Consider the following 137,279-nt stretch of genomic DNA (forward strand, 5'->3'; position numbering starts at 1 on the left):
TTGTATTCTTATGAGCTCAGTTTTCATTGGTTTCTCTAATAATAAATCCTACTCGAGAAAAAAGCGTATTTGGACTCTGTAGTGTACAAAGAAACTTGTGAAAGATGCTAGTTTCCTCAAATTGTTGCAAGTAGAGAACGTGCAGGAAAAAGATATGTAATCAAATATACATTTACTGCATATATGGCTTATCTTTATATATGCTCAAATGCATAGGGTACAGCTGCTGGTATTCTAACATATTTCAAAAATTTTCTTTTAAGACTGCTCTAGTTGCACTTTCCATTATAGCCTTCTTCTGTAGATCAAATTTTAAAGAATCCGGATAGTCTCTCTTATTTTCTTTTGACATTATACGCTGCAGCATGGTGTCCTGCTAGTCTGCTTTGCTCTGTTCTGTCAGAAGTCCTGCTGTTGTCACAAAGTGTCTCCTTGGTTTTATCACCATGACCGTTTCCTCTGTGTCTTGTTATTGATTTTGCTCCCTCTAAAGACAGAACAGACTCTGTCCATGCTGGTCTCCAGGTACATTTCTGCCTTTGATGTGAAGCATCTTGCATCTCTTGGCCAGTTCAAAGAGATTTTGCTATTTTTCTAAACTCCTATTTATCAGACCCCTTTGTCACAGATAGGTTTGGGAAAATAATGACAGAAAAAGAATTCTGGGGGGGTGAAGCGAAGGAACAACTACTGCATTATTTTTATTTGAAAACATTTCACTTTTCTCATTGCTCTTCTGACAGCTACTACATTAAAGGTAAAGAAGTTTGCCAAATATCTAGATGGAATCTACACTGAAAGTTCCAAATAAAGCCCAAGAGGTAAAAGAAAAAAAATACAGTTCTTCAGATGATGGTGTTTATTTGTTCGAATTGGATGAATCTCCCATAAAGTGCTTCAAATAAGCAGTTAAATCCTGTAGTTTCTGATTTAAAATAAAGCTGTATTCAAAGATAGTAAAACCTGATGCATAAAAATATTTATGGTTCCTGGAAATTAAAAAGATTGTCTTTGCTGCTTTGGCAGTGCCCTTTATTGTTGTGTCTAACATTACAGACAGACAGATAAATTGAGAAAGACCGTAGTGATACAAAAAGCTTGACTGAAGAAGTACTTGCTCCTTCAGCTAATGAGAATATATAATTTCATTACAAATATTAATGTTAGCACAGCTGTTGTTTCCTTCTGGCATTATTTTTGGAACTATAAACAAAATATTTGATGTTACAGAGAAAGTAATTTATTTATATTATGGTAGTGCCCAAAATGGAAAAAGGCATAAAAAACAGATCCTTGCCTTAAATATCTTGCATTAAAACAAAAAAACAACAACAAAAATGCCTTCCAGGTTGCAGAAAGGAGAATAACTTGAGAAGATAAATGCTCCTGTGCAAAATGGCCTATGTCACGACTTTTCACTGGAGGAGTGTGGACGGAGGCAAAAAGGTTGTGATTAAAGAACATATGCACAGTTCAAAGCCCCTGGCAGGCACTATACCTCAGTACAGCTCACAAACATGTAACTGCAAAAATAGTTCAATTGTAGCTCATTTGCAGATTCATAAGACATGCAGGCAATGTAGTTTCTGTATTTATCTTAGCGACATGAGCCATAAGCTAGCAACGTGCTCTTGTGGTTTAGAAGGCCAATAGCATCCTGGGCTGCATTAGCAAAGCACTGCCAGCAGGTCGAGGGAGGTGATCCTCCCCCTCCGCTCTGTCCCGGTGAGGCTGCAGCTACAGTGCTGTGTCCAGTTCTGGGCTCCCCAGGGCGAGAGAGACATGGAGATAGTCCAGCGGAGGGCGACTAAGCTCAATAAGGGACTAGAGCATCTCTTATATGAGGAAAGGCTGACAGAGCTGGGACTCTTCATCCTAGAGAAGACTGAGGAGGGATCTTATCAACATGTGTAAGTATCTGAAGGGAGAGTGGAAGGAGGATGGGCCAGACTCTTCCCAGTGGTACCCAATACAAAAGGCAACAGGTACAAACTGAAACACAAGGAGGTCAGTCTGAACGTATGATAAATCCTCTTTGCTATGAGGATGACTGAGGTAGTCAACAGGTTGCCCAAGAGGTTGTGGAGTCTCCATCTTTTAAGATATTCAAAATAACGCAATCCTAGCAACGTGCACTAGCTGACCCTGCTTGAGCAGGGGGGTTGGATTAGACAATCTCCAGAGGTCCCTTCCAACCTTAACCGTTCTGTGATTCTGTATAATATAGCAAATAAGCTGCTCCTTGACTTGGATCCGTACGTGTGACGTAACTTTTCCTGATAAGTAAACCACTGTGAGTTCCTCTGAGGCCAGAATGCTGTTGGTAACCTGAAATCTGAGAGCTTGGCAAACAACTAGGTTTTGAATGGAGAGTTGCTGCTAACGAACTGGGATTCAGCAGTGCCGAAATAAGCCACTTCCACTGAGCTAGAGATTCAAGCTCAAAAATGTTGAAATCCTGTAAAGCCTTATAAATGACAAGGTGCCAATTTGACAGATTTTACTCTATGCTTTCATTGTCAGCAAATTGTCTCGCCTTATAAGGCTCTAAATAGGCAATTCCTACTCCTCATCAATTGCAAAGTAATCTTAAAAGATAATTGCTACAATAGTTGTATGATCCCTAGCACAACTCAGTGGCCTACATGCTTTCAGGGTTTACAAGCTCATCCTGTGTCTCCAGCACCAGGACTACTCCTAGGTGCAGATTTTGTCTGGCTTCCGTCTTTCCTGGGTGAGGCCTTGTCACTCCATAGACCTCAACAGGGAAAAGAGAGAAGGTCAAGGCAGGAATTACATTTCATGCAAATCAACAGGAGTTGAAGAGCAGAAAGATAAAGTCGGTGACTCTTACAACGTTACAGTAATGTGAAATGTCTGGGTTATGTACATTCATGACTGCGAAAGGAAGCCAGACTGGCGGGTGTTAAAGCAAGTATTTTGTTCTGTTTGTTGTCACCGTGTTTTACAACTGAATGTGAAACTCTGGGGCAAGGCTGCTTCTACCAAACAACACTGCTTGAGCTCTAGTCCACCATGAACAGCAGTGTTGCCTCAAGAAGCCTTCTGAGTGGCCACTTTCCCTTTCGTTCCTGAACTTTAGGATCACCATTTTTTCCTGTTAGTAGTGTGATTTGATAGATTTAAGACTTAGCAACAAAGCATTACCAGATGCTGCAAGTTCAACAACTTCCACTGAAGCTAATGGGCATTATAAGCTGTTCATTGCTGTTGAAAAATCAAGGTTGCATGTTGGAACCCAAGTTTAGAATATTCCATCTTGAAAATGCTTTGTAAATGGCACAGCTATACTCCCGTATCCCTCCCACAAGTACAAACGCGAGCCCACATCCATGCCTTGCCACAATGTCTCAGCTTTTATATTCTGAGGTAGAAGAACGTGGAATAAAATATGGCTTCAAATAATAGTTTGACAGTTAGGAGAAGCAAACAGATCTGCTTTTGGTAAAACTGAATGCAGTCAATGACCTCCAGTAGAAGCAGAAGTGTTGTGTACAAAGTGTCTGCCGTAACTGAGCACAACACTGTAATTTTGCTGTCTCATATCCAGGTATGAGCAATTATTATTAAGACAAAGATCCTTCAGAATGCCCTGTAATGAAAGGGTTTAGCTGACAAACTTCAGTGCTTGCATTGAGGACATCAGAAATTAAGCAGCAGAGAAGAGCTTCTTTTGCTTTCCCTTCCTCTCACTGCGCACAAAAAAATCAACAAAAATAAGCTAAAGAAAATTAATCAACACAGTCACAAGTATTCCTGCAGTGAAAACATTGCCATCTCTCCCTTCCAATAACATAATTGAGGCTCAATTTTTAAAGTAATTCTATAGGGTTCTTCATAAGCATTAATACTAGAAGTAGAACCTGATCATTTTAAATGCTTCCTTTATAAAAAATTTCTAAGATTGCTCAAGATATCTAATTAATAAAAATCAATTTGCATAATATTTGCATTAATTGATTTGCAAAGTGAGTTAAAGCAGCATGTTAACTGGAGCAGCATGTTAACTGTCCTACAATAGCTGATCATATTAATTATTGCCATTCTGTCAGCACCACATAAACATAGCTGAGTTTTGTATCTTCCTGCAAGTATTTTTTTCTTTTGAACTATTTTCTGTGAATAGTCAATGTTTAAATGTGCAAATGACTAAAAGTCACATATCATATTTCCTGACTGACTTACAAAGCTATAAATTAAAAAAAAAAAACTTTTGTAATTAAGTTTTGGAAGCAAGTCAAAAATTCACCAACAAAATTTGCTGCTAAGTATGTGCAAATACACCAGAATTGAAAATAATTCTAGAATGAAAAACCGAGTAGAGTCTTCTTGCTTTCTCACTGGTGCAAACTCTGCATTTCTTAACATATCTGAAGAAAGTTAAAACAGCAAATCACGATTTGTTTTGAAGCTAGATAATCTAAGGTTTTTTCATACTATATTGCAGCACATAGTCTAAACCCACCCTAAACTGGCCCAGGTATGTCTGCAAGAAGGCTGAAAGCCTATCACTTAAGATTCTGGACTCTTCTCCAGATTACTTCCTTTGTTTTTTGCTTTTATATATTCATTAAAAAAAAAGGACATAATAATATAATTATTCAAAAGACTACATGTGAGAAGCTCACTCAGCGAATGGATAGAAGTAAGTATGATTCATGAGGCCAGATTCTAGACTTTGTTAGGGAAGCTTAGTGCTTTTTCACTGGAAGAGGAACATCTCCAATCCATATCCACGCAGTTTAATGGGGGGACAAGAACACACCACACGCACTGCATGGTATTTCTTCTGCTCCGTAATCATACCTGTCCAGCTGCAATACAGTCAAGAGAGGGTCTGGCTTATCAAAGCCATATTGCCAAGCCAGAGAGAAGGTGTACACAGTACTCCCAGCCTGTTCTCCTCTGCTAGGGAAGATGTAATAAATTCCATCTGTTGAGTTCATTTGTGCCAAAATATCACACATATTGAAAGGCAGAGACATAGATTTTAACCAAGCTGTTATCTAACAAATGCATTCATTTTATTTTACTATTAAAGACAAAATTTCTGTTTTAACTGTACACAAAGTTTTCAGGAGCCTCCTCTTTCCAAAGACTGCAAGTTTTCTAGATACTCAGTGAGAGCCTCTACTTCCGCAAACTCCAGTAGTCTGTTGATTAGCTTATCCAGTGCTTCTTTCCCACTTAGAATTTCCTATGACAAAATAAAAACAGATAAAAGCATTACTGAGTGTACACTTATATAGTTTTGAAATGCTGACTACTCAAAAGAAGAGTTCCTGGAACACTCTTTGCCTGGAGCCTTATCTTAACTCATCCACTTGCCAGTCTGTGCAGCTTCCCCACATGAAAGAAACACGGCATGGTGCACAACAGCAAGACTTTTGCTAGCTGCCTCTGAAAAGCACATTGATCCTGGCACCAACAAAAGGAGCTATTGGTGCCTCCTTGCCATGTTTTCGTAACCTATGCATTTACACGAATTCTCCCTTGGCAAGAACAACAAGGGATTGAAGGACCTAGTTCCAATATTGTTGCCCATGCTAAGAACTGGTTTCTTTTACAAGCAAAGCTTAACTAACTTTTGATGGACATTTTTTCGCTTCAAAGTTTTATTCAACAATAAGAAATTCCACGGGTTTCCAGCACTAAGTAAAAAGTTGGACTAACAAGAGTAGTTTTTTAATGCAATCACAGAACTTTTTCCCATTCTCCTCCATTATGATATTAGTATACCTATATTCTGCTTCATCAAATATGAACCATTCCATATTCAGCATGCTCTGTATTCTCTGAAGGTACAGTAAGATTACAGTAAATCTGGAACTTAAGCCAAAAAAAAAGAGGGGGCATCCTAAATTTTGGCCTAAAGTTTAAAACATTGTCCATAAACTTAATACACAAAAATGCATTATTAGATTTTGTTTCCTTCTAGAAAATATGGAAAATCGTATGTAGAATTTTACTCAAAATGTCAGGTAATCTTAAAATGAAAGCACTCAGTTTTCTTTAGCTGCGGCTTGCAAGACAACCATAAAGGAAAGTTTTTTTTCTTTCTTCCCTCTAACATTAAAGGGAGGAGGAGACAGTGGCTTAACAAAAGAAAGACAGACAGACAGACAGACAGACAGAAAGACAGAAAGAAAGAAAGAAAGAAAAAAAACCCTTCTTGTCAGGTTTTTTCCTGGCTGCACTAAGCTCCAGGTATGTCAAATTCTACTTGGCCAGTTTGGCTAAGGGACTCTCAGAGTTCACAAGCAAGGACTACATGTTTGATCACTTTTCATTCACAGTAGGAGAAAAATATACAGAGAACTAGGCCAGTTGCTGGATTTCTTTTGCAGGTTACCTTTAAGAGCATATCACATCTCCAAGACAGAAAAAAAAGTTCAAGCTTTCTAAGTCCATGATGTTCTGTCAGTGCACGGCTTGTCACCTAACTTCTTGGTACATTTTGAACTGTTTTTACAAGGTTAAATTTTTCTGCTATGGTACATACAAGTCTCTATCTTTTAAAGCTCTCATGAACAACTGTTACCTTGATATTGCGTGCATCATACGAGATCCGGTGGTCAGTGACTCTGTCTTGAGTGAAGTTATAAGTACGAATTCTCTCTGACTGTGCTCTTGTTCCCAACTGTAGAGCAGCACCAAAAAAAAAAAATCTATTTTGTTGTGGTTTTTAAAATTAAAAGAATCTCTTATAAAGCAGTATGTCTCAAATAAACATTAATGGATCAAACTGTTCTACCTACAAACCTAGTAGTCACTGACTTCAGATTTTGTTCTGATAATTGTACTCTCATTAAACTAACTGTGTTATTCGCTATTCTGTATCATAGATCAACATCCTCCAGTGCACTTTTTCTTTTCTAGCTCTGTAGCTGGAAGAATTACTTAAGTCTGAATGGTCATGTAAGGCAAGAGATACATACATCTATACGTGCAATTAGTTCAAACATGTAAGATGGTTCTTTTCTTTTTGGGGGTGTTGCAATGCCTACGAGAGTAGGCATCACTAATAACAGAAGCAGCACAGTCAAAAGGTACTACATAGAAGGGTGGCAAAGCAGCTATACTAGTATCTAGCTGGAATTAACACCAAATTAATACCGGAAATTAACAGGAGCAAACTAAGAATATGAATAGTAGTCCTCTAGTGGTCAAGTGCAGGAGTGCAATCAAATGTAAAAGTTTTAAAAGAGAATTCCAAATATAGCTTTGTTGTCTAATCGATTGCTTTATTAAAATTGAGAATTAAATGTTGAAAACTCTTGAAGAAATGGGTGTCTGATTCAACACACTTTCTCATCTGCACCCACATTTATATTTCAAAACAAGGAATATCTTATTCTGGAACATTATGAAAAATAATTTACTTTCCCCTAATTTTCTATAGTATTAATATAAATGCACACCCAGATCCTTTATGCAGCTTTGAAGACTCTCAAATTATTAACAAAAGATAAATGGCTCACAGATTACAATGACAAAGTTAGTCTGCAAGAACAATACACTTGAACACAGACTGAACAATACAATCTGAAATTAGTGATTAAACAGCTGTGCCGGACAAATTCTACTATTTAAAAGTATTCTTATTTTTTTATCACTGTAGAAATTTACACTGCAAACAGCAAAATGTTCAAAGGATAGGAAAAGAATGATAGCACATTTTCAAAGAAAAATACAGTCTGCAATGTAACTTCACGTAACTTTTATGGGTTGTTTCTTCCTTAAAAGGTTACTTAAACAATAGAAAACAACAAACTTAAGTAACTGTGAAGTGAAAAGATTGTTTACATACTCTTATTTCTGTGTGATCTTATCAAAAACTGTTTTAGATTAAAATACAGCTCTGAGGACATCTTATCCTAATTTTCATTGGAAAAAAACCCTCCTTACTACTGCTCCGATTGTATAAATGTGACCTTAATAGAGACATTCCTTACAACACAGAATGCTTGAGGTTAGAAGGAACCTCTGGAGATCATTTAGTCCAGCCCCCCAGCTCAAGCAGGGTCACATAGAGCACATTGCCCAGAATCCTGTTGTTAGCCCATGATGTTGTGTGTTAGTTTTTTAATAATTACAGTCTCACTAAAAACTCTTTTTCTATTTACTGAGAAGTATACACTAGGGTTAACAGGAGTAAGTAAGAAACATACTTACTGTTTTAAAGCAGACTTGCATCCTAACACGGAAGATTCTCCTTTGTAAGCACACTTGGTTTGACACACACACTCGCACGCTCTGCCACTGTCTTTCAAAGCGATCAGCAACAAAACTACAATATAGCACCTCCCTTACATGCCATTAATCATATGTTCTCACCTGCAGTTTTCTGGCACTCTGCTCTTTGCTTATTTGTTTTTCAATGATCTGCTGGTACAGCTTAGCTCTCAGTGTCCGCAGAGCTATTTCTCTGTTCATTTGCTGTGATCGCTCCTGCTGGCACTCAACTGTTAGTCCTTCATAGAAGAATTTAAGAGAGCACAGATCAAAGGTCCATTATAACAAAAAACAAACAAAATTAATTCTAACACATTAGGCAAATGAAACTTTCTAAAGTGCTTGCCTGTAGGCTTGCCAGCTGCAAAATAAAAAGCCACTTGAACTCACTGACAAAAAACATTAGTACATTTTTTAACTCTTCTCAGCTGCACCAGGGGTTTCTGAGTTCAGAGCTACAGAAAACCCTGGAAGACTTCACAATTTCATGAAGCACATTAGTTTCTGACATTGCCTCCAGAAAACAGAGGTTCACTGCAATTATCTATTTCATGTTAAAAATATAATTTGCATAGTCCACAGAAGTATGTTTAAAAGAGTGGAACACTGGAAAACTCATTATACTAGCTGAGAAGGGTGTCAAAGCAATACAGAACAAACTTAAAATGAAATAAAGCAATAAAAAAGGCCTTAAAGAGATAATTATTGTTTGTTTTTATTTCACATTTCTGAAATAAAAAGTCATATAGCAAACAACAATTTTCACATCAGCACCGGAATCTCTTGTACCTAAAAGATTCTGCACCCAAATGGAAGCTCAGTGAATTTCATTAAAAGCAAATCCTGAGAAAGACAGAGTGGCCCAGCACAGACATTATCTTCCCATTAGCACACCTTCACTTTCCCACTCAAAATAGGATAGTTTCATCTACTACTGAATGAAAATCATCACGTCTCCTTTCTTCTCAGTATTGTGATCACCCAGATTCCAGGTAGGCAACATGAACCCTCAGTTGCCATTGATCCTTACTGCTGAAAGTACAGAGCACTTAGCAGGAAGTATTTACACATCCATCCTGTCCCTGTCACCCTCCTTTTTGTCTTTCATTCCTTGAAGACATTCTGTTTGTTAAACAGATACTCTGAAGATAAAACTGGCCTGAGAGCAGCATATTAACTGTCATGCTGCAGGTACATACTCCTCACTCATTGCCTTGCTAAAATATGGGCAGAAGGGGACACTGCCTTTTTCAGTATCAAGCCCAACCCCACAACTCCCTCTAAGAGACAGCTTGCAGTACAAAATACAACCTGACTTACCTGTAGGGAGGTGTACAATTCTCACAGCACTGTCAGTTTTGTTAACATGTTGCCCTCCTGCTCCTTTGGCCCTGAATGTATCTATACGCAAATCTTTGGGATCCACTTTAATATCGACCTAGAATCAAAGCGAATCATTACCTTCTGCTCACCCTAATATGTTTTTGAGTGTCTTTTCAATTATACTCTCAGTTCTCTCCCAAAATTTCTCCTCTACAATTGTAATTATTATACTTAAAAGAAATGCAACAGCAAACATCTCTGTCTGCTAAGCATATAATACTTTTAAGTATTTCACTTTTTTTGACCTGTACTACAGGTGCTTCACAAAACCAGGGGAGGGGACATTAAAAATATGTTTTTGTAAAACCAGCTTTGGCAAGGAAAGTGAAAACTAAACAAATCATCAAACACTACTACTAACCAGCAGTGTGAGGATCTTGTTCAATGCGTCAAGCCTGAATGATTTTTACAGCAGTGCTTAAAACATCAAACTGAGGAAAATTGGATATATTCAGATCCAAGAAAGGATTGCAGCACTAGAAATATGAGTCTGTGATGACCTGGACCACAGTTTGAGCTCCATGGATGGGAAAGGAACATTCAGAACTGAACAATGTTGCAAGGAAAGCATTACACAGAAGCAGAAAAACTTGCTGGGAAAGCCTACCAGATCTGGTTTTGGTTATTTTGTGTTTAAGTTGCTGGTTGATTATCTGTGAGATCTCAGAAAGTCTTGCCAACATACCCATTCAAAGGCGAAGCATACTGTCCTTGATTTAGCAGAGGACACTAATAACTTAAATGAAAAAAAAAGGAAAAAAATCCAAAAGGACCTGCTGAATCGTATTACTATGCAACATCAAATATTTCTTTGGATATATCCCCTATCTCAATACATTATAAAATTTAAAATTGTGTTACTCTTAGCAAGTCAGTTTTATAAGTGTTGGGGCTGGAACGCCTAATGAAATGATCATTGATTTACTCTCCACTTCAGGTAAGAGTAAATCTCTGCAAAGTTGCTTCTGATGATCCATTTGAACATACTAGGAACCATTTAGCTAGACACAGAGCCAAGGACTATTGCCTGAGCTTGTGGTTTACTTGCTCAAACTTGCACAAACCACTTGGGTACCAATAAAATCTGAAAACAGTAACACTAACATGGTTTTAAATAACACCTACTCCAATGCCAAAATGGATGGATGAGCAGGGAAATACCTCCTTATTACCCTGATTAACACTTACCTCCTCTGGCTGAGGGAGGACAATGACTGACATTGTCCCAGTGTGAATACGCTGCATTCTTGATGATAGGCCTGTCTCAGGGATTCGCTGGACTCGATGCGTCCCTCCTTCATATTTCAGATGCCTGTAGACGTCATCTCCTGAAATCTGAGCAGCTGCATGATGCAACCCACCTATAGATACAAATAATGTGCGATAAATATAGCACAAAAACACAGCTTTTAATTTAGTTGTCTTGGAGGAATATTTGAAGAATTACTGTACCTATCTCAGCCGCTGTATAGTTCAGAATGTCAAAGGTCCAACGTTTATAGTCCGCATAGTTCTGGTACATCTCAAACATTTCTTTAGTGAACTGTTGGCAGATGTCACCTAAAAATATAAAGGCGTTACAACATAAATAGCAAATCATAAAATAGCAGCCATCACTTTTCAGATTTAGTTGCAACTCTAACCATGGTCATTAGATAAGATTAATACTCTTCTTCAGACAGTGCTATTTTATATAATTAAAGTGTAAAAATACGTTAAGAATAACCCATAAGAGCCTTAAAAAGTTGGATGAAGGTTAGAAGTAATCTTTACAGTGGGGACTTTCTGACCTCCAGTTGTTCTGCCAGCTGTCACTTCTAATATGACATGACTTCCATCATGCTTTTCTTTCGGCACTAGAATCTGGGAGAGCTGAAAGGGAGGGAAAAAAAGTCACTATCTCTTTCATGAATCTGTATCTCCATCTAACCAAATTTATAGCCAGCCTTTAAATACCACAGCTTGAACGCACACAACCACAAATTTTCATTGGTAAATGAGTAATTAGGAGTAAAAACTGTCTAATGGCTATAGCAGCTCGGTGCAGTCAGCATGGATATGGGAGATGTTGGTGCATTTACAGGAAAGCTAGCTGAAAATTTAATCCCAGAAAACCATATATCAGGTCACCCACTCCAGCCTGACTACCTATGAACATGAAGTTATTAGCTATAAACCAGCCATTTTTTAATACAAACACTGATCTTATTTTTCAAAAGATTCTGTTTACTATTATCTTAATCTGAACATAGAAATGAGCCCAAACACAGAGCTTTCCACTCAATGTTTTCAACTTGCTTAACCAATCTGATAGCCTTCCATGATGGAATGACTGGCTGGGTAGATGAGGGAAGAGCAGTGGATGTTGTCTACTTGACTTCAGCAAGGCTTTTGACACTGTCTCCCATAACATCCTCCTAGGCAAGCTCAGAAAGTGCGGGTTAGATGAGTGGGAGTGGACAGTCAGGTGGATTGAGAACTGGCTGAAAGGCAGAGCTCAGAGCGTTGTCATTAGTGGCGTGGGGTCTAGTTGGAGGCCTGTGGCTAGTGTGTCCCCCAGGGCTCAGGACTGGGTCCCATCCTGTTCAACTTCTTCATCAGTGACCTGGGTGAGGGGACAGAGTGCCTCCTCAGCAAGTTTGCTGATGATCCCAAGCTGGGAGGAGTGGCTGATACAGCTGAGAGCTGTGCTGCCATTCAGAGAGACCTGGACAGGCTGGAGAGCTGGGCAGAGAGGAACCTCCTGAGGTTCAACAAGGGCAAGTGCAGAGTCCTTAGAGTTATCTAGGGAGAAATAACCCTAGGCACCAGTACAGGCTGGGGACTGACCTGATGGAGAGCAGCTCTGCAGAAAAGGACCTGGGAGTGCTGGTGGATGACAAGTTGACCATGAGCCAGCAATGTGCCCTTGTGGCCAAGAAGGCCAATGGTATCTTGGGGTGCATGAGGAGGAGTGTTGCCAGCTGGTGGAGGGAGGTGATCCTGCCCCTCTACTCAGCCCTGCTGAGGCCTCATCTCGAGTACTGTGTCCAGTTCTGGGCTACCCAGGACAAGAGAGACATGGAGCTACTGGGGAGAGTCCAGCGGAGGGCTACGAGGATGATTAGAGAGCTGGAGCACCTGCCCTGTGAGGAACGGCTGCGAGAGCTGGGCCTCTTCAGCCTGGGGAAGAGAAGACTGAGGGGGGATCTGATCAATGTGTGCAAGTACCTGAAGGGAGGGTGTCGAGCGGACGGGGACAAACTCTTTTCAGTTGTCCCGTGTGACAGGACAAGAGGCAATGGGCAGAAATTGAAGCACAGGAAGTTCTGCCTGAGCGTGAGGGGGAATTTCTTCCCTGTGAGAGTGACGGAGCACTGGCACAGGTTGCCCAGAGAGGTTGTGGAGTCTCCTTCTCTGGAGATCTTCAAGGGCCACCTGGACGCAACCCTGTCTAACATGCTCTAGGTGACCCTGCTTGAGCAGAGGGATTGGACTAGATGATCTCCAGAGGTCCCTTCCAACCTTACCAATTCTGTGATTCTCTGTTTATAATTAATTGTCCCACTTAAAGGGTGCTGTCAACTGAAAAGGAAATGAAAGACTTAAAGTTTCGATCAGAAACCTTTTCAAGAACATACACTCTATTGCCATGAACAGTTACTAGGATGTCACGCTAGGTCTGAATAGCACAGGTTCACAGTTTTGTTTTTATTTTTATCCTCTTCAGCATCGGGAGACAGACAAGCAATCAAACAAAAATGACTAAAATACTGGGCTTTTAAAAAGGCATTTGTCAGTAAGAGGTTTACCAATAATTAATGTTGCCACAATATAAGAAGCTGGACTTCTGATTCATTAAACGTACATGTCATAGGTTGTTGTTAAGATCACAAATGAGCATTTTTTGATGTTTTTATTTACAAAGTTGTATAATTTCACCTCAAGCTCACCTTTCTGCACAATGTGTTGATTTTTTTATCAAGGGTTTCCTTCTCTTCTAAGGCAAGCTCTAGAAGTTGTTTCTCATCTCTGCTGTCTAGCTCTGAATTCCAACAACAGGAACAGACATTAGCCAATCTCACTTTGCTTAGAGCAAACTCCAGTACAGCTGTCAAAAGACATGCATTACAGCATATAAAAGCTGGCAGTGCATGCAGTTCATCTTCCCAGCATGAATGTCACATAAGAGAAGCCCAAGCCAGGATGCATATTTCTAACTGATCATATTTTCAGAGGTGGAAGTAGCAGCAGACTATAAGTGGGGCACAAAATCTCTTACCTCTGAATCTCTAGCTGAAGGCTCAAAGTCTGCAGCAAACAGTAGTCAGTCCCAATCAAGAGTTATAACATACTGACAATTATGTGACACATACTGACAGTCCAGCGCTAAATCCGCACATGGATTTAACAAAATACATCAAAAATATGCCTGGGAAAAACAACTGCCTCAGTTCCCCTTAGCACAATTTCTCAGGCAATGAACATTTTGGTTTCTGAATGTGTGCAGAAACATTAATATGTTGAACAATTTGCAGTCAGCTCATTAAGGCAAACACAAATACTACAAGCGTAGTTTTAACAGTGTGGTTTCTAGCCCTTTGTCCCCTGCTATCAGTGAGATATAGGGGGTCTGAATTCAAGTCACCAGGATGTGGGAGACTTCACTTCAACTCTTTGCTCTGCGTAAGGAAGTTCCCTTCCTTCTGCTTGGCACCTGTGAGACCACATCTGGAGTACCATGTCCAGTTTGGGGCTCCCCAGCACAAGAAAGGCAGGAACATACTGAAGTGAATCTAAATACAAGATGGCAGATCAAAGCTGAGCCTGGCATCCTCTGTACACACCGCAAGAAGAGTACAAGATGATAATAAATCAAAGACTTTTGGATACTTCATAAAGCATCTCTAATGATTAGTTAAACAGTAACAAACTAAATAATGTAAGCAGAGATGGAAGCATGGTCTGGTAGGGACCAACCAGTTTTGAGGTTCAATGGATCTGTGTCCCATGCCTACCTCTCCGCAGACATCATTTTTCAGAATTCACCTAATCTGCCCCATGACCTCTCACTTAATCTACCCCAACACCAGTGACAAACTGGGGGACAATACTTCCTGCTTCACTGAGTGTGGCTAGAATTAAATCCAAAAGCAATTGTGGGGAATTCAGGTATGGAGAAGAAGAGGTTCAGTTAGGGGTCTAAACAGAAAACAAAGAACAGACAAATGAAGAGGACATCTGTGTTTTAAGTGGGCCACATAACAGAAAGTACATATACTATAATTGGGTCCTATTTAATTAACTTCTTGGCTGTATTTTTTCTTCCATTTATTTTCTTTTTCTTTCTTTCAACTCTAACTGACCTCATCCATTCATATCATGATTTATGGAACTGGACAAAAGTCTTCATTACCTTTTTTGATCCAAAAATAACCTTTTTAAACTGAAGTATGCATTTTCCAGAGTTTTTTTTTTTTTTTTTTTTAATACTTCCTGATTCTTCCAAGAACATTTCTTTCCAGTTTTCAGTTTTTGTCCCTCCTCATCTTCACTCCTTTTCCTCTTTCTCCAGTGGAGAAAAGTGAGAGAGTTGGGGGGGGGATGAGATATTTTTTAAACTATATTTTTTTTCAAAAATATCAACATCTCCTTTTATTTCTAAAACTAAAGAATATAATTTTCTACTTTTCTAAAGGAGATGCATTTTTACCAGCTTTATTTCAATATAACTTTTACCATTTTATTGGTATGCCTTGGTCTTTTCTCTGAGATGCAGTGTGGTCTTTCATCTTCTTCCATTTACAGATATTGGCTATCCATTTCTCCTTTGCTTTGGTTTTCCCTTGCTTTGCTTCTTTAATGTAAGCCCCTTTTCTCCAGGCTGCTATCTCTCTGTATTAATTTTGCATCTATTGATATGGGAGAATGGCCAAAATATTTTCTCTCCTATTGTCTGCACTACCTCACACTTGTAACTGAATCACTTTTGTGAAAACATTGCACTTTTATTTATTTTGTAAGTTAGTTTACTCCCCATGTACTTTCTCATTTTTGACCAGAATCAAAACCAGACAGCTAACAGACAACTTTTTTTTTTTAATTTTCACTCCAACTTCTACTGTAACACACTGTATTGAAAAGCACTAGACATGCTTCTTATATAACCATCAATTTTTATTCCATGAAGGCTTCTCAAATATCTCCAAAGAAGTATTAGTTTTTGCCATTTACATTTAAAATTTGATAAATCAGGATCTAATGTTAAAAGTCCACTTAATTTGCTTGATAAGTATCAATGAACTCACTAGACAGAATCCTATTTTAAATGACACAAATAAAGTCTGCACTTGTCAAATATACTGGACTCAGTTCATGCTATTGTTGGTTCCACCAAAAAATAATCTCAAAACAGAAACACTTCCAAACTATTTCTGCTAGACACACAGCTGTGAGTCCAGATGGTCCCTATTCTCCCAGGATGGCTGTATTAAGACCTCAAACTGAGGTGAGCTGAGGTATAAATGAAAGGAAATGGTTGGATCAAGAAAACCTTAGCAGCATGTAAGCTCCCAGGAACAGATACGACTACAGAGAGTTCCATGGCCAGCTTAACTCTTACTTAGAAGCTTTTCTTAAGGGCCAGGTTTACTTATCAAGTAAAGCCAGTATTTTGGAGGGAAAAAAAGACAATTAAAGAAAAGCAAACACATTATCCTTACCTTTGCACATGGCTTCTAGCTCTTGAACCTCTTTTTCTGCCTCTTTGATTTCTTGAAATACAGCTGCAATTGGAGATAGATCAGCGTGTCTTCTCTTCAGGGATTTTTCCTCAAAGTCATTTATTGAGCCAGCATTTAGCAGATGACTAACCTGCTGGTATTCCTTGCTTAGAGACTCTAGATACTTCTGCATAGCCTCATGCTTCCACAATGCATGAGAATCCTGATGCTTTTTCCTAAGCCGACTGCTAAACACCAGTGTGAATCTATCTGTGTCCAACAAAGATTTTGGTCTCCAGTTGTGCAGTCCCATCACATAACCCATCTGCTTAGCGACAGAAGGAAGAGGACAACCATGAAGCTTACCATGAGAGCAGCACTTGGTAAGTAGGCTCCTGAAAAGCCACACATTTTGAAGAGGTTTCATTTTGTTTCTTATTTTTCCACAACCTGAAATTAGAAGTAGATAGTACATGGACTATTTTTTATTATCTAGTGAAAGGGAGCATTCTATTTTCAAACGCTGTATCAAGCTCAATACACAGTCCCACTGTCATGGACAAAACTCTTCCTGCTTTAGCCCTGATTTAAATTGGCAAACATTGTCAACAGAGTTGTACTGACTAGGAGTTGGAAAAATTCTCCTCCCTCACCTCATCGAACTATTTATTTATGCTATGAAAGCTCTACAGTAGATGCTGCTTTACAGACAGCAGCTTCATTTTACCATACATCTCACTGGAAAAAGCCAACCATTTCATATGCTACTGGCAAAAGTACAATGTTGCCAAGAGAAGACAAATCTATCCTAAAGAGGCAAAATTCTATGTAGAGAATATAGAGAGATTTTTTGTGCAAAATTCTACCCACTACTGTAACAGGGTATAACTTGGGCACTTGGGCATTAGTAGTATCAGGCTGACCTTGCATCAGGTTAGTCAATGGACTATTCATGTGCATGAAATTACTCACATATGCATCAGTGCTGTGTAAGACTCGGGAGCAGTACTTTATGTTCCCTGCGTACTCCTTTCCATGACATAAAAATAAGAGACATAAATATTTTCATTAGGAAAAGTGAATAAGAAGCAGCTCCTCTGAAATACAATCCCTTTGTTCTTCTGACAAACTTAGCCTACAAGTTTATAGGACACAGCCTTCACTTATGACTACTGCTCTAGGACAGGTCTTTTTTCTCCATTGCACATTACAGCATTGCACATCATCAGCATCATGGCATCGTACATCATCAACATCACAAACTATACTTTGAATTCTTATTAGATTGTAAAAATTGATATTGATGCCCGGGGTCTACCAAGAGGTCTAAATCTGCTTGCTGTATCTATGCAAGTCATTCTCATTCTAAGACTATTCATGTAGAAAAGGTTTAACGAATAAGGAAGTACTCCTTAATATCTCTGCCAGTACCACAATCCCATCTGTCTACTGCCTTCTACAACAAAAAAAATCAGTTCTGAAAATATTAAACTTTTGCAACAGGGTCTCCTTAAGCACACATTTCAATTCCCTGACACAATGACTTTTTTAGTCATTAGTGACAAGAGTTTTTATACATCTTCAGGCATTTTACTAACACATTACTGTGACATTCTAATTCATCCCACCAGTTATCCTGACAATGAAAGAATAGCGATATGCAGCAAAAAATAAAGTATTTCAAATTGCTTGCTCGGCTATTTGTTCTGCCGCCTGCTGGAACTGAAAGAGTTAGGGAGGGAAGGAAGGGCTTTTATTTTACTTCTGTGCCTTCCCCAGACTGCCTGGGCTAGTAAGGGCTACCAGACCCACAGCGACAACCTCAGGACTACTCTGATTTACAGAAAGCCAATAGTCCCCTCCGTGGACAGTCTAGTGACTAAAACCAACTGCAGTGCAGGGGTCACGCTTCCCCCACCAGCAACACAGCAGGAGGCACAAATCGGTTCGTCGTCCGCAGCCCTGGACTTCGTTCTGCGTGTCGGCCTAATTCAAAAAAAAGCCCAAAACTGCTCGTATCAATGGAGTTGCTCCTACAGATTTCATGCCAGCGGGGCCCATCATCTTGTGCCCAAGCGTCAAGCATCGTTAACAGAACTACTGGTTTATGTAAAAAGCCATATACTTAACTAACTTAACTTGCAGTAGAATTCTGCCCAAGCTCTCACAAATACAACTTTTGTTTTTAATTGACCCTACGCAATTGTGTGACCCAGACCTTCCAGGGCATCCAAAACTTCAGCACAGCTTTGTTTTGTTCGATTTTAAAAAGTCAGCTCCTCCTTAAAAGAGATTTTTGTCCCCGTGTATGTATCTGTGCAGAAACAGAGACACATAGACCCTTCAGGGAGCTGTGAACAGTGCACTATCTGTACAGGGTTTTCAAATTTAACTTTTTAATGTGACACAGTTACCTGGTGGGCAGCTTAACTACGTCGCGAACCGAACACTAGTGAGCGAGAAACGACAATTGCGGTTGTCCTAGGAGCTCAGTAACCAACGTCTAAACTGCTAATTAACTTACTATTCACTGAAAGTTAATTTGCAGGCACCGCTTCTCAACGCCACGACTGCTTCGAGAGGCTCCTTAATGAGCAACAACGGCCAAAGACGCTGCTACCTCCGCGCAGGCGAGGTCCGCGGTGCGCCCGGGCACAAGGGAGGCGCAGCGCGCCCCGCCGCACCCGCCGGCAGCCCCGCGCAGCGGCCTCCGAGCCGCGGAGCCGCGGAGGAGCCGCGGCCGCGGCCCGGCACCAGCACCGCGCCGCAGCGGGCAGGAAGTGCGGCGGAAACCGCCGCTCCCGGCATGCCCGCCGCCGCCCGGCCCGGCCCGGCCCGGCCCGAGCTTCCCCCGGCCCCGGCCCCGGCCCCGGCCCGGCCCGGCCCGGCCCGGCCCGGCCCGAGCTTCCCCCGGCCCCGGCCCCGGCGCGGCCCGGCCCGGCCCGAGCTTCCCCCGGCCCCGGCCCCGGCCCGGCCCGGCCCGGCCCGGCCCGGCCCGGCCCGAGCTTCCCCCGGCCCCGGCCCCGGCCCGGCCCGGCCCGGCCCGAGCTTCCCCCGGCCCCGGCCCCGGCCCCGGCCCGGCCCGGCCCGGCCCGAGCTTCCCCCGGCCCCGGCCCCGGCCCGGCCCGGCCCGGCCCGGCCCGGCCCGAGCTTCCCCCGGCCCCGGCCCCGGCCCGGCCCGGCCCGGCCCGGCCCGGCCCGGCCCGGCCCGGCCCGAGCTTCCCCCGGCCCCGGCCCCGGCCCGGCCCGGCCCGGCCCGGCCCGAGCTTCCCCCGGCCCCGGCCCCGGCCCGGCCCGGCCCGGCCCGAGCTTCCCCCGGCCCCGGCCCCGGCCCGGCCCGGCCCGGCCCGGCCCGGCCCGGCCCGGCCCGAGCTTCCCCCGGCCCCGGCCCCGGCCCCGGCCCGAGCTTCCCCCGGCCCCGGCCCGGCCCGAGCTTCCCCCGGCCCCGGCCCCAGCCCCGGCCCGGCCCGAGCTTCCCCCGGCCCCGTCCCACCCCGAGCTTCCTCCGGCCCCGGCCCCGGCCCCGGCCCGGCCCGAATTTTCCCCGGCCCCGCGCTTCCCCCGGCCCCGGCTCCAGCCCGGCCCCCAGCTTCCCCCGAGCCGGGCTCCTGGCACGTTTGCAGCATCGCTCCAACACCAGTCTGAGCACCTGCAAGCTTCCATTCATCCCCTGCAATCCTAACCCCCAGATTTATATATAACACACACATTATATCTAATATTATTTTTGACTATCTGCTGTGTTTTTATTTATATGACTTTCTAATCTAATCCTTGTCTTTTTTTTTTCTTCATAGCAGCAAACATAAGGCGCTTTGATTTTTCAGTGAATGCTTTGCATAAAATGGCAAGAGTAACAAGCAATGGGATGCTGCACTCCTGCTTCCAAGCGCTAACCTGTTACGCAAGTAACTCAGTTCAATTCTGTCTTGAAAGCATTACTGCTAGGCTACAAAAGACAAACATCAGTTACACAATATGAATAAACATAACCATCTGCATTATTATTAAGCTAATAGGTAACAGCTTCCTAATAAAAGTATATTTTACAACACTGTATATGCGTATTTCAATAGAAGATATTAAACAGATCATACAACTGTAGCTAGAATTGTATTCCCATTTTAAAAAGCTTTAAGTAACGTTAGTTTTTATAGCTACAATTACCCAATTACTTATTCTTTGCTATGTATGTTATTGGAGAAAAATACATTTTTTCAAAACTGAGATGAAAACTGCTGCTGCTTGACTTTTAGCTTTCCCTTAGGTGCATCACTTGCACTGAAAAGTCCTCCTTCTTCTGAAGTTTGCTTTATTTCAGGAAATTCTCCCATCAGCAGACTAAATTTACAACTTAAGGCCTCCTAGCAAATAGCATCCCCGGGGACCAGAGCCTGCTGTGCTGTACTGTGAGAGATGCAATACAGGCTCCATCCCCACCAAACCCCCCTCTTCAAACATGACTTACTCCCCAGTGAAGTTAAATAATAAAATTATCCTTTCACTGAGACTCTAAATATACAATCTAATAGTCTTAGAAAGGTAAACTACGGGAGGACAACAAGGAGCTAATAAGAACATGAAAATCATAAGCAGACCATGCACTCAGAATTAACAAATGGATTTAAGAAGTAGAGAGTAGGCCAAGAAAAATCGCATCTGCTTCAACTGCAGCCGGTAATAATTATTACATTAAAGCCTCTGATTAAAAGTGAATATGATTCAGTTTTTATTATGCCTTCTTGGCAAGTTCTTTAACTTAAGTCCAAAAATAAGACTGTAACTAATTCTCTGTGCTCCCTACCAGCCAGCAGACCAGGCAGCACCCACATGGCTAAGACATAGGCTGGACTCAATATTGTCAGTAGGGTTGCCAGACACACCATCAACTACAGGACACATGCCAGGTATCTCATACTGAAAGCATATGAGATATTCTTTTTCCCTTTATTTCCTCTATTATTATGGAATATGGGATTTGAATATGAAGGATGGGAAATCTCACTGCTGTCTGTGGTTTTCCCCAACCCTCTTCTTACGGTTTGCTTTGATGCCTTATACCATATATTATATAAATAATATACCATGGCCACAGCAGCTGACTATGGAGATGGAGAGGACCAAGGGGCATGGGGTACAGCATGCTTGGGGAAGGGTGCTCTGTGACCAGGGCAGCCACATCAGGCTGTAAGGAGCAGAAGGAGCGACAGCAGTAGGACAGCAGGGTTTTGGAGGTGGGATGAATACCAGTGACAGGCCTGTATTTTTAAATCCCAAGTCTGGTGATCCTGAGCTGCCCATTAGCTTAGAAACCAGAGGTAAAGAAATAGCTAATCAAACAGAACAGGCTGCAGGCCCTGCGAAGGCATGAAGGCAGGCCTATGCCTGCACAGAGGCCTTTTCTGTTCAAGTGGGCCAAAACCAGGGTTAGCAATTTGCAAGCGTCATGCCACAAGTTTTACAGAAACCTTGATGTTAATAAGTCTTGGAGTAAGGCGATACACATGACAAAATCACAAGCTTATTATAATGTACGTATCACTTTGATATTGCTTCCCTCTTTTGACTCAAACAATTTGTTAACTTTCAGACTTTCTCAACTGTTTGAAGGAAAAACTGGTGACAGAATCACATGCATCTTGAATACAGACCTACTTATTAAGAAAGACTGTAGAAAGAGCTTGGTTGTGCCCAGCACAGTGGGATTAAACGACAAGAGAAAGGTCTCTTGACTGCATTCCCAAACCTCACTTTCAACCAGTTCTCTGCCCCCCAAAGCTCTTGTTTCTTCATTTATTCTCCGTCTGAGCCAGTTTACAAATGATTCTTTTATTGCATCCTTGTTTTCATTTTCTTGGTGCTTTTAACACAGACCTTTAATAGAGACACATGTCTAACCCAAATTGAACCCTTGCCTCAGTCTTGCAATCAGTCTGTTTTCAGACAGCGTTCTTTCCAGTATTTGGAGTAGCAGGAAACAAAGAGACATTTAGCTGTTAAGAACAGACTATTGCTTCAGACCAAAGGTCCACCTGGCACAATATTAGTCCGACTGTCTCAGAGATGCATCTTTTTATCATTCAACCTGACAGAAGGCATAACATGCCTTTTGCTAAGATAACAGAAGACTAGAGTTCATAAAGTCAAGGCTTCAGCAGGTTATAAAACGTGATAAAATACATGCTGTGCTACAAGTAGACTCTGAAAATGATCCAGCGGGGCAAAGTCAAGCTGGTCATCCTTGTCAACAGTACTTTTGCTTTGAAAAAAAACCAGATACTGAATGCCATGTTATATGGAAAGGACTACATCATTACAGCAGAAAGAACACAGAATTGGCTATAGCATGTTGGAAATACTATAGTCTTGTTGTTCTCTCATTTAGCCTGAAAGGAAAGCACCTACCATGACCATCAGCTTCAGCAGTAAGGCTCGTGACTGCCTACAAGTCAAAGATGACCCGCTTGGGATCCTGCCAGAGTCACATAGTTACCTCCTTTATGTCTAACTAAATAAAATATATAGCTTTTCTAATTGGTACTTATTATATACTATTTTCCACACACTTGCTTTACTGTGGATATCTACCTTGTTAATCATCTGAGACAGTAGGTGGGTAACTATTATTAATACAAAATTAATATCTTTTAAACATACCAAAACATAATTAATATTTTAAAACAGTAATTACATAAACAGAGATTCTAATTGAGGCTGCCTAATACTTTCCCCTGTAAGAGTCTTTTTAATTGGTTATAACTTTGATTAATTTAACCAGTTGCCTTCTAAGTAAATGCCCTAGGCTAAGCAGCTTTAGTTGGGGGGGGGGGAGGGTTGGTTTATTTTTTGTTTTTATTCTCACACGGATTCATTTATCATAGTAAGAAGGGAATTTTAACTTTCAGAGGACCTCAAACTTCCTCCGGCAAAGGGGCCAAACCACGAATTAATACCTCCCGGCGCGCACGCCAGCGCTGGGAAGCTCTGCGAAACCCACCGCCGAGAGACGGGCTAGCGCAGCTGCACACACGGGCGCTCGCCGAAACGGGCTTAAGCGCCCGCCCGACCAGGCCAAGCGCTCGGCCCCGGCCAGGGCAGCTCGCAGGCCCCTCGCTCCCCTCCAGCAGCCTCTTCCAGCCCTTCCGACCCCCAGCCGCTTCCCGAGGCCGCCCCGCGCGGCGCCCGGCCGCTTTTCGCGGCCTCCCCACGCTCAGGGGCGGCCCGCCGCCGCCCAGCCCCGCGCTACGGCCCCCGCTGCGGGCCGCGGGCAGCAAGGGGGGCTTTTTAGGGCGAAACAGCTAGCGAACAGCCCAAGCTGCGCCCCCACACGCGCGGCCGCCCCAGCGCGGCGCGGCGCGGCGCGGCGCGGCGCGGTGCGGCTCGGCGCCCGCCCCCGCCCCGGCGCGCATGCGCGCAGGGGGCCCCGGCTGCCATTTTGCAGCGTCAGCCGGGCAGCGCGGCCGCCCCGGCAGCTGCGCGCAGCGGCTGAAGGCGCCGGCGGGGAGGGCGGCGCAGGCCAATGAGTTGAAGAGTCGCCGCCGCCGGGGCAGGAACCGCGCTGTCGCCCCGCCGAGCCCGGGCCCTCGCTTCCCGCCGGCTCCCGCTGTGCCCCCTCCCTCGCATCAGCGCCCCCCGGCCCCGGCCGCCCTCGCCTGCCGCTAGCCGAGGCCGCGGAGGCGCTGCCCGCCGCGGGCCGCCCGCGCCATGCCGTCCGTGCCGCTGCCGCCCAAGGAGAGCAACCTCTTCAAGCGGATCCTGGTGAGCCACCGGCCGCGGGCCGCCGCCGCCGCCCTTCTCGCTCCTTCCCGCCTCGCTCGGCGCCCTCCGCCCCGCCGCGGGGCCGCTTCGCCCGTTGCCGGAGCGGCGGAGGATGCGGCGCTCGCTGCGGGCTGGGGGGAGGAGCCGCCGCCGCGCTGCCTCGGCGGGCTCGTTCCCGTTTCCTTCCTTTGTGCGGGCCCCGCCGAGCAGGCCGGGCCGGGAGCCCCCGGCTGGGCGAGGGCGGGCGGGGAGCGAGGGCGCCGCCGCGGCTCGCCGCCGCCGCCCGGCGCAGCCGCTCCGGAGCTCCGCGTGGCCCTCGCCGTCCCTCTCCGCTGCGCGGCGGCGGCGGCCGCGCTGGGAGGCGGGTTGGGGACCGCGCCGGTGCCGGCCTTGCGGGCTGGCGGGGGGAGCTGCCTTCCCGCTGGCAGCACCCGCCTCGTGCCCCTGCTCAGGACGGTTGGAGCAGACCTCGGAGCACGGTGCGGGCACGGCAGAAACAGCCTCCCGATAACTTGCGCTCCGTAGGTGCTCCCTCGCCAGTAGGGATGTCCCCTTTCCTGGAGGGGCTAGATTAGAGCTCTTTCGCTACAAAGCCTTAGGTATAGCTGAAGATGTCTGGCAGTTTAACTTACCCTGGCTCGCTAAGTCCTTTGACAAAGTTTTCTTAACTCTTGCGTGCCGAACTGCAGCAGCCCAGCTCTGTGGTTGGCACAGGGTGCTTCACTTCTCAGGCTTCATGCCGCAAGGATGTATACCGTTGATGAGGTAATTTTAAAGAAAGAACTCATTTTAACTATAACTTTCCACTTAATCATTGTTTTAATGCTACTTATTTTTTAAGGAAATCTGAAAGGGGAGGGTGGGGGAAAAACTTCTTGTGAGTGTCTGAGTGATACTAATGGAGTCTCAACCTCAACAAACTTAAGGACTTTTATGCCAGTTTGCCTTTCCAGGGGCAGAGGAGTTCTGTGCAGTACACAGGTTAAATGTTGGCCTACCCTAATTCCTTTACTTACATTAAAACTTGTTAGGTTAGTTTCAGTAATTTTGTAGATAAGAGATGAACATTTTAACTTCAGGAAGCTGAACTCAAAACAGAGTATATGTAACCTTCAGTATTCTGTGGCTGGTGCACTTCAGGTGCCTTGGAGTGCTTTTCTTCTGATGACTTTGGGTAGTATGTAGACTTTAAAACTTACTAGTGTTTAATGGTGGTTTGTTGCTTACTGCATGCTTATGGTATGCATCTTCGTAAGTCATTCTAGCACTCCCCTTTCTCTCCGCTAAAAATAAACGACTAATTTTAGAACAGTTAAGTGATTATTCTTACTAGTAGCAAACAAATTCATAGTAGCAATCATGTTTAATTTTTTAAATTAAAAATATAAGAGGTTTTAGGAAAAATCATATTCTAGACAACCTGTTCTTTCTGCATTGCACAGTGAACCAAGCATAGCTGCTTAGGTGAGAAAAATAAGGTAAACAAAACTTCACTGAAACTCATATGGAAATGTACTTGCTTTCTAAAGCCTTCTAAGTGTTAACTGTTGTGCTGTGGCAAGTAAAGTTTAAACTAGTAAAGTTTTAAGCTTTAGCTTGTTCATATACTTCTTGAAACTTAGCTTCTTACTACTTACTAGCTTTAACTTTTTCATGGTTATGTCTTCCTGGAATAGTAGTGTCTATCTAGTTCAAATTGAACCTTTGGGTTGGTTGACATATTTAAGAACATTATAGCATAGTAATGCAGCATGTAGTGCTAAACACTATTCTGTGATCAAAGCAGCTTTTGCCTGCTTTAGCACTGCCAAAATACTTGAAATGACTGGAAATGCAATTGGCATTTTAGAAATCAACAAAAATATTGTAAATGTGGGAGGCTGTATAATAGGACTTTGCAAGCATGTAATGATTTAATCGCTTGGAACAGATGTGAGGTAACTGTAACATATTAACTCTAAGTATTTTTATAAACACTTTGCAGAGAATTAGCAGTTATGAAATGGGAAACCCAAAGGTTCAGAGATCATGAGAATTTCTTGGGAGTCACTCATTGTGTGTGTATGTGTGTATATTACCCATATGAAATAGGTCACTAACAGTCTAAACAAGATGCCTAAATAATAGTGAACCTAACTTACACTAGCATGGCCTCATGAAGTTTAGTGTGATCTGTGAAATCTCAAGAAGCTGAGTGAATGGTCTTTAATGTTAGTTTGCATGCCTGCACGCTTGGCAGAACTTGGACAAGCTGACTTAAAACTAGCTGTGATGTGATTACATAAGTAGTGCCATTGCAGCATAGGTGCATGTAGGTAACAGTTCTTGTTTCTGTGTGTGGCTGTAAGAGGTAATGCTAGAGCTCTTCTCTGTTACTGTCGTAACTTCCAGATCTCTGTGTCTTTTAAGCCTTACTTCCACTCTTCTGTGGGTGTTTTTCTTAGTAGGCTAAGTGCTCTCACACTGTATGCAAGATAACATCCAGGTGTGACATTGCTTGGAAGGGAGAGGCTGAACAACTTCAAGCTCCCTTCTGCTTCGCTTCCCAGCCTTGTAAAAGGCATGGAGGGAAGCGTTCAGAAACTTCCTGGCTCTCTCTTTTATGGGAAGAGAGAGAGGCATCCAAAAGGGCTTAATACAGGAATGTTTCCTCCCCCACCCCATAAACACATACTTAAAAAGCAGACTTCAGCTATAGTTGAGCTTCTGTGACTTTTAAGGAAATGGGGCTGATTGAATCTAAAACAAACAGGTATGTACAGTTACTGAAATGTTTCTTGTTAGTGCTGGAGTTTGGTAACTTGCATTTGGTGTCTACTTCTATTAAGTTTAAGGAGACTTATTTTGCATATCTGAGTAAGTTTTAGGTTTACCTTCAAGTATATTTCCATTTATGTAGTTTCCTGTTTGAGAACCCAGATTACAAACTACATCTCACCTTAAAAATAGGTTTAAGAAATCAAATTTAAATTTAATAGAACAAAAGCAACTCCTGTCTAGACAGACTATGATAGCTGGCCATAAGAGTGGCTCAGAGGAAAGCAGTGAAGGTGGTGTTATAATGACTTAGTTGTCCAGACCTTTTCTTTTTTAAAATAGTAACTGTCTTGTAACAGGGCAGACATCACCCCTTACCATGTGGTGTGAGATATTGTCCCCATATTTGTTTCATGCTTAAAACAACTGTGGATAGTATCATGCATTTAAATAACTGTTTGATTTCGTAGTGAATTCCATATATTACTTAAAAAGAGGTTTGTTTAGTTGCAAATGCCTTTCCCTTAAGGAAAGGATAGTCTGTTAACATTCCCTTTTATTATAAGGGAGGTGAGTCACAGTACCATTTTAGATGTAAGACATGATTTTTGCTGATTTGGAAGAATAGTTTAGCCTTTTACTTTAATTAAAATCCCCCAAACCTGCAAGCATCACTTTGTAGTAATAACTTGTTGCTTCTTAGTTCATCTAATCATGTATTTTTCACTTTTTCTGAAGAAATCTTAAATTATCTAACGTACCCTATCTCTTCTGAGGAATTACATGGCTTCTGTCTATTGTCCCATTTGCTCCCTGGATTCTATGATACTCTTTGCAGATACTTTCTCAGATAAGTTGTATATACAAGTGTTGTTAGGAGATGATACAGTTAATTCTTGTGCATTAAACTGTAACAGTTTTCATTTTATTTAATGAAATAACTGCTTATTTGGATGCTTATAAGCCATTCCTTGGTGCAGGGAGTTACCAAACCATTAAATTCAATGTTTAGGAAGGTGTAGTGCTATGCTAACTAATATCTCACAAGGTGGATGAGTAACAGAGCTGAGGTAGCCATCATAATTTGGGGTAGCAGATGTTTGAAGTCTAACAAATCAGTTGCTTTAAAGAAAGAGCTGTCACTAAAACTCTGTTGCAACTAACAAGCCTGTTGATTGGGGTACAGTTGCTACTTGCACCGTTGGGGAATATCAAGAAAACAGGCTGCATTCTTCCTATGCTGATAACTTTCAGAAGGGTTCCTGAAGATAGTTGGCAAACTGCAGACTGATAGAATTGCAAGGGATAAACTGTTAGACTTACAGATAAGAGATGATTGAGTAAGACTATGAATCTTGATAAGGGAAAACCATGCCTTACAGCTGTTAGTGATTCAAGGGGGTCTAATTTGGAAAGGATTGTATTGCAAATATTCCTGTTTTCATTTTCAAGAGGAGTTTGTAAATTTTCAGAATAAAGTCCCACAAAAATTTGGCTGAAACTCTTTCTAAATTATTTATAATTATGTTGAACAGAGTAAGTGAAATAGCAATATGAGTTCAGTCATACTAATCCACTCCTGCAGCTTTTCACCTTTACTGCCACAGTACTTCATGATTCTGTAATAACTTGAATGATAGTAGGTAAAATTCCTTGTAGATTAATGTGTTATGTTTGGGAATCCTAATTTACTATAGACATAGCATGAGCTCTGAGCTGAATTACTTGTATGAGTTGAGATTTTTTAGGGATTTTGGGAAGTTCTGTTAAAACAGTTCCAGTGTGCAGCAGCTTTGAAAGCCATTGAATTCTAGGAATTATTCCTCCTTCTCTGAGTAGAAGAGTGCTATTGTGTCATTGTCAAAGTCCATTGCAAGCCTGTATTTGTAGTACTGTATGTATTGCTGTCTTGTTTTTTTTTTTTTTTTCCCAGTCTCCTTGGAAAAGGGAGAAAAGTATGAAATGACCTTCTAAAAGGGGGAAAAATATAATAGAAGACTCTTAAACTCTTAACAGCTGGGAGAAATAGGGACATTTCTGGTTTTCTTCCAAAATGGAAACTAGAAGCAAGACCATAAATGCTAGCTGTGAAGTGGTGGATTCCAAACTGGAGGAACAGTTCTTACCAAAAAGGTAGTTAAACTGGAAACTCTTCCCATGTAGTAGCTGCTAAAGTTCTAGGCACTGAATGGGATCGTGGAAATGTCATTTAAATTTTCCTGTGTGCAATGATGCACCCTTTGGTATAGAGGACTGGTGAGCTGCAAATAGTCAGAGGTTGAGAGCATTCTAGAGAGAACTATAATAATGCTTGTTTCATGAATAAACCTCTCCCTGTGCATCTGCTGCTATACCTTGCCTCTGATGGTGGCCTGGGCCCCGTGAGCTTCTGGTCTGATCTTTTACGATTCATCTAATTCTCTTATTTCGTAATCTGAACCACTGTATGAAATCTTTTATGGAATATTGTGATAAGGTTAGCCTTTTAGGCTTGCATCAGTACCTGTCTTGAACCTGTTTTAAGACGTCTAGTTAAAAGCTTAAACCTAAGTTTTATACATGTGTACGTATCAGGTCACATAAACGCTGCTCACATTGAATAGTTTAGTTTACTGTAACTGCTCACAGATGCAGTTCCAGTAGTGTTTGGAGCACCTGCTCAGTCTGAGTTCTTGCTAGTCAAATTGCAATTTCACCCTAGGAGATGCAGCAGATAGGTCTCTTTGGTACTGCCACTCAAACTGCAAATTAAAAAACAGTATGAAATGTGTGATGAGACTATGACTTGTCAAATTTCTAATATTGCTGATATGGTTTCTGTTTTGCAGAGGCATACACATGCTCATGAACTGTAGAGAGAAGCTCTACTAACTTGAAGTGAGGAAGCTACAGATGCTAAGTACTTGTAACAAAGAGCTTGTTACTAAATTATCTCTGTATTGTTTCTGCTCCTTTGCTTAAAGCAAAGGATATCCTAGGGATTCAGGTTTTATTGTGTGTGTGTTTGTGTAGCACAGTAGCTCTTTAAATTAAGGCAAGTGCTTTAATAAACAGCTTCCCCTCTGCCCCTTCCCCAAAGGGGCATAGCTTATAGGGCTGCTGAAAAATCTCTGTCACAAATTCTGGAACAACATTTGCTTATTGTACACATTCAGTATGGTAATAAACACTATCAGCTTTATTCTGCCAACAAAGTGGAATACATACAGTAACTACAATGGTTACTGTACAGAATACAGGTGGAAATACGAGATCTGTTTTGTGTAATCAGCTTTTTTGATGATTAAAGTTCAAATATATAGATTAAGGGGAGGAAGGCTCTCATACACAGAGAATCTTTATAATAAAAACTTAGTTATTACAGTGACGTTAGTATTGTGATCAGAATATTACCGCTATATTTGATTTGGCCACTTGTTTTATTTTGCACCACCATATATGGCCTGGGACTCAGCACTGTTCTGCATTGCCTAGTCCCCAGATTTGGGGCAGGGTGACCTCTGTGACCTGTACATTTTGACAGCTGAAGTGAGAGGAGCTCATAAGAAAGAGGTAGGTTGGCTTCCTCTTTGTTTTGGCTAATGAAGTTAAATGCTTTCGCCAGCAGAGGAGGGGTGGCACTGTATGGATGAAATACCAGTAGGATATGGGAGAGTGGGGAGAAAAATGTGGTGATATGACAGAATTGTCATGGGACGAGGCATCTAGAATGCTGTGAAAATTGGAAAGTCATACTGATAGCCTTGTTCTTGACCTCCATGATCTGAAATCCCCCCTCAAACTGAATTCCTCCCCACCCCCGTTCTCTCAAACATTAGCCAGCTTGAAATCATTACAGGGGGACGATTGCTGCTCAGAGAGTAACTTAACTTTGGAGGCAGAGATCTGTAGCCTTTGAAGTTTAGTAGTATCAGAGCAATTTTTCTTCCTACATCAGTATTGCTAAGTACCAAAATGTTTCATGATGCAAAGAGCATTTCCACCACAATCCTGATTTCTTTCAGAAGTTAATTGGATATCAGAATCAAACAAGATCATGTCAGACATTGCTATCAAGCTAATGAATAACTTAGCAAGCATTTTTATTAGCATACCAACAGTATTTATTGAATTTTACCTAAAAATGTGATTATCGTACTTAGAAATTTCATGAACTGTAGTGCAAAGTATTTGATTACCTGTTAGATGCAAAAGACATTCCTTTGTGGATATGCAGCAGGATAAAGAAAGTTTCTTAAAAGGCTTAAGTGTTAAATTTCAGTTAAAAGGAGGAACACTAACAGTATGCTGATGTTTGTGTTGATTGTGACTGGTTTTGGTCAGAAAAGTGTTAGAGTTGAACAGCCATTAAATACCTGTCAGATAGCTTCCAGTAAAAGTTACTGCCTGGAATGACAGTCAGTGGTAGGGAGTGTGGGTTTTTTTTCTTATTATTATTCATTGTTAAACTTAATCTCTGCAGCTTGGACAGATTTCCAGTGCTACTGACTTTCAGCATTCTTTCCAAGCTGTTTTTTTTTTTTTTTTTCAAGTACAGTACCATTATTAAAGAAAACTTCACTTGCTCACCACGAGACTGGACCACATGTCTCATCTGGACCAGACTTTTTATCTGCTGCTTGATTACAGCCAGAAACTATCTCAAGCAATGTCAAACTGTTAAAATATTAAGTTGGTCCATGAAGCTTAGTAGCTGTGCTTAATACTGCTATTTGATTTGATGAAAAATCTGTCCTGATTCCATGTGAAAGCTAAATAAAATGTAATATTACGTTCAAAGTGGGAATTGTTGCTGAAATAATGCCACTTCAGCACATTCAGAAGCCTGAAGGATGGAGAGTGAGGAAGGGAAATTGGTTAAGACAACTGCAGCTTTGTTTGCGTAGCTAGTAGAGGTTACTTTTAGATGGCTTCTGAAAATTCCTTTAAGTAAATGTTAATGTGTGAGGGCCATAATGAGATGGTTCTTCAGCTCTAAATCTGTTAATCTATGTATTAAACTTTAATATGTTGAAAATATAACTGTGTTCTCAATAAGTTTTGTCTTGGAGTGACAAATGGTTTGTCTAGTAGGGTCTAAAGTCCGTAAGTGTAGGTGCTATCCTAGTTTTGCAAATATTTAAGCATAATTTACATATGAATAGCATACAGAATTAAGCAGTGGTACATGAAGTCATTTGTTTGTAAGTAACCTTAAGGAGTCATTCAGAGCCTTGATTCTGTTAATATTTATCTAAGTGTAAGCTTTTCCTTTTCCCCCTTTGAAAGAAGGTGGCATATTACAATTTAAAAACTCCAATTAAATTTATAAAACCTTAAGTAGAAGAAGCAGAGAAGTGCCAATTAGTTTTAAATAATTGTGTCCTCCTTATAGTATTTATTTAACTTCATGGTTACTTCCTGGAGATTGTGCTATTTGATGTCTGGTTTGTTGCCTTCAGCAATATATATTGAATGATATCTAGCTTAGCTGTACGGCAAAGTCTGCAAGTAGATTTTTATCTTTAGGTTAGTGTTGGTAAAAGGGAATAAACCAAGATGAGACATTTGCTAAAGGAAGTAATGTCCTTCCTGAAACATCTGCTAGCATAAGTGCTAGATAAGCTTTTGGCAAGGCTAAAATATTCCTTTGAGGTTTCAGGCGTGTAAGAATCAAAGCCAAAGCACAAATGTTTAGCAGGAAGTTATTGCCATAAAAGGCCTCACATTAAGCACAACAGAGAATTTTTTTCTAAAAAAAATCCAGCATATTAGCTTGAAATTTTAATGCATTGAAAAACTTAATTCAATGGGATGGATATAATTAATACACCTAAGCTATGTTTGTCCTGATTAGTATACAACTTGAGAATACATAATGGACCCATCAGGTTTCTCTACTAGGAAATACCCTTCTGTACTAGCAAATGGAGCAGTGTCATGTGGCATTAAACTCTGGTCTTCTGTAAACAACTTGGAGGCAGAGCATAGTGTGCTCATCCACTGTCTAACAGACAAATTTAAAAGCAGTCCTTTTGCGAAGTTTGGGCCCGTTAAAACCCAAGGCTTCTCAATGCAGTTAAATCTGCAAGCCTTTCAATGTATCTGTATGTATTGATGACTACTATAAAAACTTGCATTGCTGCGGAGTCTGGGAAGCTGAGGGGTTGCCGGCTAACATCGGCAGTTACTTTGGGAACGGATGTGGGCTGAGAAGTCACCTTTTGACTGACCAGCAAGGCCATACCACAAACAATGGAATAAAATGAAGTCAGCTTTTGTACTGACTTACTCTGTATTTCTGTAATCTGCCCCTCTTCTGATGATACAAATTCCTTTTCTGTCTGGTAACCACCAGCTGGACAAGAGATGTTATGTTTTGTGACAGGTTTTGAGCTAACCTGTTTGTTCATTGACAAGTATGAGTATGCTGATTATCTAAACTACAAGCCAAACAACAGTAAGTGTTGAGCTTGTGTTTTTATCTCAGTGGAGAGCATCAGCAGCATTAACTTCTCTTCTAACCATCTGTTAGCCTTTGGAAAAATGTGTGATTTTCTTTTTTCCTTCTTGTTTTCAAAAAGTCTCAATTTGGTTATAACTGCATGGTAGAGTTTGCCCCACACTAGCCAATGATTTTTGTACTCCAGACTATTCTAAGTAGCAGTTTTAAACTAACTTGCTGGTATTTAAAATCAAGGTGTCAATTGGAACACGAGACTAAGCACAGTGGTACCAATAACTAACCCTCTTTCAAATGCTATTACTGTATGTTTTGCTGAAATGTACCTACTAGGTGCTCAGTTCTTGCTCTAAGCCAAGAGAGAACATCTTTTAGAGGGGGGGAAAAAAAGAAGCATAATACTCCTAACTTCCTCAAGTAGTTAATCACTTAAGTATACTCTTGAGCCAAATAGCTTCTGTTGTATGTTAAGCATCAGTGTGTATTTTATTCCCCTCAATGTTACAAGAATTGTAGGGACATGAATTAATGGTCACTGTTTGTTACCTTTTTTAGTACATACCTGAATAAACTTAATACTAACAAAGCTTTCAGTTTTTCTTTTTTTTTTTTTCTTTTTTTTTTTTTTTTTTTTTCTATCTTAAGGCTTTGAAAAAAGATAGCTGGCATCTTGTGGGAGAATTTTCCTCTTTGCCTCTCCCCTGGAGAGGTCTCCAAGCTTGCATCTTGGGTTGTTTCAGATGAAGACTGGAAACTAGTTCTCAATTTAAAATTTTCAAAGTGCGTGTGTGTTTGGGGGGGTTGCTATTGTCTAAATGTTAATTGCCGAAGCATAACTGTATTTGTCTCTGGGAACCTCTGACCATACTGCCAAAAGTCAATCAGATAAGGCACTGGAGCAACCTAGTCTAATGTCAAGGTTAGCGCTCTTTGTTTCAAGGGGGAATTTAGGTGATGTCCAAAGGTTCCTGCCAATCTAGATTATACAATGATTTAGTCTTTGTTTAGTCACGATTAACTGAAAGTGTCTCTAAGTTTTAGAGAGTCTAAACTCTCTGCAGTTTAGCTGTTCAACACTCATTGTGGGAAAGGATTCTTGCTTTGGCACTGTAGCTAATTACCCAAAAGTGAGCATAGGCATGTGTCTGTACTGGTGGTACCCTCGTTGCAGCCGTAGCACTCCATCATATTGCTAAGGAGTTACTACACTATGCATTTGTTTAACTTAATAGTCAGTTGCTTCAACAGGCTCCTCAGAGTCAAAGATTACTTAAGACCTGTGCCATGCTGAAGCCTGTATCTGAAGAAAGCAAGTCTTGCCTGTTTTCAGCTAATATTTGGATACCCACTGAACTGGTGAATCAAGCTCATTATCATAGTATCTGTTAAATTCAGTAAGTGTGTGAGGGGACAGTGGCTTTGAATATGTGTACTTCTAAATAAATTTTACTTCTGTCTCAGAAGATTGATTGGAGTGGAAGTGATCTAGTAGAGTGTTAATGATCTGAATTACTTATCTGAAATTTCTTTTTGGAAGAGCTGTCTAAATCTGAACAGAGTAACACACTATTCACTTAAAGTGGTGCCAGTTTAAGTCTTTTTTTTTTTTTTTTTTTTTTTTTTTTTTTTTTTTGTAGCTTTTCCTTGGGGAAAAGAAGCATGAGCATGAGTTAAATGACTTTAAATCATTTTAGTATGCTTTACTAATATAAGCATGCCTTTAACTGGTTTAAGTAAACTTATTTTTAAAAGTGGTCAACTAATAGTGTTTAGTAATTAGTCTTAAATTACTAAAACCTAGCAGGCTTTTTAAATGAGCTTGTTCCCTTCCATAGAAGTAAGGGCACCTAGGTACACAAGGACTTTTTTTCCTTGTGTTTCTCACACTGGAATGGCATTGTTTTATCTATGATCATGTAAGTCAGCAATAAGACCCCAAATTTAAAAGTAGCTGTTAACTGTATTATTCCAACTAGCATCTTCCTCATTAATACCCTGGTGAATTCTCCTTCCCTCTATATATGGCTTCCCTGAAGTCACAAATATGTCTGTCCTAGTTCATGGTTTCTCTCCTTTTTTTTTTTTTTTTTTTTTTCCCTTGAAAATGTCTATGTGGGAGACAGTCTGCTTTCTGAGGTTTGTTACTCTGAGAGGTCACTAGGCCAGTGAAATAGGATGTTGAGAGGAATGTCTGGATTCTTTAAGCTTCTGAATCTTCTCAAAAATTCTTTTGAACCAAGCTGTCTATCTTGAATCTCCAGTTTAAGCATTTGCATATTAAAGACACTTCTTGTCCTTCCTATTTCTATTGTAAAGAAGTTACTAATTACCAACAAGAGTTAGATTTCAGCAGAGACCATGAGGTGGAGCATTAGCTGCAAGTAAATGAAGGCAGGTACTGTTGTGAGTGCTGGAGAGGCAATGTAAATGAATAGTCATTCAGCTGGCACTTGTTAGTAATCTAATTGCTGGTACCTTTCTGAAAGAACTACTGAATTTGTACTAGTATGTTAAGATACTGTTTTCTAAAAGCATTTCAGCAATTGTAATCTATCTTTTTTTCCCCCTAGAAATGCTATGAACAAAAACAATACAAAAATGGACTCAAGTTCTGCAAGATGATCCTCTCTAACCCGAAGTTTGCTGAACATGGAGGTAACTGCAGACCTCGAGACTTCTTTTTCTTTCCTCCTTCTTCCTGTTGTTAGTTTTAAATATACAGTCAGTCTATTCCATTATTCCATAGTGCTGGGGGGAAAGAAGAATCCTATCGCTGAGTATAATTCTATCCTTAAGATTGAATAATACTCTGGATTTAAGTCTTGATGTATTCAGACTAAGTTGCTGTGTTAGCTTGTGGCCTGAAGCACTTGCATATGATGGAATGGTGAAGATAAAATATATGGTAGAAGCACACTTCAGTAAAGCTTCCAAGTAAGTTGCCTTTCTAGGTTTCCAGGTCAGAATGCAGTGTGTGGGTGTGTTCTGTGGGTGTGTGTGATTTTTTTTTTTTTATGGAGTGTTTTGCCAAGAAACAACAACAAAAAAAAAAAAAAAAAAAAAACTTACTTTCCTTGGCAAATGAGTATTTTGAATTAACTTTCTCTATTGCAAATCAGGCTGCTACTTACAAGGAACACAGTCAAGTATGATACTGCTGATGCTAAGTGTTGAATATAAAGACGGTATGGAGATCCTGTTCTGATAAGTAATGCAGGAAACTGAATAGAAAAATGTAGCTTTTATTTTATTTTTTTAATCTGTCAGAACTTAATCCCCCATAAGATAACTCTAGTCCTGGTATATTACAGGATTTCTATTGCTGGCTTTAGGAAATCTTTCCTTCTGAAACATTGAATTTTTTTTTCTTGGTTGTCTGCTGTTGAAGCATTCTGACGTTCTGTGTGCATGTATTCTGTCACTAAAATCATTTTGCCAAGATTTTATAGTCAGATAGGAAACATGTTTGTGACTGATCCATCTTGTTTGATTCTTCCATCAGTGTCTGCTCTTTCTTGGTTGTCTTCATTTCTTTCCTAGAGACAAAAGTACAGTATCTGAGCTGCTTCAGAGCTGTAGAGAGGCCCCCCATCTCTGTGACCTAATGCATTTGTCTCTATTAGCACTTGCATTTTTATAACCTCTCACTATACATTTCTATGGTCTTGTCTGCTGTTGCTGTCTCAAACTTTTCCAGGACAAATAGCTCCTTTAGTAGTCCACATGTTATTTGGGCTCTGAGCCATTAATGCTTGGGAGCATTTGAAGCCACTGAGCCACTCTGAGGCTTGGGAGCAAAGCCTGGAATGAACAGCTGAAGCAGAACAAAGCCAATGAAATGATCTGATGGGAAGCTGCACTGTTGTCACACTTAGGTTCAGAGATAAGGAATTGGAAACTTCTAGTGAGAAGGTGACAAACATATGCATGACTACAGTTGGGCACTTACCTTCCTACCTCAGGAAGGTATCCTCCACTTGGTAGGGATATTCTTTTCCAAGCTTCCTGATATTACTGGCAAGGTAATGTTCTGTCTTTCTGTATTCATACAGTCTGTTTCTTAGGATGATTTTAGCAAAACAACCCCCAAACCTTTGTTCCTTTTTTGGCTCACTGCATACTTTAGGTGTACTTTTACAGAAAATCATGTTAGAAACAGGTTTACCCATTAAACTTCAAGCTGACCTGGCTTATGACTGACCTTGAGATGATATGCCCTTTTCACTAGTATAGGGGAAAGGTTGTAGTTACAAGAAAGCCAGAGTACTAGGTTGAAAATGTGACTAATGTGCTGAGCAGAGGCCAAAAGTAAATGATAACTTAGCAGGAAAAAAAAAGCATGAATCTGGAATAGCTTTTGGGCATACATGCAACTTATTTCCCAGAGTGTTCCCTGAAGAATAGTGTGGAGGAGCAAAATAGTCATTTGTAATCCTGTGCCTCTTTGAATACTGACAAAATTTATCGAGCGTATACTGTGTGTGTGTATATATATATAATGTATATACACATTCATATATATAAAAGGTCTTGTAACTTAAAAGTATTGTAGAAGTAATGTTACTCTTCATGGTAACAAAGATATTTTGTTTATTATGGCAAAATAAAACCTAATGAAACTTTCATGTTTGCCTACCTAGAGCTCTAACATAAAATGCAAAATTCTCTAAAATTGCTTCAGCTTATTCTTAACGGCTTTAAGAGAGTTAACTATTCTTTATTGAAGAAGTTGTTATCTCTTTGTTACAGCTATATGGTGCTCTGCCATGGTTTTTTAAGACTGATTTCAAAAAGGAAAAATACTGTGTAACAATCTTCAGCTGTGCTAATCATCTCCCCTGATCTAAATTTATCATGTATTGGTGAGCTGTGTAGCAACTTCAAAGGATATCTGTATTGCGGAACTGGCATATGGGAAGTCAAACATAAGCATATGATGTTTCTTACAGAGACACTGGCTATGAAAGGATTGACCTTGAACTGTTTAGGGAAGAAGGAAGAAGCATATGAATTTGTTCGTAAAGGACTTCGTAATGATGTGAAGAGTCATGTCTGTATCCTTTGTAAAAAACATAACCTGACCTTTTTGCCATGTGTTCTCTTGTGTATCTGATTTTGTTGCTACATAAGCATGTATTTCTGAAGTACATAATGTAGTCTATGTACAAAAAAATGTATATAGTGAATATTAATTTGTAATTGAATACTTGAAATAAGTTTTTTTTTTCCTTTCTACAATTCTGTGGAATCTTTGAGAAAAATAAAATGTCTCATGTGTATAAGTGTCTGTTACAAAAAGAGACTGACACTTGCTTTCTGCAGAAAATAACTAGCTCTTGTAAAATCTGGCCTTTTCTAAAGGCATGTTTTTCTTAACATGAGATAAGAAATCCAGACTAGATGTGCTATGAAAATAACTATTTTGCTACTAAGTTTTAGAGGTAGTGGTTTAGGTCTACTGGCTTGATTCATCTCTTCTTAGAAGTTGTCTTGCCATGACATGCCATGTGTCGCCATGAAATGCTTATGCGCTCCGCAAGAACTTTGGGAGTCACTTTTGTTTGTTAAGCCATGGCTAAGAGGCTACTTAAGTTTATACGGAATGACTGATTTGTTCTATACGCACTTTCTATGCATGTGAAATCTATTCAGGGCCAGACTTCTCAAAATCTTGAAGTTTTCACCATCCAAAAAACTTCTGATGTATCACAATTGAAAGAAACATTTTCTGATTTCCATCCAGTTAAGACAAAGGGCTTGCTGTTTACAGTCCTATATCATACCTCCAGGGAATTTGAGGTTGGAACAAAAAAAAAAAAAAAGTCCTCCATGTGCTTGGGGTTATCAGGGTTACTGGAAATCTTGCCATATAACAAACATAGAACTTGTACTTCTTGATCTATAGGAATTTAATATGTTAGATCTTGAAAACTGAACATCTGAGGAATACCAAAGCTATTTTCATCTGTGTATAAGAACTCTTGCACCTTAAATTAGGGAGTAGAAGATTCAGAGTATGTGGGAGGAGAGCTTGAGGTTCTGTTTCTTAAACATTAAAGCAGAGTAGGATCTTCAGGCATCCCGAACTGTTGTCTGAAATCCACATCAACTCTTCTGAACTGTTGAAAAGATTTGCCTGGAAATGTTGGGGGCTCAGTGGAACAATCAGTATTTCTCAAGTCTGATTTGGGGAGACAGGCAAGGGGATGCTTTATTGTTTATTTATTTAGGTTAAAATTTTGACTTTATTATGAATTTAGTGGGATTTTTATTGTTGTTTTACCTACGCTAGGAGAAATTTAATAAGAGGGCTATAAGGGTTTTCTAACTTCAAAGTGTAAATTCATCTGAATCCTCTTAGCCACAAATGTTCTTTTTTTGGGCTGCATCCATGGCAGTAGTCTCTGGAACTAATTCTTACTTGGAAGCAAGAATATTCAGCTTCCTGCCTTCTACTGCGTTGTTCCAGTTCTATAGTGTCCTCTCATAAGTCATGAGGTATCTGTCTGTGCAGAACTACTTTTCTAGTGAGTGGAAAATAGCTGGCTGTATATTAATTCTACCCCAGACATCCAAGGATTGTCACAATTCTCTCAGTTGCTGCCTTGTAGTATTTTAAGAAATAGCAAGCCTGTTCTATTATCACACTTCAAAAACAACTCACACTTTAAAAACAACTGCTGTAGCATCAGTGTTGCTATCTAAATCTCTGAATCTCTCCTTATGGTCGGCTCTAGTGTGTAGGAAGAGGAAAGGCTGGAAGACAACATACTGGAGTCAATGACGAAGTTGAGATCTGAGGCTGAGCGTTTTGTTAAAGGTTCCTTCTACGTGCCTGCGATCAACTGTGAAGTTCTGATGAAAGCTTAAAGCCTTACTTATTATCTACCTGAGCAGACCTTAAGGTTCTCTAAAATAAAATTTAAACAACCCTTGATTTACAGGAGCTTAATCCTTGTCATCTGGATTAAAGGAAGAGGCTGGGCATATCTACTCAAGTCACCTCATTCTAGTAGCTGATTTCAGGGAGACAAAATACATTTATGTATTATTTTCGTATAATAACTCTAATAACTTTCTAAGGTGACTGTGCTTTTTGACAATTATGACTCTTCTTGAAAGATACTTGGTGAAGGGTGATAAAATAATAAAATACAGCTAGTCACTTCAGTGTCCTGAGTAGAACAGTGTTTTATTTCCTGTATAATTTAATTCCCAATACTTATATTGAGGGTTAGGAGAAAACAGCTGTTTAAAACTAATTAGGAGTCCAAAAGTTTTCTGATCAAATCATGGATGAGTTCTGGTCCATTCTGGATATAACCTGAATCATGGTTAGGTTAGAGCTCCAGGCTTATTGCAAGATTAAATGTTTCAGAAGACAGCATATTGTATATACAAAGGATGCTGTAGGCACTCATGAAAAAAACACAAATTTATTCTAGGAGACAGTTCTGGCTGGTTTTGCATCTTGCTTTATTGGCTATTATCAGCAATTACACCTTCTTGGGCTTGGTAGCAGTACAGTTTTATTTCTAAATGAGTTTGTGCCTTGATTGCTTCGTGAAATGTGACTCGTAAAGGTTTAGTTGGATTACCAGTTGAGTAAGAATAACAGTTCCTGATACGTTATTCAATACATCATTTTAGTCCCAAGTACACTGGTCAAGTACACAGGTCAAGTACACACAAATTCTTTTGGACTGAATCTTCCTATTCAAGGTTCTATTAAGAGTTCATGAAGCAGGTTTGTTAAGGTATTACATGTGCCTTTGATCCATGTCCTGAATACTTAAAGACATAAGGCAGGATTTATAGAGAGAAGTAAGGGTATTAGACTAATTGCTACAACTACATCCAATGTTATTTTGTTGCCCCCTCATCTTTAGTCTTAAATCATCATGACAGCAATAGAAGACAGTCTCAAAAAATGCATATGAAGGTTTTTTTGTCATGCAACCAGCTAAAATGACTTTGTTCTAGTAGAAACATGAAACAGGGTCTCTTGCTTCTCCATTAGAAGCTTCTTTCACGTTATTAATTGTTGCAACTTTTTTCTTTTGGCTGGACTCATGTTGCTATCATCATTTATTATTCTTCATAATTACAGATCTGCTTTCTCTCAATATCTAGAACTTATTTCAGGAACTGAATCCTTCTCAAAGAGAAGGAATTTATCTATCTTATAGTTCTGCTTGCTACGTTAATCTGACCAGGTTAACCCATTGAAATTTTTGATGTACTTTCTCAACTTACTTTAGAATGAAAAGTTTCAAAATAACTTACTCTTTAGAGGAAAGGGCTGCTTCTGTTTCAAATTGGTAGAGTAGGAACTCTTGTTAAATTTCTGCTGTTAATTCTATGAACTATTTGTGCCATCTTCTTAATTGTGCCTGGATGAAGGATGCATATACCCCTTCCCAAGATTTGCAGTGTTTTGCTACTTTGGAGGGCATGTGGAAGGAGTTCATGAGAAAAAATTTGAGCCAATTTTATTTGGAAGTCAGAATAAGTTCAGAATTACAACTGTGGAAGATGCTCCCTCCATAAGAAGGTACTAGCCTGGAATAGCAAGCAGTAGATCTTGCCAAGTAATCTTTCTTTTCATATGGCTTTTGGAGACTGACGCAAACACGCTCAGTGTAATGTGTTGCTATGACATCTTTTGGGTTCGTGCTTTGAATTCAAAGCCTTTCCAGGGTAAACAAGGATGCGTGTGAAAAAAGTCTATTGAAATGGCACAGTGGCACTGGAAATCTGGGATGCTGTGTATCTGACAAGGATGTTTGGCAGCCAAAAAGACAGACACGCTAAAAATTTCCTTTTTCAATCACATATAGCTCCGTGTTTATCCCTTACTGTAAAATCTGGAGACTAATTGAGGTCGCAGATAGGCAAGTAGGGCAGAGTAAAACTTCTACAGCAATTGCATTGATAGAATGAGACACTTCTGGAATCAAAATTTCTATTGTAATTACAGTAGTTTATTGTAAACAATATATCTCTAGGAAGAACTCTTACCTGTTAGATTGTGAACCACAGTTGTTTCTGTAACGAGTATTTTGTGGTGGGGGGGGATAGTTAATGACTTTACAGAATATTAGAAGTGATTTTATTGCTAATTTGGAAATGATTTTATTGCTGATTTGGAAGCATTTAATGTTTTAAAATGTATATCAGTAAAGTCAGTAATCTGCAATGGTGAAACTCAATTTATAACAGTGCTGATCTTCAGGGGATATCAAGTTGTCTGGTCTGTAACACGTGCTCTGCAGTACTTTGAGAGAATTGTGTGTGTGTCTTCCTTAATGTGCATTAGGTTGGCATGTGTATGGTTTGTTGCAGCGTTCTGATAAGAAATACGATGAAGCTATCAAATGCTATCGGAATGCACTCAAACTAGATAAAGATAACCTACAGATCTTGAGAGATCTTTCTCTCTTGCAGATTCAGATGAGGGATTTAGAAGGATATAGAGTAAGTATTTTATTTAAATTCCTATTTAATTCTGTTGCTGTTAATAATGGAGAAACAGAAGAATACTAATTTTGTTACTCCCAGTAATTCTGTTTCTAGTTCTCCTGTTTACAGTTTCAAAGTAGAAAGTGTTTTGAGCTCTTGTCTAGGAAGGCATGAAAATGAACTGCTGTAGAGCTCCATATAAAGCTGAGAATAGACCTCAGAAGTACAGTTATGCTGTACAGTTTAGTTTGTGGATCACCTTTTAAAGCTCTAGTTCTCAAATGATTAAATCAATTAAACTCTTAGCGAGTATTTTGCACCTACCATCTTTTACTTGACATGGGTCCCTACAGTTTATATTTCAGCTTTGTTGAATAAAAAATAAAAAGCATAAAGCTTTCTTTTTTTTTTTTTTTTTTTTAAAAAAAGGTAAAAGTACTTGTGAAGTACTGCAAGCAGTGTTCTAGTGATACCTACTGGAGGTGCTCTTGCTGCAAAATGTTCTCTCTCTGCCCAAGCTCTTTAGATCATGTAACAAAAATAAGCAGTGAAATGAAATACCATTATGGTCTTGTGAGGAATTTTATTTCCTTACTCTTAATGAGGTTAGTTTTTATTCATTTGCACTTACTGAAATATAAATTCCTGCGCTGTAGGAACCAGCTTTGCAAAAATTTCCACCTTCCTCTGGAAGGTCGTGGTTTCAAGAAATACGATGTTTAAAAAAAAATAAAATAAATCTGAAATGTTTTGAATAAAACTGTCTCTTTTATAGAATTTTGAAAGATACTTCACTGATCCTAAAACTGTCTTGAATCTCTCTTGAAGGGTGTTACTAAATACTGTGGTCCTTTCTCTTCTCACCCCCAAACCCAATCTTGAAGCCTTATTAGTGTTTAGAGTTCATAGGCCACTGAGGGCTTGACATAAGCGGGGGTGTAAAGAATACCAGATTATGTTTTACTTAATATGTAGGAAATTTGTCTTGTGATGCTTGAGTTCTTGAATCCCAATTGAGATTGACAGCAGGTTTAGCTCAGTTGGTTAGGGTGTGATGCTTCTAATGCCAAGGTCGTGGGTTCAATCCTTGTACGAGGCTATGCTGAGGGTTGGACTAGGTGATCTCCAGAAGGTCCCTTCCAATCTTACCATTCTATGATTTTCATCATAAATGATGAAAATATGCCTAACAACCTAGTCAGTGGTTTCAAAGGTGGCTCAAGTGATCTGACTGCCAAAGGGAAAGGTGTTACTTCTATTTTATGTGAAGTAGAAGACTGGACTGCAGGCTGACATTAGCTAGCCTTCAGTGAGCATGGTAAATTCACTCAACCACGACAAGAAGATAACCTTCTGGCTTACAGACTTGGACTGGTTCAGGAAGGAGGTCTGAGAAGCGCTGGAGCAGCGTAGGGATCAAAACCTTGCACCTGGGTGTGAGGAGAGTGGGACTTGCCTGGTCAGTAGCAGTGAGTTCACGTTTTCTAATAGAACCCCTGTCAGAGATTCCAGAGCTCTACTTTTGCAAAAAAAAAAAAAAAAAAATAGGCCCTTAAAAGGCATTTTTGAAAATGATACCTTTTGTGTAACAACAGATTTTTATGCTTTGTGTTGTAACTCCTGTATTTACAATCTAATTTGCAAGTTTATATAGTGTGAACATGCTGCTTTTCACTATACTGGTAGAATTTCAAAAACTATTGAACTTAGAACATTTAAAAGACCTTTTAAAATATTAGCAGTAGTAGCACTAAATCATCAAAATGACTTAATGACTTTTTAACATCTATGTTGATTTAAATTGCTTTCCTATTACTCAAGGAAACAAGGTACCAGCTACTCCAACTGCGCCCCACGCAACGGGCTTCCTGGATTGGATATGCAATTGCATATCATTTGTTGAAAGATTATGATATGGCCTTAAAACTACTTGAAGAATTTAGAAAAACCCAACAGGTAAGACTTACCATTATAGAAAGAAAACACTTTTTGTGTAAAAAGACAGAGTCTGAGCAACAACACTTAAGAATAAGAAATTTTTATTATTTGTGGAGGTACTTGCTTTTAGCATTTAGCTCCTTGAAATCTCTTCCAGTAGCTAACAGTTGATGCAAATTATATAGGCTTGCTTGTTCCCTGGCAATAGGCTATTAGGATTGAGAATGTAAGAACAGGCTCATGTGGAAACTTAGTAACTTAACATTTATGAGACTTTTAATCAAAGAAATCCTATAATAAGCCTGTTTTTTGAAAGACAGCAGATAAAATTTCAGAACTGTTTGATTATGGATGCATGTTCATTCTCATTCCTGCTTGCTCTTGTGTGCCTGCTCTTTTTCTTTCCCCTTCCCATCTTTTTTTCTGAGGTCATCTGAATGTGGTTATGTCTCTAATGCAAAGCAAGTAAAAAGGAACTTTTCTGTTGTTTTGTATGCATCTGTGCATTATGCACTTAAAATGTGTACTTGATGTCAAAGCAGCGTGAAAGGAGAATAATTTTTTTTTCTTTTAAGAAAACAATTGGTGTACTTGAAACTTACTGGAATAAATCAAATGATATGGTGGTCATCACTGAATATAACCTCTTTGAGAGATGTTATTCACTTGTTCCATTATTTATATCTCTAAACTGTAAACTTTGGATTAACAGAACAGAATGGATGTGTTGAGTATTGTGACTGGAAGTAGCATACAGCAAGCACTAAAATATTACCAGTCCCATAGGTTGTGATTTCTTGTTGTTGTTAACAACAGTGTCATATCCTGTCTGAGATAACTGCATCTGACAGTCAGAAACAGACTAAACATTTTAATTAATTAATAGAAGATAGTTGCTAGGTGGGACCAGTGTTTGTATCCTGATGATATATAATGTGGTCAGCAGAGGACCTTGCAAGCCAGGCATATACAACTGCTATTTCAAAAGAGCTGTAACACCAGTGTTGCATAAAAACTTAAACAAGGAATTTAAATGAAAATTGGGTCATCATTTATGAGTGTTTGACAGCCAAAAAATCATGATTCTGCAATGAGTCAACAAAAGCCCATCTGAGTTTAATTTGGACATGAATGTTGGAATTAGAAATAATATATGGTAAAAGACAGACTTGCAAGTGATGAATTGTAGGGAATTGTTAAGAATTTAAAGGACTAAGAGAACTTAACAGTAGTATTTGTCCTTTGGAGAGAATGGAGGTTATCCTGTTAATGCTCATCTTTTTTTTCTAAAAGATTGTGTGTAAATATGCTTGTATGTGAAAGGAGTCATGATGATATACTTTTCAGTGTAGTAGCTTAAGGAGGCTTAAATACCATCTACCACAGAAAAACATTTTAAATTTGTGAAGTCTGTTGTGCAAGTTATCACGATTTAAAAAAAAAAAAAAAAAAAAAAAAAATCCTGAGCAGATGTCCAGCTCTGTTGCAAGCTTTTAGTAAAAACTTGCAATATTTGGGAAATTTCCCTAAATTGAATAATACAAACAATATGAGCTGTTGAACTGTTGCTTAGCATAACACTTCGCAAAGCAAATTAAGGAAAAGCTGATTAGTCAAGTATTAAAGGACAGAAATATGCCATAAATGACAACACAAGTTTATAGAAAATTAGCCATGTCAAGCCTTTTGTCTTTTTGAAACAGATACAGTTATGTGATGTACTGCCTGTTCCTCTTCCCTTCCAGCTCCCTCTCAACATAAAAAATAAAGATAACTTTGTCAACTTCCCTTTCTCTTACCAAAAAAATAAGTTGCGTGGGCAGATTGAATATTGTATTCATGAACATTGTATTAAATATTGTATGTCACTAGTCAAGCTGTTAAAAAGGAAGGTTGAATGGCTGAAGGATTTCGAAGTTACTACTAAATGGAAATCTTCATCAAACCAATGTTTTTGAGGAGTTTCATGGCAATTTATATTAGGCCTGATGCAAGTGGCTGTTTACCATTGCTGTTAATGAGTAAAGGAGCAAATGGAAAACCTGTTTTGTAAAAGCTGTTGCTGTCATTAATTGGTAAATTATGATGTAGGGCTTTTGCGTACATTTTCTTAGATTACTCAGGCAGTTTTTCCCATTTAGATGTGATTTAAAAGAGCTGAAAACAAGTAGTAAGATTAAGAAAAAGATCAAAGAGATGACATTTTATTGTAGGTGAGTATCTTAAGATGCTCAGATGTATGCGTGTTCAGATGTTCTGTAGCATACTGCTGCCAAAAGCAGTAGCGTGACCTCTGCTGCGTGCTCCCACCGCTTCCTTGTGCAGCGCGCTCCGACTCGTGGAGGCCTGGTTCAGGGAGCTAAAGTGGCGGGAAAATAATCACCTCGTTGAAGGATTGTTTAACCGGACTTGAGCAACTGTGAGGTGAGAGGGACAGAGGGAAGGGTGGGGTAGAAGGAACTGAGTTGCCTCTGTTGATCCCGGATGCAGCTAGCTTATTTTATTGTGAAATTGTCCCCCTAGTGCAGACTTACGAGTGAAAAGCGGTCAAGACCCTTGTATTTCTGAGAAGAAGCAGGGGTTTTCTTTATAAAATGATATAATATTATTGGAAGAGCAAGACTTTCTGATGGCTCTGTTATTGTTATTGCTCTGTTATGAAAAATGTTCGGAATTGAAAAGAACAATATGAAAAGATCAGAGGGCTAAAGAAAATACTGTACAATTTAAGGTTGAGATTCCATTTGCTTACTTTAAAACAGAAGAAAATTAGATGATTTTAGCTCAAGTTATAAATACTGTCTTTGAAGAGAATAATAACGAAGAAGATTGTTTAGTGGAGAAAAATGTAAGAACTAATGGCTAGAAACTGAATGGCATATTCAAATGATACAATAAAGCACATTTTACCACAGACAGTTTTATTATAATTGTTAAGTTATCATGGGAAATGGTGGATTTTCTGTCTCTGTGTCTCTAAATCAGAACTGCTTGCCATCTGGAAACTGTAAATTAGCCAGATGCACAATATTTCAATCAAAAACAGGTTGAGAGTGAATGCCGGTGTCACTGCAGGAAGTGTAACAGCCTGAGCTGTACAGTTAAATCAGATAATTTAAAAGTCACTTTAGAACCTGAACTTTGGGAACAAAGGTGTAAAACAATTATGCTATTTGTTTTACTGTTGTATATCCCATTTTTCCCTTTCTTCTTTTCCAGAGCTAAATTTTTATTCTTAATTTTTATTTTATTCCTAATTTCTGCATCAGGCTCACAATAACAGATATGGACAGAAAACCTCTGGAGTTTTGGGGGTCTGCTATTAGGTATGTTTTGGCTGCATCTTGTCACGTTCTTTCAGTGACATTTATGTTAGGGCATCTCATTGATTATAAAGCTTTTTTGGTCCAGGACAGGAAGAAAATTTCTTCTGAACCAGCAGAATTGATTTCAAGACAAGGTTGGAGATCTTATCCACAGGAATCATATCTCTTCTGGAAAAAAAAATATACATATTGTGCAGCAATAACAATAATAGATTAAAAAACATGTCTTACGGAATCTCTTTTTCTTTATGAGATGATCTGATTGTCCAGGCTAACTGTTAGGATCATAAACTGTTTGTCTCCTGATGAATTGCATGTTTAAAGGATAATTAAATTGATTACACTTCAAAATTCTCTATTTTTTTTGAAAAAAAAGATTTTCTTAAAATACTTGTAAAGTTGTAGTTCTATTCTGATACTGATGGTAGGTACTGTATCTTTCTTGTAGATTTGCCCTGTATGTAAAAGGTACTTCATTTGCTTCATTGGCATTTCACAATTTTTTGTTAGTCCTGTCAAGCCAGAAAAGCGAACAGGCTAATTGACATGTTTCCTGTGCCTTTGCGACATATTTTGAAGGTTGTTGGAGTAATCCCTTTACATTTAAAGTCTACAAACAATTCACAGTGAGCCAAAAAGGTGTGCTTGTATCTAGGTGCTAAATATAAGGGTATTGTATTGGAGCGGAGGATGTTTTTAAAAAGAAAGTAATAAAAGGAGAATTAAACTAGTACTCTGTAGTCTCAAGTCTGTGGTACTACCGTGATAACTGATAAATGTCTGCAGTTGGAGGAAGATATGCTCAAACTGTTAGTCCTGTTGCATTTGTAAATTCTGTGAAGTAGTTGATGCTTTCTGGGTAGCAACATTTTGTTAGTGTTTTTGGTCTTTAGTTTGGATGAAAATTGAGCAAAGGTGGAAATTAATATTCTTGATTATGAAATGGATAGGATTATGTACTAGCTGCTAACTGTAATATGTGCAAAGTTTAGACTGCTTATTCCGTTAGCCATTATTTGTTGTAATGTGCCAATAATTACTAAAAATATTTGAATGCTCTTATTTTCAGCCACAAAACTGATGTTCAGAGTTGAATACACATTTTTACAATACTTTGTTTAGTTATGTTATCTTTTAGAACTTCTCCTATTCTTCCTGTTTGGATAGAAAAAAATTTACATCTTCTAAAAATGTACAGTACTGTAAAAGCTGTATCTGAAGATTCAAAGGGCATGTTGCAAAAATACTAAATCTCGTACAGTTCATCTGCACTTAGAGGAGAACTGGAAGTAGTGATTTAGGACAACAGTCTTTCAAGAGGAATGTTAATCTCAACCGGTCTGCTGTTTTATCTATTATCTATATTCATTAATATTTTCATTTTTATATTTATTTTGTATTTTGCATTTTTTTTTGTTTACTTGGTTCTTTTAATAAGGCAAGAGGAGGAGCATTATTCAGGGAACAGAAATGTAATAGTAAACCATTTGGTGACCGGTGTGACTCAGGGTTCATTGCTCAGAAAAAAACAGTATATAGCATCATGGGAAAAAAAAATCATTAACATAATTTATTGAGCTCAACTGCTTCTTGTTTGTTTTTATTCAGAAAAACATAAACATACAGACTGTAACTGTCTTTCCTTCTACAGTATCAAATTATGCAATGTATTTTATGTTGTAGATTGTAGCATAGACCTACTGGGCATTGGGCTTCTGCATTTGGTCTCTGAAATTCTTGCAATTCACTGGTAATTGAAGTAGTTTTAGTGAAGAGTACTGAAGAGTAGTGAAGTGTATTAGTGAAGAGTACTTAATATGAAATAATTATTGTGACTCCAAGAAAGACTTTTTAATGCCTAATATGTTTTAGGGAGTTCTCCCTTCAAGGAAATGTTTTTGACTATGTCATCCTGCTTCAGTGGATGATGCATCAGCGGGTGGGGGATGACATGCCAGTGTTACTATAGCCTGCAGGCGAAGAAGTCCCATGTGTGCAACTGCCAGCAGACCTCATAGGGATTATCTGTTACTTGAAAACAGTTTTTGCGTTCTTGTGCACTGTACTTTCAGGGAGAATGAAGTGTAGTACAGAGAGCATTCAGCTGGAGAGCGTAGTGCACCCTTCTTGTCTGAAAAATTCCATCTGTCAAGCTGTGCCCAGTGTTTGGGTGGCTCATTCCTTTTTGGAAAGAGTTTGATCTGGAATTTTTCGTATGTTGAAATGAAGTGTTGTGATATTCTACAACCAGCTACAGAACTTGGATCAAAATTGTTGTGGAGTGTATAGTCCTTTACAAGGAGTGAGATTACCAAGATCTTTGTAAATGTAATGGAACTGTATGAGGAAAGATGGAGACTCTGTTTTTAATTACCTGGCTGTAATGATAGAAGAAATTAAATAAATAAAAATTCTGCAACAATGGATATCTTGAATGAATTTAATTTGTGAATATTGTGAATTTTATGTTTTAGCATTTAGATGGATACATAGATCTAGTATCTTCTGTTGTTTCAATCTCAATATTCTGATATATTGCATACTGTTAAGGTACAAGTAGATGGTATATGTTAACTAACTCATGGCTTTTTTTCCCCTCTCCCAGATTCCTCCTAATAAAATAGATTATGAATATAGTGAACTGATTTTATACCAAAATCAAGTCATGAGAGAGGCAGATCTATTTCAAGAGTCTTTAGAGCATATAGAGACATATGAAAAGCAAATATGCGATAAGTTAATAGTAGAAGAAATCAAAGGTAAGTTACTGTTTTTCCCCAGCCAATCTTGTTCTAAATTTTTGCTGCTGGCTTTTGGATATGATAAAGCATTGAAAAAAAAGAAATTTGTGAAATCTTGAAACAATTTGAAACAGCTATTCTAAAGAAACTAGTAACATCAGGCTTGCATCTGTGTGTTTTAATAACTTGACCTATCAAAGTGGATGCAGGTAGTTTGAACTGATACAGGAAAAGAGGAGGTATCAGAGATACCGATTTAAATGTGTATATAGAGGGACCTTTCTGTAAGTTAAAACTAGTGTAGCTGAGTTTTAATCTAATGAATAATAAGAGTCTTATTCATAAGAATACTCTGTAGTGTAAATGTTGATTTTAGACTAAAGTATCAGATTCTTGCTTCCTCCTTAAACTTTCTAATGCATTTATTTTTATTACCTCACTTAAAAAACAACTTTAATATTCAGTTAAAATTAAAAACAGCCAACAGTTGTTTTGTGGGTTTGAAGTACTCCTACTTACTGAGTTTTGAATATGCAAAATTATGGAGTGCAATAGCATGCATTGAACTGCTTATTTCTTGCATGGTCTAACTTAGCAGCAAACCAGTGTGATTTAACTGGCTGCAATTGGTATGAAATGTAGGTGTGGCCTGTCAGTAAGAAGCAGCGCAGTCAGTTATTGGAGTCCAGAAGGGAAGAACAGTTGCTTGTTTTTCTGTTGGTCAGTGATAATCCCAGTGGCTAGCTTCAACACACAAATACAAACGTTCAGATAAAGAAGATCGTTTTTCAGAAATGCTGAACATCCCCAAATTGTGTTGGGCAGCACTACATGGGATAACTTCAAGTACCACTTGTAACACACAAGTAAAAGTCTTTGAAAAGTAAAGCTTCTTTTTAAGTAACTATGTATAACTGAGCCCAATTATGTGCACCTAGTTTTATAAAATTTACTCCAAACCATCACTGGTGTTTTTTATGCAATTCACAGTTCTTTAGAACTTTTTTCATCCTTTAACTGGATTGTTTTTAGGGGAAATGTTACTGAAGTTGGGAAGACTAAAAGAAGCTGGCCAAGTATACAAGGAGTTAATCGAGCGCAATGCAGAAAACTGGTATTACTATGAAGGCTTGGAAAAGGCCCTACAACCTAGTAAGTTATGATACGCTGATACATTGAAAATATGTATGATACACAAATAAACTTTCCTCTGTTGTTGATATAGCATTAAGTTTTAGACTGAAGAAGCTTTTCTCAGCAAAAAATTCTATTCCTTCTGATTTTGAATAGGATGGTCCTGTTTATCTGTTTTAAAATTTTTTTCACTAAAAACAGATACGGACATTTGAATACCAATAGCAAGTCTTTCTACAGAAGTTGGAGTTAAATGTGTCGTTCGTTAATGTGCTTACTCAAAGAGCCTTTCATTGATGTGCATGAATATGGAAATCAAATTGTAATTTATTGCTCTTTGTGTTGTAATTGATAAAGTTGTGGAACATGCTTATAGTTGGAGTTGTCGTTTTGAGATGTGTAATACCTCTGTATGGGCGTGTAGAGAAATACTGAAAAAACACCTATTTCAACCTTTTAAAGATATTTAATTTTATTAGAAGCTAGATATCCTTTGGAGGGAAAGGTGATAAACGTGATATATTTTTTTTCCCCCTCAAAGCTAGCTTCTGTTATTACCACTCTAGCCTTCCAGAAAAATAGCTAATTACTTTAAAAAATATTACAGTATTGCAGCAATATATGCTATAATAAATACACTGCAACAGTAAGTTTTGCAAGGTTTCATCTGTATCAGTCCATGCATTAGAATTATTTCCTTATATTTTGTAGCTCACTAATTAGAGGAGGTTTTTACTGGAGTAATTCTGATGACATCATAAATCATAAGCCCACTCAAATATATATTACATTTTTCAACCAACTTCATTTTAGAAAGTTTTAGTCTGGATTTAGTAAGACCATAAAACATGGCTTGTGATTGGAAGATATTACATTTCTTATAATCGTACAAAGACTAGTCTTGCCCTTTGACAGTGTTTTTTTCTAGTGTATCTGTAGAGTTGAAGATCATGATTATTATCTCAGAAAATAAGTTATCCAAGTATTTGATCCAGTTGAAATACTGAATGTGTTGACATGTAAATGCGTGCTTCTTAACAAAGAACTCATGCAGTATTATTTTTGTTTGACATTAAAATCCTGATTAAAACTGTACTGATTTATAAAACTAATAATGCTACTTTATTTTTTAGGTGTTCTTAGGACTATTTCCTCCCCCATGGTAAGTTCTGGAGCTCCAACTTGTGACTTCAATTAGGATTTTTTTTTTATATGCTTTAGTTACAATCCTAACATTATTTTAATATATGACTTAGAATTGCACATCTCTTGGAGACACTGGGTAACATATCCCCCCTCCCCCAACATCAGAGCTCAGTGACAAAATTAAGTTCTTTTCCTTTTGAAAAGAAACCAGTTATATTTATTAAACATATGTTGTGCTGTAATCTTGATCTGAACATTCAGTTGTATTTAAATTGCTTGATGAGTTTAAAAATCTGTAAGCAAAATGGATTTTAATTATACGAACGTGGCATTTCCAAAGCAACAGATTAGTTTTATTCAAGTTCTAACCACATTGGAGCTCCAAAGCATATTATGGGGGAAAGGGGAGGAGTGGGAAGAAATCTTAACAAAAGGGAAGATTCTTAAACATTGGTTAGTTCTGGTGCTGAGTGCTTATCCTGGCAGTGTTGTGCCACATTTTTGATGCCAGCAAAGGCAATGAAGGCATGCTTGTATAGTATGCCCTTTGTAGACCTATGATTTAGAAATATGGTGTATTTCTCTAAATGCTTTAAGTATTTGTCTGAAACAGATGTTTAGTGGTAAAACAGTTAACTAAAGCTATGAGTATCAAACTACTGTATGAAAGGATCCACACTGTGTATACCTTGAAAGAAAATACTCTAGTACCATATATTTGAAGGTGCAAGGCAATTGTTCTGTTCAGTGTTATATTTGTGTAGTGGTTAATGCTGATTCTTGCATACTAAATGTATAGTGTATAAATGTTTACATACGCTGTTCCACACAGTAGTGTTTGTGATTAAATGAACAAATTAGCTTGAAGTGTTTAAATGGTTTCAAGTCCAAATTATATAAAAATTTAAATTGATTCTCGATACTTCAGAACCTTTAGGAGAACATACTTTTATTGCTGTTGTTACTTATATCTATTATATTTACTGATATTAGGCACTTTAGAAGAGAGGCTTCAAATTTATGAAGATGTTAGTAAAAGGCATCCCAGAGCAGTTTCACCTAGAAGATTACCTTTAAACTTTGTTTCAGGTAACAAGTTGCATATCTGTTCCATAATACTACTAGCTTTTTGCTTGTTTTTGTTAAGTTTTTTGTCAGGAGGTTGAATATACATTTAATACCCATTTGTACATGCACACAAATGACATGTATACATTTGTCTTGGAATTGACAGCAATGTATTTAAGTATTTCAGGATTTAGAGCAAGAATTCATACACTCTGTTATGATGGTACCAAGCATTTAATGTTATTTTCATTGGTAAAACTGCAGTTCAGAACTGTTTAGATTTTTAAGAACTCTTATACATAAATTCTCTGCTCTTGTGCATCATGCAAGTTAATGGTCATCAGCTAGAAGTGTAGTAAGCTATTGTATTAGAGGAATAGATTTATGTATCCTAGCTTATTTGTAAATTGTAATAATCTTCAGTGGTCATTTTAGAGGGGAAAAAGTCAGTTGGTCTTGATTCTGCAGTGTAGATTGCTTGTAAAATGTAGAAGTCCGCTAGAAGACTAATTATAGTCTAGTTACCATACAGACTGCTTTGTACTTTTTGACTTAAAACCTGTTTACTTAAAATTACATACTCTGGAGGTGAAACAAAATCTTTTGTTTGAGGAGCCCATGCTCAAGTTTATAAACTCTGAAACCAGTTCTCAAAGATGCGTATAACTATCCCAAGAGCACAGGTCTGGTGAAGTTCCTAACAGTTGTTATAATGGTGATATACCAGAAAACACCAAAGCAATTTCATGAAACTGAGTATCGTATTGATGTGCAGTGTTTTCTTACAGAACGATGCAAATGTAAATTTACAATGTCAACTAACTTTGTGTTTATAATTTAGTAAGAGTAGGAAGAAAGTTAGGTCTGCAGTGTTTTGCAGCATTAATTGTTTTATTTTATCATCATTTATTCTATAGCTAACTTTTTTCAGAGGCTGTGTCCTTCTAGAAGTTGTGTGGAACCACAGTACACAAATATCCTCAGTTTTGGAGGAAACTTTTTTAAAATATACCCCAGAAACCCCAGAAAGCTATGCTTTTCCAAAATGAAAGGAAAGAAATTAAATGAAATAGTTAATCCTGTAAAAACATAGTATAGGAGTATAGTATACACCTGTGGAATATAGCTATATATACACTGTGACTCCAACTGAAAAAGATTGGATAGTATAAGGTACACATATCCAGAAATATCCACCTGAAAACTAAGTTCAGTTGTAAATTCCAAATATCCCCCCTCAGGCTTTTGATTTCTTGAGTTTAATTTTTAGTTTGACTCACTTTGAAGCATCGCATGTGTTGTTGCTTTAAATAGTACACCACAGAACTGTCCTATTTTCTTGTGTTGCTCAGGAGTCTAAGTGTGCATACATCTTTTCTTGTGTACAGTCACAAAATTGTAATTGCCTCATAAAAGAATCAGCCACAAAGTTAACACATCTTTCTTAAATCCTGGCTATTTTAGTTTCTTTGAAAATACAAAAGCAGAATTTTAAGGGGGTTCAGCTAGATTTGAAAAGCTACATGACAAGTAATTGTTTTTCTTCTGGAATACAATACTATGAAAATTAAGTATACTAATACAGCAAACAAGGAAATAGCCTGCAAAATGCTCTTCCATAATTCTATTGATAGGGTGTTTTGTCACTGATTTTTATTTCACTGTGAATGTGTTACCTTGGGTTACTTTAACTATCCAGTTTCATAGCTAGTGTTCATTTAAATAAAAGTATGTTTAGTAATAATAGTTATTCCTAACTACAGTAGCAGTATTCTAAATACAAGCAAAATAATTCATGGTTGATTCAGAGTCCAGAAAAATCTCCTAGTAGATTACCTTTTGCAATGTTTCATGACAGATAAGAATATCTCTGAATTAAAATGTATGTTTCTGTTAATCTATTAAGCTTATATCAGTCATGATTATATAGGACTATTTTTGGGCTTGTGGAAAATCTTCTGTTAGGTCTGTTTCCCAAATGACTCATCATCATGTTTATAAATACAGCAGATCATAAATTTTGTTGGCAAAACAGTTAATGAGAATCTGATAAGGTATAGAAACAAACTTTTTTGCAGAAATGTATTTGCAGGTTTCAAGAAAATTGAATTTTTGGTTAAATGAGATTGCTGTACCAGAGTGATCAATGACTGGCTGCTTGCAGCTGTCATCTCTTGCTTCAGAATTGACTTAAAACATTCTGAACTGCAGCCTGTCATTAAAAGGATAATCCTGCTCCACTCCAGCATGCTGCAGTTGATCAGCTTTTTGATCCAGCTGAAAATCAACTTTTTGGAGAAAGAGTGTGATGGCAGATTTCACCCTACCCCACGCCCTGTTCGACCAAGGAGGCCAGGGAGGGGGGGCAATCCTGTTAGAGAGGGGGACAGTTCATTTCATCCATCCTTCTTCCTCAAAGCAGGATAAGTTATATCTGCACTATTCCTAATAGAAATTTGTCTAACTTAACCATAAAGACTTCCACTGGTGGAGCTTTTACGAGATCTCCAACCTAATCCATTCTAGTGCTTAGTTACTCTTACAATTAGAATTTTTCCTCAGTGTTTATTTAAACACTGTGCTACATTCTGTGTGGCCAGCAGTTAATGTTTTTGCTTTTTAGCAAATAGGTATTACCTGTTCAAAGACTGTTGTCATGTCTTCCCATTGGCAGTTTTGTAAACACAAGCAACTTAAGCTTTTTACCCTGACTTCTTTTTTGGGACAGTATTTGCATCTTATTCTTAAGAGGAAACATGACAACCCTTATTTGCAGTTCTTCAATTACTGTGTTATCCAGAGTTGTACACCAGTTAGTGTTTATATTCATGTAACACTTGAAATCACTGACATATAACCAAATACACTTTTGTTTCTAGGTGAAAAATTTAGAGAACTAATGGATAAGTTCCTGAGGGTTAACTTCAGTAAAGGCTGTCCACCCTTGTTTACCACTTTGAAATCTTTATATTACAATCCAGAAAAGGTAAAATTTAGTATTTATTTGATTTTAATAAGATCTTTGTATTTAATTTCCAATAATTATCCAAAAGTGTTTATATACATTTCCCTGTAACTTACCAGTAACTGTAGCTGAACACTTTTCTGATTAGTGTGCTGCTTTGTCATACCTAATTCATCACATGTTGATGTTTGGTCTGTGTGAAACATGCATTTTCATAGGCACTTTATAACATCACGGTGCTTAAAATCTGATTATTGAAGAATGCACTGAAATTTTTAGATAATTAGTAGTTTTACTTTTGTGTATTTTGAGTGCTAATGTGCCAGAATTCTTTCAGCTTATGGTTTATGATGTCACCAGAAATCATGATACTTTATCACATGGATTACTGATGTTCTACATATGTTTCTGAATTGCGTGAATACATTTTCATTTACCACACAGATTTGTTTCATATTTCAGTCTCGAGCTAAAATTTATTTAAGATTAAATTTATGCTCTTCTAAATTCTTACTGTGTTGGAACACTTTTGTCACACCAGAGCTGTTACTTCAGATTTAGTTCTTTGTTTCAAGATGCCAATAAGGTATAGTAACAACTAATTATCAAACTCAAGCATGCTACTGAAATGTATAGGAAATAGAATACATCTCAGTCTATTCAGATGTTGCTATTTTTGCTACAAACAGTATTGTTTTCTTGATCCACTCATGACTAGTTAAGAGTCCTTTGTGTAACCAGAAAAAAACTCTAAGTATGTGATTTAACTTGTTCTTTAAAACCACCAATGAGTATTCCTCTAATTGAACTAAAAATGTTCTTCATTCTAAGAGTTTCTTTTCTAGTTGTCCTAATGTAAAATTTTACATGTTTCTGTTTGGAGAATGGAATCTATACTGTATCTCCTTGACTGACATGATTTTAATAAATTTTGGTCATATAGGACAGACTTCTCCACAGTACTTACTTCTAACACATACTTTTTAATGTAAACTGCCTTGAAACTGGATTTAAGATTTTTTTTTTTAAATGATCATGAAATAAATATCTGGAGAGGAAGTGAAGTAATGAGAAAGATCTTGCTTTGATATTTGAAGTGTTAAAATCTAGATGCAAAAAATATAAATTGATCTGTCATGGGAAAAATTTTAGCATTTAATCATTTTTGACATGACTAAGTTGAGAACTAACACTACTTTGGACACATTCATCAGGAATAGTGTTGTTCTGCTGCTAGTCTTCTGTGTATTAAATTAATACCTTTTAGAGCTACTTAAACCTAAAAATTTACCAGTTACAGAATGTGGAGTCTCACACTTGCCAAATACATGTGGATTTTTGTGCAATCCTGATTTCTGCAAAAGCAGAAATTTCTTTTCTTCTTTTTCTTCTCAAGAGAGAGTGGTCTTTGTGCTTCACTTTGGGTATTCGTGTAGCTATAACATAACAGAAGGATTTTTGAACCTTAGAGATGAGCACCAACTTCAGTTTGGGACAATGAATTCTGAACAATGACAGTTCTGAAGTTTGGAGAGTGAGAGGCAGAAAAGTGCGCAAAATGCAAACTAATGCTTGCTACACCTCTCACGAATGTTATTCTTTGGTATCTGTTTAAGTTGGTATCTAATGCTACCTTTTAACATTATTGGTGTATTTTGATTAAAATTTGAAAAAAAATCGGCTGAGATTGTGTTACACCTTTTAGAAAATACCTGAGAAAATACTGAATATAGAAGATGGAGATGAACAGTTTACTGCTTTGAGAAAGGACTCCAATTTGGCATACACAACTGCAGTTGCATTTTAGAGTGGTGTAGATAAGAGAATTTTATAAAAGAGTTAAGTCTAGAAAGTTTGTTCTTTCTGGAACTCTGGGGGTGGTTCAGGATTTTCCATAAAACTTATTTTTAGGGTAAAGATAAAATGCAATATTAATAGAAATTTTCTCTTTGTATGTGCTTAATAACTAATTCAGATAAAAGTAGCGCCTCAAATTTTTATATATGGGAAAGGAAAATGTAAATTATTTAATGCCTACAAAAATACAGAGAATTAGTGGCGAAAATTATAACTTTATTTCTTCAGACAGTGAAGATGAGGATTAGAACTTCTTAGTAAGTGTCTTTTCAGTAGTAAAAACACCTTTATACCTGAGTGATGTGAGAAGAGGATAATGTAAAGATTAGCTGGTTATGTATTATCTCCCTCTGCACCTGGGGAAAAAAGATGATGGAGCAGAAAACAATTGTTTGCTAAACATTTGGTATCTAATTGTTCTAAGTTGGTATTTTATTCTAAATCTTTAATATAAAGAATACTGGTGCATTTAATTTAAAAATAAATTATAGTCTGTTAACATTACTATTTCAGTTCTGAGGGAAAACTAGCTTCAGCTTCAAAAGCCACAAGCTCTAGGACTTTCCAGGATCAAAGTGAAAACTCTTTAGGAAGGTTTTTAAAACTATAGGACTTAACATGCTTAGATTCAAAATATCAAGGTTATAGTGTGGAAGCTATGCTCAGATTCTAGCACAGACATTGTTAGGATAGGAATTTAAAACATTTTCTGTGATTGTGGAAAGTAGCAGAAGTAACCTCAGAATATGAGATGGGAAGAATTAGGATTTTGTTCCATTCAGCTGTTCTTCTGTTAGTTGATGATCAACTAGCCATGTTTTGGTATGTTAGCACTGATTTGACCAAAGGTCCTTTAAATAATTCAGTAGTTTAAATAGTGGAGCAAGCGAGTATTCAGATCACCAAGAGGACACTGGAATAATTTTTAATTTACAAGTCTGCAAAGCATGAAGCATTGCTTTTTTAGCTGCTTTCAGCTATTTTTTTTACATATTCTGAGAATTGTTTGACAAAATGCATCTATCTGTCTATAGATATATATTTTTTACACACTTATTACATGTTGGGTTTTAGGAGAACACAGTGACTGATTCAAGAATTCTTCAGTAGCAAGGGCAGTCAGTATGGGATTAGGAACTAAGTCATGAGTGAGCACTCAGCAGGCGGACAAAGCACAGGCTTGGGTGTCATGTTTAGTACGTACAATGCCAAACAACTAACTGTTACTGTAAAGAGAGCAGGGTTGTAGAGTAGGGGACAGGCTGGAGGATGCAGGTCAAAACCCATAGAAAATCAGGCGTTATTTTCCTGTTGGTTACAGAGCTTTTTTTTTTTTTTTTTTTTTTTTTTTTTTTTCTTAAAGAAGGAAAAGGTTTTTCTTGGGATGGGGGTATCTGATACACCTCAGGAGACTGTTCCAGTTCATGTGCTTCAGAAGAAAGTATAAAATCCCAAAATATGTCTCAGTGTGTGCAGTACTGTCCTTCATTTGCCAGTATTCTTAAGTTTATGGTATTACTACCATAATTTTTAAGGCATTAAAGTTGCAAGAAAAATAACAAAGCTGTGTTTTTCTTTTCAAATGAATAGTTGTACCTTGCGTGCCCTTGTGGTGTTTAAGCTAACGACTATGTCTAAAGACACTTACAGCATAGTTTTACAGCACCTTAAGATAGTCTGCTCTTTTCTTCTATGCAGTCTTCCTTCTCCTCACATCAGCACAAACTATCACGCAGCTGCTCACTGAGCTGCTTCAGAGGGCTAATCTATCTGCAAACAAATCCCCCTAATTAGTTTTCAGCTGGATCATTTCTTTGAATTTTCTCACTAGGCTTATACAATGCTGTGAATGCTACACATGATAGAAATAGGATACCTGAGGTGTTGAGCAAGATGAAGGGGTCACAGCAGCTCAGGCTTTGAGTGGTTTAAGCTGAGGTAAAGCCATGGCTTTGTATATTTAATGTCAGCATCCATATCTTATACCTTGTCTGACCAGATAGTCTTGAGTTAGTTGATTGTATGTCCATATCTGTAGTCACTTAAGCGATATGGGTCATACTATTGCTCAATTTCAGTATAAGGGAAATAGAAGGCTTTGTAGAAAAGCTTTATGCAGAGATTATTTTTATCTCAAGGAATGATAAGGTACTGCCTTTGATTTTCCCTTCCAAGTCGTAGGGGCTTTGAAACCTGCTTGTTGATGATATTGGAGTCTTGACCATATAATTTAATACAAAAAACTTCAGTAAGGTGGAATGTACATGAATAAAGTGAATCTTAGGCTTATGCTTCAGGTGTCTAAATCAAGAATTCTTCTGATCATCATACTGAGATTTTAAAGTGTTATCATCATACCTAAGAAATTTTAGTTAAAGGTGTAACTTGCTGAAATAAGATCAGTTATTTAAGATGCGTGCTCAGTTAAGTGGTAAGCTTTAAGTACTTTCAGTGGACAGTACTTAGTAGTGATTTTTCTTTGGGATATAGTGTAGTTGGATGGAATTCACAAAGCTAATTAATGATTTTAGGCTTTCCACTTTCCTCCAATTTTAAAGCCTCAACAAGCTGAAAAAGCAGTATTATCTTATTTTTTTTAATTTTCTTTTGGAGCAGACTTACAGAATATTTTGGAGATTTAATTAGCTTTAAGTTCTTTGCTTTTCCAGAAGCTGGGGCTATAGTCAAATTTTTATTTTAGTTTGTAAATAAACAAAATAGCCTGGGCTTTTCTTCCATGCAGTTTCTGGGCTCTCATTGAATGTTTAATGTTGACTTAATTTGTCTCTGTGTAGAGATTTTTTTGAAGTATTTTTAATGCGTTTTATTCAATAAACCCAAATACTAATAAATAAAATGTGGTGCAACCATAGGCTGGGAATAAGGAAATGTAGTGGGTTTTTTTTATGCTGCTATTCCATTGCCCTGCTCTGAAAGGCTGATAAGAAGAATACAGTGCTTGTGTGGCGTTATCCTGTGCATGTGAACGTAGCTTTATTCTCTTTCCAGATCTTTAATCGAATTCTTGTTCTAACTGTTGTTTGAATTCCAGCCCTTTGAAACCTAATTGGTGATGAACAAGCTGTACTTAAATAGAGGAGTGTGAAGACAGTGTGTTGTCTTTTTGTCACTCCTAGAAAAGAAAAACATATACAGATCTTTGCATAGTTCAGAGTAAAGAGTATACTGCGTTCCTGTACATTCCTGCATTCAGATAATCATTTTCAGAGTATTTGATTAAATAGGAAAGTATAATTCTGGTATACCTTAAGGATAACGTCTGACAAATTCAAAAAAATTCGCCTAACTCATGCATGGCTGAAGTAATTATCTGTAGTTCCACTTTCTTAGCCGTGTCTTCTTGGGCACACAGTGCTTCTTTTATGGACAGATGTTTTTCTAAGTCGTTGCATTTCAAATATCTTTCAGTTTGTGACTGTTTTAGTCTCTAGAATAGAGTTCTTTGGTAAAGGTGTTTTCAGCAGCCACGGAATGACATTCAGCTCTACATTCAGGCATATATATTCAGCTCAGTGGATACAGAGAGCGGTTCAGCTCACCTTAAAGTAGGTTTTTACATATGATCAATTGAATGGCTGGCTAGACTCCTGCTCTGCTTGGGAGGTTTCTTGTGACTGTAGAGAGATCACAGTCATCTACATTATAGTCACCTAAGGGCTGACGTCCGAACCCCAAGGTGTCTGCAGTGTCTCATCTGTTTCACTGGTGTGTTTTGGAACTGCTTATCCTTGTTCCCAAAGTAGTTATTAATATAGGTATGTTTAATGCAGTCATCTTATCTCTCTGTGAAGCTCTAACAGTGAGCAAGCTATAGCAGTTGCTTCTGGAAACAGTTTAGGCTGTCCTTCCAAAAAACTCAAAACTAAGTAACTGAAGTGCTGATAGGGGCAGAGGGCCACTTCTTCAGTTGTCTGTTTGCATGTTAATTGAACAGCAGTATGGAATACAACTAGTTCTTTATTACTTTACCAAAGAATGAGGTTTTTTAGATTAATTTGAAAGACTCTTAATCTTTTCTCACACTTCAAATGATCTGAAATATTAGTTCTATTTTGATGAAGTCACACTAGGCACTCTAAGTTGAAAAGACATCATAATACAATAATGTAAAGGTATTTTTGTGTGATAAGAATCTTAAGATAATTGCTAGAAGAGGCTTTGTTCAAGTAAACAAACACATGGGGATTCAAAGTCCATTCAATAAAGAGATTTCCTATAGACTTGCTTCTTGGCATTCCTAAAGCTCTTTGTTTTTGAAGTAAACTTTAACAGCTTTTTTTCCTCGTAAATACTACTGTTCTCTACCAGGACTTGTGTACTTTGTATTAATTTTAAGCAAGTAATTTGGCTTCCCTAAAATTCTAGAGCACAAAAAAAAATCTTCTTTGTTGACTTTATGCTCAATTTTTGGTGTGTAGAGATTTATATTTGGCTATACAACAGGGTTGAAAAGGAAGCAGTTAAAGATTTGCTAAATAATTGAAACTTTGGACTTTTGAGAAGGTAACAGATGGTGAAACTTGGGATAAGCTGATTAGCAGGATATTTCATTATCTACAATCAGCAATATTGTAACCTTTTAGGTCCGAGTTATTAACCCACAAGATTTATGAGATAATCATAAATGTGTGTTCACATGTGTGCTTCAGAGACACTTAAGGCAGATTTTGAAAGAACTCTGGAAACTAGTTGAAAACAAATTTGAGTGTTAAGATTCCTTTGCTGTAATTTACTGTACACGCTTCTTTAGCAAAGATCCGACTGCAGATTCTGTTGTCCTAGACTGCTTGTATAGCAGTGATCTGATGCTTTCTAATTCTAGAAGTCAATTATCCAATAAATTATTTCATTCTTCAAGTTCCTATTGGTAAGAATTGTAATTTAATTTGGGTTTGCGGTGTTCTCTTAGTCTGATAAGCAGCTTGTTTTCCTTCCTTTTCATCAAGTTACTAGACTGAAGGAGATGTAAACAGAAGTAGAGACTGAGAGCCAAGCAAGAAGGAGCTTGAGGGAATGGAGCTAGCAGTTGCCTTTTGTCCAGAAACTGCACCATTTGCACTGCATATATTGTGCTGTGGATAGAGCTTTTGATGATTAAAACACTATTTTATTTAAAAAAAAAAAAAAAAAAAAGCTATTAAGTATCTTGAATTCACTCTATACTGTGTGGTTGCACAAAATCACATAGTACTGAAATGCAAAATATAAGAGAGACTTTAAATTGAAGTGCTGGACAAAAGCAAACTGAAAAGGAGATTTTTATTATCAATTAAATTTTCTACAATTAATATTGGCAATTAATTTCCTTGTAATGAGAATATAAATAATGCAGAGTAAGGATATGTCAGGTAAACAATTCAAAATTTTTTTCAGATGGTAGTTATTGCTTTGCTCCCCACTTACGATTATTAATGGTATGCACTAATAGATTCTCAATTTGCTGTAGTGGTTCACAGCCTTATTCTGTGCCTTTGTATCTGAATGAAAGATGAATTAGAAGGCAACAGACTGTCAAACTGAGTCTAAGGTATTTTCTAGAATTTCTTATTCAAAACAAATTTCTAATACTAAATAGTGTTCAGTCATATATTGCTGCTGCTTGGTTATAGATCACCTTTTCCCTATAACTTGTTAGAAAAATCATGAAACTCCTTTTTGTTTAATGAAATGCTATCTTGATGGCTTTGCTCTTATTTAGAAGAACTGTGATTTATGGTCAGCACTATATTCTTTTCAGGTGATTGTTAAAATAGCTGTTGTGTGTTGTGAAGAAAATAGCCAAGTCCTAATTTTGCTCATTGTATAGTAGCAGCTACAAAATGCTGCAACTATAGTTTGAGGCTTTTAAAATGTGTAATATGAGATTCTTAGTCATGTTGTGGTATTATAGGATGAGTGTGGTTACGTAAAAGGCAGAGAGCTCACAAATATAAAAATACTGTACCATGCCCTACAGAGTGGGAGGCAAGAAAGGAAATGGCTGGTCTGAAAGAGAACTGAGACCTTTCTGTGCCAATCCTTAGTGTTAAGGAACAGACCTGCATTCTGAGCTCAATATTTATTTTTCTCAGAAATGATTTTGTTATATTTTGTAGAGACAGTATGTTTAACTTTACAGTTGTTGTTCTTGGTGTGTCAATTGGCTAATTCTTTGGTGCTAAGATAGCAAGCAGACTCTTCACAATATCACATAAAGGAACTCTTCATGTGGAAATAAATGCACTGAAATAGTTGTTATACATAGCAAAAGGGTCACAAGTGTAATGCAAGCCCTCAGTACTTACAGAGAAAATTAAGTTCACACATTTTCATGGATAAGTTATGCCAGTTGTGCGTGTTACATTGAGCTGGTAACAGTTTCATTAGTGTGTAAAATGATGTGTGGTTTTACTAAAGTCTGACTAAAAGAGAAAAACATTCTTGAGTTCCTGTATGGTATATCTTTTAGGAGTCATTCAGGAACAGAATGGTTTGCTCTTTTTTGTCATGAATAGAAAATTTAGTCTTCAGAAAAAACACACTCATGTCTTAAATTTGTTTAATGTAGGTGATTAATAGTATTCTACATTTAATGTATGACCCCTAAATTGAGGGGAAAAAAATGAGATAGGGAAAATACCAATATGGTCTTTGAGTGTTTCTGCAACTTGCTTAATGTTGTTTAATATATTATAACAAATCCTACCAGCAACATCCTATTCTTTTCTTCAGTGAGATTTGATTTACTGTAGCTTTTAGAACGTGGAACTATTATCATCTATATTCCTCTGAGAATGCATTACATAGATTCCACAGTAAACATGTGTCTGATCTGAGTTCAGTCATTTTCTGAACACCAGCCTGTGCCTTTTTGTGCAGTTCTTCTGTTTTTTTATGCTCTTATAACACTCTTGGTTATTGTTCAGGATACCAAAATGGAACCATATGACTGTCTTACTGTTTTTAACTCTTGAGTTCATTCCATGTTAGGTTGTTTCTTGGGACTTCTTCCCCCCCCCCCCCCCCCATGTTAAATTTATTTTGATGTTTTCTCAAATAATGGAGAAGATCTGGGGAACCTAGTAAGGGAACACACTTTGTTCTAAGCACCATTGTAGGGAACACTAAATCCGTGGTTTAAACTGTACCCTTCATGCATTGATTCTATGCCTTTAATTGGCAGGTACAGCAGATGCCTAGCCCTCCTGGGAGGAGGACATGTCCCTAGCAGGTACTTAGCTTGCTTTTTCTTCTCAACCTGCATTTGTAACTTAATGGATATGAGACTTGTTTTATACTTCATTGATTATATGAAAGTTTTTCTCAGTCTTTAAAATAGAAAGAATTCATCAAATTGGGATTAAGGAAGCTTTACAGAGTGGATATTCCAGTTTAATACCTGTTGTCCTAGTAAGAGTTTTAGCAGCAAGAAAAGATCATCCAACAATGGTCAAAATCACCAGTAGTTGTGTTAAAAACTGAAACGCTGAGCACCCAGTCCCATGACTTTTTCCCTCACAGGTTCAGAAAGAGCTATGACAGTATCAACTTTATAGTGCAGAGGTAGCACAAACAGTATCCACTTTGAAGTGTGCTTAACAGTGTATCTTTATCAAGAGCAGTTTTGAATGTGGTGCAAAAAAACTCTCATGTCCTTACAATATGTTCTGTGCCACTGCCCATATGTATAAAAGCAAAGCACCAGGTGCAAGATGTTGCTTGTCTTAATGTCAGGGTCAATATTAATGTCACTAATATCCATTGGTAAACCTCTCCCACTGTTAGGCAGTTTGAATATATGTCTTCCCCCATCCACTGATACCAAGATGAACTTTTATTCCTCTCCTAGGAATCATTTTCTGCTTTTTTCTAGTAGGACACTTCTTAGAGTCTCCTTTTGATCTAAGGCATTTGCATCTATTCTGTAACTGAGCATGGATGTAACAAAATGAGAACGGATTGCTCTACTGCAGCCTAGCTGGTGCCTTAGGTGATATCTTGATGATACTAGTGTCTACTTTCTCACATGTCCAAGAATGGATCTTTGTTATGTATCAAGGAAGAGCAGATGATGTCAGTTGTCAATGACTTCACTGACAACTTTTATTCTTGAACAACAACAACAAAAAATCTTCCTGAGGTGTAATCCAGAGAAGTTTTAAGTATCTTTACCGATAAAACTTTTTACCATCTTTCCTTAGGAGGTTTTCATTTCAGCCTCAACGCTTGTAAATGTTTTTAAAGCCTTCTGGAAGCTGCTGATTAAAAATAGCAAGTTAGAGATACCCAGGTAGTAAAGAATGTGCAACTTCTCTGTGATTTTTGAAAACGTATGGGTATCACTTTCATTGTAGAAAACTGTCATGTTTTGAACTGCACACGGTTCAAAAATACATTATTTTCTGAGGGCTCTGCACTTTGAAGGGTTTATGGTTGCGGGGTACACATTATCAGTTGTCCGCACCGTGTCGTCTTCAGTTCCCATCATTGTTGAAAGAATAGTTCAGGGTTTTGAGTAGCAAGTTCTGAACATCTACAGCTTTAAATTTATACACATTTCTGTTTTTCTTAATATATTATGATATGTGTTATATGTGCAGCTGTTCCCAGAATGACTTCTGCAATAGCACTCTCTGAGAGGGCTGGGTTGAACATGTGAGAATAAGAAACACCAGCTATTTGAAACATCCTAATATGTGATTAAAAAAAAAATTACATGGTTATGAGGGAGGGGTGTGTGTGTGTGTGTAGCGGGTTTTATGCTGATGACACATTTTGAAGAGCTGCAGTTATTTCTGTGAAAAGTAGTCCTCTTTTACTTTAAGATCATCATTAAGACTCATTGTTTTTGTACTGCTTTTGGATTTGTTTTTTTTCCATTTTACTTTCTCGATATTGAATGCTAGACTTCTGCATCATCTGGAAGCTAATAAGCTTAAGTACAGAAGCAACTGCATGGGATGTAAGAATTTTAATTCTGTAAATTCATAAGCATGCTATTGAGGTAGTTTTCATTTCAAATTGGATTTGTTGTTTCTATCCCTTTTAACCATGGACAAGATGATAGGAATTATAAGTGAGTAACTAAACTGAGTTAATTCTAAGCATGAGAGGTAGAAGGCTAAAATAAAAAGGGAGTTCCATTCTATACAAGGAATTTTTTTTTTTTTTTTTAACTAACAAGCTATACCTTCTTCCTCTAGAACTTTGAAACCTTACTTAAACAAAACATGACTTTAAAAATGTGGGTATTGTAGAATTTTTACTTACGGCTGGTATTTCTGTAGTAGTATAAAAAGTTTCATTTTCATTATTTGCGAAGTGTTTTGGAACAACCACTTAATGCGCAGCTATATGAGTAAGATGTTTTGAAGTGTGAATATTTTATACATGCTAAGGAGCATGGGGCATTTACAAAGAAAATGTTTCAGTACAAAGCAGTCTGTGTGCATATGAAATATTTTTATGGATGTTTTCTTGATCCTTTTCTTTGTCATGGAAGAGACTGACTGTCCAGCTACTAGTTCTTCCTTTTTTTTTTTTTTTTTTTTTTTTTTTTTTTTTTTTTTTTTTTCCCCTTCTTCTGTTAAAACATGAGTATTAGCAAACTGGCCAGTCTACCTATATTTTCTATCATGTTAAACCTTGCATTTCAAAAGCCTACTATAGAGTGCCGAAACATACCATTTTTTTCTTTATCAGGCTTCTTTTAGTTTTTAAATAACAAGCATACTTAGGCATTTAAATTAAACTCATGTTGATACCTGGGTACCTAAAAGTAGTTGACACAGTAGGCATAACATACATATTTTGTCAAGACTTAGTCTTAACCATAGTCTGTTGTTGGCATCTTCAAGAAGTAAAAATTTGTGTCTAGCAGAGCATTATTATGAGTTTTGTTGTTCATGCAAAGTTGCTGTTTCGAGCAAACGTAGCTACAGCTCTTGGCAGAATGGTTTTGCTGGAAGCTAGTAAGCCTAAGTGTAGAAGCAACTACATGGGGTGCAAGAATTACCCCATTCTGTAAACTGCTATTCAGATGTATTAGAAATAACAATGAACACACTTATTTGTGATATTCTTCACAAGGAAAAGAGAGCAGTCTTGAAATGCTTGGGAAAAAAACAAACAAAAAACATTCTCTTTGTAATTGACCAGCATATGGAGATGCTCTTTGGTTTCCCGTACATGCCTGTCTCTGTATCCATGAGATTAAAATCCAAAGAGTGAAGACCTTCAATTAGTCAACATCAAGGTTTGCGTCGATTGTGTTGCAGGTGCATTGATTCCATTGAAGCTCGACATTAGCGCACATGTGTCCTATTTCTGAGTAACTTAAAACATGGAGACTGTGAGGAAATACTGGATGAGAAAGAATGTCTGGCTGGAAGAAACATCAGAAACATCAGTCTCAAAAAAAGGTGTAAGACTGTCTACACAGGAAGGTAGGCTGTCTCCCCTGAAGACCTTTCTTTACCTCTTATAAGAAAGATGGCATTTTCTTTCCTTGATGTGGAAAGCTAAAGGATACAAAGGACGTTGCTACTGTTTTCGTAGTTAGATGTGACCTGCAAACTACTGGTGGATTATATAAAGAAGTGAAAAACACCTAGTTCTACTCTAATTCTTTCCACATTTTAAGATAAAACAACTCTTTAAGATCAACCAAGGAGTACAGTCTTCTTTTTGCTGTCTCTGTCAGTTTAGTTTTCAAGAGAAAGCATTGTTCGAGTTCAAATTCTAGGAGTGAAAGTCTGGTAAGTGGACTCATTGAGGATCTGGTTAATAGCTGGTACGTTCACATCAAAAGATAGTATCTCTGCTATAGAAGTATGTCTTAAGGAGGAATTAGGAAACTTTAATGTAAGTGGAGGAAGGAGATGGATGAGAAACTGTTTCAGGTGGTGCCAGGATTTTACACTTCCACTCCTCTAGTAAGAATGAGTAGCGTAAAACATGGTGGTGGCTGATCATTTGTGTCTCTAAGTTAGCATAGAAGCCAAGAGCTGACAAACGTAGCACCTCGTTTATCAATTTATCAGAGAGAGACCTTTCTTGGGTGGAAAAATATGGTTTCTGTGGCCTACCATGTGAATAATTGCTCCAAATACCATTTTGAAGACCCATAAATATTCCTGACAGCTCTGGTCATAGTAGTTCCTACTGGTACTCTGTTGCTATGAAGTCGTTGCTTTCTTTTGTTTATATAGTCCCCAGACTTATCTAGGAGCTTTCAAAGATAATTGCTGTTGAAAACAGTTTTGCTTGTTGGCTACACTGACGCTTTAGAGCACTGGTTAACTCTTACATGAAAATAAACTCTATTTTAGTGTCCTGAAACCTTTCAATAGAAAGCTTTCCGTACAACCTTGTGCTGCTGTTGTGAACTTACTCCTTTGTCTTAACAGTTTTATGAATGTGTCATTGAAAGGAATGTCAGCAAAATTGCAGTCAAGTGCTCTAAAATTAGAAAATATTTTTTGTCAAAGTGTGCGTTTCAGAAGGTCTCTAGTTACCTAATCAGATGAATACTTCTTACTTGATTTCTTTCATTAATAACTCTGTGGATGAAACTATTCTTTGTATCTTTTATTTTCCAATGTAAATCTTGTGTTTGTAGTCTCATCCGAATTTTTTTGTTTGATAGTTTTTTTTGTGTGTGCTGTTCAGTGGTTCATGTCACATCTTACAGGATGCTAATCTTGATGCAGAATAATAAAGATAGGGGAAATATTGTCCACATTTCACACATTTGAAACGGATAGTAAGATGTCAAGTCCAAATTTTACTGGCATTGGTTATATAACCCAGAAGCTATAGTTTCAGAATTGTCGACGTTCAGTAGCTTTCATTGACCTCAGATGATATGAAATGCTCAGTACTCTAGAAAATCTGGTTCTAGATGTTTTACAACAATATGAAAATGAATGTAAAGTCTGTTTTGTGGGTGCTGTTAACTTCATTACATTTCCTTCTCTGCTTCATTCACTGTCTGGTGTGTAGTATATGTGGCAAGGCCTCTTTAGTAAAAATATACCATAATTAAACATTTTACATAATATTGCTGAAGAGTTTGATTTCCAACACTGAGTGGCTCCTTGATTTGTACCTTACAACCTGTTGCCTTTAGTGTAAATCAGAGACATCACTGACATTAGAACAGAACCTCCTTTAGCCAGCTGGTTGTCTCTGGCTTTGAAGCATTGTTTTTCCTTCCTTACTACTCTCATTGGTAAAATGACAGATACTTTTTCTTGATACATATCAAATAATTATTTGCAATTTGCTATTGAGTGTTGATTAATCTAGGGTAGGCTGGAGTGAATTGAAGATAAGTAAATCCTTAGGCTTTCACATAGCGTGCTCTCCTAGCACGACTTTACAATTTCTAATTATAGGAATCTGTTTCATAAGGCTCTGTCATCTATGTAGTAGTGTGTCTGGGAAAGGAATATCCTATTTACAGCTTGTTTATCCATTTGAATTAATTCTAGAAGGAAGGTCTAATACATTTAAACAAGATGCAGGCCTGGCTACTTTTTTAGAGGCTTCACTGTGAGAGTGACGGAGCACTGGCACAGGTTGCCCAGAGAGGTTGTGGAGTCTCCTTCTCTGGAGATCTTCAAGGCCCGCCTGGATGCAACCCTGTATAACACGCTCTAGGTGACCCTGCTGGGCAGGGAGGTTAGACTAGATGATCTCCAGAGGTCCCTTCTGACCTTACTGATTCTGTGATTCATTTTAGATACTTGGAGTTAGCAGATAGCTGCACAGTCTTCTCTGAGTTATATATACATTTCAGTATAACCTGTCATGTTGAAGTTGCATAGCTTTCTTTGAAAATGTGGTGAAAATAAGTGTTTAGAAGCATGAAATCAGAGCGGAAGCTTAATCAAGTCTATAACAGTGTTATGTGCAGTCCTTGAACTTCTGTTTTATGTATGCATCTGTATGTTTTGTATGTTTTACAGCTTGACTGCTATGGGATATTTTTTCACAAGGAAAATAGGTCTGTGTTCTGACTGTAGTATTTCTGTCCTCTTGAATCTGACTCTTGCTCAAATTTTTCAAATTGTGCAACTTCTCATTGATAGTCTTAAATTGCTAATTTGTGTTTGTTTACACTTAATAAATAATAGCAGGTGCAAGAAACTGATTTGAAATTGATAGTCAAATTATTAATTTTTGCTAAAATGATAGTGTTTACACTTCAAAATATTCTATAGCTTTAGGATAGGCACTGCATTTGCTGCACCTATTCTGTAGCCAGTATACATTTTCTTTGAAGCATCCTTTGAATAAGGATCAGTTCTGAGGCCAGTTACACAATTTTGATACAATTTCATTATACTGATAATAGCAGTTAAACATGTGGTTGAATTTGAAACAAATTATTTTGTTACTCTAGTGATGCTTTTATTTTCTTAATGGAAGGGTGCTTGAGTTCCTCAAAAAGATTTGATCCTTATTGACACTTCCTAGCACGAAACAGCCTTATGAAAGTTAAGACCTCATCTCCAGGTCTGACTCAATCCTGCGTTTCTCCATTTCAGATGGTAGTGTGGTAGTTTCACAGTTTTTGAGATGCCTTACTGGGTTGTTAAGATATTCAAAGAACGTTACTTTTAAAATAATTTTGGGAGTTTGTTTTAATATTTAACTTACTACATTTGAAACATTCTAATTCATATCTGACTTTTGCATTTACAGTATCTTTTTTAACATGAGGCAGATCTTCTAATATTATTCCATAACTCCAAATGATTGTGTGCATTTACACTTCAATATGTAAATGTACACATGTGGTATCTTTCTAACACAGCAGTATATTTTTTAAGGATTAATGTTCTTTCTGTGACTTAGTTGCCATTCTGCTTGAGTAGTCTGTTCTCCACAGGGCTGGTTTTCCTGTACTGATAGTTCTGTCCTCCAAGAATAACTCCCATGTGCAAAGCCTGTTATGTACAGGACAAAATAATTTGCAGTGTAGACACTCAAGACAAAAAATGGTTAGTGTAGTCACACATGACTGAAGTGTTGCGTGGTTCAGTCTAAATTGCAAAACAATTGCAATGTGTATAATAAACTGGAAAATTTGTATTACACTTATATATGTCCTGAAAAAAAGTTGTCTTAGAGCAAGTGTGCAATATACATGGAGTTCACCATGTTACAAGTTGTTTTGAATGAGGATTACAAACTAAAAGTCATTTAGATAAATGGAGGATTTTTTTTTCTTCTGGAATTAAGTGTTTCAAATTGTCTGTACCTTCAGTGGTGTTACTAACATCAGGAAAAAGCAGCACTTGTTTTTCAGGAGCAGCTGTGCCAGTGCTAGCAACAGTGGACAGCAAAAGTAGTCTTCACTTATGCAGAGAGTTTTAGCATTATCTTGAGAGATTGCTCAGAATAAGATTTAGTATTAAGTCAAGTGTGTGCACATTATGCACACATTATTGCTGTGCAGCTGTAGTGTTTGGAAAGACATTATGTAGCTTCCTGGGAAGGATGCACAGAAGACACCTCCAAACCTAATTTAAGGAAAAAAAAAAAGTGCTCTATCTTGACTTTAAATTTAAAATACTGAAGGTATCTGACTCAGTATTGGATGTGTTATGTATTTAGAAGTAATTAGTCATTAATAGAAGGATTTGGTTGTAAGAAACTAAGTGTAAAGGAAAATATAAAGAACTAATAAAGCTCCTGTATCTTGTTCTTTCTGTGAATATCTACGATAAACAATGTTCTCAAACTTCTGTATGATGTAGATCAGCTCTAAATGCATAGATTGTTTGGAAGGCTATTTTCTTTGCCACTTGTGAAACGTGTGGACTGGTTGCTTACATGGACAGGAGTACATTTAACTTCCCAGGTTTGTGGGTTTTTTTTCCCCCCTCCCTGTTTCTGGTGTTTTTTGTTTTGCTTTGTTTTTAATGTGATATTGCAGAGCTCCTGTGTTGTGTGGCTAGACAGTCCTAGTAGCTCTCTAGTGAAATCCTGACAATACACTTTGAGGAATGCTGGAGTTGGTCACCAGCCAAGATACACCATTGGATTAGAGTTACAGAAAAGTAAATAGTAACAATCTTTCATGGGCTAGGCCAAGATGATAAGTTGCAAGCTGACTGAGAAGGTGTTTCTGCAGTCTTGAAGATGACAGGAGATTAGCTCGCCACTAAAAGCTGGTGAGGGATTTTTGGGCAGGTGCTTAGCAGGTTAGATCCAGAAATGCATCTGACTGAAAACTCATTGACATTTCGTGGCTGTTAACCCTTATACCCTTATAACACTTAGATAGCAGAAGTGAGTATTTGTGGCCAGTTGATTACTTTATAAGTCAAGCTGTTTCTGTATTTTAACGTTTAGTTTCAAAACAACATTTTCTTTGTGTGTTATACAAAATAAACAGCAAAACTGATCTTAGAGGAAAAATTGGAGTCTATATGTCTAAGATTTGTAGGAAAACTGAGGAGGTTTGTATTAAAGAGGGGGATAATTTATTCTTTGTTATCCAATTTCTGCTCTCACAGTGTGAGGTTGTAAAAAATCTTTTAGTTGATTATCATTTTTATTGTACTCAGTGTTAGCTATTTGCAAAATATAAGCTAGGGAAATTTTCTCTATAGGAGGGTAAATAGTCTTTTACAGTGGGAGTAATTTACCTAAATAATCTCTCTCTATGGGCTTATTCTGTGGTTCTCACCTTACCTGGTGGCACTGAACTGTATCAGTTATACAATAAGCTCTGGAGCAGAAGCTTTTCAAGTGATGCTAAGGAAACATGTTGCATTAGTATGCCACTTCCTTGAATAAAATTGAAGATATTCAAAAACCTGTGTACCCTCTTTCTGCCTTCCTTTTTACACTGACAAACCTGGAATGTCATTATCTCATATTTAGAAGTAGAGATGGGGCATTTTTGAAATGATAGAGGAAAATTGCTTAAAAAAACCCAAATTTACTAGGGTGAGGCTTGCTAAAGAGCTTTTTTGGTTTTTCTATGAACCATTTAAGATATCAAGAGTTAACACTGCTGAGATCTTAAATATTCTTTTAGTTTAATTTTTAGTAGTAAGCCATAAGAAATTGAATTTCTTCCTTAGGTGTTTGCTCATATGTACCTTCCTGCATGGGTACCCTGTACGAGCTAAACACAGACCTTTTGTACAGTGCAAATGTGCCAGCTGGCTCATGTTTGGTATGCTCTGTTCTTTGCCTCAATAAAAAGCCCATCTCAATTCGTGCCAATCACCTCTTGGCTCTAAATGGAACTGCTTCTTGTCTGTGTTAGGCTGTAGTGAAACCTTCTTTCTAATCTGTAGTTGCTGGTTTCTTATTTTTTCCTAGTTTGAATATGTGATTTTTTTTTTTTTTTGAGTTAGTTGGCAGTTTCTTTACTTGAAATTTCCCTCTCCTCGGTCTTTTTACCCAGAAAGTTAGTGGTATTTCATTCTAGGGGAATGAACCTATGTAGTAAGGCTGTACTAGATGTGATACAATAATAAAATGTGTGCCCCTGTTGCCTCAAAAAATCTCCACTCATAAGTATCTTTCAGAACTGAAGGTTCAGATCTAAGACGCTGTATTAGTAAGGACAAAGGCTCCACGTTGCAGTGTTGTGTCTTGGACAAGAGCCTAACCGGCTCCGAAAGGAGGATCCTCGAGTGCAGTGCTCCCGAGGAGCCTTAGCGAGGGGGTCCGGGTTCCTTGCCAACAGTGTGCCCATGCCTTTACCTTTAAAGGGAGGCTGTGAAGGCATCTCTGTGGGCAGAGGGAGTTTTGAAAGAGAAACCACCAGGAAATAACTATTTTGGAAGGTGGTCTTGCTTGTACCATTATTGTATCAGAGGGTTTTTGTTTTTGTTTTGGGGTTTTTTTTAGCTGTACAGTGTTTCTGAGGAAGCTGCTGTTTAAAATGGCACTGAGAGGAAGCTCAGAACCGATTCTTAATGTAATTTCCCTTCGTTATGTTGAGGGATCAACTCCTGCAGCTTTCAGCTTTATAGTATTGACTGGTTTTGTGTGTGTGTGCATGCATGTCTTACCTTTGAACCAAGTTCATAGGTACCCTGCAGGGGCCATTGATATTGCTGTTTGAGCACCTTTTTTGTTTCTTAGATAATGTGTTAGGGCTCCAACTATTGTCATAACGCTTTATGGAAAGTTTTTATATTTTAATCAATTTCCCAAAAGGAATTTAAAGTGTTCCTTCAGGGTGTGCACTAGATACTTGTTTCTCTCTGTGAAAGCTATTCCTGGTAATTTGATCACAGGGATTCTATCTGGTAATGCCAACTTTTTTTTTTTTTTTTTTTTTTTTTTTTCCCTTCCCTCTGGCCCAGGGCAAATGCCTACTACTGCCTACTACTGTTGAAAGACTTTGATAGTTGTCATTCAACTTGCTTATCCAGTCTATATCTATCCATCTTTTCCAGAACACAATGAATCTTCTGAAGATCTATTACAGTATTTTTTTTTTTTGTGAATTCTATAACTAAGGAAGTTGCAAACAGTTCTTAGATCATTTGGTAAATGTGACTGTATTTCAAATTCCCTCATAGATATTATCAATGGATTTTTTTAAAAAAATCTGGTCAACATCTCTTCTGCTCTGCTGGGAAAGTGATGTCTCAAACTCCAGCTCTGCCTCTTTTTTCTGAATAAGAAATGTTCTTACTCAGGGAACCAGAAAGTTTTGTTCAAGTGCCACCAGCTTTTACTGTGCTGGTGGTGGGAATTACTGTCAAAGTTGAACTATACTTTGAGATGGAAACAAAGGGATTAATTTATTTAGCTTTGAGACATTTATTTGCTACCCTTTAAGATGAATTTTTTAGGTCTCCGGGAGTCGTCTTCAAATAAGTAGTCATCTAATTCAAGAGAAATTTGCTTGTGATGAAAAAAGAGAATTGCTTCATCGGCTAGAGTAAGCAGTAGTAGTGCTATTCAAATCTGTAGGGGTAGGTAAAATACAGATTTCTGTACTGGGAACACAAATACATGTGGTTATCATTTAACTATTTTTAAAGCAAATGCTGCAGAAAAGGTCTAAATTTTGTATAGTATTTCACAAGTCATAATGTTCACAGTGGAAAAGTTTTTTTTTTTTTTTTATAAATGTAAGTTACTGGATATGGTACAGAACTGTGAATAGCTATTCTTTAACAAATTACATTTTTAAAAAATGATAGCATGCAAAATATTTAAATAGATTCCAGTATGCATGATTGAGGCTTTCTGTAATGAAACAGTCAAAGTGGTTTTCTAAAGTGTCATTTTCTTACTGTGCTTTAATACCTGTAAGTGATCCACTTGATGTGTGATGTTTATGGGCCATTTTAGTGATTAAAATGTCATGCAACACACTTAGCACACAGGAGCAAGTTTATATTACATCTCCGTTTTCACTCTTCCACACTGTTTTGTCTGCTCTTTTTCTGCTGGTGATGTTCAAAGCATGTCTCATTTGTGCAGATATGTATGATCTTTGTATTAGTAAAGTCCTCTCCTATAGTAACAATGATTTTTTTCTAATAAAATGAAGCATGTCTTTCAAAAAAAATTTCTGGGACTCACCTGAAGATTCAACACTAATACATAACTAAAACAGATACAAATTTTCTTAACACAGAAAGACCTTTCTATCTGTACCTACAGATCAGGAGCATATTTTGTTTAGACATCTTTATGGATGCACCTTGAAACCTTGACATCTCAGAAGTAGTATTGAAATTTTCTTTCTGGTGGTTTGCCTTTGAAAACAGTGTGGGTAAGACTCTAATCATACCCTAGGAATTTAGAAGGCAGTGGCTCAAGTCTGTGCCTAATGTTAAATAGGCTTATTGCTTCAGAAAGTAACTACAGTATATTTTAATCTTTGTGCAATAGAAACACTAATAATTTCTTACTGATTTACAATTGCCATACAATTACAGTAACTGAAAAAAATACTTAAATTTAGCGATTAAGCTTGCTAATTTATCAGTCACTTTTTTTTTTTTTTTTTTCAGGAATAGGCCATTAAATGTAGTAGCTTAATTCTGGCCACTATATAGTATGCTGCAAACCTCTTGTTTTATTGCTATTGAGAATTATATTCAATTCCTTTCCTTACAGTTGTGGTTTTATTGAAGACTGAAATACAGTAGTATTCTTCAGAAGATTGTCATTGAAACAAAAGTCTGTTAAAAAATATTTTGCCCAACCACTGTAATATTAGGATATATACCTCAAGGATTACCCCAAGGTAGGTAATCCTGCCCCTCTACTCAGTCCTAGTAAGACAGTGTCTGGAGTACCATGTCCAGTTCTGCGCTGCCCAGTGCAAGAGAGACATGGAGCTACTGGAGCAAATCTAGTGGAGGGCTACTGAGATAATATCTCTCATATGAGGAAAGGCTGAGAGAGCTGAGAGTCTTCAGCCTGGAGAAGGGAAGACTGAGGAGGGAACTTACCAACATGTGTAAGTATCTGAAGGGTAGAGAGGATGGGGCCAGACTCCTCTCAGTGGTTCCCAGTGATAGGACGAGAGGCAGTGGGCACAAACTGAAACACAGGACATTCTGTCTGAACACAAGGAAAAACTTCTGTACTGTGAGAGTAACAGAGCACTGGAACAGGTTGCCCAGAGAGGTTGTGGAGTCTCCTTCCTTGGAGATGTTCAAAAGCTGTCTGGACACAGACCTTGGAAACATACTCTAGATGACTGTGCTTGAGCAGGGGTTGGACTAGATGATCTCCAGAAGTCCTTCTCAAGTTCAACTGTTCTGTGATATTTTTACTAAATTAATGAATGCAGAGAGTTCTTGAGCCTTTTCTTTGAAAAATGTGAATCTTTGTGCTGGTGAGTTCTTGGCTTTAACTACATCTTCTTCCACTAAATATTTCTCCTCACCCTTGATCCATGTGTTCTCTTCTTAAAATCCTTTCTGTATTGCTCTCCTCTTTACTTTTTATTTCTTGGACATTTCATTCAGCTTATATTTTGCACGGAGTAAACAAAGTTTGAAACTATCAGACTTTTGTAGTCCTAACATCCCATTTTCTATCCTCATGTTTGTTTTTGTGTGTGTGCACGTGTGCTCTATTCCTCTCTCACTTTGTCTAGCTTAGGAAAGATTTCTGTGGCAGGAGTCGCTTGGTGTATGGTGTAACATTGCCAATTTTTCCAATAATGACTGGTCCATAGGTGCCAGCGTAATAGCTTTGACGGTAGAAGAATTCTAGCCATCAACCATTTATGAGGAAAACAATTTCCCCTTGTGCTGTCCCTTACAAAAGAGGATACAATGTATTTTGCAATATTGATGATCTGATGAGTAAAAGCTAATGCTCACAGAACAAAGTAGTCTAGAATTAGGCTTAAGTAAATTTTTTTGCTTACAACAAATGAAAAAAATACATATATAAAATGTGTGAGTATGTATGCACACAATTGCGTACGTATGATAGTTATTCCAGTTTCAGTTTGTATTTCTCGAATACTCATCTGAAGATATAACTTATGAGATAACGTAAGTTATGAAACTATCCTTGCAATGAAAATAAATTACTAAGGATTACTGAAGATCATTCTAGCTTTTGTGGAGTTTTTACTACAAGTAGTACAGAGTGTGTAAGATGCATTCTTAACTTCTAAGATTTTCATAACTGTCATGAATCCATATTGGTTTATGAGTGCACGCAATTTTAATCTTAAGATGAAGCAAATATTAGGTATTTAGAAATACCTAAAATTACTATTTCACACACTTTGAAGGAATGAGTATTTAACCAGCTTGTGTGGAAAAGATTTGGGGGTTGTTTCTTTTTTTTTTTTCCAAAGTAAGATATGAAAGCTTCTTCATGTTTTAAGTAAAGAGATGTTTCCACCAGTAGCAAGCATTTAGTCTCTGTGGTATTTAGTGGCCTTGAAATTGGCCTCGTTCTTGTCATAATCAAATCTCGGGTTTTGCTATGACTTTTGTAATACCTTAAGCCTTTTCAGGATACGTGGCAATGAAATGACTGAAACTATTTTTTCTGAAATAGTACCATTTGAAATTAAATCATGGTCAGTCTTATGGTATTATTTCCAGATTTTTGTTTGCCTTTTAGAAATTTAAAAATGATGTTCATGAAGAATTTTGTAGTGTTTTGGGGGGTTTTTTGTTTTTTGTTTTTTTTAGAAATACTGAATTTTAATGCCTCTAAGAGAACAGTGGTACAGAGTGGAGATGATAAACCAGATTTCACACAGATTTTAGTGCTTTAATTGTAGTTGCTTTGAACACAGGAATTAGAGTAGCAAAGGATAGTATTTCCAGAGTGTTTATCGAGCCCTGAAGTGGCATGTGACCCTAGAATTATTTTCCTAATTTATTAGCAAGAGACTGAAGCAAATGTCGTTAAGTAGAAAAAAGGAAAAAGAATGATTTTTCTGAGTGAGTAGTCACAGGAAACAGATATTTTCATCAAGAATGTCTGCAATAATCTAATCTATCTAATTAACTGATTTATATTTTTTGTAGTTGTTGCTTTCACTGAATGCTTACAGTATTATCCAAATACATTGTTCAAACTACTTTTCAGAATAACAATTCCAGCATGCTTCCTTGGACTGTAGAAGCCAAAACCACTGCAGAGTTGTGAATTTTGGAGGAACTTCGCATCTTTTGCTATTTTCATGCTGCAGTTTGCTATCACAGCAGGATTAGAGGGTTTGATTTCACTGTTGCCATAAGCTGGTTGAAGACCATTCCGCAAGCCAAAGTGGTGTTCACACCTCCTCATAGCCCCAGGTCTGCCAGCTCCCCCTTCGTGCTGGAAAAAGCACGTGAGTGTCTGTACTCCATGGTGGAGCAGGGTGGTCAGTCAGTCATAACCCTACCAGCAGTTGCGAGCCCTGGCCCTAGCGCAGGGGTCAGGGTGAGACCGCTCTTTGGTGGCCACATGGCCTTCTCACAGTCGAGCAAAAATTGGTATCGGTGTTCAGAGTTTGGTTTGGGAGGCGTGTGTATGCGGTCTTTTTAAAGCAATAGACTTTTTCTTTTTTTTTTTTCCCCCCTTTACGTGCAGTTTGTTTTCAGTATAGCAAAGCTGACTGATCACAGCAGGAATTTGAGTTTATTAGTACCAGAAGAGAATAAGTTTGGGAGTACTGTGAAGTTGCAGTGAAAAGCAGTAAGGAAATACAGCCTCTGCTATTCTACATATATATTGCAAGCTTGCTATCTGAAGAGATGGTTACTACTTATTTTCAAGGATTTTATGAGGAGGTTTAAGATTTCTTTTAGCAAACAGATCTGTGAGGCCAAAGAGCAATGTAATTCAGTTACTTGCCTTTGTTTACTGCTGATTTCTTAACATTCCTTTATAATTATGAAATTATCTGAAGTCTAGTAATACTTTTATATATTTGATGAGTTTTTTTTAACCAGAAACCAGTATTTCTCATGAGACTTTATTTATAAATTCTGTTACACTGTTGAGACTTTTATGCTGGCTGTGTGTGACTTGTGTGTCATTCTCTGCTCTTTGAAACAATCATTTGGCATTTCTTGCCTATTATGCCAAATTAGATTGATTAAAGTAGTACCTGTCAGATTGAAAACTTATCTTCAAGAACAAGTTTTTTTTTTTCTCTCTCCTGTAAGAAGTATGTCTTTAAGCAGTGTTGCATGCTTTATCAAATCCTACTTTTTCCTGATTTTGCTGACTCTCCCCAGTCTTTATGGGTTTATTCTTGCAGCTAACTTTTTTTTTCCTCCCACATAGGATCATGTTATTTTTATCCATTGAGGTTTTAGGTGAAATCTATAGATAGTAAAAATCTAGTTGGTGAATGTAGCCATCCCTATGTTCATAGTAAGATCTAATTTTTAAGTCCATTCAGCGTCTGGAGTATGTACAAAGATTATATTTCTTCCTTTTTTAGTTCCAATTCTCTTTCTGTGAGAAGCATGTTACTTGCTAGACTTGCAGGCACATGTAAAATGATGAATTGGAACAGTTCATTGTTATGAAATGCACAGATACTAACACTTGTGTATTGTACAGTGTGAATTCAAAATTGTATGTCTGAATTTTGGGACTTCCATCTTGCAGTGTTCAATAAGTGAGATCGTTGACGAGGTCTGATTTCAGAAAGTATTAGCCTTAAATTTATTTCTTTTTATTTTGTAACATAACAGGATGCCCTCAGTTTTCTAGGCAACAATACCTTCTTAACACATTGAAAAAAGAAAAAAAGAAATTGTTCTGTAGTAGTACATAGCCAGCCAGCCAGCACCACAGAAGTCTATTCTATGTTATTCGTATGAGAAGGTCATGTTCAGTCTTCTCCAAAACACCTTTGTTAAATAGTTTTTAACTATACAAATTGAAACAAATAACTTGTATGTATTTGGGTGGAGAAGGGAAGTACACCTTTTATGAAGGGTACTGATCAAATGCACTTAATTTTTGGCAGCTTATTGCTGAAAATAGTGACACCTTTTCCCTTCCATATCACTTAAAATGGGAGATCAAAGATAGCATATGAAAGGTGAAGTAAATTATATGAGGATCCCTCAAATATTGTTCTAAAGTAACTATCTTGATTCTCAAATTTTGTCCAATATTTTTAGTGATACTTGTTAATTTCTGTATATACAATAGTAAAGCAAATCTTTTAAGTTGATGCTTTTTAAATATAGGTTTCCACAATCCAAGAACTTGTTACTGGTTATGAAGCCTCTTTGAAAACTTGTGACCTTTTTAGTCCATGTGGTAAGTTTCTTTACACTTATGTTAATTTAAACTGTGTTTACTAATATTGTTTATATAGCAGTTATCAGTAATTTTTGGAGTGCTGCTACGTTTTGCAAGAAAATAGTTATTACAACTTTCAGCAATTTTGTTATAATGTATTCATTTACTATGTTTTTCATGCCTTTTTGTGTATATTTTGCAGATGAAGTCTTCAGCCTTACAGGTTACTATGATTTTGTGTGTTTTGTTGCAGAAAATGGAGAAAAAGAGCCTCCAACGACACTACTTTGGGTTCGATATTTCCTGGCACAGCACTTTGACAAACTTGGCCAGTGTTCTTTGGCCTTGGATTACATTAATGCTGCAATTGCAAGCACTCCAACATTAATAGAACTGTTCTATTTAAAAGCAAAAATTTACAAGGTAAAAGCTAATGTAGACATTTGGAGTAAATAAATTATTAAAAAAGAAAGCCCCTATTAAATTAGTGTGAATGTGTGGATAGTATTTCAGTTTATGATAGTTGTGGGCACTAGTTTTGGTGTGGGTCATTTTGTGCATGGTTCTGTCAGTAAGAAAATGAAAACCCCTTTGTTTTGTTAGATTTTCTCAGAGCAAGTCACAGCTTGCTACAAGTTATTTTCAAAAAAAATTTTTGGGAGTGGCAAGGAGGAGAGAGAAGATATAATACAGTATTTTTGATATTTTTTAGGGGAGAAATACCAGTAACTGTGGATTTCAGTAGTCAGTCAAAATCAGGTTTATGCTGACAGTCAACTATTCACTTTCTCTCAATAGCATGTAGGTAATCTCAAGGAAGCTGCCAAATGGATGGATGAAGCACAGTCTTTGGATACTGCAGACAGATTTATCAATTCTAAATGTGCAAAATACATGCTGCGGGCAAATATGGTGAAAGATGCAGAAGAGATGTGTTCTAAATTCACTAGGGTAAGGTAGATTGCTTTAATGAAGAGAAAATTGCCTCTGACACTATATTTTTCATTCTGCTAAATTTATCTATTTAAATAGTGTCCATTGCTAAGATATACTTGTCATAATTTTTATTTAGTAGTAAAAAACTGTATGTGGAAATCCAGTAAATACTGAACAAATGGTTATTCAAAAATACTTTTCCAGAAGTACTTTTGTAATGCCATAATTGTAAGTACCTCTGTAGAAATGTATCTGCTAGATATGTTGTTTGCAAAACCTACTGTTTTCCAGTAATGCAGTCTGAGCTAACTGTACAGGAATGTGCAAGCTACAATATATATAATGATTTAACTTCAACGTGCATGTAATTTGGACTTGAATATTTCATTCTTTACTGCTACAGAATAAAATTTCATAAAGAAAACTATTCTTAGAAGGCAGGGTAAGCACTTTAAATTCTATAATCTTCTTGACTTTGAACAAAATTTAGATATGCCAGGTTTCCATAATACTTATGTAACTAAACATGAAGACAGTTGGTGGAATTTCCTGGTGCATATGCATAAACTGGACTCCTTAATTCTTCTTGATCTCAAGTGAGAAAACATTTGAAAGTGAGTCTGAGCTATCTAGTTATTTGTAGGAACCATTGAAAATCTGCCTCCTAGAACTCGACATGTATTCTTGGCTGAGGTGCCAGAGCAAAAAATGGAACCCTACATAGATGCTTGCAATAAGATGGGACAAATCTCATCCTAAACAACTTATATGAAAAATTAAATGTTGTAAGTTGACTTGTTTTTTCCTTGTATAAAAGCTGTTTTGAGAATTTGGTGGCCAGCATTGCTGATAACATGTTTACTTCACTTCCAGTTTGTTCTTGATCTAGAACACTGGAATTATAAAGAATATGTCAGAATTCTTTTTCTCCCCTTCATAAAACATCAAGTTTAAATCTAACTTTATTTAGGCTAGCAAACTAGTTCTAAACAAATTTAGAAAGTCTTCAGACTACAGGAAAAAGTGGTAAGTGTATTTGTGGATTTTTAGACTAGTGGTTGCACCTTCTCTGACAAAGGAGAAACAAAAAAAGTTTGCTAAAAATGGAGGCAGAAAATAACATTAATTTTGAAAGTCTTCAATTTATAAAAGTAGGGCTGCATATATAAGCATGAGGTGCTTTAAATAGAGAGAGAGAGAGAGAGAGAGAGAGAGAGGGGGACTCCTACCCTGTTCAGATAATTATTTATCTAAAGATAACAGATAACTATCTATTTCTTTGTTTTGGGGAACATAGAGCATCACAGGTATTACTCTGAGGCAGCTGGAAGATTATAGCCATTTTATATTATATTCCAAGTAGCTGAAGGATTGTTTCCTTCTAACAGCCTGAAACTAGTAGCCATAACTAAAAGGAGAAACTAGTAAAATACAATGACAAAAAGTGATAATGGCATTTATTTCAGGAAGGAACATCTGCTATGGAAAACCTAAATGAGATGCAGTGTATGTGGTTCCAGACTGAATGTGCTGCAGCTTATCAAAGACTTGGGAAGTATGGTGATGCCTTGAAAAAATGTCACGAAGTAGAGAGGGTAAGTAGGTGCTAACACAATCTCTCTCTTCCACAGGATTTCTCATACATTGATGAAAATACTTGCTGATGTACTCAGCATAGTTTTCTTTGTGTGTAAAATTTCTAGGATAATGATTTTTAAAACTGGTTAGTAATTTATATTTTAATGTTTTATATAACAAATCTCCTAGCTATTACTTGAAGAATTGTTATTTGAAGTAAAAAAGATTGAACGTAAAATGTACAAATAGTTTCATATAGGAAATGTGACATTAACTTTATGCTGTCTTTTGTTAATTACTTTTTATCAGAACAATCACATTTCATTTGTTTTTAAAGAGTATTTTAATAATCTCTTTAAATTTTTTGTAAGCAAAATATGATTTTTTGGGGTGATATTTTCACTACTGACAGGCTCTGTTGGACAATCAATATTATCAAAATATTACCTGTAAATAATTATCAGTTGTTACTTTATTATCCATTTTAATTAAATGGAGATAAAGTAAGCCAGAATAATACCTAAGACTCTTCTTTTTCTTCCTTGAAGCATTTTTTTGAGATAACAGATGATCAATTTGACTTCCACACATACTGCATGAGAAAGATGACTCTTCGTGCCTATGTAGACCTTCTGAGATTAGAAGATGTGCTCAGGAAACATACCTTTTATTTCAAGGCTGCTCGATCAGCAATTGAAATCTACTTGAAGCTACATGATAATCCTCTTACCAATGAAAGCAAAGAACAAGAAGTGAATTCAGGTATCTAGACTGTAATGGAGGCTCATATGTGTATGACACAAATAAAAACTTATTAAGCTAAATAAGTTACGTGCTGTAGAATCAGTATCAGTTGTAATGTACAGCAGTTTCTCCATTTTTCTGTCTTTTATGATTTTATTAGTAACTGAAAAGAGATCATGGATAGTATATTATGGCTTGCTTTCTCTCTGCTGTTCTCTCATCGTCTTGTAAAGTTAGTACAGGAATGAACCTAACTATAGTTGGAGTATCTGGGAAGAGTGGCATTTCAGAATCTAAGAGGAAAAAGTTAAATTGAATTTAGCCATTTATCAAAGGTCCGTTTAACCAGAAGATAGTTGAATGTCATTAAAAATCAATTGCAAAACGTGATAGATATATTTTGTGGGAAAGCAATCTATGAGTTGCTGTCAGAACTGGATTTTCATCAAATTAATTAATCCTTGATCTAATAATAGGAGTGAGCACTGCATTGCATTTCATTATTTTTTCACATAACTTTGGGACTTAAAACTACATAGGTAAGTGTATTAGCAAAATTAATACATTTGAGAAATCATCTGAAACTAGTATTAAATGGAAAGCAGTTTTTCTTAGAAAACCTATTAGGTGTGGTATAGAAATCTGAGGACTTGTTGGCAAATCTGTTACTATTTCTTTTTCTTTTTTAAAGCTAAATAATTGCTGCTTATTTCATGGCACGGTAGCTAGTATATTTAATGTTACACAATCGCTGCAACACTCAATGTTGATAAAAGGGACAAAATTAATATATGGCTTTTTGTAAGGGGAAGGAGATTTGACATGGGAAATAAAGTTAAACTAAACCAAAAATGCCACTAAATGTTACCAGTACAATTTTATCTTTACTTTAGAACTAAGTAATAAATTTTACTTTATCTCTCATAAATGTATATATGTATGTATATAAGAAGATGTATTTTGTATTTTTGTATGTAATGTAAGATAGGTGTGTGACAGGATCTTAACAGAGGTCTATCCAAGCTGAGGAAGAGCCCTAGAAGTAGTAAGTAGAGGCTTAGTTTATGCAGGCGTTCTGAGTTGGGATTGAGTAGTCTTATCCACAGAGAACACAGCACTGTGTCAGTGGGGTAAAAAGGACTTAAAGGTCTGCTGCTCCTCACTTCCAAGTCTTAGGACACTAGATGGCCCTAGCACAGGCCTGGTGGAGGTAATGATGCTATCAGAGCCACAAAAGGATGCATTAGCCCCTTAATAGCCCATTCTGTTTCATGCCCACAGCATTGGTACAGCTGATATTCTCAGTGAAGTGCTAAAGACGACTGACTGGCAGAAACTGTGGTGTTTTTTCCAGCAAAACAAGTCAGGTCAATGTGACAGCAGGGAAGTAAGAAAGAAGACTGAATGGGAAAGGCTGAAGGTTCCCCACTGACCCGTAGGAAACCATGTTTCATTTATTCTGATTTCACGCAACTACTTTTTGCGTGAAAAACCTCTTTGGTTTATCTACGTGTTAGTCCAGTCTACAAATCTGAACACAGCAAGCAGCCTGACCTCTCTTATAATGGCCCTATTAATACATAATAATATTTTACCTCCCCCTCAGTGCCAAGCAATATCACAGTTTTTGATTGTGTCCAGTTAGCTATGCACTTTCTGCACTGTATATTTGGCTGCATATTGGTCATGTAGACACCCTCAGGAAAGATAGCAGACTTGCTTTAATACAGAATGTAAGTCAGTCATGCTGTTTCTGGTTATTATTAGAATGAAGAGCTTAGTTTACCTTTGAGAAAAACCACTGTCTATTTTTCGAAGGTAAAACTTGTATAGATGTAACAACTTCATGTAGTAGTTAAACTTTCAAATACTTAAGGCTTATTCATGGCTTATACAAGGCTTAACTATGTAAGAGAAGATATGCAAGAACAAGTGTGCTGTAAATAGTATTAGAATAGTAATATTGGATTATGCAGTGACGTATTCTGGCAAGAGTAAAAAATGGAAAGGAAATTGCTGTAAAAGTAAGTAATTTTCTTGCAGGGAGAAGGAGCATAGTAGCATCTGCATGTAGTTTGAGAGAAACAAGATTTTTTTTTTTTTATGGAATACTGATTCTCTGGTAATACAGGTTAGATTATCTATTCCTTTAATCTGTAGAAAATCTCTCAGCCAAAGAACTGAAGAAAATGCTTAGCAAGCAAAGAAGAGCACAGAAGAAAGCAAAACTTGAAGAGGAAAGAAAACACGCAGAAAGAGAGCGACAACAAAAGAATCAAAAGAAAAAGCGAGATGAAGAGGAAGAGGAAACTAGTGGACCCAGGGAAGAGCTAGTTCCTGAAAAACTAGAAAGGGTTAGCATGGTGTTACTCCTTATATTGAGTTCATGCAATTACGATAAGGGTACCTATAATATGGGATTGCTGTTAGGTTTTTCTAAAAGAATCCAGCAGTCTTATAAAATCATTTTTGCATGCAAGAATATATTTTTTTAGTCTTACCTCTACTTATACTGAAAAGTACAATTTTTCCTCTAATTTTGTAAAGTTCAATATTAATAGTGATATTATTTCTTTAAATTCTAGGTGTTCCAATGTTACTCATTAAGACAGAAATGGAATGAAAAAATAATTCCTGTCCAAAGGACTCTATTGGGTTACATATAGTAAATAGGGAAAAATAACAGAAATGTGATTGTAGTACAGAGTTTGAAGACTTGAGCCAGCACTTTTCTGAGCAAAAAGAACTATTTCTGTTATCAGATTAATTTTTGAAGGTCAAGCTTGTTCTGTCAGCTGGTCATATTTAATTGTTACCGAAATGCTAAATTATAATACAGCTAGTCAAATTATATTGCAGTGCCACAGTTAGCAATGATATTGCCTTTTTCAATATGAAATCTTGAGTAAGTACTCTTAAATCTGGCTGTTAAAAATTTTTTTTGTTCAGTTTAATTGAGAAAGCTATCAGCAGTTCTCATTTAGCCTCTGATTTAAATGCTCTTGATATCAGAAGCTGTCATCAGTCTGTCTCTTGTCTGAAATTTATTTTAGGTTTAACTTTATGTGTGTTTTCATTAAAACAGGTAGAAAATCCATTAGAGGAAGCAATAAAATTCCTTATACCACTTAAGAATCTTATTGGAGATAACATAGACACACATCTATTAGCATTTGAAATATACTTTAGAAAAGGTAAAGTATTGCATAGTTTTATTTTTACTCTACAGACTTTTAATCCTTCAGGGCAGCCTGTGTTACCCAACTGTAGTCCAAAATTAATGTTTGGAATGGATACCTTCTTTTCTACCTTAAGCAGGGACTTGCATCATATCAAGAATTAATAGAGGAGATATTTGGGAAAGCTCACAATGACAGGTCATTTTTGTTAAGCCACCAGTAGTTTACTTTAAGAGCAAAGTAAGTTGGTAGTATACACTAATAAACACTGTAAAAGATATTTACTTACAGTGTGAATTTAAGCATCGTGGGGGGGGGGGGAGTGGAGGTGAGGTGGAGTTACTTATGCAGTGTTGCCAGAGTTTGAGCAGTAGAGACTTCTGTATTCTTAAGTAATTTGGATCAGAAAGGTGTATCTTCTTTCCAGTTCTGTGTAGGACTTGATATTTCCAATGTTTGTGCTAGATTTACTAAATAAAATAGTAGTTCATACAAATAGATGCAAAAAGTTACATATTCTTAGTCTCAGCATGTTTTTGTTTTTGCCTACCCACAGGAAAGTTTCTTTTAATGTTACAGTCTGTCAAAAGAGCTTTTGCTATCAACAGTAATAACCCGTGGCTACATGAATGCTTGATTAAATTCTCTAAAGCTGGTATGTATGCAGGAAATACATATGTATACATAAGGATATGGAAAGTGAAATATATTCATGGACATAACTGGATGTTATATGATGTAAAAATATTCTTCAAAAACAAACTTACAGCCAGACAGATAAACATATATGGTTTATTTTGGGGGTATTACCTAAGGAAATAGAGATTGTGCTATGCAGTGTCCCATGTATGTATTATACTCCTTCCTTCATTAATCCACCAGGTGGACCTAGTACCTCATAGTATTCATACCTCATACTTTCACAGAGGAATAGGGGTTCCAAAGATCCTTCGAATTTTACAAGCTTTAAGAAAGGCTGATACAGGAGAATGCTTTGCTTCAGTCAGAATCTTACTTTTTGGTTTGTATTAGGCAACAGAAGATCTACGTGGCAGGAAGCTGTTATGCATACTTTATCTACAGATGCATCTGGATGCATTTATTGAGCGCTTAATATCAGTTAAACTTATGAAATTATATAAATGCTTGTTCTCCTGCATTTTAAATGCAATTAGACTTTTAGAAGTTTGTTAGTAATAGTTGTGACATGGGAAAAAAAAATAAATACATAGAACATGAACAAACACGCTGGAGATTATAATTGCTTAAATGCATTACCTTGTTTGCTCTGAAGAAGCACTACCAAATCAAGTATTTTATTTAGTCACATTAATCAGTTTAAAAGTCAGACTTAAAGCCTTGAAGATTTCTTAGGAAATAAAATAAATAACAAATTGGTACATGACACAGCATTAAAGAAAGCTGATTGTATATTTTTTGCTGGCTTCATCCCAAACTAGGTGATAGATAAAATCACTCTTGACTAGCAATGTGTTTTTTCTGCAGTGTGTGTATATACACATATGCAAAATGAATGTTACTCAAAAAATGTAGTCAGAATCAAGCATCAGTTGATGTTTCTCCAAAGTCAGCTTGTGGTGACTTTAACACCGTTTTGAACTATCACATTTCTTTCTGCATACAAACTCAGAAAAAAGTAGTAATTGTTTAGCAGTGATGTTTATTATTTTGCAGTATTTTCTGATGTCATTTATGTGACTTCTTTGTTTCTCTCCCACTTACCTTACCCCTTCTAGTATCTGATCATAGTAACCTCCCTGAAATTGTGAACAAGGTCCTAATTCAAGAAATGCAGAAAATCTTTGTTTATAAAAATCTGGAAAGTTTTAATGAAGAGTTTCTCAAACACAATGCTACCTCCATTCAGCACCAGCTATCAGGTTTGTTTAATATTTTCATGTTCTTGAAAATAATATGATTTAAGTGATTCAAATGTGTATCTTTCTCTGCATTCAACAAATCATACATAAACTGGAATGAACTAGAAACTCTGGATGTTTTTTTCCCCCATGTTAAAGTTATTTTTTATTAGCTGCATGAGGAACATGCCTCTCAGCTCTAAAAAGCATGAATAAATCACCAAACCACCACAGATAATCAAACATGGAAGCACTGTCATATCTCCTGTTGAAGCTCCCAGTGCTGAAATAATTAGAAAATATAAATTGTAAGTGTTTAGCCCTTCTGATAGAAAAGATTTTTGTTTTAACAAGTGATGCTTTTCCCTTATCAGCTGGGATACTTCTGTTCCTACTTGTACTTTTGTCATGTAGCAACATCATGAATAAAAATATAATGACTAGAAAAAATATAAACAGATTTTTAAGCCTTTTTTTAAACTTCTATACCATGACCTCCATAACTTTAAACAAACGTAACTAAGTTGAATTTAGTATGTGTCTTGACAGTGATAATCCAAATATATTCACTCTTGCAATTTCTGTTCTGAAATCTTTCAGATGAAAAAAATGCAAGAGGTAAAGTTTTATTGATTAGGAAAAGAAATTTTAATAACTGGGGAAGCAAGTTGAACAACAATGAGACATTACACTCAGGGTTTTCATAACTTCAGGTGAAATTATTTTTAAGACTTCTGCTCTTTAAAGTAGATAGTGTAGTACACTGTGTCTGGATTTTGTTTTTCGGGAAAGGATAATGAATGGCATGCCTGCCTTTTTGTTAAGGTAGGATTTTAAATCAAATTATGGTATAAGGAGGAACACAGTATTTTGCAAAGATGACTGGGCCAGTTCTGATGAATTGTTTGTGGTCCAAGAAGCTGTATAGTCACATTAACACAGTTTTACTTTTCAGCAATGCTATCTAGTCCAGGCAAAGCACCAAACTTACATCATTGCTTTCCCTGTACCTAAGCTAGTTCTTCCAGCTCCAGGTTACTAGCTCTGGTTGACCTTACCTTCTGCCATACAGACATACTAGTCTGAAGTTCTTCTAGAATGCGTTCCAAAATTGTTCAATAACTTAGTTGTTCTGTCAGTTCACCTAACTCCAGTACCTTTCAAAATAATTCAGAGCATCTCTGAGAAAATGTCTTTTAACCACTTCCTGATTTGTAGGATGGATTTTATTTTGCCTGCTGATTTGAAGAGCTTAGTCATCAACTTACTGTTTACATTTATTTCCTGACTGTTTTGACATGTCCTTGGTTAACTTTTCATTTTTGTAGAAGCACATTTCTTGTGTTAGCTATCCTTATGCTCCTAATGAACTACAAAATAGCTTTTAGTTTCATTAATGTTAAATGATAATAAAGCAGGAAAATATGATGTATTGAAGAAGTCCTGATTCACACTGATTTATAATTTTTCAGATTCCATGTGTATATGTGCAGGATTGCATTTAGCGGTGTTAATATCTCAGTACTAGTTTCTTTCTTGTGATAGGTGCAAAGATGATGTATTTCCTGGACAAATCAAGACAAGAAAAAGCTATTGCCATTGCTACAAGATTGGATAAAAATATGAGAGACAAAAATGTGAAGGTAAAAGATAGTTTTATTTAGAGCTGAAAGTATATATGATCTTAAATAGCATGTACTTAAGTACACATCCTTTGTGTTTAGTGATAAATTAATAATATTTGAAAGAACTGTATTCTTTCATAATATTTGAAAGAATGTTATTTTTCTCTAGTTAACTGTAGGAGATCTAAATACCAACAGAGCACCTGAATTTGCTCATGCCAGTATCGTTTAACTGTGTCTCTTTTTGGTAATAAAACAATTGTAAGTTGTATTTATTAACTGTTACTTTTGTTTCTTTAGACATTAACAAAGGTTTCTGAGGCACTGCTTGATGGCAGTTTTGGAAGCTGCCACACTCAATGTGAAGAATATCAAGCAGCATGCCATAAACTGTTTCCTTTTACATCTGCCTTTATGCCTGCCACAAACGAGGATGATAGCAGCATTGCATCCGTGAACCACACAGCCATTAACCATGATGTGCTGTCTAATGAAATTTGAAGTAGTGTGTGCAAGCCTCTATGCGTGTGTCTATACATACTCACGCACATATATACAAAACTCTGACTCTCATCACATACGGACTGACTTGGGTACAGATCAGGCTTACTTTTCCAGGTTGTATTCAAATATCTTTAACAGGTATAAAATGAAATATCTGGATAGTTAAAATGAAATGGAGTATGCTATTTTGTTTTTTCTCCCAACAAAAACTGCCAATATTTATGTGAACATTATCCTTAATCAGCATTTTTCATGTTTATACATGTACAGTTTTAAGTCTTTTAATATTCCATCAGCTCTCCCCAACAAAAAAAAAATCTGTGGATATTAAAGACTGCTTTCACCTAAGTGTTGCTACATATGCATATAAATGTGATCATATCTTGTTAATAAAATTATCATCTGAGTGTTTTTAGCAGATTAAGACTGATGAAGTGCTGCTTGAATTATCCTCTTCATCTGTACTGTTTTGGGGTTTTTTTTTTTTTCCCTTTTTTTTATTATTTTTCTTTGGTCAGTTTGGTTTCCTTTTGGAGCACAGTGACAATGGAAGTTTTGGCAGTTTGCATGCTTTTGTCAGTTGTGTGTCTTATATGGAACCAGTGTTGATGGATATGAAGATTAGGTTTGTGTAAAAACAAAGTTTTTTTTTTTTTTTTTTTTTTTTCCTGAAAACTATATTCTCTCTACCTTGTGTTCTATAGTTATTGTTTCCTTAAGTTTATGGGCAGTTTAACTTTTTGAGTATTCTCAAGCATTTCCCCGAAAATACAATGAATTTGACACTGTTGTCTGCCCTTTGTTTCATCTTCCACTTTCCTCCTCTTTCTTTTGATTTCTTCCCATCTGTTCATGTATTGACACTTAGTTTGAAAAAGCTACTCCAGTTTTGGGCAGATGCATAAGGTACAGTAATGGGGAATATGGTTCTTCTCTCTACATTGTAAAAATTCACTGGTAAGTTTACTGTATTACCTCCATTAAAAGTCTTAGCTGCAGACATGGCCAAGAAACTAGTACTTCTCTTGCCTAAATACTATTGCTTTAGGTGCTGCAAAGCAAATAGTATGGGAGGAGTGTTTTTATATTAAAAAAAAAAAAAAAAAACTATTTAAGGGAGCACAAAGAGGCTGACTACAAATCACAAGGAACCTTTTCTTACTCTGTATTCTGGTGCATTAACTATTAAATGTACAACACGTCAAAATGGAAGTCTAAATCTAATATAGCTATTTAAAGCATAATATTGCTGGACAAAATGGCTACATATGACAGCTTTACATTCTATAAGAACTGCTATCAAAACATAACTATACTGTGGCTTGTACATAAAATCAGTTTTCTGGAAACTGTAATGGAATCACTCAATCAGTTTGTTTTTATTTCACTGCAATGTAAATAATTTCAGTAATATTAACTAGCCCCTCTAAGGCAAATACAGATTCATGGAGAGGGGATTTTATTAAGACAAATAAACTGTTCTAATTAAAATTGTCTCCTTTGTGTGTCATCTGTTTAGATTCAAAATTGTTGAATGGAAAACACTGTAAAATATTGCCAACATATGTTATGCTGTAATAAATTATTTTGTACACACTTGCCTTTGGTTTGGAATTTTTGCGTATTCTGTGGACATCAAACTTCAGCCTGTTTCATTAGTTTATCCAGAAAAGACTGGTATCTCACCTGTACATTCACTGAAGGTTTAACGTGAACTCTCTGATTAAAAAAGTGTATTTAGCACATTGATACGCATGTAGAAAACATACTACTCTGAGAAATACAGGTTAAGGCATTTTTGTTTTACATATTCACCATGTCAGTTGCTGTAGAACAATTTGTTCAAAGGTATCTCAAGCAGGGAAAGGTAGTTGACCATAACCTGATTGTTTTGCTTCACTTGCACCCCACAAGTACTTTATTGGCTGGTGGAAGGGGCAGACATTAATTGCTTCAGTCTTTCTGTCTTGCATAGAGATGACCCTTTAAGTTGTTAGAGGTTGAATCTAGGCCTTTGAAAGAAGGCTGCAGCAGTGAAAGAAGGGTAAAAGTCGCATTTGAGCCATCTGGAATCCGCTAGCTTGATGCTTTAAATCAGACTCCAGCAAAAATACCTGGAGTAATTTTTCAGCAGTTTTTGTCACTTGAGAAAGTAGATTAATGACTTTGATTTTTAGACTTGTAGAGTTCTAGGAGCTCTTTTGAGGATTCCAAAAATGTAAAAATTGATTTTCCTTTCACCCTGTGGGTATTTGTCTTTTTTCTTATGAGACAAATAAGCTGTCTGTGTTTTCTTTAAGGCTGGCATCACAGGTGCAAACTGCTTGGAATAACAGATGTTGACAATTGGATAGACTGTTGCAAAAATAGATTAGGGGAGCATGGGAAGGATAACAAAGGGTAATGCGGAATAACAGATGTCATTGGAAAGTTTTTATTATTATTAAAATGTTCTGAAAACATCTGATGTCTTTCCAAGACTCTTATTATAAAAGCATCAAGCTTAACAGGCCTGTTAAGTCTTCCTGGAGGAAATGTTCTATAGCAGACTTCACCTTTCTCACATGTGTAAAACCACTGTATAGGAGTATATAATATAAATGGTAGTGGTGTTTGTATGTTGAATCAGTACTTCACGTTTCAATTTATTAAACTTTAAAATGTACTCAGCTAACCTAACTCCATTTTTTTTGTTCTATACTTTTTTTTCATTCTTGCATGTTTTCTTCCTCACTACTGTCTTGCCTTTTTGTTTCCTCCTTGCTATTTGTCATCTCAAAAGTCTTTTTTTTTTTTTTTTTTTTGCTGTGAATGTCAGTAGTAATCCATCTTGTTCTGCTTTCCCATTCCTAACTAACTTTCCTTGTCTAGTGAATGTAGGAGGTGGCTTCTTTCTTATCAGTCCACTGGGATCAAAATAATTGCTAGGTTGAATTAAGTCAGTTTGTGGGAGTGAAGAAGATGGAGTCCAGCAGCCTCAGCTCTCCTTTGCTTATCAGATCTTGCCAGATCTCGAGCCTGAGCCAGGCTATCTTTTCTGAAGTGAGGATAGCCAAGCAAAAGCCTGAGCCTAAGATCTCTCCTATTTTTAGCACTACCTATTCTGTTGACCCACAGGAAAGTCAAATACAAAGCTGCAAATGTGGCAATGTGTAAACTTGACCTATGTTATACCACCATGTTCCAAGACTAGCCTGATCTCAATTAATTAATGCATAAAGAACAAGGGAACAATTTCATCAGGTCCTAAATAAGTCAAATTAAGATGTTTCTATGGCAACTCACAAGCTGACTTGTATAAACTTAAGTATTAATATATGGCATATTTTAATTGGCAGATATCTTTGTGGGAAGAGCTGGTGAAGTTTGTGTTTGTAGCAATGGTTCTGATAAGGGAAATTCACTAGTGTAGACTAGGGGTGAAGCACTGATAGTCTACGAGACTAGCTATGGTGAAGTCTTGGGAATCATTCCTGCTTCAAACCTGGACAATTTGGAAAATCTAGTTAAAGACCTAGACAAGTTACAGATCTTCTGATGTGCTTGAGTATTGTACCCTGGTGGTGGTGATTTGTTTTCTTTAAAACAAAGAACAGTCTTTGACTGTAATCAAGTAGACCACGCTGTTTTGTTCTAGCAGGTTTGTGTTCTATGGGCAAGATTCAGTAGCTTAACAAGAAACATTGAATGTCTTTTATCAATACCACATGGAAACGATTCACAATCTTGAGGTATATTCTTATAATCTCTTTCACATTTAATCTCTATTGCAGATGGGCATAGTGTGCCCTGACGACCTGCAGATTGGTGCAAACCTGCTGTCCATACAGGAGGAAAACTGCAAACATAGAAGTACAGCGAAAGGCTGCCTGTGAATACAGGACATTACTTACCTAGACAGGCCTCGGAGTATTAGATAGTTCAGGATGTGGTTTAGTGAGGAGCCAGTTCAGCAGCTGAACTGGCAGCAATACTTTATTTTTGGTCTGGTTTTCTGGTGATGAACTGGCTTCCTGAAATACTGGATTATCATCAAAGTGAGCACCAATAGCAAACTGACATAGGTCAACCCTTCTTAAACCGTATTGTGTGTTGCTGGGTGGCAAGCATGCCTTATTCTGGGATTTGCTGCCATATTGAAGCAGGAACCATTACTGCTTGTTATTTACCAATACTGATTAGTTGAGTGTTAAAAATGATGCATCTCCTTTGGCAGCAGGGAGTTGCTTCTTTCTGGTTGCTGGGCATCTCAGTCCAGCTTTGTCAAGATTGTAGCTTTGCCTTTTCTTCCAGAGGCCTGTGAAACAGTTCTTGGAGGTGCTGAAAGCCTGGTAGTAGAAGCTGTACTTCTAAATACATGTAACAAATCTTATCGGAGCGTTTATGCAATGAGGAGACCCGGCACAATTGTGACTTGATCCTGTGGTAGGTGTGTTAGCTGGCATCCACAAAAGAAAAAACAGATGTTCTGCAGCCTTTCTTCTCCTGCAGCACCTAATGTTTTGATTTTTATTAATACAATAATTACATAAATATTCTGCTGTGGCATATACCGAGAGAAGGTAGAGTGCAGGTGTTTATCACTCATCTTTGCAAAACCTTCAGAATGTCTCGTATTAGTCTTTATGAGAAACTATTGAGGGACTGATTTGGATTGCTACAACTTACTACAATTGTAGTAAAAGCTAATCTGTTTAGTGTCCTGAAATCTTTGAAATTCCTGTGCGTTCAGCTGTTTTGTTTTGGGCTTGTTTCTTTTACAAATTCCCATCATTTATCCCTGCATAAACCAAAGTATTGTATTAACCAGGTAAACGTAACGAGAACTAATTGTCTCAGCATCCATTTTCCTGTAGAGTCCTGCAGTGGCACTGCTGTCCTACATGAATATCTCCCTCTCTCTTTCCCACAAGGGGGGAGAAAGAAGAGCTGTAGAGAGATTGATGTACTCAAAAGACAACAAATTTACTCTCCAACTTACCATCGTGAGGAATAAGCCTGATCGAAAAGCCCAAGTTCTAATAGAAAACATCATACCCTATTGCCCTATGGATGACAAAAGTTTAATTCAGAATTAGTACTGATAGTGGAAGGGGTTTCTTAGCTCTGCTTGGCTCTAGTATCTCCAGACTCCTCAAATGAATCCCTCAGCGAAGAAGGTGTCAACTTTTAAGCCTGACAAAAGTCAGACCTAAAAACCATATTTTCATATGTAAATGCAATGTATGCATGCAGGCTCATGATGTGTTTGTGCACTTTGGGAAGTTACTTAAAATACAGGAGCAGATAAAGTCATCTTTTACGTAGCAACACGATTGGATCTGAAGTTGACATGGTGAGCTGATAAATAATTGAAAATGAATGCACTTGGGAGCTCGAAAACGGATCCTACTTATATTTTTCAGGCTGAAACTGTGATGCTGGCCATTTGTTGTATCAACAGTATCACTGTATGTACTTTTAGCCTTTGTTTTTTCACATTTCAACTGCAGTTTGTAACAAAGTAAGTGGTCAATTCATGAATTTTCCACTAGAGGGAAGTGTTGCATGCAGAATAATTTTGCAGTAATGAAAGGTAACAGCAGTCTGTTCAGCTATTCCTTTTGTTCTTGTTTATATAATATGACTATCATAAGAAAATGTCTATTTTATTTATTTTCTTTGAAGCAGTGCAGGGAGAACATTGGGTGTTTTTTGTACACCCTTAAATGACTGATTTAGACTTAGGTTCATACAACCCAGACAACCTTAGGATCTGGAGTTCGGAAGTTAACAGCATGGTTGCCTAGGCTTATTTTTATATCACTCGAGAGAAAGAGACACTTTGAAAGGTGTCTGAGCCCACATGCAGTCAGCACCACCTCCTGGGAGAGCCTTTACATATGCAGAAGGCGTACGTCAGCCGAGTTCCTACCTCCCTCTCCTCGCACTTCCGAAGAGAACGCATCAGCCTCGGAGCCTGGCGGTTGCTTCAGTTAATTTATTGTAGACTAAATATATTGTCTGTTCATTCCTCGAACTTTAATGCTTAAACATATTTCAAGTCTAGACAAAGTCTTTGAGAGCATGCTGTTAAAAGTTGAAGAGGAGATTCTGGGTTTTGAGAGGTTCATAGAAGTATTTTAGCTATGCACTGAAGGAGGAGAAGGAAATGGTATTTCCAGGGCTGATTACGTACAATAAATGGTCAAACTTAAAGCAAACCAGGAAATGAGGCTCAGACTTCTCTTCCTGTGCTCTGTATAGAGCTCCCAGCACAGAGCAGTTCTAATTCTGACAAGGGTTTGTAACACAAGTAATAAGCTGTCATAAACCACATCAATAATCACAAGCAAACTGTAACTGCTTGACACCTGGCCCTGTAGCTATCAGTATGAAAGGCACTGAAGGATCCACAGATGGGAGTTAGACACCAAAGGAGCTTCTTATCTGTCACCAAAGATGTTTAATCAATCAAAGGTTGGGTGATCCAAACACTGATTAAATTTCAAATGCGCTCAGAGGACAACGGAAGTTCAAGGAACTTTTATTTCTATTAACAACATTCCCTGCATGCCAAAATGTCTCTTTAGGGACATTCAAAACAATGGCTGAAACAGTTAGATTTGCCATGGATACATTTACTATTTTGGGGCCATTGAAGAGACCATGACTCATTAGCTGAGGGGTCAGAGTACCAACCTGGGCAGTGAGGACACCTCCTGAGGGTTAGCCCAGGCGCGGAGCAGTACTGGGCAGACTGCAGAGCTTCCGGACTGCAGCAGGCTCCGACTGTGAGCAGAGGTTACTGGTAAACCTTCCTCTGTGGTTGTAAATGTTCACAGGTGACTTATTCTTGCTGGGCTGAAACATTCCTGAAACATGGGTTGTGAATACTGAAGCATCCACAAGCTACTTATGTGGGACGCACCAATAGCTAAAAGCCAGTAAACCAGTGGTGTTGTCAATAGAGGTAGATCTTTTCTTTTCTTTTTTCTTTTCTTTTCTTCTCTTTTCTTGTAGAGAATTCTTCAAAAATCAAGAAACTGGAGAACTTTGCTGTCAGGACTTCTGTATCCTGTTCAGGGCTCTGGGCACCCCAGGATGCCAAACATCTAGAAGTAGTTATTATAATGCTGAGAATTGTGAGGCTTGTATCCTTTTGGATTAGGATGTGCCACGTAGACTGTGACACACTGTGCTGAAGGATGTAAACGCATAGGATTTCTTATTGCTAAAACATGAACAACATTTTGTCTTCTCCTTGCTGTACTCTTCCTCTAGCCTTACTCCTTGCTTTAGGCTTTAGCACATGCTGTTCATTTCTGGGAACAGACAGCTTAGTAGGACCCTTAACCAGAGAAAGCAGTAGGCTGGTTTCTGCTGGCTGAGTAAGTTGAAGCTGCTCAAGAAAGAGTGAAATCCAAACCACAGCCACATGGTGAGGGGGCTAAAAGACACAGCCAGGAGAGGAAGAGTAGGGGAGGAGGAAGGCAGTAGGATACCTGCCTTTTCAAGCTACATCCAGCCACTCTATCATTTGCTGTCACAAAATGCTACCTTAACCATTGGTGATTTTTTTAGAAGATATTTTTTGCACTTTATATATTATATTCTAAAACATACTGCTAAAAAGCCATGTATGTCCAACATATTTGTATTGCAGTTATAATAATGTAGTTGCTTCATGGTGGGAGAATCTATATAATTTTAAAAAATCACATGTAAAAAAAACCCTTACTTAAATCATGTATGACTTTAACAATACCCTTTTAATTCAATATATATGTATAAATACACATATCTAGAGACAATTATTATTGATTTGCTGGATTACAATTTACAAAGCCTGCAGTAGTTACCAGTGATGGTGGTAGTTCTGAGTTTTGCCTGACGTTATCTATCTGTTGTACCAACAACAGGTACGTAGATGTGGAAAGGCGATGAGCCCTGATAAAATATTTGAGGAGTACCTCACACCTGCTTGAATCAGCCTGAGAGTGCTGTTCTGTAAAGGCCCAGATTCCTCTCCCCAACTCTGAATGCAAAAAGTATATCTTTCCGGAACAAGCCATGATCCTAATGGGTTTGTTCTGAGTCCTGAGTGTGCCAAACACTCCTCTTCCTAGTGCACTTCATGGACAGTATCAGGACACTGGCCGTTTCTAAGGGGCTGAAGGGGCTTCAGGGGCTTCAGGGAAACAGCAGCAACAGATAACCCATCACAGGGAAGCTGTTCCTGCCTGTGGCTGTTTTATTAATAGACCATCTCTCATCAGCACTGCCAGTCTTGAGAGAAGCCCCGGCCTTCCTGAGCAGTGAGGAGCATGCGGGCTGACGGCCACCCTGGCCTGTCCTGGCCCTGGTGCATGACCTATCACAATACAGGTTGACTGAGGAGACCTGATCACCACCGGTTTCCAAAGACATCACCTCTTACTACGTCCCCAGACCTTCTCCTTCCCTGTGTTCTCTCTCCTCCTTCTTGCTGAGGGTTTATAAACCAGCTCTACAGAACAAGAAATTCATTTCTGTGTCAAGTGCTAAGCCAGGTACGACGCTACATAAACAGTAAGTTGACACGTGCTCTTTGAGGTGCACCTTTCAGAAGACTAATGGCCTAAGTAATCCTAGATACGATGGCCTAATACACATACTTTCAGTATGATGGCAGATGAACCTGGATGTGCCAAGCTGAGTTTAGCGCTAGTCTTTACAGTGACAAAGCCTGTGTTTTCCAGTAGTATTTTATATTTATTTTTTAACTGCTGTCCTCCTATGTACATACTGTGTGTCTGCAGGTTTGCAGGCAAATCTTTTGTTGTAGGAATAACACTAATAAATTGGTACTGGGAAGTATGGCATGAGCAATTTTGAAAGCCTGTTATTTACAAAATAGAAGCTGGAAATAGAAAATGAGCATATGGATGAAGTTGCTGTCACAGATCCTCCCTCTGGCTAGGAGAATTAGAGCATGGTTTTCTTAACTTTCGTTTGGGAGGACAAGACGATGCTACTATGGCTTGCCACGAAAATTATTCTAGGCTGAGAAAAATGAAAAAAATATAGGCTTTTAAAAATTATTCTGAAATTGAAATATAATTGTCTCAGGCAGTCAGACGAAAGAGCTGGTTGTGCTACATGGTCACCAGCCCTAACAGTGATTCTGTTCTTCCCATCTGCACAAGCCCCTGCACACTGATTAGCAGGAGCAGGTCCAAGGTGCTAAAGAAAAGTGTGATTATTTCCCAACCATAAACATGCAAATCCCTGTCCTTTAAACGAGGGTGATTTACTAGCTAACCAAAGCACAAGGATTACTGCTTTTGTTCCATGTTTGTATGGTGACTGATTCAATGGGGTCCTGGTCTGTGACCGACCCTACTACAACGCAAGTAAATAAAGAACTACGCTTCTAACACATGCAGCAATATGCCTTGAGCAAACAAGTGGTCTTGCCTTCTCTTTCTGCCTCCTACCTCCTTAATGCCAGCAGAGCATAAAAGAGAGAGTAAGAGTCTATTCTTTCAGCCTGCTTCAGTAGCAAGGCTGGGAATGACATCCTGCACCCACCCCCTTCCTGGCTTCCCCCACTCTTGTGACCATGCTGGGCTGAGTTACCTTGAAATTGGTGCAATATAAGAATAAGGTGTTTTTGCAATATGGAAAAGACAAAGCATTGCTCTATCCGCACCAGAGCAAGTAAGACAGAGAAAATGGAAATCCATGTAAATTTTAAAAAAGAAAAAAAAAACAAATGAGAGGATAGTCAAAATTCCTAGGGCAATATAATAAGAATTTATCTTAGGCAAGGAAAATTTTTATTTCCCCGGGTTAGTATATTTTTGGCCAAGTATTTTGGCCACAAGTATATTTTATTATCATTGTAATTATTAATTACTTCATTTTAGAATCTAGATTTCTTGTTCAGGTTTAGGGCTCTGGAAGCACAAAGTCAGAGCCAAACAAGTGGGCCACATATATATTTTGCGCAGTCACAGAGAGAAGTTAATGGGAGAGCAAAGTCTTTCCTTTCCTCAGTCTTGTGGGCAATCTTGTGTGCAGTCTGTCCATGCAGAGGGTACATGTGCATCCTTGCTTTTCTGAAAAAGCCAAGTTAGGTTCCTCGCGCCTCAGTCTGACTGGCACCTATGACACTTTCATCCTGTGGCACTTTTCAGTTTTCTCCTCTACAGCTGTCTGAATTCAGGGGTTCCAATGATTTGCTTCAGCTGAAAGTTCGTAGTGTTGCTTTTTAAAGAATTTTTAACAGACTAAAGTTATTGAAAGATCTCTAGAAATTAGATGTTCAAACCTCCAGGCTTCTTCCACTGGCAGGGATCTGTCATTCTAGCTTTGTCCAAGACCAATACCAGTTGAGAATATGGGATTGGATTTCATTAAAAATCTGCTTTTAATTGTGGGAACATGGTATTTACTCACAAAGATCAATATTTTTGGGGTACTCTGATCTTTGAAATGGGGAAAGAAGTAATTAATCAGACCAGAACTTTTCAGTCATTTCTGGTTTGCAAATTCCTCCCACTTGTGGTCCCAGGTGCCAGTGGAGCTGCATATGTACCACGAATTTTAAACTACTTCAGCAAATCTACTTTTCTTTTTTCCCTTGTCTTACAGGAATGCCTCAGAAGTAATTCATGGATCTACAGGTATCTGTGGGACACCACTTGAAAACCACTACATTATTCCAGCTGCAAGCACCAATGCCTGTGTAAATCAGGTCTTGGATTCTCTTCAATGTAGCAAGACAAGGTTTTGTGTCCCAGACTAGTCCATATTTCACTCAGAAGACCAATATCTTGTGAATCTTGCAACCTGGCAACATCAGAGTACCTGCTAAAGTTTTAAGGTCTTTCCCTGAGATAGATTTACAGACATGATTTTTTTGGTTTGAATAGCTGTGTGGCTTACAGTTTGTGACATTAAAAATGCAATAGAAAACCACAAGTTAATATTGTATCATCAGCTGAGGAGGATTTGGAGACACAGTGTTGAATGGTCAGGAAGAAATTCACTTTAAAGTCAGTTCCAGGCTGCTGCCTAGAAGAAGGGAAGGATTCAGTAGCTGAAGTTTACATTACAAGTTGTGTTGGATGTTTCTACTTATAAAAAAGAATGGCCAGGCTTGTCAATATGCAGAGTTTCAGGGCACTGCACTTAAAAGCGATTTTTTTCATTTTGCCAGATGCAGGCTGCTCCTGCTGGCATCCATGGCAAAAATGCACCTAATGTGGAAGCTGGAGCACATTGGGGCCTTTAAAGAATATTTATACAGATGCATGGGTATACAGTCTATAACATAGAACTGACAGGCATGAATGTTCTCCTGTTACTTCCTCATGTATAAGCTAAGGGTTTACTTGGAAGATTAAAATTCACCAGCTAAATCTCAGCTGCATTCAGTGGAATTACAGACTGCTTAGGAGAAAGAGGAACTGCAGTAGAAAATGTAAGTATTTACTAGAAGAAATGTTAAGATATTTGCCTATGGAGCAGTAAACACGACCAAGGATTTTTAAGCCCAGTGTTCAGGTTTTGTTAAGGAAAGAAGGTGCCAAAACACATGCCTCTAAACACGGGAAGTTTATGGAATCATTTCTTTGTGATGTCTAGAAATGATTGTGAAAATGGTAAATTCTGACTATAAAGGAAACATTTAAAGTAAAGAGAAGGCTAATGACAAACTTGAGTCCGAGAGACTTGAGGTATGGGCTAGATAAATGGTCAGTAAAGTGGACTGAAAACTGGATGAATTGTCAGAATTAGGGGGTTGTGATCAGCAGCAGCACGTCCAGTGGGAGGACAGTCACTAGTGGTGTTGCCCAGGGGTCAATATGGGAACCTCTACTGTTTACCATGATGAGACAGAGAGCACTCTCAGAAAGTTTGCAGATAACACAAAACTAGGAACAGTGATAATACACCAGCTGTTTGTCCTGCTCATCAGAGAGACCTTGTCAGGCTGGAGAAATGGGCAGAGAGGAACCTCATGAAGTTCAACAAAAGGAAATGCCAAGTCCTGCACCTGGGGAGGAATAATACCATGCACTAGTACATGCTGGAGGCCAACAAGGTCACAAGCAGCTTTGCAGAGAAGGACCTGTGGGACCTAATGGACATGGGCCAGCAAAGCACCCTTGTAGGAAAGAAGGCCAACAGCATCTTGGGCTGCATTAGGAAGAGCATTGCCAGCAGTTCAAGGGAGGTGATCCTGCCCCTCTATTCAGCCCAGGTGAAGTAACACCTGGAATAGCGTGTCCAGTTCTGGGCTCCTCAGGACAAGAGAGATATGGAGCTACTGGAGAGAGTCCAGCGAAGGGCTCCTATGATGATGAAGGGACTGGAGCATCTCTCCTATGAGGAAAGGCTGAGAGAGCTGAGCCTGTTTAGCCAGGAGAAGAGAAGACTGATAAGGGACCTTATCAATGTCTATAAATAACTTATTGGAGGGTGTCAAGAGGACGATATCAAACTCTTCTCAGTGGTTGCCAGTGGCAGGATGAGAGGCAATAGGAACAAAACGAAACACAGGAAATTCCATCCGGACATAAGAAAGCACTTTCTTACTGTGAGAGTAACTGAGCCTGGAACAGCTTGCCCAGAGAGGTTGTGGATCTCCATCCTCATAATCTGACTGGATAGTGTCCTGGGCAAGGTGTCAGATCTACTGCAAGTACAGAAATGTTAAAGAAATCTTAAGATAGATTTCAGGTAAAAAATGGTTCATGCCAAATTCCTCACAAATTATTTTCAGTTTCCAACAACTTATCCTTGTAGTGAAATAGTGCTGAGCAAGAATTTAAAAAGGAATAATATATTCAGTGGACTTTGCTCTGTTTAGGTTCTCCTTGCTAACAATTTTCTCAAAGTAATCCAAAGGCTTTTTCATCTCCAAGCATGGGGATTCCAGAATCACAACTCACTTAGCCATTTCCCTCCAATGTGTGTCCCATAGCCCACAGCTTTGGGCAAGGGCAGGCTTGAGGAAAGGCTCTCGTGTGCAGGCTCAGCACAAACAGGGTGGATGGAGGGATCTCACTTCTGCCCTTGTTAATTTTTTATGCCATGGGTCAGCTCTGTAAAGGTGAGAGTCTCCCTTCACATGATTCCTCCTCTCTCGAGAGCTTTGGCTGTCCAGAGGAGAAAGAACAGCATTTTCTGAAGGGGCTGGTAGAAAGTAAATGCAGGGCGAAGCACTACACCACCTCGTGGCTGCAGAGCTGACAGTCTGCCCATGGGGCTGCTCCTCTGCGCATGCAGAGGGTGCCTCTTCTCCACCACAGTGATGGGCTGCCGATGCTGCATCCTTGCACGACTGCTTTCACTGCTGGCACTTAAGGACCTGTCAGCTTCTCTCAGTGTTTCTTCTGCCAAAACAATTCTACTCTATGCAAAAAGCAAAATCCTCTGTGACTGACAGCAGCTCCCCCACCTCCCCCATAAGCGTGCTACAGACTGCTCGCACATTTGGACTAGTAGTTCCATCTTGGCACTGCTGTCAGTCCCCACAGCCTTCATCTTCAAAGTCCTTGGATGAGCACATAGCACACATCCAGGTGTGGCCTCTTGGCATGCATGGAGACTGGATGTGCTTTAGGCCGTCTCTCTGCTCATCATTTGCACAGCACAGAAAGGCTCCAAGGTACTACAAAAATACCAGTGAGAAGGAAAGTTGAAGAGGATGGTGTTGTGTATCATCTGCCTTTTATGCCATTCGGTCATAATAAAATTGCACTAACTGCTAAATAAAAAAAAAAAAAAAAAAAGGAAAGAAAGAAAGAAAAGAAACAGATTTCCTTAGATGGCCATGGAAATATAACACTAATGTGAAGTCAATATAAATGAGAAACTTGTGATCTAATCCCATCAGGTCATCGAGTGCCAAGAACATCTTTCTGGTGACTGACCTCAAGGGCATCTGTGATCGGTGCAACCCGCTTTCAGGGCTCCTCACATGTAGGACTGTCCTCTGCTCATTTTCTAATTGCCTCATCTTGATCCGATGAGGCAAGCAACCAGCACAGAGCCACTTCTCTGCTGTATGGCTCCACAACAACCAGCACACAACTTGGATGCCATCTCACCAGACAGCAGGCCTGCATCTGATTTTGGTGGCTCCAGTACACCCACCCTTGACTGGGTAACATGAGCACCTGCACCAAGTCAGCTGGTCTCTTAGTGTCTATGCTGAGGAGAGAAATTTATCTGAAGCCAACTTCACTATGAGAACTCCTTTTGGTCCACTGCAAAAAAAATCAAAACTCAATGTATCCATACGAGCTGGTAAGGAGAAGGGAACAAAATCTGTCAAATACTGATGATTTATTGTATAGAATGTATCTTTTCTCAGTTTGTTTCTTGCAGGAGCAATGAAAATATGTCTGAAAATGTTATTACTACTCACACTTGAGATGATTCTGAAGATGTTTTTCTTTTCTTGTCGTCTAGATATTCTTATCAACACACAAATGTAATCGTAACTCCTGACTCATACTCATGGAATAGCACCTGATGTCTGTTTTCAGTGTTACTGGCTGTAACTAAATGTGACAGAATCTTGCCCACTGGGTATTTAGCAGAAGTGATATTTTAGCTGCTCAACCAGCTTTTATTTAAAATGAGTGAGAGACAGGAAAAGATCAACACTGGGTAGCTACAGGATGCATATACATCAGGGTAACCTGACTTAAGGACTAGCACAATTATCTTCCTCCTAAGAACATGAAAACCTCTCCACTGGAGAGCAACCTCGCTGACACAGCGCAGACTGTGAGTCTGTGTATTTGAGCAGCTCTCTCCATCTCTGCCGCCATCTGCTCCTGTCCTCAGTTCACCCTCTTTAACGTACTGGCCCAGCTGCTCCTGTGGCCGTGTTCACTAACTGAGCCGCTCACTAACCGATCTGGCTGAGAAGTAACCACAGGACAGACAGCACAAACAGATGCCAGCGCAACGCACGGCGGCAGAGCAAAACGGCGGGCAGCAAGTGCAGCGATGGGGAACATGCCCCTGACAGCAGCTGAAGCGACACTGCTCCTGCAGGCAAAGACACAGGCTCACCTGGCATTTCACAGCAAGCTTAAATCAAATTAAAAATGCAGGTGGCCACCTCTTCATATTGCCCAGTAGTCCCTAGTTGGGACTAGTAGATGTCCCAACTGGATAAAGATGATGAACCAGTCTAGTGCTTTCTTTGCAAGGTTCCCTGCAGTCCCTGCATCTGGGTTTGATGCTTGCTGTATCCTTCCACGAGCTGTCAGTCACCAGCCCAGCAGAAAGCCACCACAGGCACCCTTCTTCTGAATCCTAAATAGGTCAGATTAGCAAACTGAATCAGCCAAGAGAGGAGTGCCAGAGCTGACCAAGCTGTCAGAGGTGGATATCAGAGGAAGAGGAGCAAGGCTTTTCATTTTCAGCAGCAACGAGCTGTTAGATGGATCATTTTCTTGAAACCTCAGATCAAACACCTAGGTTGGCTTGCTTGCAGGTGAGCGACAAAGCCAGTCTTAAATTACTGTGTCCACACTGCACTCGTTCTTGAAGCTCCAGGAAGAGGCAGGATCCTTAAGGCCAAGTGGGCCGTCAGCTCCCTCCTTGCTCAGCCCACCCTTACAGAGCCCTTGTGTCCTCTGATCACCTGGTGGGAAACAGTCACGGCAACGGTAGGATACTCCAAAAAAAAAATAAATAAATAAATAAATAAAACAGCGGGGAAACTGCTCCAGGTGGTGAAACTTCTTATTTTGTGGCGACCGTTTAAACGTTAGCGGTGACGAGCCACCGCTGCCGAAGCCCGAAACACGGGCAAGGGGCTTCCCAGCTGCGGAGAGCAGCGGGGGGCCGGCGACGCCCGTGGGGGCAGCCTGCTCCCTGCGCATCCCCCCGCGGCGTGGGGGGCCAGGCCAGCCCCACTCCGGGCTCCCCGCGGCCTCTCCCGGCCCCGCGGCTTTCGGGGGCGGCCGGGGCCGCGCAGTGGCGGCGCGCACCTGCACTGCGCCGCGCCGGGCAGGGCGGGCCGCGGCTGCCGCCCCCGCCTCCCCGCCCGCCTCAGTACGGCCAGCCCGGGCGGGCTATAAGAGGCGGCGACGGGGCTGGGCAGCCGATGCTGGCGGCGAGAGGCACGGGCGGCGGCGGCGGCGGCGGCGGGACAGCCCTGCGCCTGGCGCCGCGGCCCGCCGCCATGAAGCCGCCTGAGGCGCCGCGGGCGGCGGGGGAAGGTGGGTGCGCGCCGCCCGGCCGCGGGGGGGCGCCGCGGGGCGGCAGGGCGGGAGCGGCGCGGCGGCGGCGGGGCGCGGCGCTGAGCGGGCGGCGCTGAGCGGGCTGCGCGGTGCCCGGCAGCCCTGCTGGAGGACGGCGGGGAGCTGGCGGAGGCGCTGGGGGAGTTCGACGCCGTCCTGCAGGACTTCTCGTGCCCGCCCGGCCGGCGCCGCTTCCACTACGGCGAGCACCTGGAGCGCATGAAGCGGCGGAGCAGCGCCAGCGTCAGCGACGGCAGCGGCCTCAGCGACTCCGAGAGTGAGTGCGGGGGCGCGGGCGCGTGTGTGGAGCGGGCTCAGCTCAGCCCCGAGGGGGTTTATGTTTCTCTTCTGGATTCTCCGGGTTGGAGAGAAAACGGGGAGGGAAAAGCAGAGTCTTGTTACACCGCAGACCCACTCCTTACCTCTGATTTCCTTACAGGAGGTAAGGTGGTGTAAGGAAGGTGAAAATACCAGCTGGCTGGTAAAATACTGAGGTATCCTGTGTAGGTTTTTTTAAGATTTCTTTTTCTTAGACAGGGGACCCTCAGGTTTGCTATGTTTTGCTAGCCTAAATATCAGTTGAATGAGAGTGAACTGTGAAGTGCTTTAAAGAACTGACTGGAACTAAATCAACTGTTGATTTTAATTGGTGGAGGTGTCTTTGCTGCTTGGAGGTTGTCATTTTAAAAATAACTTACATCAGTATATGCTATGTGTATATATAAACAGTGCACTTGGAGCAAGAGAAGTAGGTAGCTGATATCAAGACAGCTTTGGACAAGAGATGTAAAATGATTTGATTTTTTGATCAAGTACTCTTTTAAACCCCTCTTATTCTTGCTAGATGGTGAGAGAATGTTTTTCCTATTGCAAAAAGTGAGGCTGAAAACTGCAGTCCTCCTTGGAAGCAATGGGGTAAATGGCTGCTTTGACAGAACTTCAGAAAACCGACTGAACCCAAATCCGAGTCTCTAAACTAAAAGCTTTCTATATAGGGGGCTTTACAAAACTTACACTTCCTGAGCTTGTTACTTATGGTAAGTTTGCACCTTTAATTTCTGATGTGCCTCTGTTTATCAGTTTGGTGACTTTCTGTGCAATTTTCTGACGTAACACTTAAAACATAAGGAACATGGTCTTATTAGTGGATAAGCTGTCCCTGTTGCTTCTCCCTAGTACTAGAGCACTTTATAACATCATCATCATTAAGGGTAGGATTCATCTCGCTTAGTGTTACCAGCCCCAAACTCTGACATTTAGCCTGACCACCACTTTGGTTTTTTGCTGTAGTCTGCAGACATATAGATGCCTCCTGAGGCTGATGCATTTCTTCCTCAGAGTGGATGAATCACTCTTTGCAAGTTGTTCTCCCAGTGGAGGGAGGTCTGAAAAATGAATACCTGATTTAGATTACACGCTAACCTTTCTGGTGGCTGGAAGTATGTAAGATGATGCCTTCCTTTACTGACTCAAGCTGATGAATTGTGAGCAGTCTGTAAAATCTATCATTAACCACAAATGCAGAGCCCTAGTGTTACTGTTTTGTGTAGTCTTCAGTATTTTAATTAACCTCGAGTCTACTCTTACCAAAAGCAGATAACTTCAGGATTCTGTATGCAGAGAAACGTTCTACTGTTGGCAAAACGCGAGAAAACAAAACAGCATCAAGGATTCATTCCTCTTGTGTGGTTAAAGCCTATCTGTAGTCATTAGCGTATGTGCTGTGGTTCAAGAAAACTTAATCTTGAATGGTACTTAAAGTTGCTCTTTTAGAACTGACAGAGGGAGGGTCTTTTGAGGAAAAAGATGTTCCCTTACAGAGCAGAAGGCTTATTAAGGAAACAGCATGCTCGTGCAAAATGGCAGATGAACTCTTCAGGAAGACCCGGAAAACAAAAATCTGCCACATTTGAACTGATTTAGACTGAAAACATTAGTAGAGGTAGACAGGATTTAAAGGCTTTGAGTGAAGTCTTCAAAGGCCACGTATTAAGAGCTTGCCAAACTTCCAGACCCCAACCTATGTTGAGGTTCCTTGTTTAATGATGTGTAATGTGAAGAGTGGTTCTGATGAAGAAATTGCTTGTCTTCTGGACACTGGCATAAACTGGACCAAGAGATGCAGTAAAAGTGGTCTATTGGAATCCAACTGTGCCAAGTATATGAGAATATGACTGAGGTAAAGGAAATAAGAAAATCAGGTTAGCTAATTTTCTATGAAATAAATTGACTTAGGCTAGTTTAAACTCTAACATAAAAAATCTGAAGTCAGAATGAGCTTCTAGTACTGTCAGTTTTATTTTAGGTGAATAAACGTCTATTTCCCTGAATATTGTTACTAGAAACTTTACCCTTTTCTCAGAAAAAAATCAGCAAAATCCTTCTCCCAGAGACATCATTCAGTGCAGAAAGCTTCTTAATTTGGAATTATAGTAGGACTGGAGAGGAGTTGCAGACTCTTATGAAGAGGTTCTTTTATAAAACAAGCTGAAATGTCTGCTATGCTCACCATGTCTAGTCTAAGAATAGAAACAGGGAGTTCTCTACTTGTCTAGGCACCCTCTATTCAAACTAAAGTTTTTCTTTCTTCGGGTCTACCTTTCCTTGGTCTGTCTTTTGAAGGTATACTGCTGAATTTGTGACCTTTCTGTTCCCATAGAAACACTTAGATTAAACATCACCACAGGATCAAAGAGAGGCTGAGAGAGCAAGCTGTTGAAGCACAAATCCATAGCAGCAGAAGAAATTCCAACACAATTGTCTGCAAACAGTTGGAATTATACTCTTGATCACAAAGACTCTTTCGATCTTTACAAACTCCTGCTATCTAGCGGTACAGGTGATTCCAGCTGTGCTTTATGTATTTACAGAACAGTTTAGACTTTCATATTTTAGTACTATCTTTTCTTGTTGGCAGAGTAATCTAATCCTCCTAACTGGTGCGGAGTGACTGAAGGTCAAGCATTTCTATTGTTCCACCTCTCCTGCGGTGATATATTTGAGTCTAGCATCGGATTGTAAGATTGGGCAGTAACATCTTAAACTGTTGCAATCATTTGTTTCAGGTCACATGAACCAGTTTTAAATTTAACTTTCTCTAAAAACTACTAACACTAGCTGTATCTGAACAATGCTGTTTTGTAGTAGGGTAAAGAAAGCCTTTCTTCTCCTCAGGCTTGTACAATGAGGATGAGGCAATTTAAATTAGAAAATAGTATTTACAAAAGATCTTTATCGATATAGTTAATCCTTTAAATATTGCTTTTACCTTAAAAGCTCCTCTTGAGGGAGCTAGCTCCAAAAGTACTAATTGAAATTCTTACTACTCATTTCAGCCTCTTAGGGCAAAAAGAAATAGAATTCAAAGATACTACTTTGGAAAACAAGCACAATAATACTTTGTTCTCTTGCACCTTGTCTGATTATTTGGACTAAATGATCTTTGACCAAGGTCTGTCTTGGCTGTGGCTAAGTATTGTACCTAACACACTGGACTGTAGCCCTTACAATAATAATAATGCTAGCGTGTGCAGATAGATGATCTTAGTACTTGGCCCACAAGTGTTGTATTAAACACAACAGTTGATCGGATCAGTGCTGGAAATCGTGATGCATAGGTAATTTACTTCAACAGACTGAGTTGTTGAACTATCAGAATGAATGCTAATTATGTTTCAACTTTGATGCGTTCAACAGAATCAAAGTATAACAGCTTCATACTTTAGAAGTATTATGCTGAAACAAGTTAAGCAAGGCTTTTATAAGGCTTTGCTATCTATGGCATATGTTGGATGTGATAGTGTAAGAGTGCTGTATTGTCAAATGCCTTTAGTGCAGATAAAGATGTATTAAAAAAACCTGGATTTTTACAGATACTGTTTGCTGCTTGTGTTTTTGGAATAAGCTTGCAGAGAAATGCAACCTTGCATATATAAATTGCATGCCCAGTCAATGCACTTTGCCAGTATAGCATGTAGCATGGCACAAAAGTCTTTCAAGTTTAGACCTGGAAGAACAAATAGAAAGTTAGACTAAATGAAAGGTTGAGAAGGGAAATGCTTTAGCCTTTTTGTGCCAAAGCTATAATAACACCAAAAAGCTGAACCATAATCTGTTGTGCTCTCAGCAGTGTTTTACACTTTTAGCTACTGGTGCATTTTCTTAACACAGGTTCAACTTCTAGTCTCTGTATCAAAGGCATTGGAAAATACATGCATCAGTTCAGTTCTTGCACTGATACAGCTTGCAGTGTATCCTCATAGTAACTTTGAGGAATGTGTAAATGCTTTAAGACATATGTGTCCTGGCTTTAACACATCAAAAAACCCTCAGTAGCTCTAGAATTCTCTTAATGCTATAATTTCAAGACTAAGTAGGTACCAAAACCTAAGGGACTGAATTGCTTCCCATTAACACCCGATGCCTGGTGTAATACAAGTAGTCATGGCTACATGCCATGGAAGTGTGTGTGTGGCTATGCTAATGCCTCCGCTGTCTGAAGATGACACATCGGGCACTGTTCATACTGCTGCAGTCATCCTGAAAAGTCAGTATTCATTTGTAGTCTTGCAATACATAAGTGTGGAAAAGATGCAGAAAAAGACAATGTGAATGATTGAAGATATAAAATGGTTTCCAAATGACTTAACAGGCCAGGACTGTCAGCCTAGAAAAGAGATGACTTCAGTGGGGACAATCTAGTCTTCCAAAACATCCGAAGTAGCATTAGGAAAAAGAAGTAGGAAGGACAGTTTACTCTTTCTCCCAGTATGAGAACATCAAATTAAACTAGCAGATTTCAAAACAAAATTTTTTTTTCATGTTATATAATTCAACTGTAAAATATATTGCCTAAATGATTTGTGGTAAGTTTACATTGTTAAAGCAACTATATAGTCATGGAAAAATTCATCAGGGACTACTGAATGGTAAGATGGTACTGCTGCCTTTACAAGTATGTTGATCTGTGTATTGCTAGGAACTGTTAGATTGTGTCTGGCAACTATCAGTATGTTCTGCACCACTCTTAAACTATTCTATAGGCATCTGCTATGAATCACTGTCAGAGAGCACTGAGTAGATGGATCTTTGATCTTAACAGTAAGTCTCAATTTTATATCGTGAAGAACACTTTAAAAAGTGAATTGTTGCCTCAAATTTCTAATGACCTGTCTCCAACAAGAAAGCAATAGAATATAATGAAAACATGAAAGAAGGCTTGTATGGAGAAATAATGTTTTATGAAATCTAAAGAATAGTATGTCTTAGGAAATAAGCCGATACATTCAAGGGGAGGAAAACCCAGAGGTTTCAGGTACATAGGTTGCTTTCCGGGTATTTCAATTGAAGAAAAAGATGTGCTTGCCTTTTTTTAAGATTTCCTGTTCTTGCACCTCCAGAATACCTGTTTACCTCCCTTATGCTTTATAAAAGGAAGAAGTATTAAAGGGGAAGACTGGGATTAGAAACACTACCTTTCAAGTAGTGTGATGGGGGAGCGGTATGATAAGTTTTGCATATAATGAAAAAGCATGTTTGTATGTCTGAATTTCAAGCTTCCTAGATCACTTCCTTGTAACTAGTAGTTATGTGATTTGCAATCTCTTAGATTATTAAGTCCAGAAATTTAGATAGGGAAAAGGTGTAGTTCTTGTGTCAGTATTGGAACAAATGGTTGATAACTAGGCAGAAGACTATAAACAGTGCGGGAAAGTGTAAGCATGATTATGATCAAAATAAAAGCTATTCTTGAGGGCTGTCACATTGTGAAATGAGCTCTTTATACCATAAACACTTCTCTTTACAGATACAATTAGAAATTCCTGATTTCTTTTTTTTAATAGGCTATGGGAATGAGTTGTGCAGTCTATTCATTAAGTGTTGAACTGTTTATGATGAATTAATGATTGGTAGAGACATTTTAATGGAATTTTAAGGCTACTTTTTGAAAAGCTTGAGAGATGCAATTTCTCTAAAACTTTCCTCACTGAAAATTGCAGAAAATTGTACTGACTCCAATAGGAGCAAAGTTAGCCATGAGTGCTTCTTAAAAACTATATCCTGATCAACTATGGTATTAGAAAGAACATAATATTAAAGTCAGATGGCTGGACTTTTCCATTGCCTGCTTTAAAAGGGAAAGTCTGAGGCTTTCTTCCTTCAGTTAATTACCATCCAGAACCTTTCAATTGTTTATTTCATGGAAACATTCTATATTTACATGGTATTGCAGTGTTTTTTTGTGGTTTAACTGTATACTAGAACAGCAAAGGTCAGTACTAACAGCAGATTACTTTGCCAAAGTAAAATATATCCATATTTGTTGTAAACCTCTAATTTTGCAGCTGTTGCTTTAGCCTAACTCATGTAGATCAAGTTAGTAACCTAATTCAGATTTCTTTTTAAGGATTTGTTTAAAGAGACAGTATTTTTTAAGCAACTGTAAATCATAGTTTGATTTTGCTACCTGTGTGTATATACCAACTTCAGAGCTACAAAATAAGTAATGAATGCTAAACTCACATTACAGTGGAAAAGAAAGGGTTGGATGAGGATGGATAGTAGTGATGAGATCCTTGGCATCAGCCTTTAGTTGTTAGACTGGAGAGGATGTTGGATTTGTGTGACAATGGAAATCTTCCAAGGCCCTTTTCTGAAGGAGAACAAGCAAATCTTGGCTGTTGCAGCTGGTAGAGGGCAAGGACTGAGGTATCCTTCTCCCAGAGCTTTCTGCCCTACAGCCATATTTTGTGAAAGCTCGTTTTTGTGCAGTGGAAATCAGAAGTATTGTTTTTAAAATTGTATGTTTTCAGTAGTTTCTTTTTTATTGGACTATGTATCTCGCTTTAAAAACAAATGTGGCTTTAAATTAAAGTTGGCCAATAAGCTGATTTTAGGAAGAAGTATGTTATCTCTAACTGTTGCTTTCAGTCCATTCATGTACTGGAGTTCATATTGCATTGTACAGTGCTGATAAGAACTATCATTGCAGAGCACTTAGGTTTTTCTTCTTTTTGCCTCCATTACATTTTTTTAATGCTTTTCAGGAGCTACTTTTCAGGGGTGAGGACAATGCTGAATGTTATCTGTTCACTTAAAGGTGATATAAGTGTCACAGCTATTGTATTGATTGTACAGCAAGTCAGACTTTTCAGCCCTTAATTTAGCTGAATACAGTATCATAACCATATTCAGACCTAACTGGGCAGATTGTGTAGCATCAGGAAAGATGTTGTTAATTAATGGTATTGGACATGTAGGCATTTTTGTTCTTAACTAGACACTGATTTTTGCTGTTATTGCCGTCACAGTGGCAAACTGCAATTTAGACTATATGATAACGATGCTTTGGGGAAACTGTCTCTCTCCTAGAGCTCTTTAGCTTTTTTAATAACTTTTGAAAACTTCAGTTTACCAAAATTTCCAATAATATTGTATATTAGGCAAGCCATGCCAGACCCAATTTAGTGGATATGGGATAACTTCTGTTTCTGTAACTTGTTCCTGATTGATGCTGACTGTGGGGGAAAGCTGACACTTTCCTTACTAGGGGGTAAGGATTGGTCCTAGGATGGCTTGCTTTTTAACATAGGTGCTTTTCCTTCAAATGATAGATGATTGATTAGTCCTTCTGGCTGTGAAGTCTGAATTTGAGTTGTACAAAGTCTGTACAGGAAACATCCCATTTCTGTTTAAGGCTATTTTCAGATTTGCAGTTGGTATTAATTACGGGTATTCTGAACTGTAATGCAACTTTTTCCTGCAGGTGCGGATTCACTCTGCAGAAATAGTTTCAGCTTCAGTGATGAAAAGCTGAATTCTCCAACTGCATCTACTCCAAGTCTACCATCTCCATCAGTTACGCCATGTAAAGGTAAACTTCTTTGTTTACGTTTTTTCCTAATTCTCAACTGTATAGTCTTCTGGTGAGCACATGACTTGGCTCTTTTTATGGTAACAAAGCTACAGATTACTATTAAGCATGCTACAGGTGCAAGTGCTATTACTGTTTATGATCAGCACAACACACATTGCACCCATACTTCACAAGTGGCCTGGCAACCTTTTGACTTCGAACTACCAAGTTAAAGAGAATTACTGGTTTTGGCTGATCTAAAATTGTGGTGCTACTTAAGAGAACTAACTTAAGAGATGAAGTAGCATAGGAGTCCCATCTATGTATAAAAACTCTTAGCTTGAATGCAGGGGCACAGTAAGTGATTCCTCAGAAGCCATATGCTTCCATTCTGATTAACATAAGTACTCAGATGCATGTAGAACTTGCACTGCTGGTAATTGTATATGTAGTAATTTCCTTTTGTAGCTATACTGTTTCAGAAAGGATTTGTCTTGCAGCTGGTCCAACTCCAAGGGAGTTTTTCACTAAGGTAGCTTAGATTAACTCTGGAGCAGACACATCAATAAATGGAACAGACATACTTACGTATTACATACAGCTTTCATTATAACAGTCTTATTTAGGCTCAAGAAGTCTTCATGCTTTCATTGGTCTTGTCTGCATTGACTAGTCACAAGTAATCAGTAAAGTGGGTTTTAACTGATGAGCATGGTATTAGGAAAAATGAAATTAAACTGGCAGGAAGTACTTGGAAAGGAATTGTACTAAAGATCAAGTTACTGTTCCTGATGAGATGGTAGAAATGGACTTGGAATCAGCTTGGAATATATCATAGAAATGAGATAAGGAAGTCACTTGAAGTAAAAACTATATTGAATGGAATGGGTTGCCTTCATAGGAGTGAAAATTTGGATAGAAGTTTGGATCCAGACTTGCACTGTATGGACCACAATCAAGGACGTGATGTCAAAGCAAACTACTGAATCGCATGATAGAGGTTTAGATTTAGGCAGAACCAGGAGCTGGCTAGGTGGGATATGTTTAGGGCTGTGAATGCGATATTTGAGATGCATACTTTTGTATAAAACAATAAGGAAGAATCCCATAGTAGCAAGGACATGGTTTAGTTGACCTGTTTTTTACCTTCCCACATCAACTTCTGCTTTAAGGAAACTAAGAAAGCAAGTAGTTTGCTTTGCTTTTATCAATTGAATAATTGTAAAAACCAAAATTTTAAATTGGTCTTTCCCATCTAAGAATGCATTTGGACATTTTTGGCAACCCTTTTGAGGGAAAGGTCAGGAAGACTCTTCAGAAAGTATAGAGCATATTTGATACAACTGAAAATTATTTGGGGAATTGTATAGGTCCATGGGGCTCTCTTGGCTTGAAATGTCACATTTTAGCTGTGCTAACTGTCTTAATTTGCAGCAAAACTTGGAGATACAAAAGAATTGGAAGACTTTATTGCTGATCTTGACAGGACACTAGCAAGTAAGTAGATTTTGTTAGTAGACTGCATCTTGTTTGGTGCTTTCAAAGAGTGATAAAAGTCAATGTATTGGAAATAAAGCAGAGTAACAATTTTTTATTATAAAGTGGCTACATTTAATTTGCTTGTGCTATAGATTACTATGGAGGTAAGAAAAAATAGGCTAAACTCAGGTCTCTGCCTGAATGCTGAAGGTTTTTCTTCAGACAGGTTTTTCTTTTCCTGCTCAGTGTAATTTTGTGCTATATCAATGTTCTCACTTATCAAATTCCCTTATGCCAGGAACATCTTTTCCCTTTTCTTAACTCATTCAAATTAACAGTTATGTTTATGTGGACTAACCTGAAATTGTTACACAAATGTTTCAGAAAATATAATGAACAGTCTCTACTGAGTTGTTCTAAGCAAGCTCAGAGTTAGTGGGAGCAGTGGAGTTATTCCTGCTGTTCCTGTGTCCCTGCACAACGCATGCAGTTTGGCATGTGCGATAGAAGATAGACCCATGAACCTCTGTTGCCATCTCTGAGGCAGCTGCAATTCACCTCTCCTTGCCAGTGCATAGATTGACTAAATGCATCATTTTCTGGACTATTCAAAAGTGCTAAGAAGTGGGTTCATGGTTATAAAGCTAAATAACTGGAGCAGTAGCCAGTGAGGGATACCAATCTGAAGTTTTAATAATACTATGCTTTAAGCTTTATGAAATGGTTAAGGAGAAGATAATCTGTATCTGTCTTGGACTAGATTAAGCATGATTTTAATTTTTAATCTCTGCTAGAAATGAGTTTAGACCTCTTATTTTCTGTTACTGTCTGGGAGTTACGATTTCCAAATACCATGTTGGGCTTTTTGTTATAGACTTAAAATCTGCTCCCCTCTGTGTACTCTACCTATTTTTCTCTGCCTCTTCCTGTGGTGATTGTTTGAGATGTGCTCCTGGTTTTTGTGTAGCTCTGCAATCTTGTTCCATACAAAACAAATTACAGGATTAGACCTAAGTGGCAGCATGGACAAAAGTATGAATTCAGAGCATCTTATACCATTAGATATTTTCCCTTTCCTGTAATTATTGAAGCCTTGGCCGTCTGCCTTGAATTAAATTCAAGGCAGCTGTGCTTATGATTTTTCCTACTTCTGTCATCTTACTCATATCTTAATCCTAGTTTCACTTCCCTTATTTAAAATACATTTCTAGTCTCCTGACTTCTGTTACGGATGCGTGCTTGAACTAATTGTCCTTACCACTGAAATTTACTTCGATTTTTTTTTTCTTCTGAAAAATCTCGAATTTGAAGATTTGTCTGTGTAGAAAGACAAAACTTCCTCACAGTCTCAAATATTTGTGTTACTGTATCTTGCACAGCTATGTTGCAGGTGATTTTAATTGACTGCGTACTGTATATTGATTTCATTGTCCCCCTGCCAGGCAGATTGAAGGTGAGGCCATGGATTTCTACCTGCTGTGGTGTTTTTCCCCAACTAAGCAAATGCTCTGGTTATTTCAACTGTTTCATTTACAGTGTTCCTTGCTCTGTGGTGACATGCTAATTCTATCATGCATTGGAGTTCTAGGGAAAGTCCAATTTCCATCTGATATTTTTATTACACTATTGAGGAGTTCTGTTTATGTGCTTGAGGTTATGCAAAAGTTTTATATAGGTGCCTTTTGCCTAGTGTACTTGTTAAAACAGAAATTGCCTTAATTTTACACAATATAACCTCCTATCTCATGTTTAAAAAATGCAGAGTCTTGCCCTATATCATACTATGCTTAGCTTTCTAGACTGTGTGATATCTAGTATGTCAGCAACATGTGATCCTATTAAATATAGAACTGATCTTGCTTTGTATTTACAGGTATGTGAAACAGGAAATTTGGGGATTGTCCTGCCTATGAGTATCCTTTGAAGAATAAGTGACATCAATCACTGAGAACTGCTGACACTGTCTGATAACTTTGCTACCCAAGCTATTTACCTTCTGAACATAACTTTGTCATCTCCTATAAGTATTTAACAGGCAGCATGGGTTTTGTTACTCTGCAGCAGGTGGAATCAGATAACTTAAATGTTACTGATATATTTTTTTGCTTTAAAATATAGCTTAAATTTTAATTTAAAGTTGCTTTTATGAAAAAAAATTTGTAATTTTATATAGTTGAGAACTTTTACTGCCTCTTCCATTATAATATATTTTTGTATACAAATAAAGCCTGAACTGGAATCCAGATGTCTGAAAATTTCTTATGAATATAACTGCAAAAAATGATTAAAACCTGTTTAAGAGCTTAATTTGTAAAGTATTTGATAAGGATGTATTTCCTAGTAGCAAAATATAGTATGCTGGCTTCATATAGAACTTCACATTTTTCTCTTCAAATTGCTTAAATAAGAATTTCTTCACTATGTAAAATGAATATGATCAGTAATATAATAAAGCAAATCAAATGGTCATTTCACTTGCATTATAGTAAATCTGAAATAACACTTAGTACAGTTGAGATTTGAAGAGTAACACCTAGTTCAAACTCTATTTAAAGGGTGTTTTTTGCAAGCATCAGTGTTGGAAACTTGAGTATTAACATATGATTTTTGTACTAGGTGTTAACTGGCAAGTTAGGCATCTAAGCTGAAAGGTTTAAAGATACGGAGTTACAGCAACAAGAAATACTTGAATAGCTGGGTATTTCCGATGCCAGACCTGAGTCCAGAATTGGCCAGACACTCCTTTTCAAACAAGCAGGGACATCAATGTTCTAATCAGTGGTAGATGAACCTGCAATTTTAAAGGAATATAATTCATCCCATATGTATTAAGCACTGGAGATGTCATCATGTGAGCTCCTCCAGCTGCTGCAGACATTACACTGAGTGCTGGCTGACCTACTCATGTGGTTGCTCCCTAATCTGTTCAGGCAAAGTGAGCTGGGCTTGTTAAAACTGCAGCTCTGTCTGTGACCAAGCCAGGCTAGCGAGCAGTTATGTGAGTGGTTCAGATATTGTGCCCCCTTTGATCTGTTGTCATCTCTGCTGAGTGCAGCCATGTCTGGAGAAGGATATATGTCTGGGCCCTTGGCATGGCTACCTACTGGTTGCTTGAGAGGATGTATATAGACCTGTGTCTTCTGCAGTTCGGGTGAAAGTAGTCTGTCTCTTTTGCTAACAAGAACTCCACAGGGTTGATATGAACTGATCTGTTAACTTTGTTTTCTAAAAATAGATGAAGAATTTGGATCTTGCTAAATGCAATCTAAACTTTCAGTTTTCTACATTGGTAAGAAAACTGAACACTGGTAACTGGGTACATTTGAATGTCTCTAAAACCACTTTTAGGAGTGTGTGGGGTTCCCCCACCACCACCATGACCCTTCTTTCAGCCAAGAGTTCAATGTTATGTTGGTGGCTGCTTGCTGAGGAGGCAATTTCTCTAGGTTTTCTACAGCAGCTTCAGGTGATAAATTGTCCCTGTCTGTGTCCATTAGAATAGAGATAGTCTGCAACAGAAAGTTAACTCATTCTAGGAAAATTGAAATGGCAGATGAGTAGAGCTGCAGAAAGCTGGTGATATAATTAAGCATGGAGATTTAGGGGAGAAAGGGTCCTTCCTTCTCTGAAGGAATTGCAAAGTCTGTGTGGAAGGAAGGTGGAATGCTTCATTTCTAAGATAGCAATGTGCTTCTGTGTTCTGCAGGATCTTCACACCCTTACTCAGAGGCTCCTGCACAATAGGATAATCCCTTTGAGCAGCAAGGTAGGCTTGCTTCGGCAAAGTCAGAGCACTGTGGAAATTTAATACTATAAACACACAGGAGCAATTTCTCCTTTTGGATGCCTTAGTAGAACTGAGAGAAGCTGGCCCTTCTTGTTCCCATATGTAAAGAGATGGGCTATAACACAAAGCCTGTGAAGGGAATTCCCTTGGCTGGTGTAGAACTTCCCATTATATGGGAAGAGACACTGCTTTTTAGCAGGTACTGAGGGAAGGCAAACAAGGGAATACCTGAAAGACAAGCTCATTGGTTTTTCTATTTTTGGTAAGAAATATCGCTAGCTGTTTGCACAGGGTGTATTTTTAAAGATAATTGAAGAATAGCAGCAGAAGTTTGGCTGTAATGATGAAAGATGGAGTGGTTGTGAATGACGGATGTTAATGTCCTGAAGGTAGAAAAATTGAACTAAGTGACTTTTAAGTAAGCTAAATGTTTTAGAAGAGACTACTTCAAATTGCTGCTAGGGAGGCTGGATGCACAGCTGCTTTTTCCTGTCTGTGCAGATGTGCAGGGCATGAGTTTTCCACTTCCTCACTATACTTTCAGTTGCTGCCTGATACAGTTGAAGGCTCTGGACCTATAATGAATATTCAGAGTTGGACATCTCCCTTTAGTGTGATATTACTGAATTAATATAGTACTTCAAGACTGGGTGTCTAGAAGAACAAAGTACTGCCATTCTGAAGACTCTTTTCCTTCATAACTAAAGATTTAAAACATGTTCCTCATTTCCTGTGATGTGAAGTCAATTATAGAGTTAAGAGTCAAGTCACCACTTACCTGTTTTTTTTTTTTTTTTTAATCTTATGCATAAAAAGGTGGAGACTTCTCATTGCTTGTGCAGCAGTTCTGGAAATCAGTGACTACAAATTTGGGAGTGTATTCTAGTAAGTTGTTGATCTAATTCCCTTCTGTTTGTTTTGCTCAATTTTGAATGTCTTACTGTGTCAGAATGAAGGCACTAATGTAGATCTCATTTCACCAGAGTACATCTGTGACTTAAGCTCATGATCTAATTACTCTACGTACGGCACTGGAAAATGCATTGTTGAGAAAAAACTCGTGATGTTTTATCCCCAAGTGAGTACTGCTGGAAGCTGTGCTATCCTTATGGACCAGCCTAGTTTTCTAATTCTTGTTTTGACCTCCCTCTTATGCTGTGATGCCAGGTTTGGACTTGAAGATAGTTATTTAGCCCTATTGTGCCAATATGCAACTCTTCTAGAAATGGAAATGAGGAGCTTACACTAAGCAGATATATTGCCACAGCTTAATGTGTAAGGTGAGGTGCAACAATTCTTTGCATGTATGCTCTTTACCTACTGCAAACTCAAGGTTAAATGGTTTAGTTTAAACTGCTATCGCTGCGGCTTGAGCTAATGTGTCTTATCTTGGGTTTGCTATTGATTGTGTGCGTCCTCAGCACGGTCACCAAGGCTCAGCTGATATGTGGTAACTCATTAAGCCTGGTAATGTGCTCATAATGAGCCCTTTATAGTGGGGAGAGGAGAAAAGAGCCAAAAGAGGACTTTTTTCCTGGCTGTACAAGTGCCTTCAGCTGCTATTGATGCACCTACAGCCGGGTGACTTCTTGGGAAGGAAGGGAAAAGTAATGCTGGCAGTGACTAGGTAAAAGGAAAAGCAGGCTCTTTCTTGTGAAGCTTGCTTGTAGGAGAAGGGCTCAGTTCTTGCTGGCTCCTAGACCCCTCTGTCCCAGTGCTTTCCCCTCCACCTCCATTGCTGATGCTTGCTTAGGAGTACGCACTAGATGTGGAATTGATTTCTGTCAGGGTTGCCTGATATGAAGCATCGGAAAGGGGAAGAGAAATCATGTTTACAGCTCAGCAGCTTTGTTTAAGCCTTATTTTCAGAAGTGGATATTTGCAAAGAGAAAGCACATAGAGACTGCTTCTGCCTGCTACCGTGCCTACAACCAGAGATTTTCTAAGTTATTAATTGTTGCTTTTAGATCACTGTTCAGCTGCTTCAGGCTCTGTGAATTCCTCAGTGCCATGGGAAATGTTCCACTTAGCATATATCTCCATGGATGAACCATGACTTGTTAGCTTAGATGGACGCAGTTTACTGTCCAGGAGTTACTCATGCCCCACTGGAGCCTGTCTGTCTTATGTGAGATCTCTTTATTTGAAGGTGCCTGAATGTGCTAGACTTCACATCTGCTAGACTGTTGGAGAGACACAGCTTGCCATGTTTGGAAGCAAATTCAATATCATAAAGCCAATATAACTACAGCAGGTCTTGAACTAAATCCAGCTCTACATATTAACATTGCAAACTCCGTATTCTCAGTGGAGAAAAGTCCTGTTTTCTATGTTATTTTAATAGGGTTTTGTACATTACTGACTTCATTTCAGCTTGGCTAGCAGCTCTAGCTGTCTAAATAACTTTGCTATAACGTAAGATGGTACTGGCAGTTATTTATCATTGTATTACAGTATTAAAATGGATCTCTTCAAGGTTCTTTCTTCTTTCAAATTGAATACTTTAAGATGTTTTTGGGGATTAAACTAGGCCAGTCAGTACAAAGTGGTTTTTAGTGCTTTTGTTCCTTTTTGCTCTTTCAATTCTATGTTTTGGAAACTGAAATGTTCATCATTTCAGCTCTTAAAACTACAGACTAGAGGCCTACTCCTCCATTCCCAAAGGCATGCAGAGCTCACCAAATTCTGTGGGAGGCTTGGGCATGTTGAATTGGGCTGGAAGCTAGATGTGAATGTTCTCTTCTCCATAGCAAATGGCTGTAATACCGAATGTCTTCATTTGGTTCTGTTGTTATAATGTATTTCAGACCAGTATTTATAATTAAGAGCATTGCCCTTGTGTTGTCTCAAAAAAATAAAACCACCGTATTTTGATATATATGCAGTCTTGACTTTTCAAAAAAAATTAATCTTGCTAATAAATCAAATCAGGATCCATCCGACTTGACTTAAGCACTTGCGTAAAACTTTGTATCTGCTGCACTGGAACTGTAGAGTTACTGCTTACTGAGGGTATTAATGCTAAACTACAACAGAACTGCCAGTGCAGGAGAGGGTGGTACCGTACTGTGCCCACAGGTGGAAAAGCTGCACATCACATTGGTCGAGATGTATCACCCCAGCATTAGCAATTCAGCTTGCTTCAGCTCTGTGGTGGGGATTTGGAGCGTCTGGCACCATGGCCGTGTTGGGCATTTCTGTTAACTCAAGAGGATTGGAATTAAACTCTGACATGAAGTAGCTGTGTTGGTGGCTTAATTAATGCTCTGGAAAGCTGTAGAAGTGGGGAGGGTATCATCTTTCTTGTGCAACGTAAATATGAGTTTCTAGACACTTAATCTCAGAAGACTTTTTAAAAAGCATTAACTTAATATCCAGGTGAAATTTGAGTGGGCAATCACATTGTCCCCTTATTTTTCTCCATCTCTTTGAAAGATAGCAACAGTGCCATGAGGAGTGAAGTGATTCCCAAAATTATATAAAGCTTATTGCCATTCCCCCACAGTTCCTGGCAATGGGATTACACTAGGAGATGGCCGGCAGATATTTAGCACTTCGAGTTGTGACCTTACTGGCTTCTCTTGCAGCATTAAACACTGTTCTTAGCAATCTGTGTCTGTAGACTAGTTCTCAACATTGTGTATAGTTTTAGTAGCTTTATGCACTTGAAAAACTGATTTATGAATGGCAGCTTTATGTCCCTTTATCTATAGAGTTTATTAAATGAAATAAAATACACATTTTTCTAAGAAGACATACAGAGCACCTCAATTCTCAGACTCTAAATAGCATACCAGATAATGTATTATCTGGAAAGCTGGGTACAATGTGTTGCTAATATAAGCTTAATTTGTTACACTTCAGTAGCTACACATTAGTTATTTCAAAACTCTCTGGAATGCTATATTATATAGCATTTTTAAGCATGAGGGAATTTTTCTTAGGGAAATATACTCCATAGTTCTGGTGGATTTCTGTACCAGAAGATTACAGCTCTTTTCTTTGTTATCTTATTCTGAAATACCTACTTCTGTTACTTTTACTGACTGTTTAATAGGTTTCCTTTTTCAATGTTAAAGAAGTATAGTATTCACAGATGAAGACCAGCAAGTGAACGAAACATTAATTGTAGCTGCTGCAGATTGCATCCAACTCCATTCTATAGTTGTTTCCAAAGGATATTCTGCAGTTTCCTGATTTAATCCAGGCTTTCTAGTTGGAGAAGAATCAGCAGTGAAGGTGGTTATTGCACGTATTAACCAGTTCTTGTTAATAACCATTAAAAAATACTCCACAACATTTACGGTTTACCAATAAGAGCTGAGTGCTTTGCCTGGTAGCTCAAAGGTGCCCACCTAACGGCTGTTTTTTAGCAGGTGAGCAAAGCTGAGGTGAGCACTGCAGGGAAGAGCAGGCATCCCCTGACTATGCAAGCAGTGCTCTTTCTCTAATAAATACATAGAATCATAGAATCAGTAAGGTTGGAAGGGACCTCTGGAGATCATCTAGTCCAACCCCCCTGCTCAAGCAGGGTCACCTAGAGCACATTAGACAGGGCTGCATCCAGGTGGGTCTTGAAGATCTCCAGAGAAGGAGACTCCACAGCCTCTCTGGGCAACCTGTGCCAGTGCTCCGTCACTCTCACAGGGAAGAAATTCCCCCTCACCTTCAGGCGGAACTTCCTGTGCTTCAATTTCTGCCCATTGCCTCTTGTCCTGTCACACGGGACAACTGAAAAGAGTTTGTCCCCGTCCCCTTGACACCCTCCCTTCAGGTACTTGTACACATTGATCAGATCCCCCCTCAGTCTTCTCTTCCCCAGGCTGAAGAGGCCCAGCTCTCGCAGCCGTTCCTCACAGGGCAGGTGCTCCAGCCCTCTGATCATCTTTGTAGCCCTCCACTGGACTCTCCCCAGTAGCTCCACATCTCTCTTGTGCTGGGGAGCCCAGAACTGGACACAGTACTCGAGATGAGGCCTCCCCAGGGCTGAGTAGAGGTGCAGGATCACCTCCCTCCACCTGCTGGCAACAGTCTTCCTAATGCACCCCAGGAGACCATTGCCTTTCTTGGCCACAAGGGCACATTGCTGGCTCATGGTCAACTTGTCACCCACCAGCACTCCCAGGTCCTTCTCTGCAGAGCTGCTCTCCATCAAGTCAGCCCCCAGCTTGTACTGGTGCCTAGGGTTGTTTTTCCCTAGGTGCAGGACCCTGCACTTGCCCTTGTTGAACCTCATGAGGCTCCTCTCTACCCAACTCTCCAGCCTGTCCAGGTCTCTCTGAATGGCAGCACAGCCCTCAGGTGTATCAGCCCTCCCAACATAGAGTTTTTAAAAATAATTTAATTTAAACTGCTACTCTTTTTATGGCTCAAGATTTTCATTCTGCCAGAAAAGCTGGACAGAATCATGTTTAATCCTGTTGTTGTTATGTGCGTATTGCTTCCCTGCCCTTCTTGAGCAGGTTGTAGGTACATACACCCAGGCAAGGTGTTTGAGGGTCTGGGTATGGATGGGTGTCTAAGCTTCACCTTTTTATGCTGCTCTGTTCCTGGTGACCTGAGGTGACAGTGGTCTGCAGCTACATTGCACTACATTAACACCAGCTGTAGTTTGAGGGAGTCTGAGATCCCTGTTGGGAGTTGTCCACAAGTGTTGCTCACAGCATTTCCATGGCTTTAAGTAATCTCACAGAAAACACCTCGCCCTAGGCGGTATCTTTAACATCACTGAGCCCTAGTTGAACAAAATCAGGAGCAGCACTGTAGTGTTTTTGCTCAGAGTGTGCTACTGGGCAGCTCCAGCCCCACAGATTTTAATGGAGTTATGGAGTTCAGCACTTTGTAGAATGGAGCTTGTTAGAAACTTGTCCAAGAATCACTGGTAACTTTGCTTGGTGTTTTCAGTAATGCCTTTCAGCAGGGTCCTTGTGCTCCTTCCACCAACTGTGCAAGGTACATCTTAACACAAGGTATTTTCCATGAGCTGTTCTCTTGCCTCTGCTCTGTTTTGTACATAGCAAAAATCACCGCTCCTGTTCCCCCTTCCCAGTTGGGACTAACAGATGAGCACCACAGCCTGCCCAACCAGCTGGTTCACCCAGGCTGCTCCGAGCAAAGACAGGGGGAAATGAGTGAGATGCAGTCAAAGGTTGCAGCCTTCATCCCTCCTTCACCCTCGTCCGTGGGCTTCACTGGTTACAAAAGACATGAGCCACTTCCATGTGGCCTTGGTGGCAAAAAGACCTTGGTGATCCTTCCAGGGTTTTAAATCTCATGTATCGTAGCTGGCATTAGACACCAAATGCATCCCTCTGAGCTGCTGAGCAGCAGGACACGTAAGAAAATGAATACTGTTCCTGCATAACAAGCCCTAACTCCTGTGTCTTGGACCTTGGTCTTCCCCGACAGCATTGATTTCTTGCTGTATAATGAATGATGACAATTTCCTATTTGTATGACACCGCAGCGGCTGGATGGGGCTGCGGAGTCGCACTGCTCTCTGCATTTCCTAAGCTACCTGCCTGTGTCTTGACGTTTTTTAGTTTTCTGTGCCAGAGACCTTGACAGCTGAAGTAGACACGGCTACATTTCCTGAAAAATATTATTTCAGCGAGGCATAACGCTGGCTTTGTAGTGTGACTGTAATTATGCTGACCACAGCGCTTGATCCAAAGGGCGTCACATGCTGTGGTCGCCTGGGATTGCCCAGCAGCTGGGCTGACAAGTCATCTTTGGTTTCCCATGTCTCTCCCAGAAATTCACCTGCTTTCTAAAATAGGTCTGTGTGGGAAGCACATGGAGCTTCTTGACAGCTTTTCTGGTTTCCCGAGCACCTTATTCAGAATTAATGAGAGCAAAATGAACCACAAGGAATCTCTGTAATGACTTCCACTCAGATGTGAGACATGTTATCAAGGCTTTTCTGCAATCTACCTATGCAGCATACTGCATTTAATTCTTGTGTGAAATGCAATTGTTGTACCTGAGAGAATTATCATCTCTCTCTGTCTCATTTTAGTCTAACAGCTCCAGGTTTTGACAAAGCTGATTGGAGCTATTGGTCAAGCTTTTGCTATCTTTCAGTTCAAAGTGCCATCTCCATTTTTGTTTAATACTCATTAAATCCTCCAAATATTCATCCACATGTTTCTTTAACACACACACTTGTGGGTATAAGCTGATCCATGTAAACCTTGATTTCCATGCATTTTATTGCTCTCAGTGCTGATATCATTTTTGATCCTGTTTTGGCTTGAGCAAATGTGAGGCATGTTTAAAAATCAATATCTTGGATGCTTTCAGAGTGACTTCTTGCTGAAGGTTGTGTGTGTCCTTATCACCCCTGTATCTGCAGAACGAGCGCTCTGCTGAGGCTGGTGAGCTCTTCCAAAGTGAGACAGTTCTTGTGTCTTTTCTCCCCTCATGGCACTTGGTGCTGGTACCTGATGCCCTGCATGTCTTCACCTCTGTCTGCTGTGGCAAGGTTTCACTATTTTGGGGTTCCTTATCACATCCACAGTGTCAGAGCTCCCTGCAGTCTCCTGGAAACGTATGTCTGGGTGACTTCTTTCACTTGACAAGTCTTTCCACCTCTTGACAAATGTTAATTCTGGATCTACCAGAAATCCTGTGATTGATGGTACATTTGGTTCTTTTCTGGGGGCTTTGTTGCAAATTCATTCAACTCTAGCAAAGACTGACTGCAGCCAGTCATCAACACTTCTAGAAGGGAATGAGACAAGAAAATTCTGTTTAAAAATCCCACCCTCCTGGGATATTTCACTTCTGCCTGAGTGCAGTACTCCTCACGTTACTAGAATAGTTAGCTTGTTGAAAACCAGCCATTTCTGAAGGACTCACAGTTGGCAGAAATAAAGCTACTGTTTGTTTTCTGGGTGAAGTGTTAAACTGTCTTTATTTAACTTCTTCATTTAGCAGTGTGTTTCAATCCTGTGGCTCCATTTCCAGTGCAGATGAAATGCCTTGCTGGAGCACCACAAAAATCGCATTTCCCTGCAGCACTCAGGCTGGATATCTGTGAAATGCTTGCACTAAAATGCTGCCATTTCTCCAGCCTAAAGATTAAAATCCCTAGGGGTATTGCCCCTGGTTTCGGAGGGATCTGTGATGATCTTGACCAGAAGAAGAGGACATGGATCTGCAGGAGCCAACCTTTCTCCCCACGTCGTTCACTCCATTTATGGAGGGACATGGTCACCTTGACTGTGCCTCTGAAGACAGCTGGACGGCAGTTTTACCCAGGTTGGATCTTTGTTTTCCTTATTCCTTATGGGGGAAAAAAATGCAGCAGTTTCAGCGGCTCAAAGGCCTGCACCTTTGAGAGGATTTTCTCCCACGCAGATTTCTGCAATTAAGCACATTGACACCAAGCTATTGGAATTTGTTGCCTGTTACTTTTTTTTTTCTTTGTGATTAAACAGCTCAAATTTACAGGATAGGGCCTGGTTATATGAGCTGTTTTGTTTGTTACTGCTGGGGATGGGAACAGAGGTGAAGAGGGAAAAGCACGAGCACCAAAAAAAAGGAGGCAGTCTTGACTAGCAAAATATTAAAAAATGTCAGATCCTTTTTTTATTTCTTGAATATGACATGTCCACAGTCTTTCACTTCCCATTTTTGGAGTCTATGGGCTTGTGTTTAAGACCAAAACAAGCTTTCCTTCCAGTGATGACCAGGTCATATGCCTTTCTTGCCCAATCCTCCCGGCTGGGTGCCTAAATGAGGAGTCATTCAGCTAACCTCAGCCTCTGCCAAATGTGCTTTCTTGGTGACCTTTCAAAAACCTGCATCCCTTTTGCCTAAAAATAAATTTTGCATTACCGAGCCAACGGGGCAGTCGGCAGTCGTCGTCCCTATGCATTTTGAATAGCATCTCTGTTTTGAAATGTCTCTTGGCTGGCAAGTAATCAAAGCACAATGTTAAGAAAGGTGTTTTAAATTGGTGCTAAATGCTGGCTGATACTCAGAACACAATAGGACAGTTGAGCCTCTGTTCTTGCCTGCCAGGAGTTGTCATTAGCACCTCATGAAATGTGGGGAAAAAATACAAAAACACTCAAATATTGACAGAAAACTTTTCTTGAGCTGTTTTTTATGCAGGACTTTTCACTTTCAGAATGTCTCTGCTTCAAACCATTTCACTGTAGCTACAAATACAGCTGCAGCTGAAAAAAAATTCCAGCAGCTCTTATTGCTCTGGTGTCTTCTCTCTTCCCATGTGTGTGTGGCAATGGTGATATCCCAAATGGGAAACAGACTGTGAACGGATTCAGGGCCCAGCTATCCAGGCTGGTGAATCTTTGCATGCAGCGCCATGCAAAAAGTCTGGAAAACAGGCTCCGAAAAGCACCGTGGATCTGGGAAGGTCATGCAGCTCAGCGGGATGAGCTAATGCCTGTCGCAGCCCGAGACCCGCTCCTCCGCCAGCGGGCGGTTGGGGGACGTGCACGGAGCGTTTCTCAAAATAAAGCCAGTTCCACTGTATCTTTGACTTCTCGTAATAAATACTTCCAAGAGGAAAAAATTAATCTGTCTTCTGTTTTTGTGAGTGCCAAATGGCAAGACGATAGACCTATCAGTCTTGCAAGCATAGACTTTTTAGCACAGAGGAAAGCTAATATATGGTAGCAATGCGTGGCTGCAAACTGGCTATGCTGAAGGGCGAAGACAGGAAAACCAAACTTCTCCAGTTTTGCTCAGATAAGAGCGAGGCCTCTTGTTTTGCTGATTCTTTGGGTTTTCTCCAGCTGCTGTGCTGTATAGCTTTTATTTTCCCCACAATCACATGGACATCATAGGGATTTGCATGGAAAATGATGTCCTCAGCTCATCTCAGCGCCAGAATTACAACAGGCTCTTGTTTCTAATGAAACAAAGATGCAAAATCTCCAGACGCCCCCGGTTTGCAGGGTGTACAATTTACTGGCCTGTCATGCAGAGCCTGGTTTCGTGCCTTTATCTAAGGTCAGGTTAATTTTGATGAAACTGGAGGAAAAGTAGGAAACTAAAACATATATTAATGCTGCACGTATGTGCACAAGAGCAGAGCTTCGCTGCTGTTTGCAACCCCCGTGGGACCTTGCTCTGCTGAGTGGCGGGTCCCATCCCTTGTCTGTGGTGGACAAGCCATGGGATGTTGTTTAATCCCTAAAGGGAGCAGAGATGTCCTTGTCTTGGGAACCTATGGCTATTTGCCGCTGTGTCAAGCTTTGTAGAGATTCAGGCGAGCCTTGCTATGGCCTTTGAAGTCTTAAAATCACTGTACAGAGCGTCCAGACCTTTGGGGGCTTACTGACTTGGTTTAAAGGAAGTTTGACCCCAAATCCTGCTAGTTGAAGTAAGGCATTCCTCTTCCTCCTCTCCTGTAGATAAGGAGGGGTTCAGGTAATGGTGGGACAGATAGAATTAAAACTCACTAAAATTATCAGGCCTTTAGGCATGGAAATACTCGTTTTGTACCGTCAAGTCTGCCCCAAAGCGGGCCTGGCAGAAGTGGGTCCAAATGCTGTTTGGCATTTGGCACCAGAGAGGCAGGTTGCTAGATAAATGCAACAAATTATTAGCATTAATATTATTGTTGTGTATACTAGAAACTAATGGGTAAACCCTGTGCATCCTTGGCCCTTCCATCACGTTCACTCCTCGGCCAAAGATTCGGTGGAGGGGGGGGGGGAAGGAAAACCCTGCTTCCAGCAGGAGCTTGCCACAGCAACACCCAGGGCTGGTGCCGGATGGCGACGCTGACTCTCCCCGGCGCGCCGGCTCGGTCCGTAGGAAAACAAGGTGCCGTCCAAGCCGCGAGCAGCCTGCAACGCGGCCGAGCTCTGCCGTGCGCCGGGCTGCCGCGACGCGCGCCGGCCAGCCGGAGCAATAAAAATCCAGAGTGACTTAACAGCGCGTGCGCGTAACCCGCAGCTGGTTTGAGTTTTTAAAGGTTCGGATTCAGACTTTTTTTTTTTTTTTCCTTTTTTTCCTGTTTAGCTCGTTGCTTCCTTGGACCAGAGCAGAGCACTGAGCTCGCTGCCGAGCCCCTTCGTGCCTCCCGTTGGCAGCTGCGGCGATCGCACCAGCAGCGACTCCCTTGGGCGCCCGACCCGCGCCTTCGGCAGCTCGCGGGGGACGTGGCAGGTGCTGGGTCCCCTGCGGATCCAGAGCCCTCCTGGGACCTGGGAGCTGCCGCGTCCCGCGGCACCGTCACATCCGCGCGGATAGGGCCAGATCCGAATTCTTAATTTTGGACAGCGTTCGGGTGTCGGGTGAAGGGTGGAAGGGGCCACTCTGGTCTTCTCTGCGCGACGCACACCCGGGGATTTCCTCCACGCTTCTTGTTCGAAGCCCATAGCCTGTGGCTGGACGGGGACACGTGTCTGCAGCCACGAGCTTGATACTCAGTGACTGAGTACCAGCAGCATCCGATCACAGGCCTCCTCTGGCGCGTGAAAAAGCTTCTAACGTTTTTAAATTATCGTCGGCTGCGTTTCGGTTTTCCCTGCCAAAAACTTCTATTTCTGCCAGATCTAAACCCAGCTCCATCTCCAACCCTCCCTCCCCTGGCAAGCACGGCGCCTTCCTCCCGGGCAGCCTCTGGGGAGCCCTCCCCAGGTGTCCACCTTTGCGCAGCAGCGAGGGTCGGCCTCGGCGCTGAAGGATGCTCCGTGACCACGAGGCTTTAAAAAAGCTGTGCATTGCAATGCAGAAGTGTATACGAATAACTGGAATTAAATGCTTTAAAGAAACCTGTTGCAATCCCATGACGTGTTGCTGATGGTGACGGAAAAATCAGTATACCTAGATATTTCTTTTCCTTGTAATATGCCCAGTTTTGGAAGAGCCGTGTCAAATTAATGTACAGTATGTCTACGTCTTGCTTTGAAGTGCTGCAGTCGGTCAAGGAGATGGCTGCAGCATGCAGCAGTGTGAAATTGAATAATATTCTCATTGCATAAGGGAAATAAAAAAATATCAGTCTGTCTACCGAGCTATGTAATTCGCTCCAAAAGGGGGGGGCACACCCAGGGAGGACAGCCCCCTCCAAGAAGGGGAATTTGGCTCAGCTGCGTGGGCTGAATAATCTCCTTAGGAAGCTCTCCGGGATTCTTTGGAAACTAGTGAGAACATCTTAGCTCAGGTCAGAAAAAAACATGTCAGAAAGGCAGCGTCCTCTTGAATTCCCGACAAAGAGGTGGCTCTATAGGGATTTAAGGAAGGAGGGAATGAGAGGCCCAGAGCTGCTCCTGGGCTGGGATTTGTGGCCACCACGTTGGCAAGGCAATGCTAAACCATATATCCTGCTCCAGAGGGACTTTGGCAGCAAGGCGAAACCTTCTAGAGGATGAAACCAATTTTTATTATGATGTTAAGAATAAAGAAGGGGACTCCGTCTAACTGAGGACTGGGTCATCTTCATTGCACCACCTAGGACTGAGCCACCCCACTAATTCATTTTGCCACCCTGCTCCTGAAGGCTTGCATGTCTTAGGCAATTGCACTTTAGCTAACTGTGTCTTACTAGATGATTATGCTGATGTTAATTTATTGCATATCTCGCTGCCTTTGCTAGCTTTCAGTGCTGAATATGTTCCTTTGTTTTTATCTTTTGCCTCAGTGCTCCTGTCCAAATAACGCACTAAACTGGGGCGCCAGCTGCTTCTTTTCTTTTACACTACAATCTCAAATTATCTCTGGCGAGAGCTGATACTGTCTTAGGTTCACTGAGTTTGGACTATTAACAACATGCTGTCCTCGAAAGCGCGCAACTGCAAGCGGATTCACCCAAGCGCCTCCTCTTCCCATCCCACGAAGAAGGCGCAACGCAAAGCCTGTGAGAAACGTTTCCCTGCTAGAGCCGGCTGCAAGCCGGTGCCCTCTCCGCTCCCGCAGCTCCGCCAGCGGCGACGAGACTCTTGCAAGCGGGAGTCTGCAGGGACATGTTCGATTAAGTCGAAGCAAAGAGCCACGGTGGATAATATGAGATTCGGACAGAATTTTAAAGAAATTTGAGCATTTAACAATGAGAAAATGTTCAGAGAACAGCTCCCATTCGTATCAGTGAGGAGTGAAGTGCGGTTCGGTAAAAATGTAAGAATGGTCAAACAGGAAAACACTAGAGACGGACATAATTTGCCAAAAATCACTTTTTAACTTTTACTGAGTCAAACTTTCATGTGTGTTTTTGTCTGCCTTCCCCAGAGTTAAAGAATTCAAGGAGAAGACATCTGAAGCTATGGCAATATTCAAAATGCCATATCAATATGCCATATAATCAATAAGATTATAACCTGTCATGAAACTGTTTTCAGAGCAGACAGCAAAAAAAAAACAGTCACTCTTTTCTTTGCCTTTTGGCATTTTAATCCTTTGGCTGATCTGTGCCATATTTTTTAAAACTTTCCCCAAAACCACAAGGGCCAGAAACTTTGCTTAAAATGAAGCGGGAAATTTCAGCTAAAAGCGATCTCTGAACAAGAACTGGGGAGCTGGCCGCCGAAGGAGAGCAAGCAGACAAACCTGGGATGATGTAGCTCCACAATCAGTATGCTGGAGCTCCGGAGGGAATAAATGGGAAAAATGTGCTTCTCCAATGAAGATCAGGGCCAAGCACTCTGATTATGGCTGTGCCAGGCTCAGTGTGCCGCTGTCTTTGCCTGCACGCAGATGTTCCCTGCTAACTAGATTTCTTTCTGAAATGCTATTGAATAAGGTAGCATTTTTCTTAGGTAGCTGTCTTCCAGCTGGAGATTTATGGTCCTTTACGTCATCCTGAGCTGCAAATAAGCTATCCTGTTTCGCCCCATTGCTCTCAGCTGGATGTCATGAGAGCTACGTAGGCCTGAGGTGAGCAACGGCAGCCCTACAGTTAGTTCTCTGCAGCTCTTTTTAACATCACTATAAGCCAATCCTCCTCCTCCTCCTCCTCCTCCTCTCCTCAACTTTGGCCTCATATTCTGTGAATCACAGCAGGCGCCTCTGGCGTGTACCACTGACACAAAAAAAGGAAAGAAAAAAGTACTTTGCAGGCTTCGCCTGCGGAAGTCAATACGCAGCGGGTTGGGAGTTGCACTGCCTTGCTTAAGCACCCAGATACGTTCAGCAAGTAAAGTGACAAGCAACGTCTTTGCTTCATGATTAGCAGTGCGGTATTTCAAAATATTTCAGAGCAGCAGGGCAGCTAATGTCATTTAGTTCCTGGGCAGCAATGGCTAAGACTTGCAAGGGTTTTAACCCTTGACTGAAAGTAATGATCTTTTGTCCAAAGCAAAGGGACACAAACATTTTTTTTTCCATCTTCCTTACCATACTGCTGTGCACAGGAGGACTTGTGGTTTGAGGGGTGGTATCATACAAGCCTGCACATAATTTGCACAGTCAAATACTCTGTGTGCAAAAGGAAAACAAGTTCGGCCAGGGATGCTTACAGGAGGTTACAAGTTCACCCAGACATCTGACCGTAGGTGCCCAGACTTCCCTTGCACCATGGGGCGACCCTCTGTTCTTAAACACATAGGTAGACCTGGCGCAACCAAGAGCCATAGGGATTGCTTGGAAATAAGTGAAGCTCCGTATGTTTTTACGGTAGAGGTCAGGAAGTGGCTGGAGAGGCTTTTCCCCTCTGCTCGAGATGATGGTTTCCATCTGGCTTTTTGATGCAGGCAGCACTGGGGAGGGTCAGCAAAAAGGGTTGAGTTTTGCAGTGGGACCTGCAGATCCAGGAAACCTCCGTTGCAGCTCCCACGAGCTGGGATGCCCTGAGGATACAACAGCTTGACCTGGGATTGAAAAAACCTCAAAGC

General features: G+C 39.0%; 3 protein-coding genes across 29 annotated transcripts; 2 read left to right on the plus strand and 1 right to left on the minus strand.

Annotated features, from left to right (window-relative positions):
- Positions 1 to 5,009: 5,009 nt before the first annotated feature.
- MTRF1 (mitochondrial translation release factor 1) lies at positions 5,010 to 24,173 on the minus strand. Of its 14 annotated transcripts, none has more exons than XM_062566958.1 (12): positions 18,865 to 19,032; positions 17,313 to 17,369; positions 16,707 to 16,790; positions 16,341 to 16,403; positions 13,572 to 13,663; positions 11,430 to 11,511; positions 11,092 to 11,199; positions 10,828 to 11,000; positions 9,577 to 9,694; positions 8,359 to 8,495; positions 6,563 to 6,661; positions 5,010 to 5,218 (listed from the first exon to the last, which is right to left on the minus strand). In XM_062566958.1, the coding sequence occupies exons 3-12, from the start codon at positions 16,765 to 16,767 to the stop codon at positions 5,096 to 5,098; spliced, it is 1,056 nt and encodes a 351-aa protein (XP_062422942.1). In that variant the 5' UTR covers positions 16,768 to 16,790; positions 17,313 to 17,369; positions 18,865 to 19,032; the 3' UTR covers positions 5,010 to 5,095. The 14 variants fall into 14 exon arrangements, with proteins under 14 accessions (XP_062422942.1, XP_062422940.1, XP_062422937.1 ...); XM_062566956.1 differs by having other exon boundaries at positions 13,572 to 13,729; XM_062566953.1 differs by having other exon boundaries at positions 13,572 to 13,729; positions 16,341 to 16,491.
- Positions 23,793 to 94,601, plus strand: NAA16 (N-alpha-acetyltransferase 16, NatA auxiliary subunit). Of its 14 annotated transcripts, XM_062566937.1 has the most exons (21): positions 29,682 to 29,760; positions 30,310 to 30,407; positions 35,868 to 35,952; positions 38,247 to 38,351; positions 42,617 to 42,774; positions 44,581 to 44,715; positions 50,629 to 50,782; positions 51,797 to 51,916; positions 54,038 to 54,133; positions 56,992 to 57,098; positions 82,610 to 82,682; positions 82,918 to 83,087; positions 83,463 to 83,615; positions 85,067 to 85,195; positions 85,727 to 85,940; positions 88,083 to 88,276; positions 89,008 to 89,116; positions 89,658 to 89,756; positions 90,859 to 91,002; positions 92,527 to 92,624; positions 92,907 to 94,601. In XM_062566937.1, exons 3-21 carry the CDS (start codon positions 35,916 to 35,918, stop codon positions 93,105 to 93,107), a joined length of 2,496 nt encoding a protein of 831 aa, XP_062422921.1. In that variant the 5' UTR covers positions 29,682 to 29,760; positions 30,310 to 30,407; positions 35,868 to 35,915; the 3' UTR covers positions 93,108 to 94,601. The 14 variants fall into 14 exon arrangements, with proteins under 14 accessions (XP_062422918.1, XP_062422920.1, XP_062422930.1 ...); XM_062566934.1 differs by lacking the exons at positions 29,682 to 29,760; positions 30,310 to 30,407 and adding an exon at positions 23,793 to 24,098; XM_062566938.1 differs by lacking the exons at positions 29,682 to 29,760; positions 30,310 to 30,407 and adding an exon at positions 24,568 to 24,697.
- A 14,611-nt stretch (positions 94,602 to 109,212) lies between these two features.
- On the plus strand, positions 109,213 to 125,706 carry RGCC (regulator of cell cycle). The gene is made up of 5 exons (XM_062581414.1): positions 109,213 to 109,327; positions 109,449 to 109,625; positions 117,114 to 117,221; positions 118,638 to 118,700; positions 120,556 to 125,706. Exons 1-5 carry the CDS (start codon positions 109,213 to 109,215, stop codon positions 120,561 to 120,563), a joined length of 471 nt encoding a protein of 156 aa, XP_062437398.1. The 3' UTR covers positions 120,564 to 125,706.
- The last annotated feature ends 11,573 nt before the right edge of the window (positions 125,707 to 137,279 follow it).

The sequence above is a fragment of the Rhea pennata genome, chromosome 1, assembly GCF_028389875.1.
Source record: "Rhea pennata isolate bPtePen1 chromosome 1, bPtePen1.pri, whole genome shotgun sequence".
NCBI classification, from domain to species: Eukaryota; Metazoa; Chordata; class Aves; order Rheiformes; family Rheidae; genus Rhea; species Rhea pennata.

Excerpts from the sequence above, each read along its gene's own strand:
- MTRF1 (XM_062566949.1), bottom strand. The coding sequence starts at position 16,815 with ATGTACTATCTACTTCTAATTTCAGGTTGTGGAAAAATAAGAAACAAA. Across the intron at positions 11,200-11,429 it reads AGCTGGCAGAACAACTGGAG|GTGACATCTGCCAACAGTTC; the intron begins GTCAGAAAGTCC and ends TTATATTTTTAG. Across the intron at positions 11,001-11,091 it reads CTATACAGCGGCTGAGATAG|GTGGGTTGCATCATGCAGCT; the intron begins GTACAGTAATTC and ends TTGTATCTATAG.
- NAA16 (XM_062566934.1), top strand. The coding sequence starts at position 24,045 with ATGCCGTCCGTGCCGCTGCCGCCCAAGGAGAGCAACCTCTTCAAGCGG. Across the intron at positions 38,352-42,616 it reads TGATGTGAAGAGTCATGTCT|GTTGGCATGTGTATGGTTTG; the intron begins GTATCCTTTGTA and ends AATGTGCATTAG. Across the intron at positions 88,277-89,007 it reads TTCCTGAAAAACTAGAAAGG|GTAGAAAATCCATTAGAGGA; the intron begins GTTAGCATGGTG and ends TCATTAAAACAG.
- RGCC (XM_062581414.1), top strand. The coding sequence starts at position 109,213 with ATGCTGGCGGCGAGAGGCACGGGCGGCGGCGGCGGCGGCGGCGGGACA. Across the intron at positions 109,328-109,448 it reads GCCGCGGGCGGCGGGGGAAG|CCCTGCTGGAGGACGGCGGG; the intron begins GTGGGTGCGCGC and ends GGTGCCCGGCAG. Across the intron at positions 109,626-117,113 it reads CGGCCTCAGCGACTCCGAGA|GTGCGGATTCACTCTGCAGA; the intron begins GTGAGTGCGGGG and ends TTTTTCCTGCAG.